Source organism: Coptis chinensis, chromosome 8 (assembly GCF_015680905.1).
Source record: "Coptis chinensis isolate HL-2020 chromosome 8, ASM1568090v1, whole genome shotgun sequence".
Classification (NCBI taxonomy): Eukaryota; Viridiplantae; Streptophyta; class Magnoliopsida; order Ranunculales; family Ranunculaceae; genus Coptis; species Coptis chinensis.
This window is the reverse complement of record NC_141463.1, coordinates 23,097,495-23,220,643: the sequence shown is the minus strand read 5'-3', so window position 1 is coordinate 23,220,643 and position 123,149 is coordinate 23,097,495. Positions and strand designations below refer to the sequence as shown.

General features: G+C 36.6%; 4 protein-coding genes and 34 pseudogenes across 6 annotated transcripts; 34 read left to right on the top strand and 4 right to left on the bottom strand.

Moving 5' to 3' along the window:
* Window positions 1–972: 972 nt before the first annotated feature.
* On the bottom strand, window positions 973–2,247 carry LOC147480623 (uncharacterized). The gene is made up of 3 exons (XM_086576164.1): window positions 2,244–2,247; window positions 1,478–1,934; window positions 973–1,380 (listed from the first exon to the last, which is right to left on the bottom strand). Exons 1-3 carry the CDS (start codon window positions 2,245–2,247, stop codon window positions 1,113–1,115), a joined length of 729 nt encoding a protein of 242 aa, XP_086432290.1. The 3' UTR covers window positions 973–1,112.
* Window positions 2,248–6,348: 4,101 nt separating this feature from the next.
* Window positions 6,349–7,705, bottom strand: LOC147480622 (putative receptor-like protein kinase At1g30570 pseudogene; annotated as a pseudogene).
* A 17,059-nt stretch (window positions 7,706–24,764) lies between these two features.
* Window positions 24,765–24,883, top strand: LOC147480621 (5S ribosomal RNA; annotated as a pseudogene).
* Window positions 24,884–25,009: 126 nt separating this feature from the next.
* Window positions 25,010–25,128, top strand: LOC147480620 (5S ribosomal RNA; annotated as a pseudogene).
* A 120-nt stretch (window positions 25,129–25,248) lies between these two features.
* Window positions 25,249–25,367, top strand: LOC147480619 (5S ribosomal RNA; annotated as a pseudogene).
* A 126-nt stretch (window positions 25,368–25,493) lies between these two features.
* LOC147480618 (5S ribosomal RNA) lies at window positions 25,494–25,612 on the top strand (annotated as a pseudogene).
* Window positions 25,613–25,732: 120 nt separating this feature from the next.
* On the top strand, window positions 25,733–25,851 carry LOC147480617 (5S ribosomal RNA; annotated as a pseudogene).
* Window positions 25,852–26,187: 336 nt separating this feature from the next.
* Window positions 26,188–26,307, top strand: LOC147480616 (5S ribosomal RNA; annotated as a pseudogene).
* Window positions 26,308–26,422: 115 nt separating this feature from the next.
* Window positions 26,423–26,541, top strand: LOC147480615 (5S ribosomal RNA; annotated as a pseudogene).
* Window positions 26,542–26,656: 115 nt separating this feature from the next.
* On the top strand, window positions 26,657–26,775 carry LOC147480614 (5S ribosomal RNA; annotated as a pseudogene).
* Window positions 26,776–26,900: 125 nt separating this feature from the next.
* LOC147480613 (5S ribosomal RNA) lies at window positions 26,901–27,019 on the top strand (annotated as a pseudogene).
* A 117-nt stretch (window positions 27,020–27,136) lies between these two features.
* On the top strand, window positions 27,137–27,255 carry LOC147480612 (5S ribosomal RNA; annotated as a pseudogene).
* A 122-nt stretch (window positions 27,256–27,377) lies between these two features.
* LOC147480611 (5S ribosomal RNA) lies at window positions 27,378–27,496 on the top strand (annotated as a pseudogene).
* Window positions 27,497–27,856: 360 nt separating this feature from the next.
* LOC147480610 (5S ribosomal RNA) lies at window positions 27,857–27,975 on the top strand (annotated as a pseudogene).
* A 122-nt stretch (window positions 27,976–28,097) lies between these two features.
* Window positions 28,098–28,216, top strand: LOC147480609 (5S ribosomal RNA; annotated as a pseudogene).
* Window positions 28,217–28,325: 109 nt separating this feature from the next.
* LOC147480608 (5S ribosomal RNA) lies at window positions 28,326–28,444 on the top strand (annotated as a pseudogene).
* Window positions 28,445–28,588: 144 nt separating this feature from the next.
* Window positions 28,589–28,708, top strand: LOC147480607 (5S ribosomal RNA; annotated as a pseudogene).
* Window positions 28,709–29,065: 357 nt separating this feature from the next.
* Window positions 29,066–29,184, top strand: LOC147480606 (5S ribosomal RNA; annotated as a pseudogene).
* A 120-nt stretch (window positions 29,185–29,304) lies between these two features.
* Window positions 29,305–29,423, top strand: LOC147480605 (5S ribosomal RNA; annotated as a pseudogene).
* Window positions 29,424–29,551: 128 nt separating this feature from the next.
* Window positions 29,552–29,670, top strand: LOC147480604 (5S ribosomal RNA; annotated as a pseudogene).
* Window positions 29,671–30,274: 604 nt separating this feature from the next.
* Window positions 30,275–30,393, top strand: LOC147480603 (5S ribosomal RNA; annotated as a pseudogene).
* Window positions 30,394–30,526: 133 nt separating this feature from the next.
* On the top strand, window positions 30,527–30,644 carry LOC147480602 (5S ribosomal RNA; annotated as a pseudogene).
* A 116-nt stretch (window positions 30,645–30,760) lies between these two features.
* LOC147480601 (5S ribosomal RNA) lies at window positions 30,761–30,879 on the top strand (annotated as a pseudogene).
* A 360-nt stretch (window positions 30,880–31,239) lies between these two features.
* On the top strand, window positions 31,240–31,358 carry LOC147480600 (5S ribosomal RNA; annotated as a pseudogene).
* Window positions 31,359–31,710: 352 nt separating this feature from the next.
* LOC147480599 (5S ribosomal RNA) lies at window positions 31,711–31,830 on the top strand (annotated as a pseudogene).
* Window positions 31,831–31,947: 117 nt separating this feature from the next.
* LOC147480598 (5S ribosomal RNA) lies at window positions 31,948–32,067 on the top strand (annotated as a pseudogene).
* A 123-nt stretch (window positions 32,068–32,190) lies between these two features.
* Window positions 32,191–32,309, top strand: LOC147480597 (5S ribosomal RNA; annotated as a pseudogene).
* A 358-nt stretch (window positions 32,310–32,667) lies between these two features.
* LOC147480596 (5S ribosomal RNA) lies at window positions 32,668–32,786 on the top strand (annotated as a pseudogene).
* Window positions 32,787–33,148: 362 nt separating this feature from the next.
* LOC147480595 (5S ribosomal RNA) lies at window positions 33,149–33,267 on the top strand (annotated as a pseudogene).
* Window positions 33,268–33,381: 114 nt separating this feature from the next.
* Window positions 33,382–33,500, top strand: LOC147480594 (5S ribosomal RNA; annotated as a pseudogene).
* A 113-nt stretch (window positions 33,501–33,613) lies between these two features.
* LOC147480593 (5S ribosomal RNA) lies at window positions 33,614–33,732 on the top strand (annotated as a pseudogene).
* Window positions 33,733–35,310: 1,578 nt separating this feature from the next.
* On the top strand, window positions 35,311–36,423 carry LOC147480592 (uncharacterized). The gene is made up of 2 exons (XM_086578703.1): window positions 35,311–36,124; window positions 36,202–36,423. The coding sequence occupies exons 1-2, from the start codon at window positions 35,663–35,665 to the stop codon at window positions 36,421–36,423; spliced, it is 684 nt and encodes a 227-aa protein (XP_086434829.1). The 5' UTR covers window positions 35,311–35,662.
* Window positions 36,424–37,167: 744 nt separating this feature from the next.
* LOC147480591 (5S ribosomal RNA) lies at window positions 37,168–37,286 on the top strand (annotated as a pseudogene).
* Window positions 37,287–37,409: 123 nt separating this feature from the next.
* LOC147480590 (5S ribosomal RNA) lies at window positions 37,410–37,528 on the top strand (annotated as a pseudogene).
* A 23,251-nt stretch (window positions 37,529–60,779) lies between these two features.
* LOC147480589 (pentatricopeptide repeat-containing protein At5g50390, chloroplastic pseudogene) lies at window positions 60,780–64,940 on the top strand (annotated as a pseudogene). Its single transcript, XR_015205442.1, has 4 exons — window positions 60,780–60,836; window positions 60,955–61,139; window positions 62,525–64,214; window positions 64,804–64,940. The product of XR_015205442.1 is annotated as a pentatricopeptide repeat-containing protein At5g50390, chloroplastic pseudogene (transcript).
* On the top strand, window positions 64,687–67,785 carry LOC147480588 (formin-like protein 5 pseudogene; annotated as a pseudogene). The gene is made up of 4 exons (XR_015205441.1): window positions 64,687–64,744; window positions 64,804–65,038; window positions 66,412–67,264; window positions 67,396–67,785. The product of XR_015205441.1 is annotated as a formin-like protein 5 pseudogene (transcript).
* Window positions 67,786–107,526: 39,741 nt separating this feature from the next.
* On the bottom strand, window positions 107,527–108,135 carry LOC147480587 (uncharacterized). The gene has a single exon (XM_086578702.1). The coding sequence runs from the start codon at window positions 108,133–108,135 to the stop codon at window positions 107,527–107,529; it is 609 nt and encodes a 202-aa protein (XP_086434828.1).
* Window positions 108,136–109,813: 1,678 nt separating this feature from the next.
* Window positions 109,814–111,396, bottom strand: LOC147480586 (uncharacterized). The gene is made up of 3 exons (XM_086578701.1): window positions 111,361–111,396; window positions 110,422–110,538; window positions 109,814–110,329 (listed from the first exon to the last, which is right to left on the bottom strand). Exons 1-3 carry the CDS (start codon window positions 111,394–111,396, stop codon window positions 109,814–109,816), a joined length of 669 nt encoding a protein of 222 aa, XP_086434827.1.
* Between the last annotated feature and the right edge of the window lie 11,753 nt (window positions 111,397–123,149).

Below are 123,149 nucleotides of genomic sequence, written 5' to 3'. Positions count from 1 at the left end.
AGGAGGGATGAATAGAAATCCCGTGGTTTTAAAAAAATGAATAGAACCAACTACTAAAGGTTTCATCACAAAAACCATTCAGAATAGACGTACACCTCGGTAGAAATGTGAGCATAATCTTGAATAACATACTAAATGGATAGAACCCTCGGAATTGTAGAAAAAATATTGAAACCATTCAATTTCCCTAATGGTCTATAAGAAATAATAGTGACAATAGTTAGGTCCATTTGCACACCTCTATAGTCTTTCAATGCAACCACCATATATAGATAGCCATATTTTATAAAAGACTCGTCACATCTAAAAAGTTTAAAATTTGTTGTAGTCCTTGAATTTCATACCGTACTTGAACTGAGCCTTGCTCAATAGAAAAACAAACAATAACTTTTATATTAAAAATGAGTATGAAACTATTAAACCCTAATCCCATAATTATCATAACCTTAATCACGGACACAATCCAGTTTCACAAATATGAAAGATCCTTCAAAAATTGTTGTCTCTAACCATTGACGTTGTAGAGAAATGGAAATGAGAGATACTTGGGGAATGTGGATGCCATGGGAATATCAGTTTTTTTTTTTTTTTTTTTTTTTTTTTCCAGGAAAGGAAAATAGACCTTTTATTGTAGGTTTGTAATCCAAGATACATCACCCCTTTCTGGGGCGTTTGGTCATAGTAAGAAAAAAAAAAGAATAAATAAACAATTTGGTATTAGTCTATTTTGCAGAGTAAACGCAAAGCACTCAATAAAATATTGAAATGAAACTAAATTTTTCCATACGCTTGCAACCAAGCCACAATTACGAATATGGCATAAATAAGAAAAAAGTACAAAAAAGCGTTCCAGCATAAAACTTGTAATATTGCATTCCACCCCTGGAATATTGCTCATCCACATTCCTAAAAGAAGTACAACATGGGAGGCGATTGCTGATTCATGAAGTAGCTGCCTTTCGTAATTGGTGGTTTTCCGTCAAAATGATTACACATTTTCTTTCTATTTATTTATTTATTTTATGATAAATGGTTCTTCACGCTATTTAAACTGTTCACTCGGAATAACTTAAATTGAAAAGAAGAATCAACATCAAACAAAACTACAACTTTTACTGTCTCTTGCTAACCATATCCAAAGCTTGTCGCGGTGAATGCACACCTAATGAAACATCAGATCCAATGCAGGTGAATCTAATATTTTCATCACCAAATGCCCATTTGTTTCTGAACTTTGGAACTATTAGAACTCTTGCCACCCTTGTCCTTATAGGTATTTCTCGAGGCAATTGGCCTCCGCCTCCCATGAGTTGCTGCAATTGCATGCCGTCTCTGCTTGTGCAAACGCTTTGCAGTGTCAGTGTCAGCGTCGTTTGGGTCCTGATTACCCTCCCAATGGAAAAGTATTAATGTCTTCACTCAAGAGCAAAAAAAGAATATTATAATAAGTAACATAAAAGGATGGCTCAAGTAATACCTCTCACTTGCTTGTAATGGCTCATGTCCAATGCTTTCAACAAATTTATCCTCGCCAGTTTCATCCTTCTCACTTGCTTGCAGTGTCTCCGGTCCATTGTTGACATTAGCATTACATAAATGCTTATCCTCGCTCCTTTCCTTGTTTTTGGTACTCACAATTAATTCTTGATCCCCCAAATTCAAGGAACCCATATTCTTGATGCCAACTTCAATGTATCTTTCATCCTCAGTGTCAACATCAGACTCGCTATCATCAGACTCATTATCAATCTCATTTGTTCCAGTCAAAACCTTCTCTATTTCTTCCTGGTTCTTTCTGGTAAATCCACTGGCCTCAAGTTCCTTGTCTAGGAAACCAAACGATTTCTCTATTGAAGAAAAAGAAGGCCTTCCACTGTTGTCTTTATCCAAATCTGGCCTATCACATTCGCCAGTTTCCTCTTTTTTCTCTGTAACTCACTCTAATGCAAACAAATGATTAAGAACCATCATTTTTCCCTGTAACTCACTCTAATGCTCAGATGTACTTTGATCATGATGTTGAATGCATTTTTAAATTCTTCAAGGAAATATTGTCTTCACTTGCAAACAAATTCATTATACTACAATGGAGATATTATGCCGCAAGGTTTTGAAGTGACAACTCTAAAAGTTTGAGCCTCTACGTTTATTCATTTTTTGATTTATTTCAGTAGCAACCCAACGTGAAGAAAAAAAAAAGGAAACATTCAAATAGTATTAATTTGCAGATAGTGTGCTCTTACCCATCAATATCTAGTTTAGGGGTTTTTGGGAAGTCTCATTATAAGGTACTCCAATAACCTGAAAAACTAACTCTATTCTTTATTGAACTCCAAGAAGTGCATGAAAATGCCATAAAGGATTAAAATAGTAATAGTAGATAACAGTCGACAATAAACCCTTGACTCCCATATACTGAGTCATAGTTTTTCTACTGTGTTGTCCCTTACTGCTTACTCCCTTGTACATACCCAATTGAGCTGTTATAGAGTAAATGAAAATTGGAAGTAAACAAAGGATATCATCTTACTTTCACACAAACCTTCGTGAGGTAGGAGGTATAATGCTTGGCCTTAGTCTTGACTGCTTATCAACACCAGCACCAGCACCAACACCATAAAGATCTAGCACTGCTCTTCTATTTATTCTACAAAAGAAATCCAGCTTATAAAGTTTATTACAACAGAGACCAAAAGTTTTGGAATTTTAATCAATCCAGTATAATGGGTCAGAAGTTTTAACAAAAACCGTGGAATTTTTATTTGAATTATATAACAAACTCATATTACATCAAAAGCTTTGAAAAAGACAAATAAGAATTGAAGAGTTCTAATGATAAACTTAACGTTAATTACCCTAATAATAAGCAGAACATGAGTATTGTGAAAAAATAATTTAAAATATCATTTTTTTGTGATTTTTTTTTCGTAAGAACATTCACCACATTATTTTGTTTCTCCACTCATCATATCATGGAGAGTGGGTTACTGACCATATTTTTCACAATCACAACACTATATGCTTAGACAAAAAAATTTTTACCTCCAAAAATTTATATATATACACCTTTGAAATCAATGTGATGAGCAACTTTCGTAAACCAATTTCATAGTTCTCACGGTTTGTATCAATGACCATCCCACTCATGGAGTATATCCTAAAAAGAAGAAAAAAAAAGGTCAATTTCTCTCATCAATTAAACTTGGTAAAACTCAGAAAAAAAAATTCAACAGTATTGAGAAAATAGACAAAAGAGGTTCAAGTGGCATGGAAATCAAAATTCATTTTAGTGCCCGAACTATGACTTATTTTTGCATACCTTGGATACCCTTCTTTGCTCATTTGTAAAGCCTCGCAAACTTTATGGCAACAAATTAATTGTGTCAATGGTCGCTGAAGTAATTGAGAACCTATAATTGAGATGCATAATTATTACCATCAGAACCTAAATGAAAAATACATGTACATATCGAAACAAAAGGTAGAAGCAATAAAATGTTTGCGAGGCTTTACAAATGACCAAAGAAGGGTATATTACTAATAAACACCATGGAACTTAATCTCATTTACCATTATCTACAACAAATCATATAAAAGCCCAATTTAAGCTTTACCATAATAACAACTTCAAAATCAAAGTAACAATATCACATGCCCAATCAACGTTACAATCTAAAAACAGTTCCAAAGCTCATAATACATCTAGATTTAATACGGGTCTCCTCATTTCTATCCAAATGCAGCTAACAACTCAAACACACAACATAAGGCAATCATTTTTATCCAAAAATAGACAAATATTCAAACACCAAGAGAAAGAAAGAGAGTTATTATACCTTGACGCATAAGCATTTGAACCTAATCCTCATACATTGATTTTAAAGGAAGCAATTCATTAAGAGCAGTTGATTTTGCAAAGAAATTGGCAGTACCTTTTACGGAAGAAAGGGGCAACATCGAATACACATCAGACAGATTCACTTGAGGAGGAGAAACCAATTTGATAACACTTACATAAAAAAAAATCATCAGCACAACATAGTTTTGTTTACATAAAAAGAATTGAAAATGATAAAAGTCAGAAAGTAAGGTTTTGATGAACTTAAAACAAATAAAAGTAACTTAGTTGGAAAATATACCTTCTTTTGATATGCAGGGCTTCAAGGAGAAATCATTTGGAATATGGGTGAGAGATAGAGGCGACCAAAAATGAGAAGCTTGTTCGGTGTTTAGACCATAATCTTTCATTAGATTAGAATGTGGGGTTTTCTTTTGTTATTTCCAAATTTTTTCAAAAACTTATAATATTTCTTCCGATATTGTTTGAAATTGGGTGAAATTTCGATGTGATGGGGAGGTGATTATAATTTAAAAATAAAAGAAGGAGAATTAAACAAATGCAGGGAGGTCTAACTAATTATTAGCACCTCCCTTTTTTTAGGAGGCACTAATATTGCTGGGTTTGGAAAATAGAGCGATATGGTGAGGAGAGAGAATGTGCGCGAGCTAAACATTCAGGTGTTTAATTTAGCGAAATATCTGCAAGACAGATACCAACATACACTTAGTAAAGAAAAAATCAAGTCAAGTTAAGTTTCAATGAGATGAGTATGGTAATGAATAGTTTGAGTGTTATATCAACTAAACCATCTTAAAACCCTGCAATAAGAAACTCCCTTTTCTCTTAGAAAGTTCTTCCAATTACAAGTTTGCGACATTCAAATCATCTTTCATTGTTTACATTCCCTGTAGGTCATCAGTAAGTTTTAGTAGTATCTTAGCATTAAAATGAATTAACAAACTGTGAAGAACTACCTCAAATTATCACAAAAAAAGTGAGAACCTTTCCAATTCTCAATGAGCGCATCACTACAAATACAAAATATAAATACCTCAGTATCAAAATATCGTTCGATCAGTGAAACTGCATAAATTCAAGAATACTACAAAGAGCAAGTTGCACTACTTTTAGTTTGAATCCCATTTCTCTGATTAGTTTAATTTCCTTGGTGGACGAGGGCAAAGTGAAGAGTTGCCCAATTATAAGAACAAAGAAAAAGGTCATCATTCTTGGTATGACTATGTCACAAAGCTATTAGTGTGTTTAACTGTTCAAGCAATAATAACAATATCGACAAAATAGTAGGTCGGCCAATAAGTAGTGCATGATAAGAAGTTTGTCAAGTCTCTATTGTATGTCATTGGATGTCCTCCCTAAATCTGACTGGTTTACAACTTAGTCTCTTAAAAAAAAAAAAATCTAAGAGAGCTATTCTTCTATATATAGGTCATCTACATAAGAATAATATGAAAAACATAGTAACAAAATTTGATCCTTTAATTTATCGACTTCATATAGCTTAACGTGAAAATGTTAAGATCATTCACATCACTTAAAGATCGACATAATGCTCTTTGAAGGGTTTCTACATCTATTTGCTATTTACAATTCACAATCTATCTATATTTTACCTTGAACATATACTTTATAAAAAAATTTACAATAAGTTCATTCACTAAGTAGTAGTACATTCTTTCACTTATTATTATTATTTTTTTCTAAAAAAACACTTATAGAAGACGAACTTGAGACCACCCAAAGGAAAAATGAGATATCCATTTGAAATCAACAAAAATTGTGGAAATTCTACTCATATTATACCACAATAAATCATATTATATCAAAAGTTATGAAAAACATAAGTTTGTAAAATATATTATACCAAAAATAAATATTCAACAATCTTAATGATAATATCTTTGATAAGGATTATGTCAAGTTGACTGAAATTGTTTCATTACTCAAAAAAATAAATAAAGAAACAACCAATATAAAATATTGAATAAGCAAGAAAATAAAAATAAACGTAATAAAAAACACGGTCATCAAAAATGATATTGAAAAGGCAGACCATGCAAAATTAAACAACAAATTTTCAGTAGAAGTTGTAAATTTTTTGGTACTTGGTGGTGCTTTCATTGGTACTTGCTCCATTGAGTTTTTGAAAGACATAACAAAGACGTTGTAATAATGACCTAATCAAGATACTACTCAAGTCACAGACATAAAATCAATATTAATTTCTAATGAAAGAAATGAGATTATACCTGCAAACAGCGAGGCCACCGAGAAGCTTATATCGAAGAGATTTGAGCAATAGCGCAAAGACCCCTATTGTTAACCTTCTCGAAGATAAAGCTCAACACTTGTTTTTAGGAAATTTGAACCTTTTTTGAACGACAGATGTTAGTTCCCTAATCCTCCCCCCCCCCCCCCTTCTCACATTTAACAAACCAAATAACCCAATGAGCAAAATATAAATATTGGAAAAAAATGAGATTTTTATTTTAATTTAATTTACCGAGAACGTTTTGGGTATGCCACAGGATTTCACCCATTGTTGGTCGATTCTTTCCCTCATCAGCAAGACATTTCTCGGCTATTTCTCCAAAAAATTTCAATGAATCAAGTGAGTACCCTTCAAGACATCGATCCACAATTGTTTCTAGTTCTCCCTGTCATTGTCATCGGAATGCCCATTCTGCAAGGTTTATCTAATCTTTCGGTAGGCTTGGATTGATAACAGGTCGAGCCCACATAACTTCAAACAGCACCACACCAAATGAATACACATCGGACTTCTCGGTCAATTGTTTCCCTCTGGAAGTATTCTCGATCAAGATATCCAAAGCTTCCCTTTACTTTACTCACATGAGTATGATCAAGTCTGCACCATGAAATCTACCATCTTTGCAACAAAACTCTCATCTAATAGAATATTTGTCGCCTTAACATTCACCGTGAATTAAACCCGCCTCTTTGCCCTCTCAGATGAAGGTAATAGAGACCCCGAGCAGCACCTATACATGCATCTAATCTTTGCCTCCACGACAAAAGAGGAAGATCACTACCAAACAGGTGAGCCCTGAGGGTTCCATTGGCCATGTACTCGTACACCAAGGTCGTCTCGTTTTGTTCCTCACATAACCTAATCATTGAGACCAAATGGCGGTGTCTAATCGAGTTTTGATAGCATCTCAATTTCAGTCTCGAATTCTCTTAGGCCTTGCTGTGATTGTGGGTGAGCCCGCTTGACAGCGACCAGGGAGCCATCGTCAATCTCTCCCTTGTAAACTTTACCAAAACCTCCAACTCCGATCACTAAAGAGTCGTCAAAGTTATTTGTAGCAAGTCGAAATTCTGCTAATGTGAAATGTTTGCCAACTCTATTATTAGTCATAGACCTAGTAAAGTTTAAAGTTCCAACAGGGAATTTGGATCCTTGAGCACTTGTAGTGCCATTTCCAATGGTGAAAAAAGGGCGCCATCCAGGTGGATTGTTTTTGGCAGGAGCTGTTTTTTCCCTTTGGCCACAGTATCACAAAAAAACATAGTACACAAAAATGCAAGAAGAGCAATGGAAGCAATCCCTGATCCAATTCCCACCCAAAGAGCCCGACCCTTCACACCTGATGCATTTCCACCCGAACCTGACGGCTTTGATGGATAAGAAAGATCCCTTCTTTGAGCGAGCTTAAATATGTCCAATCCATTCAATAATGCATCAGTTCCAGAAGTACCAGCAGATGTATCAGGCCCTAACTGAATCCAAAGAGTTTCAATCTTAGAAGACACCATATCGAGGTAATTCGATTTCAGTACGCATGGGAGTGACCATCTTCAGCAAGTTCTCTTGTCAATACTTCGTTCAGTTCGTTGACTATGCTACTATATTACTTACATAGATTTCAAGTGACTAAGCTTCCCAAGCTCAGGCGATAATGTTCCTCCCAAAGACAGCCCACTTAGATCCCTATAGAACATAAGATTGAAGCACCTAAGTGTAACATAACACTAAACACACATATCGTTCAATAGAAATCCTTATACAAACTATATTATCTAAAAAGAATAAATTTTCCCTCTTGAAAGTAGTGAACTACAATTAACTTGAAAAACACCATATGGATCACTATCCACATGTTCCTAAAAATCCAACAATGTTGATCCTGCAATTCCATTGAATTGTGAATTGTATTCATTAAAACAAAGCCATAAGGTTCTAATACTAGTAAAAGTATAAAAACATAACAAAAACTCATACCTTCAAGATTGAGGGACCAACACTCGTGGATTTTGAAGAGAAAAATCAAAACAACGAAACAAAACATCTTGTGGAGCTGGAATCCGAATGAATTCCATTGGCTCCTCATTGTTTGATATTACAAATGCCGTAGTAACAATTAGTACCAAGAATAGCAATACTCACAAAAATCGCCAGGGTTATTATTACACAAAACACTCCTTCGATCTTCTTTTACCCGTAAAAAATCAAGGACCTCGTTTGTATTACCCAAAAATAAAAAATAAAAAACTTAAATCTATAATCTCTTGGAGGATGAGATTTAGTGGTGGTGAGGTTTGTTAGCAGCCAGCTAACAGACGGAACTTTTTGGTTTCATTTTTTGGAGTTTCTAACTTTTGGGTTTGCATTTTTCTCAAGTAGTTTGGGGTTTAATGTTTTTTTTGGAAGGGAGATAAATATAATTACTTGATAGAGAAAGGAGATTTAAACAAATGAAGGGAGGTCTAACTAATTATTAGCATCTCCTTTTTTTTTTTGGGAGTCTCTAATATTACTCGGTTTGGAAAATAAAGCGATATGGTGAAGAAGAGAGATGTCAAAAAGTGCGAGATTTTATATATATAGATAGATGGCCAATTACAATATGCTAAAAAAGTTGGTGCTACCAAGTAGAAAAAATCCTATTAAAGGTCATGATTACTAGATAAACAACATAGCAGTGGGAGTGAGGGCGGTGTAATAATTCTATTCTATTATCTATAGAGAGAAAATAGTGGGAGAGAGCACGAAGAGATGGGGATATTTCATTTTTTTTTTGGGTTACCAAATTAAGTAGCGGTGGCTTTAGGGCGGTGTAATAATTATTTTCTATTATCTGTAAAGAGAATAGTGGAATAGTGCACAAGAGATTAGGAAATATAGAATATTTCATTTTTTTTTTCGGTTATACCAAATCTTTCAATTTTATTTGTTGGTCTTTTTTAGGTTTTTTTTTTCAAGAAAATAGTCAAGAGGACCAATTTTGGAAAAAAGTAATTGTGGAGGACACGGTTTTTTTTAGTAATTCACAACATTAAGTAACCAACGAATCCACAATTTCAATTTTAGTAACCCTCAAGAACAAAATAAGTTTGTTTGGTTTTTTTATTTTTTTAAAAATACTAGTTTTACCTTTCTGTGTTATTATAGATATAAAACATATAAATTTTTATTTTTTTTAAATACCAGTTTCACCCCTCTGTGTTATGTTTATAAATCTAAGAAATTTGGTAATTATTCGTACCCAAATAGGTGAACATACCTCATACACTATGTTGTTGTATGAACAATGATTATTCATACCCAAATATGTATAAACATTGATTGTTTATACTCCAATAAGTATTTTTACTAATCATACATTATGGTGAGGTATGAACAGTGATTGTGCATATATAGCTCATGTTGAAATACGAACAATGATTATTTATACGAACAGTGATTGTTCATACGAATAATGATTGTTTATAGCTCATGTTGAGGTATGAACAATGACCCCAAATAGGTATGAACTATTAATGTTCATACGAACAATGATTGTTCATACCAACATTGATTGTTCAAAGCTCATGTTTGAGGTACGAACAATGTTGATATATAAATAGTGATTGTTCATACCCCAAATAGGTATGAACAATCGAACATTGATTGTTCATAACTCAAATTTGAGGTATGAATAGTGATTATTCATACCCCAAATAGGTGTTCTTACTGATCATACATTATGTTGAGGTATGAACAATGATTGTTCATACTATATACACCGGTCGTTTCAGTTGGGCGAACTATTTTTTTTTTTTAGCGTCAAGGGTATATATGACCTTTCATCTACCCTATCATTGTGAGGGATTAAAACAAAAGTGGTGTTAAGAGTTACGTTTTTGGGCCGTTTTGTCCTTGAGAGTCACTCCCTTTTTTTTTTTTTTTCGCCCATAAGAAAATTACGAAAGAAATGGCAAATTACTTAGAAGTCTCTACATGACAAAAAAATGAACAATACACTAATATTCAAAACCAAAATGAACAATGATTTTGGGATCGGACTTATGAGACCTTGCCTATTATTATTGTTTCTAATCTAGATAGTGAATAGGAGGGTAAAGTGTTGAAGAGTTCTTAGAGAGCATAAAAAAAGTTTTAGGGGGACTACTGTTGATACTAATGGTATATACCCCATTAATTGTATACATCATATTCATCTCGGTAAAAACTAAAACAAATTGTGAGATCGCGATGACGGTTTAATCCTAACATGAGAGAGGTAGTGAGATCCGAGGTGCTCAAGTTGTTGGATGCGGGTATCATTTACCCCATCTCTGATAGTGCATGGATGAGTCTTGTTTAGGTAGTTCCCTATAAGTCAGGTATCATGATAGTTAAGAATGTTATTGGAGAGTTGGTTCCTACCTGCCGTATGATGAATACCGTGGTGGCATTTTGCATTGAATATCATAAGTTGAACTTGGCTATAAGGAAAAATTATTTTTCTAACATGCCTCTACATGAATGTAAAAATTGGCTTTCCAACATGCAGAAAATATGCAGACACATGTTCGAGTAAACTTGAAAAGTTATTACATTAGCCCAAGTATTATGGGTGACCTTGAACTTGCCTTAATGAAAGACAATTGGATTTACTTTGACGATTAGAAAACTTTGAACTATCAGCCGTTGGTGTAAACCTAGACAATTGTCTCCACACAATAATTTCTCTACACATTTGGTTTCCACATCTATGTTTGTTTTGGCCTTGAACACCTCTTGGTATCACGAGTGCTTTTGAAAATTTGTCCCTCAAATTCTCATAATAGCGGCTCCACTTCACTTTACACTCACATAGGTGATTTCTATAAAGAGTATCTTGCTATACTCCAAGATATGGAACTCTTTAAAAGCTTAACTTATCTAGATTCTCTTGGCAGATGTCCACTTCTTATCAAGTGAGTGGAGCGAACGTTCTGGGCCAGGGCGGGAGGGGTGACCCAAAATGTAGTTTGTTTGGTTTCTATCTGTCTGTCCTCAGTTTTCTCAATTCTTTCTTCTCTTTGCCAGTAACTCCTCCCTCTCCACTCTCCACGCCCTTTCAATCTCCATATCCTGAAATCCTAACTCCAACCCTTCGTCTCCAATTCTCCATCTCTTAAAAAAAAAAAAAAAAAACTTGCAAAAACAAAAGTTTGTCTCCAATTCTCCATCTCCAACCCTTCATCTCAATAACTCCTCTCTTTGTTAAAAGTAGTGGTGGGAAAAGAGATTGCACTATTTCGTCGACTTCTTGTTGATGATAGTAAAACTACTTTTCGGGTATTTTTTATTATTATTTAAGCATTTGCTTATTTTGAGTAATTAATTGTTGAATTGGTGCATTTGGGGATTTTAGAAGTTTGGAAATTTGAATGTGTTAATGTTAGATGGATTTATGGTTTTAAGTAGAAACAATTTATTTTTATTTTATTTATTTGTTTATTTATTTGTTAAAAAAAAAGAAAAAAAAACATGTAATAAAAGTGAACTTCATGAATAGAAAAGGAAACTGAGTACACCTAAAATGTCTTCCAAAGTACCACGATTAGTGAATAACCATCGGCGTTTTTTTTTTAAAGCGTTGTGATAAGCACCTAAAACTGCAATATAAAACTCCGTAGAGACATAGCATTTTGGTTAATTATGTGTTTAATAATGGGTTTTTTAGACTTTGATACCACTTTTTAGACCGATCTTAGGAAATAGTAGCAAATTTCAAAAAAATTAGGAAATAGTACCACTTTTGTCAGTTGACCGAGGTCAAACTGTTTCAATCTTTTTATATTTTTATAATGTCCACAATACCCTCAACGTGGTTTTCACGTGAGTAGGTAATAATATTGTTGGAAAACACAAAAACACGTCGAAATCAAACATTCAATCAATTGATTGCACCCCACAAAGTTTTTTCATAACCATAGAGCTCACACAGACAATACGAACAGTTGAATCATCTAGTCCTTTGGGAACTTCTGCACCGTCAAGTAGAAGTAAACATTGGATTACATTGGGCCCCTTCTATCAAGTCTTGAAACCTTGTTATTTCCCTGCTTGCATTTTCATGCCATTTTGAGTTACAACTGTCATGGGCAAATATCGTCACCCTGATATTTTCAGGCCAAAATATCGTTGTTAATAAGAAATATCGACGTAACTATCGATATTTCGCTCTATAGTTTGTATGTTGCAGGTCCAAAGCGGGAAAAGGAGGAAGGAGAAGAGAATGGACATGTGGCATTAAATGATTGGGTAAAGCTATAATCGGAGCACTATATAAAGATTGGAAGAGGGAAGAAAAGATTCATTCCAAGTTCATTAGGAAAAAAACAACAAAACCCGAAAGCAGAGAGAGAGAAAAGAGAGAAAACTTGCAACCATTGTTATCAATCAATAAACAAACATTTCAATTCAATCTTTGTTCTTAATCTTGCTTAAATTCTTGATTGCTGTTCTTAGTGAAACTTCTTTACGAATTACAACAACATTGAAAACACATAAGCAAGGAGAATAAAGGAGAAATAGTTGAAGTACCTGATAGGGGTAGTATCAACGACAAGAACAGAAGCTTGAGAGTGACGATAAGAAGAGCTTTAACGAAGTTTAACACATTGTTTAACAAATGGGTTAGATGGACTTGTGATTTTTTCTACATTTGAAGATGGTATTATTATTATTGGGTGTTCTCTTTTTGTTTGAGTTGGAAGATTTGAGAATCTTTTATGCAAGAATGATGATAGGTTTGTAGTTGAAACTGATGAGAATGTTGGCATTCTCTTTGACCCACTTCGTGTTATCTCAATGGGGACTGTGTGTGTTAATGGCATGCTTGTCGTATGCTGGGTAGTTTAAGCACCTATTAATTGCCGCTTAATCGGCGCATAAGTGCTATGCACCCCTCGACCGATCCGCTCAAGAAAAAATTTAGAGGTTTGAGCGGGTGCCATAAAGCGGGCTATTTCTTTTGCTTAATCAGCGATTAATAGGAAAATCGGTATAAAAAAAAGCGTCGATTAATAGGTTTACAGGGTTTTTTAAAAAAAATTAAGTCCACAAAAAAACCCAAAAAAGAAAAGCCCACGAATCTATATATTGAAAATGTTTCACTTCATTGAGAAAAAATAATCAAAACTGTAAAAAGTGAAAAACCACCAAAGAAAACTTTTAGGCCAACTAGCACTCCCCCACTCAGGCTTGTAGTTTTTTTACTTTATTTTGTTTTAGGTTGTTATATCACTTATATATGACATATGTATTATAGGTTAACTAAGGTAATTAATTCTGATTAATCCGATTAATCGCTATAAGCTCTTGGAGCGACTTGCTCCCGATTAGCGCTTAAACTGCACAAGTCGAATGGTGTCATGAGATTGGGTCATTGGGGTTATTACGAAATGCCTAACATTATCTCAGTTAATATCGGATATCGACGTAATTGCCAATCTGATAATTTTAGCCACTCCCCCGTCTCAACATATTCTCTTGTCCACTGTGATATCAGTGTAAAAGAAAGGAGCTAAAAAGAAAATCAGGCTAGATCCATAGTTAGAATTCACGCCAGGAATAATTGAAAAGTTGAAAGCACTCAAAAAACTTTTATCCGGAAGAGGATCTAATGGAACAAATTTTTTGGTTTAAACTTTAAACTCAATCTACCAACTCAAGAATCGTTCAAATTGCACTGCTTTAAATGTCATCACAAACATTTGCCCCTCACCTAGATAGTTATTAAGTAACTTAACTGAATCCCTTTTCTCATATACTCTATTACAAAGTTTGTTTCTTGAACGACAGAGACTAAAGAGAATATGAAAAACTGAAGCTATTGATAAAATTTCCCCCCTTAATTCATCGGGATCAACGAAAAACAAAATAACGCCAAGATTACAATACATGGCTTAGCCACTAAGATTGTAACATGTGTTGTCTAGGACAACTTAAAAAGTGGTACCAAAACCTAATTACATACACGTGAGAGGCACGGGAGGGGTGATGTCGCCATATTGAAAATACTGCTAGTTTGACCGTAGTCAACTTGGTCAACTGATGATCAAGAAAAAAAGTGGTACTATTTCCTAATATCGGTCTAAAAAGTGGTACCAAAGTCTAAAAAATCCTTTAATAATCATGAATTAATTGTATTTTCGTGACTTTTACAGGTTTGAGCAATTAACGGAAAATAAGGATAAAAGCCAATTATAGTATAGAATAGGTGTCTACATGAAGTTTTCCAATTTAGCCCACATGAAGCCCAACCAAAGCAAGCGGGAAGCAAAAGGACAATTTCAAGTCGGACCACGATGAACGCGTGCCGAAAATCATCAAACTCCAGAAGCTCATATCTTTTGAACCTGGATTCCAATGGCGGCAAGTGAACCATCAGAATGATCAGTGCGATGAGCTCTATGCATAGGCGGCCCTTTGTCAAAAGTCAAATTTTGGACCCGCCACTGGTCGAAGCATGAGAGACCCATTGTACGGACCCTCAAAATTGATAGGGTTATATACTAAAATCATTACTTTTGTAATAACTCTAATTCTTTATATTTTGAATGAGAATTATATGGGCAAATGTTATACATATTATATATGTTATTAGTTATATGCATGCGTCTAATATTTTATATTGTAGATGATATGGTGTGTGGTGACACACAGAAGATCATATCATCAGTACCTTATAAAGTATAAATAAACGTTCACAACCTAGATGGATTTGGACAAACCATTGGTATGGTTGTAGTATAATCTGGTATTAGTCTATCTTGACTACATGATTACACTAGTACACTTTGTGTGTATTGAACAGGACCAAGTGAGGTTGTTTATCTTTATACTGACTATATAAGATAACAAACACCTTTGTTATTATGGATGCTTGTCCTCTTAATCCGGATATAATAACGGGCACTTACGTGCATTGTACATTGCTTTAAATCATCAATGACTGAGATTCATTTGTGAATCAACAAACTCGATGGATTGGGTAATGACATTATATGTAAGGTGTCTTTGTTGATTATAGAAGGAACTCCGGACCCGCAAAGAAGTCGGGTTGATGATGTCCCCTTGAAGAGCTCATAAGGATTGTCATGTAAACCCTGCAGGTGGATTTATTTTCACTTGCAGGTTGTATAAGAGTTGAAAAAACAACTCCTGGAACCACTTTGAAAGGACGGAAAAAAATGCAGCCGACTACTCAAAGTTTAGAGCGCTCCCCGCACCCTTGATTGGCATGTCCAAAGCACGCCTCCCGCTCTCGATCCAGTAAATTTTCTGCCCGCATACAAATAGTACCAAGCACACCCGCGCCATTGTTTGCCTATTTCAGAGCACTCTCGCGCTCCAAGAAATACCGAACAGGTTTAGTTTTTTTGAGGACTTCACAATCGACTTCTCGAACCTGGAATAGTACTCATATCGTGTTCTAGTAGCATACAAATGTGCTTCAAGGCTGTTGAAGACGCTATTTATAAGCGTAGCAAGGACACTTCCAGGTTTCACCTCCTATCACTCCTTTCTCTGTATATTACCATGTTGTATATTACTATTACATGGTAGCGTATATATACATATCAGTGAACGTTGTTGCATGATTAGCATCTATCTACACAAGAGTGAACTATTTTGTTCAATAATTTGATTTTGTCATGAAAGAGGAGAACATTCTAACAAGGGTTAAAATCTGAGTTGGGTAAGTTGTTTCTAAGCCCTTCAGGATAAAGCTGCTCTCTATGACTCTATATGACATTCGCAATCTCACTGAGTATTGAAGAAATCAAATAATTATCCAAAACATATGTCGCTTAGAGTACTATATCATTATGTATATAATACGTTGCATATTTAGCTTTTACCGTATGTGATATGTCTTTGCCTATCAATAATATATATATATATATATATATATATATATATATATATATATATATATATATATATATATATATATATCTTTTGCTGCTAACATATATAGATACGTATGAGTGGAACACGTTGCATGTTTAGTATATATATACTATTAGTATAATACATTATTCGTATGAAATACGTCACATGTGTAGCAAGATGTTTATATCGCATGCTTATATTTTGTATGCATAATTCGTAATAAATAAATAATAATAATAATAATAATAATAATAATACTAGTAAATATTTTGTGCATTTATCTTATCCATAATTAAAAAAAAAAAAAAAAAAAAAAAAAAAACTCAACTTCCCCAACCATCAGGCCACTGCCAGATTTCGTCTCGCTTCTGCACTCTTTACCCCCCGCCACCATCACCTGCCACCACCTTCCCCAACCATCACTTCAAAACCCCGACCTCAGAACCTCCACTACAAAAACCCCGTCACCTTCCCCACAAACCACTCGACGCTTTCTCCCCCAAAAAACCACCCGACACCTTCTCCTCCAAAAAACAGACCCCAACCACCGCCTCCCACCACCACCACCACATATATATGCCTCCACCAGTGATTCGTTCTCCACCAATCCGCCATCACCATCTCCCCCCATCACCACTAACCGACATAACATACTCTCAATTTGCCCACCCCTTCCCTAATCATGTACACAACAAAGAAAAATACCCCAACCACCGAAAACAGACCCCGACACCTTCCATACTGAAACAGACCTCACAACCACAACTTCAACACCCGACACCTCCCCCCAACAAAAAAAAGTCATGATGGTTTGGTTTTTTCTTCCCGGCTGTTTTGTTTATGTTTTTGTTGACTTTGGTTTGGTTAATTGATTAGCTAGTATGGTTATTTGTTGGTTTTGATGGAGTTAGGTTTACTTCGATGCTAGGTTTGTTGTTTGGGTTTGATTTATGGTAGCGCTCTTATTTGTTGTGGTTTAGATTTAGTTTTGTCTATTTTTAGGTTTGTTAGAGGTGTCGTCATCATGCTCTCTCCGAAGAAACATGTGCATTGCCCCTTTCATGAGTTTGATAAGTGCAAAGATGAGGTGAATGGTGTTGGCGTCTTTGCGGTTTCGTATATCGAAACTCACATTAAGAAGCGGCACTTGAGTGGCGAGGGATATACAGATAGACTGCGGGATAAAATTAAGGAGGACATAAGTTTATATTTATCTCTTCTTAACTTTTTGAAAATGGTGAACAAATGGATATGTGACCATTGCCTCAAAGATGCATGCATTAACCATACCATGTCGCCATTCAGAGGCATCACAAAACCACGTGAAATGACCGATAATGGGGAGTTAGGGTGTCTTATTGTCGGTATACCAGAACCACCGCCCATCCCTATGACTATGCAACCTACACTCTCATCACAAGGAGACGCTAGTGCTATCATGAGGCCTCTGGGTGTTGTTCCCTCTCTTGATGAGACGTTACTTGATAGGGCATTCCGTATACCCTTTCGCACTTTGAAAAGTATACCACGTGCTAGTCGTTTGGCTTTTTCTGGTGCTTTGAAGTCTGCTCTCTGGGATATTACGGTTAATCCTAGTTTAGTTATGTCATGGGTTCATCTTCTCTTTCTTCCGTGTTGCACTCTACATGTTTTTCAACCACAGAATCGTCAGGAATGTCGGTCTGGTAATAGGAAAAACCTTCAGCAGAAACAGATTCTCCATGCTTTGACGATATAGAATGAGCCTAGTGGACTGTTTCGCCTCTTAGAGTCTGTAGTAGAGCCTCCTTCAATCCAGCCACCCCAGAGATTTGTTTCAACTTAGAATGTGCGTCAATGCTTACAGAAAGTTGTTGATGGGCATTTTACTGCAACGGTAAAAGTGTTATCATCATCAGGGGTTGCCCCTAACTTGGCGGAGACTATTCAAACATTAGAGGAGAAGCACCCAATGCGACAACCACCTGTGAGACCAACTGTTCCTTTTGCTGGGCCCCTTTATTGGTAGAGAGAGATACCCTATTGTCATGCATTAGGTCATTTCTGAAAGGTATTTCTTGTGGTCGTGATGGTTTTCGAGCTCAGCACTTGTTGGATGCCATGAGTGGTGCTGCAACAGCTATATCATTTGATTTACTAGACGCATTAACCCCTATGGTGAATAATTGGTTACAGGGGCGATGTCCACAATCGTTAGCAGAATTCATAGCGAATGCTGCACTTACTCCACTTCTTAAGCTGGATAATAATATTCATCCTATAGATGTGGGCATAGTTTTGGCGCCGTCTCATCTAGAAGATTGCAATGAAAGGAGTTTCCAGAGATGTGGTTGGGTACTTACAGGATTTCCAGTATGGGGTGGGTGTTTCTGGTGGAGCAGAGGTGATTTTGCACGCTGTCAACCGTATGGTGTATGCTAATAGTGACAATACCTCTCTTTCTATGTTGCTGGTAGATTTTCAAAATGCTTTTAACATGGTTAATCGGACCACCATGTTGAGAGAGGTTCGTATTCGATGCCCAGCTATTGCCCCTTGGGTCGAAGTACTTGTATTGTCAACTTGTGAGGCTATACGTGGGGGATAGCTACATATTGTCTGCTATGGGGTCCAGCAAGGCGACCCTTTGGGTCCCCTTCTATTTGCACTGGTGTTGCATCCTCTGATTCTACGGATCCAGTCCAATTGTCAGTTATTGCTACAGGCTTGGTGCTTAGATAATGGGACTCTGATCAGGGATATAAAATAGGTGGTGACAACTTTGGGTATGATTCAGGAAGAAGGACCTTCTTATGGGTTGGTTCTTAATGTGGCTAAAATTGAGATATTTTGGCCATCACTAGATACACATCGCTCTACTCCCGGTTTATTTCCTTTAGATTTGTCCCATCCTCAGCAGGGGGGTCAGGTTGTTTGGAGGTGCAGTTAGCACTGACGCATCTTTTGTCATGGGCCTTGCTCGTAGTTTATTGACAAGCCCTGTGACTTTGATGGACCGTTTAGGCGTATAAGAAGATCCACAAGTGAGTCGGTAGCTCTTACGAGCTTATGTTAGGCTCTCTAAGTTGGTCTTCGTGATTCGTGACTTGTCCACCACCCTTTTCAGATAGGCAAACTCAAACTTTTGATCATCATCTACGCATGTTCTCTGTGGGTATTGTGGTTTCTGATGGTCCTGGCTTTGGTGATTTGTAGTGGGGTTTATCGACACTCCTATTACGTCTGGGTGGTTTAGGTATTTATTGTGCCACTAATGTCTCTACATTTGCTTTTGTGGTATCCCATTTCCAGACTTCTGAGCTTCAGAACCACATTCTTAGGAGTTGTGGTCAGTGCCTTTGGATAAGATTCTTGATGTTGCTAGCAGTGCCTTGAGTCTATGCCTACTCGATTTTGACCTCAATTCCCTGGTTGTGAATGCTATCGTCCCCTAAAAACCACAAAACATTTTGGCAGAAGGGTTCTATGGTAGGATTGTTGCTGGTCTTAAGAGGGAGTTTGATTTATTTGTTCGTCAAAAGGCAGTCATGGGATGCTTGTGTGCAGTCGGAACAAGCAAAGGATTTTCTACTTGCTATTCCAATGGAGGGACTTGGACAGCGTATGTCACCGATGGAGTATCGTTCTATTCTCCGGTACCATCTTATGATTCCTTTGTACTCGGCGGGTTTATGCCCTACTTTCAAAAAGAGTAGATTTGATGCTTTTCGGGGACCATGCAACACATTGTCGATTTTTCAGGTTTCTAATACCGACATGATCATGTCGAGACATTTTTATGCGATGCATTTTGGAGGGTCAGTACAGGTGAAAAAGGGAGGCTCTGTCAATTTTCACACGATCCGAATGAGGGAAGATCGACACTTCGCCTCATGGATGTATTGATCTATAGTTGGTCTGAAGGGAAGCATGCATGTGTTGATGTAACTGGAGCCTCTCCGTTGGTAGGGATTGTGAATGGAGTCTTTGAGGTTGGAGAAGCAGCTAATAGAGTAGCGGCAGGGAAAATTGAGAGACACAATGATGTTTGTAAGGTTAACCAAAGATTGTTTTATTATGTTCGGTTTATTTCACTTTTGGTTTCTTGGCTAAATGCATTTGAGTTCCTTAAGAGATTGCAGAAAGTTATGGACAGTAACGTAATAATAACAACTAGGTGTAACTAGTATGTATTTAGGAGGATAGGATTTGCCATTCAGAAAGGACTTGCAGTGCAACTTGTTGCACGCTTGTCCTAATCATTTGTAAACCTCGTTATCATTATCAATAAAATTTTTACTTAAAAAAAAAATCATAAATAATAAACATATTCCATTGGTGTCTTGGAAACTTGGAAGATTGGGGTTCTCTAATTAAAAAACGTGCTTACACGGAAAACCTCTCTCATATCTCTCATGTGACCTGGCTATTGGTTTATGCACACATATTCCTCGCTTCACTGCTACATTAGCAGCAGCGTAGGCCTACGATGTTCACTTCTAATGCTTACGTAAATGATAAAATTCATGTAAAAATAAGTTCCTTTTGTGCCTTAAATTTCAACTTTGTGCTTACATAAGATTAAGGTCTGGTCATAGTAAGGAATTTGAACATACTTATCGTAGGAGAAAATACGATAGGCAATTGCGTAAGTTTTCACCTAAGAAAAGTTCTTCATCTGTTAATAAAAATAATCAAAATCCTTTGTCACCATTAACTCCATTAGCTATGGCCGACGATACTCCACCAGTTGAGAAGCCCCTTTTGGACTTCTATACTGCCTTATAAGAATGACCTTCTTCCTGCATCAAACTCGAGGATATTGAAGGTGATTTTCGAATCCTGCCCAACGTTTTTGGATTGTTACCTGTTTATTATGGTTTAGACCATGAGAAACCGTGCAATCACCTTCATAGGATTCAGCAAGTAGCCACCACATTCCAACATCCATCTGTCTCTAATGAACAAGTCTTGCTAAGGCTGTTTCCTTTTACCTTAGCTAATAAAGCTTCAATTTGGCTAGCAGGTCAAACGCCACAATCTCTCAACACATGGGTTAAACTTGTGCAATCATTCATGATCAAATTCTACACTCAAAAGAAAACTACTGAAATGCTTCAGAAGATCCAATTCTTTTGCTGGCATCCTCATGAATCCTTTATGGAAGCATGGAGTCGATTTACTGATCTTCTTTTAGAATGACCCCATCATCAGCTCGACACCACTGTCCTCGTTCATTCATTCTTTAACAGACTTTCCGAACACCAAAAAGAAACACTTGATATCATGAACGGCGGTTGTTTCATGGACAAAGGAGCTACTGAGGCATACAACTTTCTTGATAAGCAAGCAACGACGAGAGGTACTCATTGGGGTAACACTAATTCTTCCAGATCATTTAAGGACACTGTTCCCAAAGCTACATCTATGTTTGAGGTAAAACCCGATCCAGAATTAAAAACCCTGATCGAATCCCTGACAAAGAAGGTAGATGCTCTCGCAGCTCGAGTGAATGATCAAAAACCAAAACAAGTCATGAACATTAACACTTCCCCATGTCTTCTTTGCCTAAGTCCTGACCATCCTGATGTTTATTGTCCCCTGCTATATGATTCCATTTCACAACCCTCTGAAGAATCATGCACTTTCAACATCCCTAATGCACTTAGACCATCTACCAATTAGGCATGACAACCAAATACACAACAGATGGCTCCTCCAGGTTTCGCCAATCCGCCTATTAGACCATCTACCAATTATACTCCATACCGTCAAGGGAATAATCCACTATACCAACAAGGTCAACATTAGTTTCCAAGCAATTCAATTCCTAAATACCAAAACAACCGCAGCCTTGTTCCAGTCAATCTAAGTTATGGCTATTATCCTCAGCCAGTCAACAATAATCGTGAACTAGTTCCTGTTGCACCACCAGGCAACTATATATATATATATATATATATATATATATATATATATATATATATATATATATATATATATATATATATGTTCATCGACAATTATATTCTAACAAACACTAAACTTTAAAAGGATGATTAATTGAAAATGGTAATATTAAAGAAAATGGTAATAGATAAAGAAAATGGTAATATCGCGTACACTTTGATATCGTGTATTGATTTGTTAAAGTTGCGCTAGCTTAAGAAGCTTCAGCTAACCTCAACAGTGCTTCAGACATCCCAGATCTAGTAGTGTCCAAGCAATTCAATTCCAAAGTACCAAAACAACTACAGCCTTGTTCTAGTCAATCCAAGTTATGGCTATCATCCTCAGCCCGTCAACAATAACCGTGAACTAGTTCCTGTTGCACCACCTGTGCAACCTTCTGCTAATATATATATATATATGTTCATCGAGTGTAATATATTCTAACAAACACTAAACTTTAAAAGGATTATTAATTGAAAATGGTAATATTAAAGAAAATGGTAATAGATAAAGAAAATGGTAATATCGTGTACACTTTGATATCGTGTATTGATTTGTTAAAGCTGCTCTAGATTGAGAAGCTTCAAATCCTCAACAAGATTTCTTGGACATCCCAGATCCAGTGATGTCTCTACTTCTACTATTAATTAGACTCCTGGCGACTTGGTTTTTGGTCTTGCTCATGAACCCTTGGTGCATTATCAGTGGACATCCTTCTCATTTGTGCAGTGTGAGAAGGGCCCGATGCAATATTATTAGATGTGTCCTCCCTATCCGTAGAAGTAATATCCTCCATATCTTGGTTGCTTACACCTTGGAGATGTTCATCAACAACCACTGTTTCTCCAAATATCAAAGCAAACTTTTCGTACTTAGGACAACCTTCATTCTAAACTTCTTTGCTTTTCGGTTTTTCTCGATTCATAAATAAAAAACAGTTACATTCTAGGCTAAATGTTTATAGGGGAAGTAAGGAATGTAGTAAATGTAGTAGGGTGGAGATCTCTCTCTCGAAGCAGGCAGCTCCTCATCTCCTGAACTAATCTAAACTCTCTTCCCATCTGTTCATCTGTCTCAACTCTCAACCCAAGTGCAAGTCAGTCTCCTCTCATCTCTCTCATGCTCACAAAACTCTCCGCCAGTCTTTCATCATTAAATCCAAATCGTGTTTTAGTTTATGGTACGTAAGTGTTAAAAGTTCTTCTCTCTGTCATGAATTTATCGATGTCATATGAAAACAGGCAATTAATGTTTTGGAGTCGGATAAATTGATCATTGAATTATTGATTCGATATTTGTTTGTTGTTGTTTATGCTTTCGGGTAAAAGTCTGGATTAGGTCTTTAACTATTGGATTTTGGAATAATTAGTTTGATAGCCAATTAATTTTGGTTTTGGGTATTTTTCTAAGTTTTATTCCATTGATTTGGACTTTTTCTTATTCACAAAATTTGTTCTAAAGCATGCTTCAGGTCCTCAAATCACAATTCATGCGACAAGGAAATGTAACCACAATTCAGGTTTGTTTTGTATAGTCTCTCCTCTTCAAAGATACATCCATATTCATAATTTTTTTTTTGAATGATGGAAACATGAAAATAGTTATGGTGTTCAATATTAGCTTAATCATTTGAAGATAAAAGTTAATGAAAAAATATATACATATATTATGTTATAGTTACGAGTATGTGTTCTCTACTAAATAATGGACTTGTTATGACAGCTGATATCTTGCACTGAATAATCCATGTTGTCCTTTGTTTTATCATAAGCCTTATGTACTGCTTGCCTAGTTTGATCATGATTATGTCCGAAGTTCAGTCTTTTCTTGTTTTATCTATTTGACATTGTAGACTAATGATAGTGCATATTGGATTGATGGGTAAGGCATGATTTAATATTGGATTTATGCGTATTGCCTAGATAGATGATGACATCTGAAGGGACAAAATGATACACAAACTGTGACTAACCATTTTGAATCCATAACTTCCATCAATAAGTAGCAATGCGATATCAGCGAACTTTGCTGCAACAATCATGCCACTAATATCATTTGGACACTCCACAAACTGCAACCGCCTCTGCTTCCCTGAAATAGTAATTCCAGCAGTTGGTCAAGTTATTTAGAGTATGTGTAAGCAAAGTACAACCAAGCAAAGACCTAAAAAGAAAATACTTTGAATTCTAAATAATACAACTAAACGTCACTCAATTATGGTATTTAGAGTATGGTTAAGTATCGAACCTGACATGATTGTAATTAGACCTCAAACTTCAGGAAGGTTTTGTTTCATGTAATGCTTTACAAGAGACTTTATCAAAAGTGATTTCCCAACCTACAACCAATCATCAAAATCATAATAACTAAACCCATTTCTCAACTTCCACAAAATTTCAAATGATAGTCAAATATGTAACTCAACAAGAGCTACATTCAAAGACCCCAAACTCAAAACCTATCATCCAAACAATGAATGGCCTACACTGAAATTTCAAAATTCCAAGCTAAAAAAAACAAGTTAAAAATTACCTTAGGTGGTCCTTAAACAACAACAACATAAAGAGCAGGTTCTCCCAAATTCCTATCAATAGTAGGAACATGTAATCTCTTTTGCTCTTTCTCTATCGCTCTAGGATGGGTGACCTCCAAGGAAATCCTCGTGTTGCATCCCTCTTTTGCAACATTTTTTTTTTTATTTTTTGTAAAAAGAAAACCGAGGTTTGTTTCGATTTAAAAATGAAAGTAAATTCGAACACGAATTAGGTCAAATACAAATAAAACCTTAATACTTTTTGTAGCGATCATACCAGTACTAATGCACCAGATCCCATCAGAACTCCGCAGTTAATCGTGCTTGGGCGAGAGTAGTACTAGGATGGGTGACCTCCTGGGAAGTCATCGTGTTGCACCCCTCTTTTGCTATTTTTTTTTTTTTTTTTTTTTTTTTTAAAAAGAAAACCAAGGTTTGTTTCTATTTAAAAATGAGAGTAAGTTCGAACATGAGTTGGGTCAAATACAAATAAATCCCTAAGACTTTCGGGTGCGATCATACCAGCACTAATGCAACGGATCCCATCAGAACTCTGTAGTTAAGGGTACTTGGGCAAGAGTAGTACTAGGATGCGTGACATCTTGGGAAGTCCTCGTGTTGCACCCCACTTTTGCAATTTCATTTTTATTTTTTTCGAAAAAGAAAACAGCGGTTTGTTTCGATTTAAAAATGAGGGAAAGTTCACACACAAGTTAAGTCAATTAAAAATAACACCCCAATACTTTCGGGTGCGATCATACCAACACTAATGCACCGGATCCCATCAGAACTCCGTAGTTAAACATGCATGGGCGAGAGTAGTACTAGGATGGGTGACCTCCTGGGAAGTCCTCCTGTTACACCCCGATTTTGCAATTTTTTTTTTTTTTTATTTTTTTTGTAAAAAGAAAATCAATTTTTCTTTCGATTTAAAAATGAGAGTAAGTTCGAACACGAGTTGGATTAAATACAAATAAAACCCCAATACTTTCGGGTGTGATCATATCAGCACTAATGTACAGGATCCCATCAGAACTCCGCAATTAAGTGTGCTTGGGAGAGAGTAGTACTACGATGGGTGACCTATTGGGAAGTCCTCGTGTTGCACCCTTCTTTTGAAATTTTATTTTTATTTGTTAAAAAAATAAAAACCGAGGTTTGTTTCGATTTAAAACTGAGAGTAAGTTCAAACACGAGTTAGGTCAAATACAAATAAAACCGCAGTACTTTCGGGTGTGATCATACCACCACTAATGCACCGAATCCCATCAGAACTCCGCAGTTAATCGTGCTTGGGCGATAGTAGTACTAGAATGGTTGACCTCCTGATAAGTCCTCGTGTCGCACCCTTCTTTTGCAATATATTATTTTATTTTTTTGTAAAAAGAAAACCGAGGTTTGTTTCAATTTAAAAATGAGAGTAAGTTTGTACACGGTTTGCGTCAAATACAAATAAAACCCCAATACTTTCGGGTGCGATCATACCGTCACTAATGTAACGGACCTGCTTGGGCGAGAGTAGTACTAGGATGGGTGACCTCCTGGGAAGTCCTCGTATTACTCCCCTCTTGTGCAAATTTTTTTTTTATTTTTTGTAAAAATAAAACCAATGATTGTTTCAATTTAAAAATGAGAGTAAGTTCAAACACGAGTTAGGTCAAATACAAATAAAACCACAATACTTATGGGTGCGATCATACCAGCACTAAGGCACCGGATCCCATCAGAACTCAGAAGTGAAGCGTGCTTGGGGGGAGAGTAGTACTAGGATGGGTGACCTCCAAGGAAATCCTCGTGTTGCACCCTTCTTCCGCATTTTTTTTTTTTTGTAAATAGGTAAACTGAGGTTTGTTTCGATTTAAAAATGAAAGTAAGTTCAGACACGAGTTGAATCAAATACAAATAAAACCCTAATACTTTCTGGTGTGATCATACCAACACTAATGGAACGGATCCCAACAGAACTCCGCAGTTAAGCGAGCTTGGGGGAGAGTAGTACTAGGATGGGTGACCTGCAGTGAATTCCTCGCGTTGCAACACCTTTTGCAATTTTTATTTTTTTGTAAAAAGAAAAACTGAGGCTTGTTTCGATTTAAAATTGAAAGTATGTTCAAACACGAGTTGGGTTAAATACAAATAAAAGCGCCGTACTTTCGGGTGTGATCATACCTGCACTAATGCACCGGATCCCATCAGAACTCTATAGTTAATCATGCTTGGGCGAGAGTACTACTAGGATGGTTGACCTCCTGGGAATTGCTCGTGTTGCACCCCTCTTTTGCAATTTTTTTTTTTTTTAATATTTTTGTAAAAAGAAAACCGATGTTTGTTTCGATTTAAAAATGAGAGTAAGTTCGAATACGGTTTTGGTAAAATACAAATAAAACCTCAATACTTTCGGGTGCGATCATACCAGCACTAATACACCTGATCCCATCAGAACTCCGCAGTTAAGCGTGCTTGGGTGAGAGTAGTACTAGGTTAGGTGATCTCCTAGGAAGTCCTCGTGCTGCACCATCTTTTGCAATTTTTATTTTATTTTTTTTAAATGAAAACCGAGGTTTGTTTCGATTTAAAACTGAGAGTAAGTTTGAACATGAGTTAGGTCAAATACAAATAAAACCCCAATACTTTCGGGTGCGATCATACCATCACTAATGCACTGGATCCCATCAGAACTCCGTAGTTAAGCCTACTTGGGAGAGAGTAGTAATAGGATGGGTGACCTCCTACGAAGTCCTCGTGTTACACCCCTGTTTTGTTATTTTTTATTTTTATTATTTTTTAAAAAGAAAACCGAGGTTTGTTTCGATTTAAAAATCAGAGTAAATTCGAACACGAGTTGGGTCAAATACAAATAAAACCCAAATACTTCTGGGTGCGATCATACCAGCACTAATGCACCGGATCCCATCAGAACTCTGTAGTTAAGAGTGCTTGGGAGAGAGTAGAACTAGGATGGGTGACCACCTGGGAAGACCTCGTGGTGCACCCCTCTTTTGCAATTTTTTCTTTTATTTTTTTGAAAATAGCAAACTGAGGTTTGTTTCGATTTAAAAATGAGAGTAAGTTCAAACACGAGTTGGGTAAAATAGAAATAAAACCCCAATACTTTCGGGTGAAATCATACCATCACTTATGCACCGGATCCCATCAAAACTCCGCAGTTATGCCTGCTTGGGCTATAGTAGTACTAGGACGGGTGACCTCCTTAGAAGTCCTCGTGTTGCACCCCACTTTTGCAATTTTTTTTTTAAATTTTTTTGTAAAAAGAAAACCGAGGTTTGTTTTGATTTAAAAATAAGAGAAAGTTCGAACACGAGTAAGGTCAATACAAATAAAACCCCATACTTTCGTGTGCGATCATACCAGCACTAATGCACTAGATCCCATCAGAACTCCGCAGTTGAGCATGCTTAGGCGAGAGTAGTACTAGGATGGGTGACCTCCTGGGAAGTCCTCCTGTTGCACCCCTTTTTTGCAATTTTTTTTTAAATTTTTTTTTAAAAAGAAAACCAAGGTTTGTTTCGATTTAAAAATGAGAGTAATTTCGAACACGAGTTGGGGTCAAATACATGTAACACACCAATACTTTTGGATACGATCATACCATCACTAATGCACCGGATCCCATCAGAACTCCGCAGTTAAGCGTGCTTGGGCGAGAGTAGTACTAGGTTGTGTGACCTCCTGGGAAGTCCTCGTGTTGCACCCCTATTTTTTTTTTTTTTTGTAAAAATAAAACCAAGGATTGATTCAATTTAAAAATGAGAGTATGTTCAAAAATGAGTTGGGTCAAATACAAATGAAACCCCAATAGTTATGGGTGCGATCATTCCAGTACTTAGGCATCGAATTCCATCAGAACTCCGCAGTGAAGTGTGCTTGGGGGAGAGTTGTACTAGGATGGGTGACCTCTAAGGAAATCCTCGTGTTGCACCCTACTTTTGTAACTTTTTTATTTATTTATTTATTTATTATTTATTTATTTTTTTGTAAAAAGAAAACCGAGGTTTGTTTCGATTTAAAAATGAAAGTATATTCGAACACGGATTAGGTCAAATACAAATAAAACCCTAATACTTTCTGGTGCGATCATACCAGCACTAATGCACCGGATCCCATCAGAACTCCGCAGTTAATCGTGCTTTGGGCAAGAGTAGTACTAGGATGGGGGACCTCCTGGGAAGTCATCGTGTTGCACCCCTCTTTTGCTATTTCTTTATTTTTATTTTTTGATAAAAAAAAACCAAGGTTTGTTTCGATTTAAAAATGAGAGTAAGTTCGAACACGAGTTTGGTCAAATACAAATAAAACCTTAATACTTTCGGGTGCGATCAAACCAGCACTAATGCACCAGATCCCATCAAAACTCCGCAGTTATGTATGTTTTGGAGAGAGTAGTACTAGAATGGGTGACCTCCTGAGAAGTCCATGTAATGCACCCCTCTTTTCCAATTTTTTTTAAAAAAAAAAAAAAAAAACCGAGGTTTGTTTCTATTTAAAAATGAGAGTAAGTTCGAACATGAGTTGGGTCAAATACAAATAAAACACTAAGACTTCCGGATGCGATCATACCAACACTAATGCAACGGATCCCATTAGAACTCTGCAGTTAAGGGTACTTGGGCAAGAGTAGTACTAAGATGCGTGACCTCTTGGGAAGTCCTCGTGTTGCACCCCACTTTTGCAATTTTATTTTTATTTTTTTGTAAAAATCAAACCGAGGTTTGTTTCGATTTAAAAATTAGGGAAAGTTCGCACACGAGTTAAGTCAATTAAAAATAAAACCATAATACTTTCGGGTGCGATCATACCAGCACTAATGCACCGGATCCCATCAGAACTCCATAGTTAAACATGCTTGGGCGAGAGTAGTACTAGGATGGGTGACCTCCTTGGAAGTCCTCGTGTTACACCCTGATTTTGCAATTTTATTTATTTTTTATTTATTTTTTGTAAAAAGAAAATCAATTTTTCTTTCGATTTAAAAATGAGAGTAAGTTCGAACACGAGTTGGGTCAAATACAAATAAAACCCCAATATTTTCGGGTGTGATCATACCAGCACTAATGCACCGGATCCCATTAGAACTCTACAGTTAAGTGTGCTTGGAAGAGAGTAGTACTATGATGGGTGACCTATTGGGAAGTCCTCGTGTTGCACCTTTCTTTTGAAATTTTATTTTTATTTTTTTAAAAAATAAAAACCGAGGTTTGTTTCGATTTAAATATGAGAGTAAGTTCAAACACGAGTTGGGTCAAATACAAATAAAACCGCAGTACTTTCGGGTGTGATTATACCAGCACTAATGCACTCGAATCCCATCAGAATTCCACAGTTAATCGTGCTTGGGCGATATTAGTACTAGGATGGTTGACCTCCTGATAAGTCCTCATGTTGCACCCCTCTTTTGCAATATATTATTTTATTTTTTTGTAAAAAGAAAACCGAGGTTTGTTTCAATTTAAAAATGAGAGTAAGTTTGTACACGGTTTGGGTCAAATACAAATAAAACCCCAATACTTTCGGATGCTATCATACCGTCACTAATGCAATGGATCCCATCAGAACTCTGCTGTTAAGCCTGCTTCGGCGAGAGTAGTACTAGGATGGGTGACCTCCTGGGAAGTCCTCGTATTACTCCCCTCTTTTGCAATTTTTTTTTTTTTTTTTTTTTTGTAAAAATAAAACCAAGGATTGTTTCGATTTAAAAATGAGAGTAAGTTCAAACACTAGTTAGGTCAAATACAAATAAAACCCCAATACTTTTGGGTGTGGTCATACCAGCACTAAGGAACCGGATCCCATCAGAACTCCGAAGTGAAGCGTGCTTAGGGGAGAGTAGTACTAGGATGGGTGACCTCCAAGGAAATCCTCGTGTTAAACCCCTCTTTTGCAATTTATTATTATTTTTTTTTTTTTTTTTTTTGTAAAAAGCTAAACTGAGGTTTGTTTCGATTTAAAAATGAAAGTAAGTTCAGACATGAGTTGGATCAAATACATATAAAACCCTAACACTTTCTGGTGCGCTCATACCAACACTAATGCATCGGATCCCATCAGAACTCCGCAGTTAAGCGAGCTTGGGGAGTGTAGTACTAGGATGGGTGACCTCCAGTGAATTCCTCGCGTTGCAGCCCCTTTTTGCATTTTTTTTTTTTTTGTAAAAAGAAAAACCGAGGTTTGTTTCGATTTAGAATTGAAAGTATGTTCAAACACGAGTTTGGTCAAATACAAATAAAACCGCCGTACTTTCGGGTGTGATCATACCCGCACTAATGAACCGGATCCCATCAGAACTCTATAGTTAATCGTGCTTGGGCGAGGGTAGTACTAGGATGGTTGACCTCCTGGAAAATGCTCGTGTTGCACCCCTCTTTTGCAATTTATTTTTTTTTTTTTTTTGAAAAAAAAAAACCAAGGTTTGTTTTAATTTAAAAATGAGAGTAAGTTCGTACACGGTTTGGGTCAAATACAAATAAAACCCCAATACTTTCGGATGCAATCATAACAATACTAATGCACCTGATACCATCAGAACTCCGCTATTAAGTGTGCTTGGGCGAGAGTTGTACTAGATTGGGTGACCTCCTGGGAAGTCCTCGTGTTACACCATATATTGCAATATTTATTTTATTTTTTTTAAAAATGAAAACCGAGGTTTGTTTCAATTTAAAAACAAAAGTAAGTACGAACACGAGTCGGGTCAAATACAAATAAAACCACAATACTTTCTGGTGCGATCATACCATTAATAATGCACCGGATACCATCAAAACTCCGCAGTTAAGCCTGTTTGGGCTAGAGTAGTACTAGGAGGGGTGACCTCCTTGGAAGTCCTCGTGTTGCACCCCTCTTTTGCAATTTTTTTTTTTTTTTTTTTTTGTAAAAATAAAACAAAGGATTGTTTCGATTAAAAAATGAGAGTAAGTTCAAACACGAATTAGGTCAAATACAAATAAAACCCCAATACTTATGGGTGCGATCATTACCAGCACTAAGGCACCGGATCCCATCAGAACTCCGTAGTGTAGCGTGCTTTGGGGAGAGTAGTACTAGGATAGGTGAACTCCAAGGAAATCCTCGTGTTGAACATCTCTTTTGCAATTTTTTTTTATAAAGAAAACCGAGGTTTCTTTCGATTTAAAAATGAAAGTAAGTTTGAATAGGAGTTGAGTCAAATACAAATAAAACCTTATTACTTTCTGGTGCGTTCATACCAGCACTAATGCACCGGATCCCATCATAACTCCGCAGTTAAGCGTGCGTGGGGGGAGAGTAGTACTAGGATGGGTGACCACCAGGGAATTCCTCGCGTTGCATCCCTTTTGTGCATTTTTTTTTTTTTTTTTTAAAAAGAAAACCGAGGTTTGTTTCGATTTAAAAATGAAAGTAAGTCAGAACATGAGTTGGGTCAAATACAAATAAAACCGCCGTACTTTCGGGTGTGATCATACCAGCACTAATGCACTAGATCCCATCAGAACTCCGCAGATTAATCGTGCTTCAGCGAGAGTAGTACTAGGATGGTTGACCTCCTGGGAAGTCCTCGTGTTGCACCCCTCTTTTGCAATTTATTTTTTTTTTTTTTTTTTTAAAAAGAAAACCGAGGTTTCTTTCGATTTAAAAATGAAAGTAAGTTCGAACACACTTTTGGTCAAATACAAATAAAACCCCAATACTTTCGGGTGTGATCATACTAGCACTAATGCACCTGACACCATCAGAACTCCGCAGTTAAGCGTGCTTGGGCGAGAGTTGTACTAGGTTGGGTGACCTCCTGGGAAGTCCTCGTGTTGCACCTTCTTTTGCAATTATTATTTTATTTTTTTAAAAAATGAAAACCGAGGTTTGTTTCGATTTAAAAATGAGAGTAAGTTCGAACACGAGTTAGGTCAAATACAAATAAAACCCCAATACTTTCGGTACGATCATACCATCACTTATGCATTGGATCCCATCAGAACTCTCGCAGTTAAGCCTGCTATGGGCGAGAGTAGTACTAGGATGGGTGACCTCCTGGGAAGTCCTATTGTTGCACCCTTCTTTCACATTTTTTTTTAATTTTTTTGTAAAAATAAAACCAAGGATTGTTTCGATTTAAAAATGAGAGTAAGTTCAAACACGAGTTGGGTCAAATTTAAATAAAACCCCAATACTTATGGGTGCGATCATACCAACACTAAGGCACCGGATCCCATCAGAACTCCACAGTGAATCGTGCTTGGGGGAGGGTAGTACTAGGATGGGTGACCTCCAAGAAAATCCTCAAGTAGTACCCCTCTTTTGCAATATTTTTTTTTTATTTGTAAAAAGAAAACCGTGGTTTGTTTCGATTTAAAAATGAAAGTAAATACGAACACTAGTTAGGTCGAATACAAATAAAACCCTAATACTTTCTGGTGTGATCATACAAGCACTAATGCATTGGATCCCATCAAAACTCCGTATTTAATCAATCTTGGGGGCGAGAGTAGTACTAGGATGGGTGACCTCCTGGGAAGTCCTCGTGCTGCACCCCTCTTTTGATATTTTATTATTTTTATTTTTTTGTAAAAAGAAAACCGAGGTTTGTTTCGATTTAAAAATCAGAGTAAATTCGAACACGAGTTGGGTCAAATACAAATAAAACCATAATACTTTCGGGTACGATCATATCAGCACTAATGCATCGGATCCCATCAAAACTTTGTAGTTAAGCATGCTTGGGCGAGAGTAGTACTAGGATGGGTGACCTCCTGGGAAGTCCTTGCCTTGCACCCCTTTTTTGCAATTTTTTTTCCCTGTAAAAAGAAAACCTAGGTTTGTTTCGATTTAAAAATGAGAGTAAGTTCGAACATGAGTTGGGTCAAATACATGTAAAACACCAATACTTTCGAGTACGATTATACCAGCACTATTGCGCCGGATCCCATCAGAACTCCGCAGTTAAGCGTGCTTGGGCGAGAGTAGTACTAAGTTGGGTGACCTCCGGAAAAGTCCTCGTGTTGCACCATCTTTTGCAATTTTTTTTTTTAAAAAAATGAAAACCCAGGTTTGTTTCAATTTTAAATAGGCAGTAAGTTCGAACACGAGTTATGACAAATACAAATAAAACCCCAATATTTTCAGGTGCGATCATACCATCACAAATGCACCGGATCCCATAAGAACTCCGCAGTTAAGCCTGCTTGGGTGAGAGTAGTACTAGGATGGGTGACCTCTTGGGAAGTGCTCATGTTGCACCCCTCTTTTTCAATTTTTTTTTTATTTTTTTATAAAAATAAAACAAATGAATGTTTCAATTTAAAAATGAGAGTAAGTTCAAACATGAGTTGGGTCAAATACAAATAAATCCACAATAGTTATGGGTGCGATCATACCAGCACTAAGAGCATCTTTAGGAGATAGCAACCAAAAAAACACCAAAATTTTGAACCAAAAAAACACCTAACCAAAAAAACACCAACCAACTTTAGGAACAACATCAAAAAAACACCAAGCAACTTTAGGAACAACATCAACAAAACACCAAGCAACTACGCGGTTTTGCCAAAACCGCGCCATATTGCCCACACGGTTTTGCCAAAACCGTGCCACTAAAGCTCAAATGACAGGCCCAAGCCCACGCGGTTTTGATAAAATCGCGTGTTGTTCAGAACACCGCGTGCTACTTCTATATAAACAGCTCCAAAGCCGCGCGGTTCAGTCACTTTCACCTCTTCTCACAATTATAAAACCCTCTCCTTAGTTAAAAAAAACAAAAACCTACCTAAACTCTTAAAATTTGATATGGATCCTTTTGAACCTTTCGACGGTGATGATTGGCATTACACAGACGACATTGGCGATGAGGGAGAAGAACCTGAGGAAGTAGAATATGGTGGGGGAGAAGACAGTAGGGAAGAAGAACCCGAGGATGTCGCGCCGACTGATAGACATCCCTATGTACTGGAGTATCAGATGAACGACTTCGATTGGCAATGGGCACCTGGAGAAGCACTTGATATGGAAGTTGTGTCTTCCACATGTGATACAAAACACATGTCAAGTGCAGTGGCTAATACTCAGATAATTAATTAGTTTTTATTAAATATTTTGAATATTAATTAGTTGAGTTGGACCAATTAATTATTTATCTTATACGCATTATTTTTTTTTTATAATATCAGCATGTTGTTGACTACCGAGTTAGATCGGCTTTACTTGGTGTTAGAGAGTGGTGGAAGGTTATTAGGAGTTTGGATGAGTTTGTACATATTAGAGATAGTATTTTGTATACACCTTTGGGTATTTTGATTGATCTGGGATTATGAGAAGGCCGATTGGGCGTGGTCATAGCTTTAGTAGAAAGATGGTGGAGTAGAACTCATACATTTCATTTTCCTTGTGCGGAGTTAGGGTTCACACCACTAGACTTCACTATGATTTCTGGGTTGAGTATCGGTATAGGCCAACCGATACCTTTTCATACAAATTATGAGAATATGGATAGTATGCTTATGAGTTTTCCTCGTTTGGGTGCGAATGCTTATGATTCTTCTGGGATTAAGCTATCTCATATTAAGACTGCATATATGGAACCCCTCTTGCATCCTGATACACAAGTGGAGTTAGCTTTGACTGTTCTACCAGGTAGTGAGGGTGTTGATCAGTATGTTAGGGCTTTTTGTATGTTTTTTATTGGGCATGTTTTGTTTCCCAATGGTCATTCTATGGTATGACTGGGATATTATGCTTATGTATCTGATTTGCATACTATGAGAGATTATGACCTTGGTAGCTCAGTATATGCTACATTGATATCGGCGTTAGATAAAGCTTCATAGACATTCGGAAGTAGAAGTCCTCAGATTGCAGGATTCACGGGACTTTTAGAGATTTGGTTTTATAAGTACTTTCGATGTCTTTGTCCTAACATAGACATGATTGCTGATACTCGCCCTAGATTTGCTAGTTGGTCAGGGCCTCACTTGACTCGTAACAGAGGGCAGATTAGGAATAATATCTGTATGGCTCGTGCTCAGATTGATATTAGATCATTGTCATCTATTGAGTGGAGACCTTGACGTTTGTCTACTACCTTTGATGATCCAGTTGTACAACATGCTTGTGTGTTGTCACGTCACAGAGTTGTTTTTGCCACACGTGACTGTCAGGTTTGGTACTGTGGCGACAGATGTTGGAGGCAGATGACTGGACGTTATGGAGTTCCATGTGCTCCCATGCCAGATGTTATGATGTAAAGTTGTGGGGTAGAATTCAAGTTCATGAAGTTCATGCCAGTGGTGGTCCTTGGCCAGATGCGTCTTCTTTTGTTGTTGAGCAGACTGCTGATCAGTATTATAGATGGTGGAACCGTGTCTCCATGGGTCCGTTGTTGATACCTGTTGGTCGGGCTAGCAACTTCGAGTTTGTGGGCCTAGAAGGGATGAGACGTGAGCTATGTATTCCTCATCTGCCACAGCCTGTTTACAACCCACAACCTTTGAATGCATATCAGCCAGCTCCTGTGTCTGCCAGTAATCTTCAGATGTTTGCCGTGTGTGGACCTGATGGGGAGCCTACTTATATTTCCATTCCTAAGGTGCCTCATGCTCGTTTCTTTGAGTTAGAGCCGCATATTGATCAGTATACCATGGTGAGTTTAATTGTTTTATTTATCTTCTTCATTATATATATAATATGTACTCACACTGTATTTTCTTGGATTTTTAGGCTGAGTTTCTAGAAAGATATGAGAACCAGGTTCTTATGTTTGATGGGATGAGGACTGCCCTGTATCATTATAGCCAAGAAAGAGAGGAGGCATATTCTCGGACATATCAAAGCAATCCCAGCGTTAAATATGATGAGACTTCGGAAAGCGTGTATGAGGATATCACGAGCAAGTGTACACGCAGCAACATCAGGGATATGAGGAACTTCAGGCTGAAGTAGTTAACCTCCGTGCAAACAGAGAAGATCATAATTCTCAGATTAGGAACTTAGAGGAGCAGCTTCGGAACGCCCAAATAGAGAGAGGAGAGGGATCGAGTGGTAAGGGGCGTAAGAAGAGAGCTAAATAAATTTGATGTAATATGACAGGTTTTGGATTATTTTGGATATTATATGATTATATCATAATCATCGATTTTGGACTGCATAATCATAATCATAGGTTTTTAATTTCTTTAATTTTTTCGATTTTGAATTACAATTCTTAATTTCTTCAATTGTACAATTGTTAATTTCTTAACTTCTATGCACAACTCATAATTTTTCAAGTTCTATGCACCATAGTTCTAATTTTCAGAAAAAACGCATGCGGTTTTGGCAAAACCGCGTGAGTGATTTGATACAGCACCAAACCTGGAACCAAATATTGGTCGATTTGGTGTTTGGTTTGGTGTTTTTTTGGTGTTTTCATCAACATGTAGTTCTCCTAAAGTTGAAAAATCCCTGCTAAAGATGCTCTAAGGCACCGGATTCGATCAGAACTCCGCAGTGAAGTATATTGGAGGGAGAGTAGTACTAGGATGGGTGACCTCCAAGGAAATCCTCGTGTTGCACCCCTCTTTTGCAATTTTTTTTTTTTTTTTTATTTTTTTTTGTAAAATGAAAACCGAGGTTTGTTTCGATTTAAAAATGAAAGTAAATTCGAACACGAGTTAGGTCAAATACAAATAAAACCCTAATACTTTCTGGTGCGATCATACCAGCACTAATGCACCGGATCCCATCAAAACTCTGCAGTTAATCGTGCTTGGGAGAGAGTAGTACTAGGATGGGTGACCTCCTGGAAAGTCATCGTGTTGCACCCCTTATTTCCAATTTTTTTTTTTTTTTTTTTTTGTAAAAAGAAAATAGAGGTTTGTTTTGATTTTAAAATGAGAATAAGTTCAAACAAGAGTTGGGTCAAATACAAATAAAACCCCAATACTTTTGGGTGCGATCATACCGGCACTAATGCACCGGATCCCATCAGAACTCCATAGTTAAGTGTGCTTGGGCGAGAGTAGTTCTAGGATGGGTGACCTATTGGGAAGTCTTTGTGTTGCACCCTTCTTTTGCAATTTTTTAAAAAAAATAAAAACTAAGGTTTGTTTCGATTTAAAAATGAGAGTAAGTTCGAACACGAGTTGGGTCAAATACAAATAAAACCCCAATACTTTCGTGTGTGATTATACCAATACTAATACACCGGATCCCATCAGAAGTCAACAGTTATGCGTGCTTGGCCGAGAGTATTACTAGGATGGGTGACCTCCTGGGAAGTCCTCATGTTGCACCCTCTTCTGCAATATATATATATATATATATATTTATTTATTTATCTGTAAAAAGAAAACCGTGGTTTGTTTTGATTTAAAAATGAGAGTAAGTTTGAACATGAGTTGCATCAAATACAAATAAAACCTTAATACTTTCGGGTGCGATCATACCAGCACTAATGCACCGGATCCCATCAGAACTCCGCAGTTAAGTATGTTTGGGTTGGAGTAGTACTGTCTGACCTTCAATTATTTGCAGTCCTTAATCCGAGGAAGGAAGAAAAGCAATATGGAGAAGAAGAAGAAAGTTGATAAGTCTCCTGTGTGTAGAAGTGTGAGTAGAAAGTTATCTTTGAGATCTGACACACCAAACAAAATGTTGTGTTTGAGATCTGCATCCAAAAAAAGGAAACCGGAGTCGAGCAGCGCTGCCAGCCAATCGAAAAAACTATAGACAAAGAAAACTAGTCAAAGGGAAGGTTGTAGTCAAGAATACTAGTAGGGGGAAGGTTGTGGTTAAGAATACTAGGAAAGGGAATGTGGTGGAAGAGAAAGAAGATGAGGAAGATGAGAAAGAGAATGTTAAAGGTAGCATAGTAGCACCTGTGCAGCTGCGATGTACCTTCTCACACATGATAAGTTTGGTACAAAAACTTAAAGAAGTGGGAATTCCAAAAAAGTATGTTGATGAAATGAAGAAGACACCATTCTGGTTTATGTTTTATGAGTTATAAAACAGTGGGATTGTTGAAGGAAACAAATTCAAGCCAAACAAAGAAATATTCTATCTCTTGGACAATTTCAAATCAGTACATGATGAGGCATTTGAGATTGGTAAAAAAATGGTAAAGCTAACTGTAGAGGAGGTTAGTCTCATGTTTGGGCTGTCTATCACAGATACTTTGGTTCAGTTAAATAGGACTATTGGAGATGATGAAAAGAAAACCAGCTTCATTAAAAAGTACTTTGGTGATGGCAACACTAGGTATTCCAAGTCTCATGTTGAAGATGGCATAATGAGGACTTTGGCAACCACTGATAAGCAATCTGCAGCTGATGGTCGCTTTTCATGTTGGTTACATGTTTCTTTAGCAATGCCAATTACAGAGCATCATGGCCATTAATCAAGGCTGTTGACAGCTTAAATACACTTAGAAGTCTGTCTTGGCCAACTGCTATACACAAGGAGTTAATTGATGCTGCCATTGAATACAAAGAAGAAAAAATACAAACGATCAATGGATGCACTATAATGTTTTTGGTATATTTCTTTAACTCAATATCCTTAATTTATGGTTGTTTGTATGTTTTTATAACAATTTGTGGGTATGAACATTAACCCATTAATGTTCATACATGGATACCTATTGGTGGGTATGAACACTCAATGTTCATAGCTATTGGTGGATATGAACAAGAATGTTCATACATGGATGGCTATTGGTGGATAGCTAATAGTGGGTATGAACAATTAATGTTCATAGCTATTGGTGGGTATGAACAATGAATGTTCATACATGGATACCTATTGGTGGGTATGAACAACCAATGTTCATAGCTAATGGTGGGTATGAACACTCAATGTTCATAGCTATTGGTGGATATGAACAATGAATGTTCATACATGGATACCTATTGGCGGATAGCTAATAGTGGGTATGAACAATCAATGTTCATAGCTATTGGTGGGTATGAACAATGATTGTTCATACATAGATACCTATAGGTGGATATGAACAACCAATGTTCATAGCTATTAGTGGGTATGAACAACCAATGTTCTAGCTATTGTTGGGTATGAACAACCAATGTTCATATATATTATTAGTGTATGAACATTGATTGGTTTAATGTTTTGGTTTATTGGTGTGTAAACTAATATGGCTTTCATCACATGCGTTGCAGTTTTGGTTTTGTGAGCACTGCGTAGTCATCAAGAAGGTAGAGAACCATGAAACCAAATTCCCGAGGTGTGCAAGGTCGAATTTGAAGACCTTGCTTGATGCGTTCCGAAAGACACCAATAATAGAAATAGTTGCAAGTCAGATTATTGTTGATGCTGAAGTAGCAACGAAGGCTGAAAAGACTTTACTTCATGACATGTATAGTGATTTAGTCACAAACAATGAAGTAACAGTCCAGCCTACTATAGAAAATATTGATGCATTGAAACTAGAGAACAAAGAACTGAAGGAGAGGGTCATTGAGCTTGAAAAGCAAATTATGTCTTCCAGAGATGAAATTGAAAAGTTAAATGAGCAGCAAGAGAGGGATATGTCTGATGAGGTTGAATTGCAACCTAATGAAGTAATGGATGAAGTCCACCCACCTAAAGAAGTGCAGCAGGGGCATCCTAATGAAGTCACGGATGCAGTCAACCAGGCTGAAGTGCAGCAGGTGCATTCTGACAAAGTCACAACTAAAGTAATGGATGAAGTCCACCCACTTATTGAATTGCAGCAGGTGCATCCTGATGAAGTTACAGATGCAGTGGCTGAAGTGCAGCAGGGGCACTCTGACAAAGTCACAACTGAAGTAATTAATGAAGTCCCCCCATCTAAAGAATTACAGAAGGTGCATCCTGATGAAGTCACGGATCACAATGGCTAAAGTGCAAAGAGGGGCATTCGGCGGCAAAGTCACAATTGAAGTTGCGGATAAAGTTCAGCAGAGTAAGAATGTCGCAAAACCCTTTGATGGTCCATCATTTAATCTACGCCTAACCTTGTCACCTTCAGATAAAGATGAGGAGAAGGATGTCGAGGGAGCCAAGAAACCTTGCTCACTTGTAAAGCAAGTGAAGCAAAATAAAGAAAGGAAAAGTAAAGTGATTGGCGAGGATTTCACTGGAGATGGGCTAAAAAATAAGAAGAAAGGTGACACTGACAAGCAAACTCTTGTTGATGACAGTACCGTTCGTTCTCTGTTTAACCTGAAGATGTGTCAATACTATATGGGTTTGGAAGAAACCCATCGAGAAGTCATTGACACGTTCTTCAAAATTGCGGACAGTGGGTAAGTTTAAGATACCAAAAAATAATATTTTGAGTAAATATGTTGTTTGACTAATGGTTATTTCTTATGGTTTTTGAATAGCTATTGCTTGGTCAAATGGAACATTACAAATTCAAGGTGTTCTAGTTGAAGATATTCTCTTTGATAGAGAAATTGATCACCAGGTAAATTTTATTCATACCACAATTGGACTATGAATAATTATTGTTCATATTCTTTAGATATGAACACTCATTGTTCATACCCACAATTGGACTATGAACAATCATTGTTCATACTCCAGCAATGGGTATGAACAATGATTGTTCATACTCGAGCAACTTGCCAAGAATTTGGTAGCTATGAACACTCATTGTTCATACCACAATTGGACTATGAACATTATTTGTTCATACTCCAGCAATGGGTATGAACATTCATTGTTCATAGTCATAAGCTATTTATGTGATGTCAATTTTAAAAAAAAACTTATCCATTCAACAGGTCATTGACTGGTGGGCGATAGAACTTCAACAGAGGAAGACTGGAAAAGCAGAGACTTGTCTAGTATCTACAAACTCCAAGGTTAATTTTTTATAAAAAAAAAAATATTGTGTCATCTATTATTATTGTCACATTCTTATTATTTCACACAATTGTTGACACAGAGATTGTTGGAAGAAGTAGGATTGGAAACCATATTGAAGAGCATCGACTTCAATATGAAATTCATTGCCATTCCAATTCATTCGGACAATCATTGGACTCTTCTTGTGTTGGAGTTGGTGGAGGGACAACAAGCAAGATGGTATTACTTCTACTCCCTAAGCCAGACAAAGGAAGTTGCAAAAGAATTTGTGAGTTCGACAATAAACACTTAAATTATATAAAAAAATTTATGTTGAAATATAAAGAAATAACTTATTTTAATTTTGCAGAAGAAGGTACTAGTTGAGTCAATAAACAATCTTATCAGAAAGGGGGATTTGAAAATCCAGCTTGTCAGTAATAAAGGAATAATAGTTTCACCAAAATGTCCGTAGCAAAACAATAGGTAATTATTTATTTATGTATTACATGTGTGAACTATGATTGCTCATACCAATTGGGTATAAACAATGAGTGTTCATACCTCATATAGCTATGGACATTGGTTGTTCATGCCTCAGATAGGTATGAATACAATGATTAGTCATATTTAGAAATGATTGTGATTTGACTGTGTATTCTCTAAATTGACTGTGTACTCTCTAAATTTAGGTATACAATAGGTATGAACAATGACTTTTCATGCATTAGATAGCTATGAACAATCATAGTTCATACCCATAAGAACTATGAACAATATTTGTTTATACTCCAATACGTATGAATATAATGATTCCTTATATTTTAGCATTGATTGTGGGCTCCATGTCTGTAAAATGATGGAAATTTTGTATGAACAAGGTCATATGGATTTCTATCAATTTATAAATGAAGAGGAAATACAAAAGCTGCGCCCTCACATTGCATCACGAGAATGCTTTTCGGACTTCTTTGAGAAGTTGGAGTAAAGAAAATCATGATTTTAAGGAAAATTATAGGAAGGGAATGTTTGCTGAATGAATGTGAGATTTTAGAAAGGGAATGTTTTACTGAATTAATGTGAGGAAGGCAAAAAAACAATATATTTTATGGTGTGTTTTGTGCACAATGATATTTTGTTGTGTTTTTTGTGCACAAATATTTTTTTTTGTGCACAATGATATTTTGTTTATGAAAGTTAAATATTGGTGTTCTTAATGTGTTCTCTTATTATTATTTATACTCTGTTTATTTATAACTAATTTTCATATTATTTATATCATTTTCCTAACTAATTATTATAATTGGGGCTATGAACATTTATTGTTCATACCTGTTTAAAGGTATGAACAATGAGTGTTCATAGCTCCAATAGGTACGAACAATCAATGTTCAAGTCTGTTTTGGGTATGAACATTTATTGTTTATATATGTTTTGGGTATGAACAATCAATGTTCATATCTGTTTTGGGTTCATGTTTTTGGGTAACATTTTCATTGTTCATATCTGTTTTGGGTGCGAACATTTATTGTTCATATCTGTTCTGTTCATACATATTGTTCATAGCTAATGTTCATAATTTGGGGTATGAACAATCAATGTTCATAGCTATTGTTCATACATGGATAGGTATGAACAATCATTGTTTATAACTGATGTTCATAATTGGGCCTATGAACATTTATTGTTCATACATGTTTAAAGGTATGAACAATGAGTGTTCATAGCTCCAATAGGTATGAACAATCAATGTTCATATCTGTTTTGAGTGTGAACATTTATTGTTCATATCTGTTTTGTTCATAACTATTGTTCATAACTAATGTTCATAATTTGGGGTATGAATAATCAATGTTCATAGTTATTGTTCATACCTATTGTGGGTATGAACAATCAATGTTCATAATCGGGTTGTTTCAGTTGGGTCGGGCCGTTTATTTTTTTTCTTCAAGGGTATACTTGACCTTTCATCTACCCGAGCTGTTCTTATTTCGCGTCAAGGGTAAACTTGAACTTTCATCCACCTGGTCCTTGTGAGTGATTACAAAAATAATGTGTCCTCTAGAGTTTCTCTTTCGGCCGATTTGTCCTCTAGAGTCGCTCCCTGATAAAGAAAACTATTTTAATACAATGATATGGTGGGAACATGAACAAGGAAGGTCGGGGTGCCCTTTACCTGTTTGTCACCAGGTTCGGTCCTATTCAACCCGGTTTGGACAAGTTTGACCTGTTTGACTCAGTTTTGACAATTGACTAAGTTTGACCCAAAAATAATAATAATAAAAATAAATAAAAAAATAAAAAATAAAAAAAACTTTTCAAAAAAATAAAAATAAATGATGAATACTAATATCATGGGGTTCTTACCCTTCAATATGATAAAATATTCATCAAAGTTTTTGTTTTCTTCATCGCACTTTTGACAACCACTTGATCACTAATATCATTTCGGTAACCACATTGTGCAACATTAAAATTGTTCGCAAGAACAATGTTGATTTTACTGACAGCATCATGGATGGATCAGCTTGAACTCACAATGGCAGTCTTTTCCAATCCAAGTATACTTGAACGTAATTGATTGATTGATTGAACTTGAATATCACCATCCCCAGCATCCATCTTTCATCTCCAGCAAGTCACTTATCTTCCCCAGCAGTGTTCTTTTGTGTCTTCTTCCCTCATTATTAGAATCTCCTATCTCCAGTGGATCTTCTAGCTCTTCCCAGTGAGTACGTCTTTTGTCAGTGTTTAGTTATCACCATTATATGAGAATCTTTAATCTAAGTCAAAATCATGAATGAATTGATCTATCCATTTGATTTCACCAGTTTTTCAAAATGAATTTGAAAATATCAAATTTCAAAAAAAAATTGTCCCTTGATTTCAAAAAGTTGTTCATCCTTATCCATCACCATTTTTGGCCTAAGTGCTTGGCCTGAGCGCCATTATATATCCTGTTATACACTGATGTAACAAGACATAAAATACATGCATTAGAAGGAGTGATACCTTTGGTTGACTACTGAAAAAAGGTAAGACGTAAAACACGCATTTGTAAAGTAGGATACCATCCTCTCTTGAGTGACAACCATTTTCAACCGTGCTTTCACAAACAACTTGAAAAAAATTGAGGATTTCAAATATCCAGGGAAATGCCCTCTTTCAAAAATATTTTTCAAATGAATTTTCAAAAATTGCATGAGATCTTTTGGTTTGAGCTTGGCAAAATAGTGTGTCTCCATGGCTTTCTTTGTTCATTTTGCAAGCAACCTCCACCAAAGAGGGGCAACTGTAGACACCCCATTTTTGCACCCTAGGTATAATTCATTTACGATTTTGCCTTGAATTAAATTTGATCATATAAGGTGATTTACATTCCAGAGTCTTCATTTCTACATCAAACTTCTTTCTTTTCATCTTCTATTAGCGTCTTTAGACTCTTCTCATCATGTTCTAGCTATGGAAGAAGTTTCGTTGTTTTTTTAATTTTGAGCTGAAAATGACCAAAATGCCCCTGTAACCCTTTGGAGCCCAAATTTCGAATTTTCCACTCTTTCTTTGGATGAGATTATTTTATATGTGATTTTCCCTTGAAAAATCCTTTGGAATGAGTACAAGCTTGCCTAGGTTTCTTTTGGATCTCAGAAACCCTAATCTTGCCCTATCCCTTTTCAGCCCGTGGTGCACGCTGTTCAGTGCAATATATTTTTGAAGTGAGATTTCAACCCAAAGGTATTTTTAAGAGTTCATGGGCCTACCTAATGTATTAGTGAACAATTTTTGTGAAGAAGACTTTGCATAATTTTGACCCAGTCAAAGGAAATTTGCAGTGTTAAGAAAATGGTCAAAATGGGTGTTTTTGGTTGGATTTGGACATGTGCTCATCGGCTGTGGATCTAGATCGTCTTGGACCTTTTCATTAGGGTTTCTAGACTATTCTCAAGCCTCCAAATCCCTAGATAACTTTCCTTATTTGTTTGATTTGATTTGATCCTTAAAATCAAGCATATTCTAGAAAATATGCCATTTTGGAGCCATGTTTGGAAACTCAAGATTGTGGGAATATTGAGCACGTCTAGGGTTTGTATTTTTTCCCTAATCCATCTACAAAACCTAGAAATCATGGGCCAAGATCACACCTTTCTTTCCACCTCTTGAATCAAGGGCCAGATTTAGGAGGTGCATCCAGAAAAATATCAAGCCATTGAATTTTTTCTTAATCAACACTTAGCCTTTGGATCAAACTCATTACCATATTGGAATCCACGCCCAAACACTATAAATAGGGGTCTCATTCACTCATAAAAAAACATTTGAAGCTAGTGATTTGAAGCTAATAATCTGGAACTAGTTATTTAGAGCTAAGGATCTTCAGCTAGTTATTAAGAGCTAATAGCCTAGTTGTTTTCCTTTCTTTAGTGTTCTTCATTTTTCTTTATAGTTCTTCATTTTAGCCTTCTTTTCTTCTCTTCGATCCTGAGTTTAAGCACCTTTTCACCAAAAGTTGTTTCTTCTCCTGAATGACCTATTTCAATCCAAAAATCAAAGTCGTCATTTCAAGATCAAGTTCATCTTCATTCATCAACAATCAAGTATGAGGCAACATTCCATAGAAGGTGATATCTTTCTTTTTCTCTTTTATTTTAATTAGTATTGCATATTAGGATTATTTGTTTTTTAGTTTTACTCTAGCATATAGTTATTTGCTTTTAAATAATTTAGCGAAGATCATATATCCAATTTCAAAATAAAATTTCAAGCTTTCTTCATTCACCTATTTTAATACATTACACCTCAATAGAAGTAAGGCTGGTTTTACTAGGGGAGCGTGGGTGCCTAACACCTTCCCACATCGTACCTTGACTCCCGAACCCAATAATCATCTAGTTTCGAGGGCTAGTCCTTCACATAGGTTTTACTCAACTTTTCCTTAATAAAGTTAGTGGCGACTCTAAAATCAATTTCATAGACCTACGTACATATTTTTGTGAGTACACTTCCACAGAAAGATTTCCAAAGGAAAGAGTCATTGAGCCATCCCGGCAATTGATTTGGGTATTAGCGGTTGCCAAGAAAGGACGCCCTAAGATGGGAATAAAATCATGTGCAATTTCTGTGTCGAGAATAATGAGGTTGGCTGGGTAGTAAAAGTCTTGAACTTTGACCAGAATATTTTAAACTACACCCTTGGGATACTTAATAGAATGATCGGCTAACTGTAAAGTCATTTTAGTTGGTTGAAGTTTTGTTAGACCTAGTTGTTTATATAAATAAAAAGGGAGTAAGTTAACACTCGCCCCGAGGTCTAATAGTGCAGTTGTTATGAATATAGTACTATATATTTTATTTTAGTTTTACTCATACCAACAAATTCAATTTGCTAAACCATGTGTATCAGCTTATTTCATGACCCATGAGGGTGATGTCTGAAGACCGAAGGCAGGATAAGGGAGGAGAAACAAGATGCACGATAGCGAGTCTGCGGAACCTAAAGTGAAGTGGGCCTCAGATGGGCAAAAGAGAAACGGGTGTTGGTGACCAGGTGAGGGGCAGAGTAAGAGTGAGAAGAGGAGAAACACTGTAGAGAAAAAGGATATCCTTAAAAGGAGAGGTTAAGAGTCAGCGACCAAGTTATGAAAAAAGAGATCAATGAATGGAGAAAGAGATGGAAGAGATATAAAGAGAAAGATAGAGGGGAGAAGAGAAAAGAGTGAAAAAAGAAAGAAAGAGGTGAAAAACAAGGAGAGAAGCTGTAATTTTGGGTTAAGAGAGAGGGAGTTCTTAGTGTGTAACACATTTGGCACCGTCTATGGGGACGAGTTGGCCCGCGATCTAGTGGTAAAAAGAGAAAGTTATAGTATGGTTACAATAGCTAAAAGAGGAAGAGGGAGACCCAAAAAGGTGAGGGCTGAGGCCGTTAAGGAAGAAACCATGAGTGTTGAGATGGAAGAAATGGAAGAGGAGGTGCAAGATACAGCGGCAGAAGCAACAAGACTTCTACAAGAAGAGGTAGTGAAGTTGAGAGATGAGAATGAAGAACTGAGAAGAGAAAGAGAAACCACATAGGGGGAAGCGGAGACAGGAGAACCATAAAATAGTGAAGTAGAGGGTAAGTACGAGGAAGCTCTTCATAGACCAAGAATGAACCTAAGGGAGGAATCACGCTGGAAGTAGTCCAAGTAATGATTGGAAAGGATAGAGAAGTAAACTATCCGGCGGAAAGGGAGAACCAAGGCGTGGCGAAAAAGGTGGTGGCAAGTCTTAATCAGAACCCGTTAGCTGATTCTATCTTGAACTTAGAGGTACCTAAAAGGTTCACACAATCAAGGTTTGAGAGATACGACGGGAAGGGTGATCTTGCGGACCACTTACCCCACTTTATGAAACAGATGCCGCTGTGGCAAGAGAGCAAGTATGATGGGCTCAGCTGTATGATGTTTCCCGCCAGCCTAAAAGGGGGAGCTTCGGACTGTTATTATTGATTGGTGTCGCGAAGTATACGTAAGTTCGAGGAGTTGGAGTAGGCATTCGTGGACCACATCATTCATTAGAAAAGGAGGGTGGTCGACATTGCTGATCTTTTTAATGTCAAGCAAAGATCCAACGAGACACTTCGGGAGTTTCTGTGTAGATTCAAGGAAGAGACCCTACGAGTGGAAAATTTGGATGAGCATACTGCGGTCATTGCTTTCCAGCATGGGTTGAAGCAGGGAACTAGGGTCCATGAATCTATGACCAAAATTGAAGTTACTACATTACCCGCGTTGTATCCGAAGGTGGAAAGGTACATATGCTATGAGGACATCTTGCAGAGAAATACAAAGGAACTCAATAAGTCAGAGAAATCAGTGTAGATTGTAGGACAGGAGGATCGAGAAGGTAGAGACAAAGCTGCGGCAAGAGAAGGGGGATCATATAGGGGAGAGACACATAAAGCAGAAAGAGGCTGAGACCAAGTTAGGAGGGACATCCGAGAGAGGAAGCCATACCGCGAAATAAAGTCAACACCTTTGAACAAGCCGTTGGAGGAAATATTGCCATTAATCAAGGGGTAGTAGTACTATGAAGGGCCGCGAAGTATTCCTAGGGAATCGAAAGGGAAGCCGTTTTGCGCATACCATCATATCATGAATCACTCAACCAACGATTGTTTCACGTTGCAATGGCTGGTGGAGAGAATGATAGAAAAGAGAATGTTGAGGGAGTTTGTGAAGGAGGTACGCCCGGTCGAAAGAGAGTTGGTAGTGGCCAAGATCCTAGGTACAATCACATCATCTTTAGTGGAGAATCGTTGGGGAGGAACATCCACAGGGACAAGGTAAGGAGGACGACCAGCTTGCAATAGATAAATGAGGTTGTGAGTATTTCGCGGCCAGTTCCGGGAGCCTCCATGGGAGAGGGAATGATAGAGTTCACTTGAAAGGATATGGAATTAGTAATCTCACCTCATGAGGATGCACTGGTGATCACGATAACGATGGGTACATGGTGAAGAAGGTGTTAATAGACTGTGGAAGCTCAGTGGATTTGTTATTAAGGGACACGATGGAGGAAATGAGCATCGAAAAGAAACAGATAAAGCCCCCCAGACTAACTTGTTTGGGTTCAATGACAGTATGACAGAGCCAATAGGGGAGTTAATGCTACCTGTAACTGTGGGACCGGTGACTGTATTTACTCACTTTGTGATAGTAGACACCAACTCGCAATATAATGCCATCATGGGAAGAAAATGGATTCATGAGATGAAGGTAATCCCATCCACTTACTATCAAGTAATCTGCTTCCCCACAAACGGGGGAATGTACAAGATAAGAGGAGATCAAGTCGCGACACAAAACATTCACCAGTTGACAGTTAAAGGTTTGTTCCGCGCACTAGAGAAGGATATGTTGGGGAAGGGCGAACTCCTAGCATAGCAATTACAAGCCGTGAACGAGGTTGAGGAAATGACCGACGGTGCAAAGACGATGGATAAGATTGAGATTGAGAATATAGGCGTTGTGGAGGAAGATAAATTTGTATCTGTCGGGGCCAGTTTACCGGAGGAATGGAAAGCAAGGTTGACGACCTTCTTGATAGAAAACAACGACATGTTTGCATGGTCAATAGAGGACCTGGCGGGACTAGATCCTGAGTTCGCGTCTCACAGACTGCATATGAGAGAAGGTGCAAGACCCATTAGGCAAAAGATGAGGGGTGTTAAACCGCAGTATGTGCAAGGAATCCAAGAGGAGGTACAAAAGCTAAAGGAAGTCGGGATAATCCATGAATGCGAGTTTACAGAATGGCTCTTAAACATAGTGGCGGTTCCCAAGAAGAACGGGAAAGTACGGATGTATGTCGATTTCACAGATGTCAACAAGGAGTGCCCGAAGGATTGCTACCCCTTGTTGCGGATCTACGAACTGGTAGACTGAACCACTAAATTAAAGATCTTCTTTTTTACGGACGCGTCAATGGGGTACAAATAGGCGGTAATGTACGACCCCAATTAGGGGAAAACTGCATTTATAGTAGAAGGGGGAATTTGTTGTTATACCATAATGCCTTTTGGACTGAAGAACGCAGGGGCAACATTTCAGAGAATTGGGGAGAAGATGTTTGAGAGAAAAATCAGAAAAGGTATGGAAATCTACATAGATGACATGGTAGAAAAGAGTATGACCGAGGAGGAACATCTGGCGGAGTTAAGTGAAACATTCTCTATACTGCGGAAACACAAGATGATGTTGAACCTGAAGAAATGTACATTTGGGGTGACGTCCGGAAAGTTCTTAGGGTATATTGTTACATATCAGGGAAAAGAAGAAAACTCGAATTAGATCAGGGCTTTACTGCAAATACAGTTACCACAGACTGTGAAAGAGGTTTAGAGGTTGGTCAGAAGAATTGCAGCCCTCAATAGATTCATCAGCGAAGTGTTCGGACAAGTCTAAACTTTTATAACTCCTCTTAAGAAAGACAACCGACTTTCAGCGGACCGCGGCATGTGAAAGGGCTTTCCAAGAGTTAAAGGATTATTTAGAAAAGGCCTTGATCCTATCGCGTTCATGGCAAAGGGAGAAATTGTATCTATATTTGGGGGTGTCAGTGTTGATAAGGGTAGTAGACAAGGCAGAGAGGCCAGTTTACTTTCATAGCAAAACGATGTTAGATGCAGAAACGAGATACATCAGGATCGAGAAATTCGCCTTGGCATTGATTTCCTTAGCGTTGAAACTAAAACCTTATTTCGATGCTCACTCGGTAGTTGTGGTGACAAAGTTGTCACTTAAATAGGCCTTGAAGGTTGACAAATCAGGAAGAATGTTGAAATGGGCAGTGATACTGAGTTCTTATGACATTGAGTATCAAATCAGGACCATGGAAAAGGCACAAGTTATGGCCGAATTCCTGGCAGAGTTCCCCACCGAGGACCCTACTTAGGGGGAAGAGAATATTATGGAATAGGAAGGCGACAACATCCATGACCCTTTAGACCTTTGGGATATGCGGAACGGATAGAAGGTTTTTACAGATGGGTCAACTACCGATACAGGGAATGGAATTGGGGTGGTATTGGTCACACCAGAGAATAATTGTCTAGAGCTGTCGATGAAGCTGGGGTTCAGGACTTTGAACAATGAGTTAGAGTACGAAGCAGTGATAGCAGGGTTGGACTTGGCAGCGGATCTGGGTGTGAGCGAACTGACAATTTATTATGATTCCAACTTGGTGATATGTCAAGTGAATGGAAGGTTTACGACCCGATGCCCAAGAATGATGAGGTATTTGGAGGTATTACAGAGAAAGGCGAGCAAGTTCATTAAGATCAGGTTTGCTCATCTAGGTCGTGGAGAGAATATACATGCCGACGCATTAGCATATGTGATAAGTGCCCAAAAAGTGCATTTTAACCCTCGATTATACCTCTTGTTTATCCATTTTAGTGGACTAACAGTGCTTGTAAGTCGTGTTTTATGATTCTGCAGGTGAAAAAGAGAGTTTTGTAGAATATTAGAGAAAAATGGGTAAAACGGAGCAATTCGGAGCATTAAAGATCATATGGGAAGCCCGTGGACAATCATGGAAAAGGCCAAGGAATTGAAGCTATGAAAGATGCGACTTGGATCAGTTCTAAAGCTTATTTGGAAGCCTAAGGCAAAAGGATTCGTTGCTTGGACCAGAGCCCGCAAAAGAGGAAGAAGGATAGAGCAAAAGAGAAAAAAAAAGACTCTCACATCTGGGATGCAAGGCCCGTGCGTCCGGATGCAACTCTTGCGTCTGGGACGCAAGGATCATGCATCCAGATGCATGAACCGACATTGTAGCCCACCTCTTTTACAGTTTTGGAAACGAAGTTGGACTTTGAAGGAAGTTGATTTGTAATAGGAAACAAGCCACAGTTTGGGATGTTTCTAGAACTCATTGTAACCCCAATTAATAGAGGACTTAAGTGCCTCATGAAACTCGCCAATTCACTTACATTCTTGTCTCAAGAACTTGAGGCAGAGAGAGATTAATAATAAAAGATTTGGTTTTAACTAGTCGAGTTTTAATAAATTAGTCGTTCTAGTCTTATATTTTTCGACTCTTCTTCTTCTTGTTCTTCGTGTTCTTCCTTTTTCATGGAAGGCTAATCTGCTCCTTCAATGGAGGAGATGAAGCCAGTGTTCAGGGTTTGATGATTCTTCTGGTTCAGGTGTTCTCCAATCAGGTTAGTTCTTTATGTTTTTAGTTATTAGTTCCATTGCCAACACCAGGGGATGGAAGTATAAAAAAGGGTTTATGTTTTGCAATATTAATATCATGCTAGTGTTCTTTACTTTTCTTTTAGTAGTGTAGTTCTTTAGAGTTAGGGATGTATTCTTTGTGTATCCCTGGAAGGGGTAGCTCAGGGAGTGGCTGCCTAGGGGAAGTATTCTTTGTGTTTGCCTTAAGTGGTAATTCATTGAATGTCCACCCTATTAGGAAGTGCTCTTTAATGTTGCTCTCAGTAATACACTGAATGGCTGCCTGAGCTTTTATAAAAGAAAAGCAGATATTAATAGCATAAACATAGGAACAACCTTAAGTAGAGTTATTCGTTAACGATGTTTTGTCCAAGAGGGCATCAACACTCGCTTGATTGCCTAATTGTAGTCTACTTGTGAGAACAACCATGAAGCAGAAGGTCATAGATCAAAGGTATCAGTGGATTCTAATCTCTTGAATTCCCTATCCTATAAATTCTTAATAGTTTAGTTAGTTTAGTTTAGTTTAACATTAGAATCTATAATCTCTACAATCATAGTTTTTGATCACTCAAACCCCTTTTTCAGTCATGTCCTTCATATAACATACACTTAAAAGTGGAACGATACCCTACTTATCCTTTACTTATTGAGGGATATTTAGGTTTTGATACGCTTCTATTTTGTTTAATGACCATCATATATCTACATCATCTATATACCATCTCATACACACAAAAAGACAATGTGTCAAATGACGCCGCTGCTAGGGATATAATTAATTGTAGCCCGAGGAGCGCGTGTCAAATGGCGCCGCTACCGTTTTAAGTTGTTTATGTTTAACGTTTTATTTCAAGATTAGAAGTTTGGATATTGAGGTAATTTTAGCCACATCATCCATCCTTTTGAGAAAGAGAGAAGCTTGAAGGACATCTCGAAGACAAGATCTACCATCCAGGTTAGTCGAATCTTTATTCTTTTTATTTCATTCTCAGTTTAGTTGCATCGTAGTTTAGTTTTATTGCTTTCTAGTATAATTGCATTTAGGATCTTTTCCACAATTGAAGTTGCAAGCAAACACAATGAAATATCAAACTCTAGTGTTTCTTGTCTGAATCTTGACAAACAGACTATCGTCTGTAGGCAGTGGTACTTAAGCAATCCAAGTGATTCACCATAACCCTAGAAGAGACGACTTTTAGGCGGTAGTGAGATACTAGCGTGAAAACCCCACCCAAATTTGAAAGAAAGTAGTTTTATTTTATTTTTTAAAAATCCAAAAAAATTAGTATAATTGTATTTTAGTATAATTTAAAATAGTTGCATATTAGTTTAATTGCATTCAAGCATAGTAGGATAGTTTTTCGTCATTTTCGCATAGCATTTTCTAGTGTATGCCCCGTCGTCCATATAATCGTCCGGTAAGAACACAATAGTGGACATGGTTTAACAACCGACTCACAAGAATACTAGATGAGATTGATATAATGGTCAAACGCAATGATGGAGGTGTTATGGACCCAAATAATCTTGAAGCTATCCCACCCATGCAAGCACAACAAAAGAAGAAGCTGAGTGATTTCTATTCGCCAATCATTGGAGACCCACCCAGCAGTATTGTTTTTCCAGAGACGGAAGCTAACCAGTTTGAGCTTAGAGCATCAGTAATCTCTATGCTTCCAAAGTTCAATGGTTCAGACAATATTCAACCTTATGTTCACATGAACAAATTTCTATCAGTTATCAGAACTTTCAAGAACCAGAATATCAGGGATGAGAGTATCAAGTTAATTCTTTTTCCACTCCCACTCGAAAGTAAAACATCTGAATGGTTAACTACACAGTCAAAAAATTCAATCAACAACTGGGAGAAGTTGAGAACAAAGTTTATGAACAAGTTCTACCCACCCCAGAAGATAGATGCCATGTAGCAACCATCGACAATTTCAAAGGGAAGGTGATTGAAGAATATCATCAAAGTTAGGAGAAATTTAATAATTTGCTAGTCTCATGTCCACATCATGGTTATGGTAAGAGCACATTGGCTCATTTTTTCTTTCGAAGACTTTTTACTATGAACAAGCAGATGATACAATCAATGCGTCAATGTAAGTTTACATCATTGGATGGAGAGGAAGCCTACAACTTTCTCGAGAATTTAGCTGAAGACACTCAATAATGGAGTACCAACAACGAGGATGTAGCTAGAGTGGAGGGTGTGCCGAAGCAATTTGGTAACCAAATTCGTGAAGACCCAAATCAAGCGATGCTATCAATTATGGCAAGCCTGTCAACAGGACTTGAAACTCTGAACAAGAAGTATAAGTAAACGTTCACAACCTAGATGGATTTGGACAAACCATTGGTATGGTTGTAGTATAATTTGGTATTAGTCTATCTTGACTATAGGATTACACTTGTACACTTTGTGTGTATTGAACATGACCAAGTGAGGTTGTTTCTCTTTATATTGACTATATAAGAGAACAAACACCTCTGTTATTATGGATGTTTGTCCTCTTAATCCGGATATAATAACGGACACTTACGTGCATTGTACATTGCTTTAAATCATCAATGAGTGAGATTCATTTGTGAATCAACAAACTCAATGGATTGGGTAATAACATTGTATGTAAGGTGTGCTGTTGATTATAGAAGGAATCTGTGACCCGCAGGAAGTCGGGTTGATAATGTCCCCTTGAGGAGCTCATAAGGATTGTCATGTAAACCCTGCAGGTGGATTTAATCTGACATGACAATGAGGTTGAGTGGTACTCAAGGACATAAGAAGTTGATTAATGTAGTTGTCAGTAACTTGACTTAATCAACAAGCATTCGATATCTTAAACACGGGGAGATCAACAAGCATATAATATGGAGCCCATAAACGTAACACGTAATTTGGGATTAGGGCGGTAGTGCAATAATGGCCTTTAGTGGAATAAGCCATTTGTTGATAGACTTGGGTCGTGTGTTTTGGGCGAACATGGGAAGCCCAAGCCCGTCAGGAGGCCCAACCCTAATTTCTCATCATGGTCCCTGTTGTAGCCTATAAATAGAAACCTTTTTTCTTTGGTTTTTTTCACTCAAGGTTTTGCTCAAGGAAAGTAGATCCAAAATCGGTTCCAATTTTTTGAGTGAGAGAGGCCAAGAGAGAAAGAAGAGGGTGGTAGATCGTTGCCCACACAACATCCATTCTAAGGATAGGAATACAACAGAAGATCAAAAGGTTGATTCGGATTCGTAGAGCTTGGATTCTCAGAGATAAGAAGCCGATATAAAGGTATGATTTCTAACCAAACCGTGGACACCCCTTATTCCGCCGTGGGTGTTTCGTGGTTCGTAGATCATTCGATGAAACCATAACGGTTCCTACATGTTCAATGCCGTAAATTGCGCTTGTCTTGCTTGTAATGCAGTATCCCAACTATCTGCAATTAAGTGTCGAGCTCTATGCCATCTTCGCATCGGTTTTGGAACCGGACAATTATCAGCAAGTTCAACATGGACAAAATGACATCCATGTACGAAAGCGGTACCTAACACTTTCTTTACTCTCTCAGTATTTTCTTGGGTTCTCAGTGACAAGATAAGATAGCAAAACATATTTCCTAAATATACGTGGATGACATTAAATTTCGAAGCAAATAGATATCCAGCAAAGGGCATGCTCATCCACTTACCAAGGGGTGCCTATCCACATTCATGGGAAATTGTAGGTTTCACAAACCTAACCTCATTGTGAGTGTACAATGTACAGTATAGGGAGAGGTTGTCATTAAGTTCTTGTAACAACTCATTTCTCATCCACGACCACTCTTCCTGACTTCTTCCCAATGCAATGCACATTGCTCTATACCTGCAATTGCCATCAGCCCATCACCCACAGGGTCATCCACTTTAATAATATATTTGTGCAATTATTCTGGAATATCCAAACCATAATGTTTCGACCCCCTCAGGATGCCAATGTCTAACTTTTGAGGTGATTTTTTAGAAGAGTTATTCCGTGGTGTGATTATTTTAGGTGGTAAAGGTGATTTTTTAGAAGAGTTATTCCGTGGTGTGGTTGTTTTAGGTGGTAACAGTGATTTTTTAGAAGAGTTCTTCTGGTGTGGTTTGTTTTGGTGTCAAAGGTGGTTTCAAAGAAGACTTCTCTGCAGGTGGGTTTGGAGTAGCGTATTTCGATGGTGTTGGTGTTTTATGAGAAGGCTTGAAATTTGGTGTATATTCTGATTGTTGTGACGAGACCCACTCTTCATGCTCATGTTATAGAGACCAGGTTTCTGAGTTCACGAAATAACGAAATTTTGTGGCGGTTCTGAGTTAGAATCCGACTCCTCTCAAAAGTACCTCTAATCTCGGACATCTGAATCTCTAAAATCGGGTGAATCAAGTAATACATACACTACACCAAAACAGGAAATCAGTAACGCACACTTTTTTTGGTTACTAACGCTTTTTAGGCGTAACTAGGTTCCTAACGTTTGTTTAGCATTAAAATTGCAAATAATGTGTTACTTTAATTTTCCCAGATTTGAGAATTAATTTGTAATGTATTTATAAAGTTTTGTTTTGACAGAAACCGTTACTAAAGTTTTGTTTTGTTTTGAGAATTAAGGTTAAGGTTAAGATAATAGAAACTAAAAAAACATCAAAGCCCAAAATTCTAATTTTGGGCGAGAGGGAAAAAATAAAAAATCGCACTCTCCTCTTTTCTCTTTTTTTCTTTTCTCTTATATTTTTCATCCCCTCTTATTGTTTTTCCAACGCCTCTCTCTCGTTCAACCAAATAAACACTTCTGCCTCCCCCGACATCTAATACTTTTCTTTTCCTTTGCCTTCTTCTTATATGGTTTGTTAATTTTTATCATCTAATTTCTACTTTTATGCTTTTTTTTCACACTGCCCTAGGTATTTAATCCACAACTGCAAGTAATTTTGGTGTTAGTTGCTTCAGTTATAACCAAAGGTATGACATTTATTTCGATATACAATGGAAAATTTTGATTTTGATTTGATATCTTGTGTTCTTCTCTCACTGCTGCGTTTACTTATGGCCAATTTCGAATTATGTTGCTTCTGTTTCATGCTTTATAAGATCGTGTTGCTTCCATTTTTTTAATTCTCTTCATTCTCATCTGGTAACTGTTGGTTGAGATAAAGAGAAAATGGTACTTAGTATACTCGGATGGGCGGGATGACTTAGATTGTTACGTGTTACAACTTTTCTAAAGAAAACAAAATACAAATGTATGTGCAGAGTTGTCGTTACTAGATGTATGCGCAGAGTTGTCGTTACTAGTTAGAAATAGTAATAGAGTTCATTCATGTCGAACAATGGAAGTCACTTCAACTACCAACTTACAAGATAGAGTTTTCAGTTACTGGAAGATCTATCTTTCCTTCTCCAAAATTCAAATTTTGTTTCTTTTTATTAAGTATATGAAGTAATTAAATAGAATTTCTAATATTCAATACGAAATTTTTGGTATTTAATCTATGTACGTTTGTCGTCACACTACTACTCTTTTGAGAAAGTTTCACTAGAATTCGTGTCAATTAAATTTGAGAGGGCTGGATACTTGGCGATTTAGGTTCTCTGTGTTGTTTCTTTGTGATGATTCACTGTCATTGGTTGGTTGTTCTATAAATAGCCGCTTGTCTTGCTCTTAATGTGTTTGATAGAATGAATGTGTGGGTTAGCTGGTGTGGTCTTGAAGCAAGCAACAACGACCAAGTAGCACCCTATGGATTCAGTTTTTATCCCATGTTTAGCTACCATGTAGAGTGGATGTGCAAGGGACAAGTAAGTAGCAACCATATTTATTCATAACCATGGTGACCTGGTCTATTAGTGAGAATTTGAGAACATTGTGCTGCAGCATTCCCCGGGAAGCAGTATTGGACTTCTTTCCAGCTATCTTTTACCACATGTTGTTCCTTTTAAATTTGTACCCTATGGAGATGGTCATCAAAACCCAAACAATAATGAGCTTGTAAATTTGATTGTGAGTTTCAAGTTAGAAAATTCATTTTAGACTTGCAATGTGACTATATGTTGCTTCTAATAGTTCTCTGTTTCTTGATTATTATAGACATTTGACGTTGTATTAGGAGACATTGCTATAGTCACAAACCATACACGGATTGTGGAACTTACTCAGTCTTATAATGATTATGGACTTCTTGTAGTAGTTTTGTTTAAAAGGTTGAATTCGGATGGCTGGTCTTTTCTTTGGCCATTTACACCACAGTTGTGGTACGTCACTGGTGCATTTTTCCTTTTTATGGGAGCAGTTGCGTGGATCCTGGAATGTAGACAAAATAGTGAGTTCAAGGGGCCTCCAAGAGAATAACTTGTAATAATTTTCTAATGAATTTTTAGACTATAATCGTAACTGCTAATATTAACCTAGTTCATAATACTAGCTTGGTTTACAAGTTCTCTTGAGTTGGGCTATTTTATTCTTTATCGGTAAAAGTTAAGTTATAATAATATAATTGGTCAAAGTTTCAAAGTGTTACGAATTGTATAACAATTAGATTTCCTAATATTTGTGCTTCATTTTTGTAACAGATGAAAAAGTCTTACCATAACTAGATTGTGAACTCTGTTATTTGCTTCTTATTTACTCACTAATTAATATTTCACCTTATTACGTGTGACTTGCATACCGTGATCTTCGAAACTTAAAGATAATGTTGTCTGATGTCTTGTGCTCTTATTGCAGGTTTAGCTTCTCCACTTTAATCTTTTCGCACAATAAGTAATAGGAGAGATCTTATCAGGTTTGTATACCAAGGAGAATGGAAAGTGGTTCTTTTACAATCTTATTAAATCGGATTGCTTGTTTAACATGCAGATGAGAGCACCGCGATGACCACCCTCGGTCACTTTGTATTTCTCATATGGATTTTTGTGGTACTGATAATCAACTCAAGCTACACTGCTAGTCTGACCTCAATCCTCACAGTGCAACCATATCGGGTATACATGTATTTGTTCCAGTCTCATACAGGTGTGGCGAGTAAGAAAAAATAGCTTTCGGGAATGAAGACTAGATGTGTATGCATGTTAACTGTAGTGATTTAGCTGAAATCTTATATATTTACAGTTAATTTGTTTGATGTAAAGACCATGTACATATGTAGGTGAAAATATTTAATTGGCTTCACGCGAACTCTTTATTGGATACTAACTAAATTCCGGTAAGATGCCTAGCTTACACTTTTTTAGAATTGCTTTTGACTCCGTATTTTTATGAAGGTTTGGAAATTGGATGACAACAGACTTGGGAGTGTGTACAGGCAGGGGGTCCCCGATTTTATTCAATTTGCTAGAGACAAAGACTATCATATGATATTGACGAATCTATGCTTGTTTTCATTATTGTTTTCAGGAGAGTACAAATGGGATATCCCCATTCCTTGGAAGGTGGATGGGTCATTCCACAACCAAAAAAAGGCGGAATAACAATTTGATGGCAAGAATCGACTGATTTAGGTTTGTAAATATTCCCAAGTTTTAGTTCTTGATGACTCTGGCCATGTGTCTCTGTTGGTGTGTAAACAGGTGTGTGCTATTGATTTGGTACTATTATCAATTGAAGTGAGTTGTCACTAATTTCTGAAGTGAAGGAGAAAGGTGAATGCCGGGCTGGAATTGGTAGGCACAAATCAGTGACAAAGGGGTTCTTGAGAAGCTTGGTAAGGGAGCATTAGGAGAATTGTTATGAATAATTAATGTTTAGTACTTCGGTTCTTTTTCCATGTTATTTTATTACATGGTATGAAATGATGTTTGGTACTTCCAAGTCTCTTTACATGCCTCTGCACACTCATAATTTTCTTGCTTTTCTTTTGTATGCACCATGCTTAATTGTGAGTTCTACTAAACCCCTATCATCATGCAAGGAAGTATTCTCAAAACATGCTCTGTTACACATGGTACGTTATCACTTAGTAAGGTATTAAGATGTAATTTAGGGTGCATTGGTTCTTGTTTAAGGAAACACGGGGTGGGACACATATTTAGATATTATGCTTCCTTTGCCCAACTTTGTGTTTCTCACAACTATTTGTGGTGTTTGATAGGTGCACTACGACATTCTCTACAAGACAAGCTAACCAAGCATAGGTTGTTCTGATGAAATCTATTTAAATTTATGCACTAATAACAAGTACTCTAATTTGCTTTTTAATTTTAATTTGTAGTGTGGAAATTATATAATTTAATCATAGGAAGTGGCATAATTGAAACCCATGGCAAAGAGCCTAAATGTACCTTTTTGAGCAAGTATACACTAGCTGGCAAATTATCACACACTAGCTCGTTGTATATTTGAAGTGATATATCTCTGTTTGGTGATGTATTTGAAATAGGGTTAGTTAGACTTACCCCTCCCCCCTCCCCCCATTACTAGTTGCAATTAGTGTTACCCCCCCATTTTCAAAAATATTAGTGATACCCCCCATTTGAGTGATCTAACGGTCAGATTTTTTCATCTGAAAAAAAAAATTCATCTCGTAACCATTGGATCTTGCAATTGGGGGGGTATCACTAATATTTTTGAAAACGAGGGGGTAACACTAATTGCAACTAGTAATGGGGGGGTAAGTTTAACTAACCCTTTGAAATATGGTGCTGCAAAACAATCTACTCAAAACTAACACTGCTACTATTTTCTTTCTTATTTTTTCATGTCTTAAGGGGATTGCAAGAAGGTTATTCATTTGTGGGAGCCTGTCTAGTGGAACATGGAAAGTATAATCTACTCTTTTGTTGGGCTTGTTGGAAGTGTTGAGGATCTCCAGGTATACTCTAACTTGATTAACAAAACTTTTTCGTTTTTTTGTGTGGGTGTTTTAATGCAGTAAGCCCTCAATTTGAAGTCTATTCCATTTTAAAAGTTGTTTAAATTCTTTCATGCAGTGGAGCCCTACCGAAGGTGATGTTTTTGCGTCATGTTCTGTGGATGGTACGTTTGCCAAATGGGATACCCGTTTAGGAAAAACACCTGCAGTTTCTATTAAGGCACAAAAATCATATGTGAAACTAGCTCGGTTAAAGGTAAAAGTAAAGTTAAATGTAGCGCTATTTTGTATAATTGCGTATATGTTAGTTGTTACTTTAGTTATTTTGTTAGGGGAATAAGGAACTAAAATGTCTCCGAGTGAGGAACTAGCTTTAGCGTTCCATGTTGGAACGTAGATGGAGAGCAACAACAAGAGACCTAGCAGTTAATGAAAGCTAAGGTTTTATGTGGTTTTCTTTTGTTTCAAATGTGACAATTGTATGCAAATGTTGGAAAATTCATGAGTTTTGTTTTGGAAGATGGGTTCTTACATGTGAGTAGTGTGAAGGTATGGTGTATATATATTCGAAGTGTGGTATCTATGGTTGGAACTAATAGAGGTGTATAACACTGATATAAGTAGAAGTGATGTATATGTTGTTTTCATTTTAGTTTTGGTAAATAATTTATAGTGTCCTTTTGATTCAAGGATTAGTTATTTGACTTAACTGGCATTGGTCGAGATGGTTAAGTAGCTAGTTCTACGAATCAATATATATTTGAGTAGCTGGTTCTACGAATCAATATATTATTTGATTTTTAGGTTATGACAGGATTTATGTATATGAAATGTTGAAAATACAGATGAGACTCTATCGAAATTTTTATGTCTTTCGTCAAAGTGTTTGACAAGGTTATAGGGTTTTGAGGCGTTAGATAAACTTTCATGTCTATACTATGCTTCTATTGCTACTAGTCTGCTGCCATACTCTCTTTTCTGAATTTCGTAGTTTGAGTATAAGGAGCTACTACTTAAGAATAGGATATAAGTATATATCTATACATATTTGTTTTCTACTGCCTGACTCCTTTTTATTTATTTCTATTGGTGTACAGGATGAAAGGGACTTTTCTGATGATACCATCTCAAAGTCATCCCCTGATGTTTGTAACTACTGAAGGTGCTAGTTCTATACAAATGATGTGAGAGCTTGAGTTTAAGGACAAGTCCCATTGATTTGGAAAACAATGTGTATTTCATTCTTGGCAAGTCCTATTTATGAAAGACGTTTTGGTGATGTTATTTTAATAAAAGATTATGTGATTGGATGTGTTTGTAAGATTTCTTGTTTATGTTATGGACGATTGTAGAATACCCAATAAGTGGAGGAATCTTTATGCAGGTTCAGTAGTCTCCCAAAAAGGGTGGTTTTGGGGAAAATTATTTTTTTTACATATGAAATAGTTTTATAACGGTGGAAAACCGTAACTAAGCTTTGCAATGAGTAACACTTACGAAGCAACAAAACTGTTACCAAAAGAAAATTAACTGTTACAAATTTTATAAATCAGTAACACAAAAAAGCGTTACTAATTTTATAAAACCGTTACTAATGTCAGAAAAAGTAACACAAAAAAGCGTTACTAATTTTATAAAACCGTTACTCATGTTAGAAAAGAGTAACACAAAAAAAACGTTACTATTAGAGTTACTATTAGAGTATCAGTAACAATACTTAATGCTTGTATTGAGTTGAAATCTATTAGAGGTGTTAAAAGATTGTATAGTTATATGATTAAAACTGGGTTTGAACCAGATCAGTATATGCATAATAGAGTTTTGTTAATGCATGTGAAATGTGGTATGATGATGGATGGGAAAAGGTTGTTTGATGAAATGCCTGTTAGGAATGTTGTTTCTTGGAATATTATTACTGGTGGGTTAGTTGATTGTGGTGATTACGAGGTTCCTTTTGATTTGTTTTTTATTTTGTGGAGAGAGTGTGGTGATGCGGGTACTCGTATGTTTAATACGATGATTAAGGCTTGTGCGGGTTTGGGGCGTGGTAATGTAGGGAGGCAATTGCATTCTAATGCATTGAAGATGGGTATAAATGAAGATGTGTTTGTGTCGTGTGGGCTGATTAATATGTATGGTAAGTGTGGTGCTCAATTAGCTTTTGATGAGATGCCGGAAAAGGCTTTAGTTGGATGGAATACACTTATATCAGGATATTTGCATAATGGATATATTGAGAAAGCACTAAATTTGCATTGTGAGATGCAGGATTTGGGTGTAAAGATGGATCCCGTTACTTATTCGACAATTTTTAGCCTATGTACGAGGTTGGCTTCAGTCGAGCGTGTTAAGCAAGCTCATGCAGGTCTAGTACGTAATGGATTTGGGTCTGATTTGGAATCTAATACAGCTCTTGTGGATTTCTATGGAAAATGGGGTAAGATAAAAGATGCTCGTCATGTTTTTGATAGGATGCCGTGTAAGAATTTGGCATCTTGGAATGCTATGATTGCGGGTTATAGTCACCACAGTAGAGGGATTGAGGCTGTTTTGGTGTTTGAGCAAATGGTTTGCGAAGGAATGGCTCCCAACCATGTCACTTTTCTTACTGTTTTATCTGCTTGCGCTCATTCAGGCTTATCTGATAGAGGGTGGGAGATTTTTGAGTCTATGAGTAGGGAATACAAAGTGAAGCCTCGAGCAATGCATTATGCCTGTATGTTTGAGTTATTGAGCAGAGAAGGGCTCTTAGATGAAGCTGTGGCATTGATAAGAGAAGCTCCATTTAGACCTACGAAAAACATGTGGGCTGCTTTGCTGAATGCTTGTAGAGTGCACAAGAATTTAGAGCTGGGGAAATTCGCAGCTGAGAGGCTCTATGGCATGGAACCTGAGAAGCTTAGCAACTATGTTGTGCTTATGAATATATATAACAGCTCCGGAAGATTGGAGGAAGCTGCTGTAGTTGTACAGACCTTGTAGTTGGATTGATGTTAAGAAACAGGCTCATTGTTTTCATTCTGGAGATAAATCCCATGCTCAAACAGATGAGATTTACCAAAAATTAGACAAAATGATGCTGGAGATTGCAAAACACGGTTATCTTCCCACCAATAAGTCCTTGCTTCCTGACGTGGAAAAACAGGAAGAATGGATTGGCCATTGCTTTTGGGCTCATTAGTACATCAGCTTCGACGTCATTGCAAATAGTGCAGAGCCATCGAATCTGCAGCGATTGTCACAATGTGATTAAGTTCATAGCGATGATTAGCAGACGGGAAATTGTTGTTAGGGATGCTAGTCGTTTTCATCATTTCAAAGACGGGAATTGCTCGTGTGGGGGTTACTGGTGACTGCACACATATTTGATTGAGATAGGTAACACTTTTGTCATTCAATGAACACTGTGTATCCTCTCTAACCTTTCCAATAAGGGTTTTAAACTTAAATTGTAGCTCTACGAAATTATAGAATAAACCATTTTTTTAAATTTATAGTCTCTTTTGAGTTTGTGATCGGTTTCTCCTCAATCTGCTTTTCAATCTTCATATATTCTGATTATACATACCTTTTTGAGTTTGCATTTCTGTTAGGTTGTGTATAATTCATATCATGTTAATTGATACTGTAACAGTGTATTTGCTCCACGACTCATCTCAGTGCACTTTTTAGTTAATCCACCTACAAATTCCCAATTCAAACTATTTGCACTTTCTTGAGTGATGGATGCCAAAATGATACAAAATATTCAGCGGTAGAACTTAAATAAGGAAATCTATTATTATTTAGATACTCTGAAAACCAAAGTGTAATGATTCTAATTGCGTGTGATTACATGATCCAAATAACTATGTTACGAACTTATGTATCTGATTACTTCTTTCTAGTGTTTGCTCATTTTTGGTATAGTTGTATTTTGTTTTACTGCGGTAGATCCTCATTTAACATGTTGCGTTCACCTAAGCAGGAAATGAGCTTCCCGTGGAGCTTTGCCAAACATTGTTGAAGATGGCACCAACAGCAGAAGAAGAATTGAAGCTTAGATTGTATAGTGGCGAGCTTTCCCAATTAGGGCCGGCAGAGAGATTCTTAAAAATTCTAGTTGATATTCCTTTTGCTTTTAGACACTGGATTCATTGTGCTTCATGAGTTCTTACCAGGAGGAGGTCTCGAGTGTGAAGGAATCCTTAGCAACTTTAGAGGTGAGGACTAGGTTCTCTAAATTAATTCACTTACCAAGTGTTGCAATATTTACCATTGGTACTTCATCAAACTTCTGTTGATCTAAAAGATTAGAACAAAAAGGGGATGCCAATGATTTTTTTTTTTAACATTGTCAGCACCCTTTTTAATTATGAACTTTTGAACTTCCTACTGATAGAATGGTTCCATCTATGAAAATAATTGGGCAATGCGTAGCTAACTAGACATACTATGAGAGCCTATCAGGTGGTTTGTCCGAGTCCTTCCCATTCTTTGAATCCTCATTGTGTTGACGTTTAGACCTTTGTAGAGTGTGTCTCTAAAGGTGTATAAAATACGCTATATACTTCCAGAGTAGCGAGTAGTGGCTGATGATAGTTGTAAAGTGAGGAGTATGTTATTGGTCAAGCAGCTGTCACCCTTTCACCCTACAAGGAAAGATTGTTCCTTGTGAATTAGCTTATCTATTCTGTCTTGTTCCTTATTTCGAATATTCGTTCCACACTTATCCCTCTCATAAAACTCCTCTCCTTGATATATAGTCTCTAAATGCAATTTACCTTAAATAGTCGAACAGTAAGATTGGTTGTATTTACATGTTTTGGTGGTCCCTAGCATGGAGAGATGTCGTACTTGTGAACCTTTTAGCGGGAGTGCATCTCATACTTTCTGACGGTCTGGAACAATGCTAAATTGAATAGATCTTTCAGACTTGCCTGGTGGACTGAAGTTGTAAGTTATCTCTGGTATAGTCATATAGAGTATAGACCAATGATGAAGCTAACCTCTTGGCAAAATACCTAGGGAGTGCACATGTCCGACTGTTTATAAAGTAAATTCTTTGTACTTCTACTAAAAAACTTTGCTGTCCTTGTTAAGTGTTTAGTTTTTGATGAATCTTTGCTCCAAGTTGCACAAATGATAAAACATAAGATCTGCATGCACTAATGATGAAAAGCAGCAGATGTTCCCCTATTAGGGGGATCCATCTTTGAGCTTTGTGCCACATTGCAACCATAAAATCAGTCGGTTCTTTCTTCTGAAGTGGATGCCCTCTTTTCTGTTTCCCAGGAAGAATTCGATCAACAGTTTTAGTCCAAAAGTGATTCCCTATAACTTAAAATATTTGAAGCAGCAGCTCTTAATGATCAAATGGTAAAGGAAAAGGGATGTTATGGCATTTTTAGAAATATATCTTCGATAAATTTAAGATTTACTGAAATTGCTAAAATTTGGTTTACTGCATTTTATTGCTCAGACAGTGCAGATATATATTTCTACTGATAATGGGAAAAGCAACCTCTAATCGCAGTTATCTTATTTCAGATCCTAATTAATGTATTTACTGTATCCTACTTTGTTTGCATTGCAGGTAGCTTGCAAGGAACTCAGAAACAGTCGGCTGTTCCTAAAACTATTGGAAGCTGTTCTCAAAATTGGCAACCGCATGAATGATGATACATTCCGCGGTGGCGCTCAGGCTTTCAAGCTTGACACACTCCTGAAACTGGCAGATGTGAAAGGAATAGATGGAAAGACCACTCTTTTGAATTTGGTTGTCTTAGAGATTATCCGTTCTGAAGGGATACGAGCAGCCCGGGCAGCTAGAGAAAGCCAGAGCCTCTCAAGTGTTAAATCAGATGATCTTTTTGAGGATTATCTTCATGAAACAGAAAAACATTATAGCAGCCTTGGTCTTCAGGTGGTTTCAAGTTTGGGTGGTGAGCTTGAGAACGTGAAGAAGGCATCAATGCAGGACGCAGATGGCTTGTCAGGCATGGTGGCCAAACTTGGAAATGCACTAGGTAAGAGCAGGGAATTCTTGAACTCAGAAATGAAAAGTTTAGAGGAAGATAGTGGGTTCCATCGAATCCTACAAAGTTTTGTACAGAATGCTGAGGTCGACGTCAAATGGCTACTGGAGGAAGAGAAAAGAATAATGTCCCTGGTAAGAAGCACAGCTGATTACTTCCATGGGAATGCAAAGAAGGATGAGGGCTTGCGCTTGTTTGTGATTGTCAGAATTTTTTTGATAATGTTAGACAAGACATGCAAAGAAGTGAAAGAATCGACAGTGAAGGCAACAAGAATACCAAGAAATAAGGAGAGTCCATCGGTGCCACCTTCTCCAGATCTGCATCAGCGTCTCTTCCCAGCAATCGTGGACCGTCGAATGGATCATTCCAGTTCTGATGATGAGGACTCTTAGCTTTTATTGTTCAGAGGTATGTCTTTGGCTTTGAAACAACATAGTGAATCTCAAACGAGAAAAACGATTATTATCTCAAATGCCGTTAAGCCCGTTATTGCCTGTCTCGAACTTACTAGTTCTTCGTATTTCTGCCATTTTATTCAGGTGTCCACAAAGACTGTCATGAGGGATCTGCTGAGTACTGTAAATTTATGCAGAGAATGGTGGTTTCCAGAAAGTTACGAAGTTTTTAGCTCGATCCTTGATCAATTTGCCCATTTTCCATGTACATTAATTTGTTAATATGATTGGTCTTTAACAGGATAGATTCATTGCCTCTTAACTTCTTCATGGGCACCATATTCAGGGAAGCAGTCTGCAACTATTGTGTTATGTAACAGAATTCGATTGTTTTCAGTATTCCTCGTTTTAATTCTTCATTTTTCATTTTGATGACAGTCTCACTCTCACAGTCAGTATATATTATATCAAACATTCACTTCAACCCGTGGTAACTCGGAACACTCTTTCAAATGAATATAATCTTGCAAAGACTTGTATTCCGATTCAGAATCGTTCAAGTTCTGTTACTGTGTCTACACAAAATTTTAACTGTAGAATAAAAAAAACTAACGAAAAAGATTTCCACTGGTAGAAATGGAATTGTTAATGAACTGATATGTATATGCTTAAAAAGGACTAGAAATAACACAAGGGAGGGAGAGAAAAAGATATCGTTATTTCTGTTTACAACTATTAACAATATATAATAATGTAAAGTAGAGTTAAACGCATACCACAACACAAAAATATGCCGTGGTTCGGCCAATGATGCTTACTTTCACAAGAGCTAGTCCTTTTATAAAGTGGAAAGGAAGATTACAATCTCTTCTTTCAGTTTCTCACTTTACTAAATCACTCATATCTTTTTATAGGGTTGTCTCTCTGTAAAGGTTATCTTTCAATCTTGATAGCTTTCAATATTGGGTTTTCTCTGACTTTTGTGCTGTCTCTCGTATGTTTGGTTTTGCAAAAACCCAAACTTATGATGCAAAACTCGCGGTTCCGCAAAAATAGAATCCTGCCAAAGTAGGCATGGGCACATGGCGCGCTCAGAATTGTACTACAACGGCGCAGGGTCCGCTCTTGCCTTGGACGATGTCCAGGCGCTTGAGCGCTGGGTGTGCTCCAGATTTGCCTATGGAGGGCGCGGGGTGCGCTCATGCCTTGGACGATGTCCAGGCTCTTGAGCGCAGGGTGCGCTTCAGAATGGCTTGTGGAGGGTGCGGGGCGCGCTCTGTCTTCTCCACACAAGCTGAAAATGAATTTCTCTCATCTCCTCATGTGAGGGATAACTCCAACATGAAGTATTGTGTTGACTATTGTAGAGAGTCCATGCTTGTTGTCCTTCTATAACTCGTTGTCCTTCCTCTATAGAAGCAAAACTTTCGTGCAAAGTATTAGAAAACCCCATTACTTGCTTGTGGCACTCAAACCATGTCCTATATAAACCCAGGATTAGGTACTTCAGTAATATGATACTCTTACTCACATAGTCAATAATATGGTATTCAAAGTTACATATACTTCAATAGTATGATACTATAAATCACATATTCTATAATATGATACTTTTCATTACATATATTGCAGGAATATGATACTATAAAGCCCATAATACTTCAATAATATGATACTCTTAGTCACAAATTCAATAATATGATACTCTAAGTTACATATACTTCAATAGTATGATACTATTAATCCCATATTCAATAATATGATACTAGTAGTTTCATATATTTTAGGAATATGATACTATCAATCACATAATACTTCAATAATATGCTACACTTAGTCACATTTTCCATAGTATGATACTCGAAGTTACATATAATTCAATAGTATGATACTCTGAGTTTCATATACATTTAAGTGCTACAAAACTGGTGTTGAGATTGTGTTTAATCATATGATAAAAGTTTGTGTTTAATCATATGATAAAATTATTGTATCTCAAACTATTTTTCCTAAAAAGTCGACATACTACTTGAGATTGTGTCTAGTTAGTGCAACTTTGTTTTGTATGTCACTACATTATGGATTCCAAATAGTAAAGAAGATTTATGTTAAAAAGAGAGTTATGGAGTTCTGACAGGTTATTTTCATACTTGTCATGTGTTCACAGTGCAAACGTGTTACATCAAATTGTATCTTAACTTCTAGCATGGCTGAACAGACATAACAAAATGAGCTATTACCAAAAAAGTTAAAGCAAAATGAGTAAAAAGACACAGATAAATGCTTCAGTTTAAAAAAGTTATCAAGCGCTTGTCGAGTGCTTCAGATACATACATCGTGAGTATTATAGAGTTGCAATCATAAAAATGTCAGGTTACATCTTACCAAGTTAAAACTTGCAATCAGAAAAAGAGAGAAAAATGTTAGAATACATCTTACAAGGAGCCATCTTACAAAGCTATAACTGTGTAGAAGTTCAAAGTTGAACTTTGCATTACACATTACATTTTTAAATTTATTTTTAGGTTTGAGAATTCAGATAGAGTCATTTTCAGTGTAATAATGGGTTTCGCAGTCAAAGTGGTTGTTTTCTTTCTTGATGCCATCTTCACTACATCACGAAGCCATTGAAATCCCTGGCAGCTCTTGCATTTCAAATACCTTTCTCCAACATTTAATCCATACTTGGTAGTCTTAACAGTCCTCCTCCCCTTACAGTCTTTTGTATTGCATTCACACTTTACCCAAGGGCACTCGTTCATCCAATGGCCTGACTGACCACACTTAAAGCATTCGTTTGTTGATGAGCTTGATCCAGAAAGTTGATCAGAAACAACTTCATCTAACCATTGCAAATAACTTCAACATGAATCATGCTGGCACTTCAAGTACTTCCTTCTGGATTGCTTGTTATTTGCGATTTGCCCAACAATCGGATCCTATCACATGTAGCTTCTTTACAGCGAGAGTACATAAATTGGCACTCAATAGCAGAGTGTCCAAGTTGATCACATACCTGACATTCAACCTGTGGTGAACAAAACATGTACTTTTCAATTTGAAACTCATGAAGATAGCGACAATGAACAAATGTCTCGATCAGCAACTAATGCATAAATTAAACTTCTTAATAGGCTACTTCAGACCAATAGCTCAACCAAGTTCAATTATTCAAGAATTAGTAATCCATGAAGGAAGGAAAACCTTCACACAACCAACAAAATTTTTCATGCTCTTTATACTTAATAAATTAAAATTTATCTCTCTTAACATTTCAAAGATCAAATTCTTCGTGCTCTTTATACTTGATAAAATTCTAAGTGAAGAATGATACTTAATAACTCAAAATTTTTTCTTATTTACCCCTAAAACTTAAACTTAATCAAACTCATGAATTTAAAGGGAAATTACCTTCATTTTTGCAAAATTAACGTGCTTTTATGCTTGCTTCGTGCTTCTCATGCTTGATTGGATTTTATGCAGTAGCAATAACTGAGATTTTTTTTTAAAAAAAAAAGGTAAAAACCCTAAACCCTAACCCTAGATGTTTATATAAGAGAGAGGTTAAAGGAGGGACGGGTTATACTGTTGGAGCATACGGAGAGAACAAATGCATTGACTAACTTATATTAAAACAGTAGATGTAGCATACTCCAATTAAGCCACTAGACGTAGCATATTACTATTAAATTACTATCTGTAGCATACTCCTATTAAACTACTATCTGTAGCATACTCCCATTAAATCACTATATTGGATTTAATAAGTATTGCGAGCGATGATAAAGTGGTAGAGCTATATTGGAATAAGAGTCTTTTCCAATGCGTACATCATAATGAAATATGCATGTCGACGATAATTTGAACATAAAAAACGTAGCCGTAATTTGAATGTGAACACTCAAGTACCACACATACACTGTAAATTTGAATGTGAACACTTAAGTACCAAATATATTCGTAATTTCATTTAAAAACATAGCCGTGATTCGAAAACCAAACCACAATGTTTAGGCATTGAAACACAAACTTAAACACTTAAGTGCAACCCAAGAGTGAAACACCAAACTACGTTACAACCAGTCAACCACAATTCTCATATGCTATTTATTGTATCATAGACACATACTATAATGATTGAAAGAAGATGAGGGCTTCTCACATTGTATTTTTTTGCATTTTGGTTTACATTTCTTTTCATACTTACTTGTCCTACTTTCAACTATATGAGGCCCTAGTATATATGCTATTATTTGATACTAGGACTACCAAATGGCATTGCATGTAGTAGCCTAATTACAATTTAGTAGAAAGTCCATTCTCTTTTTATCTTATTTTATGGCTGTCTCCATCAAATGAAGTCCAAATGTATGTTAATTACCAATAAGAAAAAAAAACAATACAAGTTTACAATTTGATATTATGAAGGTCAGCTATACAATACATAATATTTATGTTCTACCTAATCTAACATGAGCAGAATACTTATGTTGTCATTTTCTTTTCATGTGCAGAGTACTTATGTTGTATCTAATCTAACTTGAGCAACCATCTAACTTCTTTAAAAAAATAAGGGTTAGTTAGACTTACCCCATTTTCAAAAATATTAGTGATACCCCCATTTGAGTGATCCAACGGGTCGATTTCATCATCTGAAAAAAAATTCATCTCAGAACCGTTGGATCTTGCAATTGGGAAGTCTAACTAACCCAAAAAATAAAGTAAATCAAAATAAAAAACAAAGGCTCCATCAATAAACACGCCCCAAATTTGAAACAATTATATACCTAAGATACGTGACTTTTCTAGAAAATTTTCGGTAGAGTCTTCTCTGTATTTTCAACATTTCATAAATATAAAAGACTTGTCATAACCTGAAAATTAAAACAATGTACTTCTCAATCATTAACCCAGCTACTTAACCGCCTCGACGAATGCCAGAGCAGTTAAATAACCGGTTGACAAAAATGAGATCACTGCAATAGAAGAACTTAGTACGCCAAAAAACTTAAATGTCTCGACTAATTATAGATCATCCAAGCACCTCGTACAAAGCCATTACCGAAAACACAAATTAAATATATACTTCTGTGTCTGATAGCTATCAAAAGGTTTACATCATTAACAAATGGTACTTACTATACAACTTTCTAAAAGAGAAACAAAAGAGGTCCAAAGATAATACCTAGGGACCTTCTGAGTTCTGATGGTACTTACATCAGAACCCTCCAATTGGTTTGTATAACACACATGTTCTGGATACTAAAAAGCATACTCCATCCAAGAACTAATACACAATATCCAACCTGCGACATTACAATTGATATGTCGAAAGTAACCTCTAACAAAAAGAAAAAGATTCATGTTTTTACCTAGAACTCTACCCCACATTACCTACAATGGTACCACATCAACTATCCAACATTGCACCTCCATTACACAACTTACACAGATATGGACATAAGTTATAAAGTTGTATCACCCAAAAACAAGTTTTATTCCCAAGCTTAGCAACCTAGCTCTCATTCCTGTAACAATTGCTTATTTGACCTAGTTACTTTGACAGGTGCTTGTTCTTTTACATCCTGCTGCACTGTGGTACTGCTTCCTCCTGCTGTACTGGTACCGGTTCATGGGATCCCAGCACTGCTACTGTGTCAGAGACTAATGGAAGCGTAGCACCTAAGGAAACAAGACATGGAGGCATAGTCAGAGACCTAATGGGAACTAGTATAATGTGCTATAATGTGCTATACAAGAACAATCTTACATAAGGAATTACAAGCTATTCTTAATGGCTTGAAATTGTGTATACTACCAGGTAGGTTATAAGAAGATAGAGATTACAACTGACTCGAGATTCTTAACAAGAAAGAAACCATACCATGGTCTGTTAAAAATGAGGCGATAGAGATTTAGGAGTTAATGCAATAGCTTAGCCAAGTGAAGGTTGTTCATTTCTTTTAAAAAAAGTCTAATAGAGCAGCTGACTTTTCAGCCTCCCTAAGGGGTCCAGAAGGGAAAGATAAATCTTACATTTAGTAATACTGTTTATGTAGGAAATAGAAATAGGTTGTTATTAGCACAAAAACATAAAATATTTATTAAGTGTTAGTAGAGTTTCACCAAGTTGTGTCGGCAATGCATTTGTCTCTTTCGAAGTCTTCTTTTTCTGCGGGTATTTTCTCTGATACTTTCGGTATTCCACGGTGATGTTGTAATCAGGTTGGAGGAGCTCTGAAAATATTTTGAATTCATGTCATTACCACTTGCAATAATAAGATGTTTCAGAGTAGTGTGGCTTATAAAAGCCCCACGCCGTGATGATAAAAATCTCATTAGAAAATTTAAAATTAATAGGGGGTTAGTTAGACTTATCCCCATTACTAGTTGCAATTACTAGTTTTCAAAAATTTAGTGATACCCCCCATTGCAAGATCCAACGCCGTTTCTGAGATGAAATTTTTTTTCGGATGAAGAAATCAATCCGTTGGATCACTCAAATGGGGGTATCTAACTTTTTGAAAAATGAAAACTTAAATATTGGTTAGACAAACTACCTGGAGTGACATCAAGTGAAGAATGTCCGTTAGGTAGGGTGAGCAAGTTTTATTTGGGAGGCCAGCTTTAATTGCTTGGATTTCTCTCTGTTTGTCCATATCTGGCTTCTTCTTCACTGGAGCAACTAGATAGGGAAATAATAAACATTTTAGATGATAAGTCCTCAAGTCCTTATACCTTATAAAAATTTCTGGAAAAATTTAACTTTCATGATACACAAATAGATAAGGATGATAAGACACTATCGACTTACCATCTATTCCACAATCCCCGATGCTTTCCATAGTAGTCACAACAGGAGGTGAACTTTGTGGATGACAACCTGTTGAACTTGCTGCCTCATCGACGGAGATTGGAGCTGCTTGCTCAATCGTCTCGGACCTCTTTTTCACCAGAACATCTATATACTCCACAAAATGATATATATTAAAAAGGCAGATGAAATGGCCTTCTATTTAAAGAAATTCACACTCTATAAAGCAACAACCTCTATTTTAACATTCTCTACACAATCTTAGACCATCACTTAATTAACTCCCCATAATTGGTCCATGTAAAGACAAGAGCAGGAGTACTTTTATTTTTTAATTTATCAAGGCAAATTCAAACTTTGAAGATGGCAATAAAAACACATTAAAGTTGCTACGATGAACATACTTCCTTCTCCTCTCTCCAGTGCGCCTTCCGTGTCCACAGAAGTAGGGAGTGCCTCTGTGCTACAAAAGGCAAACACGGCCAGGGCCCAGGAGTGAAGAGTGGCGACACCCTACTTCATTGGAAAACCCTATTTGTCACACCCTCCCATTATTTTGAACACATAACCCCTGAACTCCTCGCCAAGAGCACCAAGAGCATCTCCATTAACCTCTAGTGAAATTGTCTTTTTATAATTATAATTGTAATTGTTTATTGATTTTAATTATTATACACATACATTACTTTATAATATGGTTGGTTAAACATGTAAAAGCCTCAAAGGTGTTCCTATGTCACGAGAAACCGCATCCAACATGCCCTATGCTATTTTTCCAAACTCAATTTCAATGGAGTTATTATGCACACAACCAAGTTTCGAATTTTTAATAGAGCCCAGATTAGGTGATCATGAGACTGTAGAAACTACATAATCCTCTTCAAAACATGCACATCACATGAAATGAAAATGAAAATATCGAAGACCTGTTTGGTGAAGAAACTACGTATACATTTCAGTCCAAACATTCCCAAAATTTTACCACTATAACCCAAGTGCATGAGCATGGATCATAATCTAAAGCATGGTTTAATCCTAGGTACAAAAGCAGTTTCCAATTTGCCACCACAGAATAAGCATGGTTTAATCCTAGAAACATAAAAACGTAGGGCATACAAATTGTTTTGCACTATAAGATGTGGGACCCCATCAGTGCACTGGCCACAAATCCACCCCTGCAGATCTCTGGCTATAATATTAAGGCTACTATGTTGTCCCTTGTAAGACCAACCACATTCTTCTATATATCCGAGTGCTAGATAAGTCTTCAGCCTTATTATTTTCTTATGGCTATCAGCTCCATTTTCAACTGTTAGGACCATGATCGAGCTGTCAAGCAACACCCTGCCTGTCCATCATGATCCCAAAGTAATCAACTTAGGCCCTGACACTCGTCCTCGTAAGACTGCCCATGAGTTTTGAGTTTTATAGTTGACCTCTCCGGAGGTGTCAACAAGAGACGCTTTGGCATCCAAAGAAGCAAGGGTGAGCTAAAACCCCGCATTCCATAATGGCATAAAAATAAGACTCTAAAGGCTTTCAGGCTTAGCATCTGAACAAAGACACGACCCATATTCTTTTCTTTTTCCGGTTAGTATTTTGTTTTTTCGGAATCAGAGGAGCAGCCAAAGGGGCACCTATTTGCATCTGAAAAGCGGTAGAGTCCTCCCCTTGCTTTCGGGTTAGGAAAAGACTCTAACCTCACCATCTACAAATTTGAAGAAAAGTATACCATATCGAACAAAGACCGATAGATTCCAGATACAGGATTGAGCACTGATTTCGACAGCTACAAGAAAGCTAGAGTCATGGACAATACGAGACACTTTCCTGATTACCTTTTTCCACCAATTGATACAGGACCTTTGGCTTAACACCAGAAATGCTTTACCAAAGGGAAGTAGGTTCGAAAAGGCTTGTCCCGGTCTCGGCCCAAACCAAATTTCATCACTAGTTGCAATAATGAATGCTAATGGCCTTTTCCCCGTAAAATTGAATGTAGTAAATATTTTCTTACATAAAGAAATATATCGTCCGGATGTGGATGACATATAGATATTCTATGGGTCTATTTTCTTTTTCTTTCTTATTCAATTGATAGTTTGTGATCGAGGGGTACCTTTGAACACCAATATGAGATAGGTTGCGGTTATAGTCGAACTCTAACTAGGCCAATATATAATAAAACATGGCCATAACTCATTTTCTCTTTATATCGTTCTATTATATATAAATAAAATATAGAGTATGGCTTTTCGCCCTCCACTAATACATCTGAAACCCTAATTTGGGGAGGTTTCTTTTCTTCCTCTCTTATTAGTATTAATGCCTTTGCCAGGAGGCCTTCTTACACCAGCTCTTATAGATAAAAGACTGTCTTAGTGTATGTCCCACGACAAAAGGGACCGACAGTAGTTGGAATCATCAACTTTATTGATCGTGGCCCTTTATGGGTGATAACCCGTAAAAACTCAATTAGATTACTCTAACCTTATTCTTACGGTATCAATAATTTATTTCCTACTCTAACATGTATATTCATGCAATATATAGAGTACGGAATCGTTCCACTCTTAACTCTCAAGACTTAAACAAATTCAATTGAACAAACACAAAGAACAATGGTAAGAGTAATGTGTTATGTGAAATTTCTATTCTATGATTATACTACGGATTCAATATATACTAACAAGACGCGATAATTCAAATAACAAGGTATGAACTAAAATGATTCAATGATAAGGAATTAGGGGGGATTTGAATCTACCTTAACTCGACTTAATTTACTAACGACCAATTGTAATTGTCGTAATCCGAATGAATGCTCACAGAACAATTGGTTCTTCCTAATCCCTAGTGTTCATGGTAATCTTTACCAACTAACATCTAGCATGTGAAGTATTCAACCCCATTCTCATGGTGGACTAATTACTTCTAGAGTTGAATGGGAAATTACTTACTATTCTAATCTAATCAAAATCAAAGCTTCATCAAGGTTTTTCAACCCCCTAATGGAGGTTTAGCCGAGAATCATAAGACTATCATTTCTTATGGAATCTAAACAAGACATAATATAAAGATTTGAACTTTACTTGTTTAAACTCAATTCGAAACTACTCATGCAATAATTGAATTAAACTAATAATGACAAATAAGTAAATCTAAGGATTTAAGATAATAAATAAATGAAAATGAAACTAGATTATGGAGAACTAATTAACTTTATTTATCTAATGAATAGTAATAACAATAATTTAATACTGAATTTAGGGCAAAAATAAAAACTAATTAATTAATCTAAAACTAGATCTAGAACTAAGGTTTAATGGCTACTTTTCTTATCCTATCCTAATTTATTTTCTAACCTAACTATTTACCATTAACAAAGAGTCAAGCTTTTGTTTTTATACTTTTAGATCCAAAAATCGTGCATGGGCTTGGAGCCATGTTTTGGGCTGGAAAATCGGGCCCAAAACCCAATTTCTTTAGTCTAAAATGGGCTCTTCAGCTGCAATTGGTTTCGACAAACGTTTCATCCACTTTTGCTCCTTTGATTGGGTCAAGGCTTGGACGATTAAAAATCTCTTTCCGAGCCGGTCGTTTTGACGTAAGGTAGGCCCAATTCCGAGGTCTGAGTCCAAAGATATGGTCTTCGGAAGTTCTACTGACTTTATGCACTATTTCTGCCCGCGTGGACTTTGACTTTTCATCTTTTGACCGGGCTTTATAGAGGCTTTGTCTTCTTGAAAATTGTCCTTTAATCACAGAACTCCTTAGCAACCGACCTTTGCTCCTTTATCTCGCTAAAGTGGCACATTTCTGCACATAATGGACTTTGAAGCACGAAATGCATAAAAACACGTGTCGGTATTAACTCTTACTTATTATTCACATAATTAGTCTAAAAGTACGATTGTTAAGGGGTTAAAACTACAGTTTTGGGCTCTTATCAAACTACCCCCAAACAGCATTTTGCTTGTCCTCAAGCAAATATGAGAAATTAGAATAAGTGACCAAAAATGGAGTTATAACTACTCTCGTTTCGCTGAGTGCGATTGCATTTACCATATGCAATAAGGCCTTAAACCACTAGGAATTCCCTAGTGGACGAGTTATAGCCTCATGAAAGTTTTCCAGTGAAGGTACTCACAAACTTCATCTATATTACAACGACTAAGAAATAAAACTATTGTTTCCTCATTCATGTCTCAACTATCTATACATCTCACTAGCAAATGAATAAAAATAACCAAGTCAAAAACCTAAGCTAATATATGCATAATAATCAATCATCTATGATACAAATATATATACTATGAGTAATACTATGAAATGCCTAGCAGGTTCGTTTCTAAAAACTTGGAATAGCGTCCTTAAATAGGTCCTCACATAAATGTCAAGACAAAAACCATTCTGATTTTTCCTCTCGAGTTTATTTACTCCGGTTAATGTCGCGGGGGCACACTTTTTACCTTACAATCTCAATGACAAACAAACAAGGCTGAGTCGATCAAACACATCTGCCACTTACTATCACACTAACATATTCCTAATTGAGCTAGAGGTATTTATTAGGTGTTGCGGGGGATTAGGAGATGGTTTAAGAAGGAAGGAAATGGATATTCAAAGGACAAGTCCGAGATAATAGAGTCTTCATATTATGTAACTTAGAAAACCTTGTTATTTTCTTTTTGCTTCTATACTTTGTTTCCATCCTTAGCCATATTTTTTCTTTTTCTTTTCTTTGACTTTTGACTCCTTTTATTCTTTTTTGGAGTTTTTATTTATTTCTATTTTTTTTTTTTTCTTGGATGGAAACTTCTTTTCTTTTCTGGAAAGCAACTAACTAATTTTTTGTTTACACGGTTTTCTCTTCTTCTTTTTCTTCACTCATTCTATTCTCAGACTTATTCTAGATTGGGTAAGTTGAATTTTTTATTTTGTTTTGTTTTGTTTTTGTAACAGGGTAAAGGAATTGTGGTTTATGGAAGGCTAAAGAAAGGCTCAGAGGGGCGACTAGCGGAAAATAATTCATAGGTTTGAATTTCTAGCTATATCGATCCAAAGAGGGCCTAAATTCTCGCTTAGGATATGGCATAGTGATCAAGCAAGTGGACGTGTGATTTCTCTATCCGGATTTTACTTCTCCCTTGTGTCATTTCTCAAATGTTTTGCTTTCATATATAAGGTTTTAGGCTATATTCTCCACGGTTTGTAGAATAAGTACTCTAGCCTAGATTTCAGAAACTTACTGCTAACAATCATAGATACTCATGTAATATATTTATAGATAGATGCAAAGATTATTACCTACATATTAACCTAAGTTTCTAACAATTATTCTGATGCAAAAGCTACGTGAGACTTCTAGATTGTTAAGAGCATAGAGAAAGAAAACAATACCAATATTTCTAACTGTATAGCATAAACTTATTTATTTATATTTTTGAAATTTCTAACTTGAAAACAAATGCATATTATATATATCTATATCCTAACAGATGCCTTAATTACACGTGTTTCTATGCCCTTCCCAAACAAGAAGCATGCTTTGTCCTCAAAGCATTTAAATAAAGAGGGTAGAAAAATACCATGGAAACGCGTGAAATTCTGGAAAATCTGCAAAACAAGGTTAGAACATATTAATATAGGAAATAAAAAAACTGACGTAACTCTATAAGAGTTCCACCCATTATGGGGCTAACAGAATTAAATTGCTTGGGACATAAGCGGACACTAACTGAAACTAAAACTTACCTCCACTCCAAATTTTTACTTTCGTCATCCTCCTCTTATAAAAGAAGTGAGGTTCCTTAGCATCTGCCATGCCATTATAATTTGCCAAGCTTGCCGCCATTTATCATCTACGGATGCTAACACATTAAAGCGCCTTGGGTTGGATGGGGTGTAAGGTGCAACCTGATGAGGTTGTATCCTCCACCCTTGCCAAGTCATTGTACAGAAAGATTGAATAATAGAATTGGTGGGTCTCACAATGTCGACCCCAACCCAGTTTGTGAAATGGGCACAAAAAACAGGGAAGAAATATAGCATAATACGTCAAACTAATATAGGCATAAGAAGATACTTATGCCTCATGCTATGGGCTCGTGCTAAACTAGACATTAAGGTCTTAGGAAGGTCATATAGCGTTCCTCGGCTAAAGCAAAGAAAAACATCGCAAGTGGCATCATTAGCGGAAGAAAAATGCCACTCCCCTAATATGTTTAGCATGATAAAGAACATTACCGTATCACATTAAGGGACAAGCTACCAAGGGCTATGTTATATGTCCCTTGGTCCTCTACATGGAAAATGTCGGACCCATAATTCTCATGTAAAAGCTCATAGTTGTAGGCAGAGAAATTATCAACTATGTAGCCCCATGGGTCTTGAATCTTAGTAGGCATAGGAATCTCAATAACAAAAGCCAACAGGGACTTAGTTATCTCTATTGTTTTGTCATCAATATTGATGGAGAACACTTACCATCCATCCATCTCCATCCATCCATCCGATAAAAAGAATGTATAATGGTTATAAAAATACGAGGCAAGTGTAGGGAGTAAAGTTCATCGAACTTTACCATTAAAGATTGCCATCCCGCTTATATGATTACTTACTAAACTAAGCACCATAGGTGTCACTTTGGAACAAGTCTTGAAAGACTGTTCGGTATGATCTGTGAGGGATGTCATCACAAAACTACTCTGGAACAGTGCAACTATCCTGGAACAACCCACGCAAAAAATTGGAAATTTCGCGTCTACTGAGTTCTGGGCGCAGGTGCGCTCGGGTGTTTTTGGATTTACAGTGTTTTGGGCGTGAGTCGCGCTCAACTTGGGCGAAGGTCGCCTTCGGGGTAGGAATTCGGCGATTGATTAGGGCGCAGGTGCTTCGAGTCTTTAGTTCAGTCTTGAAGGAAAATTAAGCAAAAATTGGGAGTGAAAAATGAGGGATGGATGTGAGAGATGTGTGTGTGTGGAGAATGAATGAAGTTTATATAGGGTTAGGTTTCCAAAAACGAATCGGAAAATTTCCAAAACGTTTTAAGGCAATTTGCGGGAAACAGAAATTTCCAAAACCGGAAACGGAAACAACCCATATTCTTGATTCTATAACAACCCTAATATCTTTTATACTGGATTTAGACTAGTAACTTCTAAACTCTCTTAGATTTCATCCTACCACCACATCTAATCATAGGTATGCCAATTCGACAATATTCTCAACCTTCACTCTAAAACAAACTCTAAAATGGAGGATCTTCTACAAATCATGATAGAATAAATAATACCACCCCCAAACAATTCGGGAAGGTGGGATTAACAATAAAATCCATGCACAATTTGAAAAGAACCACATTATATTAAAATTGAAATTCAAACAACATTTAACTACCAAATTCAAAGTTAACTACTGAATTTAACAACGTAACATCCTATCTACTAAAAATAATAAAAAACAACATCAAAACAACAAACAAGAAGAAATCTAGCTATTCTTCAAGGGAGCAAGGTGGGGGTAAGAATAGGAATTTGAGTGATCAAGAATGGAAAAACCAAACACCCCACCCTAAACAAATTTTTGAAAACAGGTTTGTAAAATTTGTTTTAAAACGTCGTCTTTTAAAGTCGATCCCCGACTTAATGTGGGGTCATTTTACTTGATTCCCTAGGATCATGTAACACCCCCAAACAAGCATGAAACTGGGGTGGCACAAAGTGGATGATGCGTGGTCAACTATAAACAAATAGTCGAAAGAGTTGGGGGTCTAACCATAAAAACATGATACTAAATGCACCCCCAAACAAAATAATGTTGTATAATTGGAAGCAAACATGTAAGCGAAGGAATGAAAACTTATGCATCCTATCAAAGAACATATGCAAACCATCATGTTGTAATTGTTTTAAATAGTTGGAATGACCAAAAAGATGAATTAGCGATACTTTAGGTGAGAAGGGAATGAAGTGTGGATCTTGATGTCTTTTATGAAGCTCAAATAAGGAAAAATAAGACAAACTAGGTTTCTCACTACACTTGGTTAAAGCTTGTCTCTCAATTACCGGAATGGTGTACTCATGGGATTGTGTGCTAGGAAAACACTCTTCACTGTGAGGGTTGAAAAAATTATAGATGGTCTCTGAAGCAATTGGTTCAAGGGCAAAATCGAGGTTCCTTTTAAATGGTGGGTGAATGGATGGCTTAGTTGTGGTAGATGGTTAAATTATAGGAGGTGGTAACTTAGGTGGATGGTGGTTGGTTGGTGGTTCATCGAGTGGTGGATCCTCACATGCTCTTAAGAACTCTACATCTGGCTTAGCTGAATCCACAAGGTTGTGGTTCGTGGCTTTATCTTTAAGATTTTCCTCTATTTCTTTCCTTGTTATTTCCTTAGCTGCCAAACTGAATTGAGATTCACATTGCTCTAAAGATGTAACTTCCTCGTTTTCTTGCACATTAACTTGTTCTTGCCTTAGATTTGAATTGGCTCCATGTCCTCACCCTCTTCCTCTAAAACACTACAAGTATCCTCAATGGCCTCATTCGAATGTGTCGAGACATCATCCAGCCGAGTGCGGTTAGCAAACTCAAAGGCCTGGACATGCTCAACAGGAGGGTCCATATTACGAGAATGCCAATAGTTATCAAATTCTTCCTTTGTCACACCTTTACAAATATCTTCTAAAGTGTCATCATTATATTCATTGTCAGGTGGATCAGTGGGAAGTTCATCGGAGACATCGCTCAAGTTTGAGTGGTCATCCAAAACTAGTCCTAAAGAGTCGTCTACAAGAATTTCCTCATCCAGGTGGGGTGTGGAGTTAATATCATGGTTAATGGGAGGGTCTTCGGAAGGTAATGGTTCATGAAATGTAGGGTAGGTGTGAACTAGGTTGGTTTGGGTTAGTTATGGGAATAGTGTCGATCTCTAGCATGGTAGAAATGTAAAGTAGGTGAACCTAGTATCTTTAGGTTCCGTTTATTTCTGAAGTATTATTTTGTTTTGGGCCATTATTTCATCGAATGTTGTTAGCTGAGGGGAAGCTTGGTGGTGTGGGTCTGGTTGGTATGGTGTTTGATAGTCATAGTTATTGGCGTTTGAGTGATTCTGGTTGATGTCGTACTGTGATGGGTTATGTTGAGGCTGAATGGATGGTTGATTGTTATTGGTGGAATTACATGAATAGTTTGGATGACTAGAAAACTCTTGATTGTATGAGTCACTATAAAAATTTGAAAATTGAGGCTCATAATTATTATTATATCCTATAGTAGGCTCAGACTCTTGATATGATGGGCATTGAGAAGCCCAATGGTCGGACTACCTACCTGACATGAACATGGTGAAGGGTTCTCATAATAATTACAAGATTGCTCTTGATATGATGGGCATTGAGAAGCCCAATGATCAGGACTACCACAATATGAACATGGTGAAGGGTTTTCATAATAATTACATGATTGCTCTTGATATGATGGGCATTGAGAAGCCCAATGGTCGGACTACCACAATGAACATGGTGAAGGGTTTGCATAATTATCATATGATTGTTGGTCTACATATTGATATGCCATATTGGTTTTCAAATATATTATAGGGCCATTAATATGCAACCACAACTTTAAGCATACATTTCTAGATAGGCGTGTGGTATTTCATTTTAAGAAAACAAGGCTGATTATACTAGAATTAAAACTCCTCCGGACAAAAGAAACAAGGAGTGAAAGAAGGAGAGCACTGAATGCCTCCTTGCTTAAACTACGAATAAGCGTCTTGTATCTGCGATCTCGGTGTTTGTATGATGTTAGAAACACTGAATGACTTGAAGAAATGAAAATTTGGAACAAACCTGAGGAAATCGGGCAAATTCAACAGTTTAGGGCGCAGTCGCGCTCTGTTTGGGCGCAGGTGCGCTCAAGACACTCGAAGTTCCAGGCGTTTGGGCGCAGGTGCGCTCAGGTCAATTTTTGAGTTTTAGGCATTTTAACGTACTCCAAAAAATTTGAAATTTTTACAGTAATTTTCTAAGATGTCTAACAAGTAGCCTGTAAAATTTCAGATCAATCGGAGCTATGAAAGTCCCTCTACTGCCCTGCAAAGTTTGCAAAACAGTTTTCAGACACAATACAAACAACCGAATGGTTAACCCATCAAAACAAAGCCAAAACTTGCCAAAGTTTTACTGGACACTCCTGACAGATCCTACTTATTGCTGTAAAAATTTAAGAGCAATTGGAGTTCTATAAAGTGTCCTTATGAGCTGGTGTTCCAGAAGTTAAGTGTTTGCAAAACTGCAGAAACACACTGGAAACACTCCACTATTTAGGAGGTCAAAACAATTTAAAAACTCGTCAAATTTTTACTGCAGGCTCCTGACATAGGATAGATACTCCTGTAAAAATTATAGAATTTTTAGAACTGCCTAAGTAATCTTACTCGACAGTTTTTCCAAGAACACACGGTTTGAAAACTGAAATGCGGCACTGTAAAGATCGTATTTGTTCACAAGGTAAAACAATTAGGAAATTTCTGAAAAATTACAGTAAATCAATAACACATTAAGGATTACACCTGTAATTGTTTAGAATTTTTAAAAATTTACAAATACCTTTACTGCAGTGTTTTCCTCCGTGAATCCAAGCCCCTATGCCTAAACAGTGAACAGTTCCAAAAATTCAAGAAATAAGAATGAAAAATTAAAAGGGTGGGTGGGTAGAGAATGAGGGATTGCCCCTTGGATTCAATCAATTAAATTTTTGTCTTGAACGAGATTAAGATGGCAGCGGCGCCATTTGATAACCCGTAAAAACTCAATTAGATTACTCTAACCTTATTCTTACGGTATCAATAATTTATTTCCTACTCTAACATGTATATTCATGCAATATATAGAGTACAGAATCGTTCCACTCTTAACTCTCAAGACATACACAAATTCAATTGAACAAACATAAAAACAATGGTGAGAGTAATGTGTTATGTGAAATTTCTATTCTATGATTATACTACGGATTCAATTTATACTAGCAAGACGCGATAATTCAAATAACAAGGTATGAACTAAAATGATTAAATGATAAGGAATTAGGGGAGATTTGAATCCACCTTAACTCGACTTAATTTACTAACGACGAATCGTCGTAATCCGAATTGAACTGCTACGCAGAACAATTGGTTCTTCCCAATCCCTAGTGTTCATGGTAATCTCTACCAACTAACATTTAGCATGTGAAGTATTCAACCCCATTCTCATGGTGGACTAATTACTTCTAGAGTTGAATGGGAAATTACGACTATTCTACGCTAATAGAAATCAAGCTTTATCAAGGTTTTTCAACCCCCTCTAATGGAGGTTTAGCCGAGAATCATAAGACTATCATTTCTCATGGAATCTAAACAAGACATAATATAAAGATTTGAATTTTACTTGTTTAAACTAAATTCGAAACTACTCATGAAATAATTGAATTAAACTAATAATGACAAATAAGTAAATCTAAAGATTTAAGCTAATAAATAAATGAAAATGAAACTAGATTATGGAGAACTAATTAACATTATTTATCTAATGAATAGCAATAACAATAATTTAATAATTGAATTTAAGGAAAGAATAAAACTAATTAATTAATCTAAAACTAGATCTAGAACTAAGGGTTTAATGGCTACTTTTCTTATCCTAACCTAATTTATTTTCTAACCTAACTATCTACCATTAACAAAGAGTCAAGATTTTTGTTTTATACTTTTCAGATAAAAAAATCGTGCATGGGCTTGGAGCCATGTTTTGGGCGAAAATCGGACCCAAACCCATTTCTTTAATCTAAAATGGGCTCTTCAAATGCAATTGGCTTCGACAAAATGTTTCATCCACTTCTGCTCCTCTGATTAGGTCAAGGCTTAAACCATTGAAAAGCTCTTTCCGAGTCGGTCATTTTTGACGTAAGGTAGGCCCAATTCGAGTCCGAGTCCAAAGATATGGTCTTCGAAGTTTTCTTCGACTTTGTGCCTTTCAAGCTTACGCCCGCGTGGACTTTGACTTTTCATCTTTTGACCGGACTTTACAGAGGCTTTGTCTTCTTGAAAATTGGCATTTAATCACAGAACTCCTTAGCAATCGACCTTTTCTCCTTTATCTCGCTAAAGTGGCACATTTACGCATAAATGGACTTTAAAGCCCTGAAATGCATAAAAACACGTAATCAGTATTAACTCTTACTTATTATTCACATAATTGGTCTAAAAGTACGATTGTTAAGGGGTTAAAACTACAGTTTTGGGCTCTTATCAATGGGCACCACTCTATATCCAATTTTTACGAATCTAATAGCCAATGTTGAGGGAAACCCTGAGTGGGCTCATTGCAGATGAACAAGGAACCTTCATAAAAGGTAGGCTGATTTATTACAATTCACCGTTTGGAGTCTTTTCACTCTGTGGGGACAACCAACCATGTTAATCAAACGTCGACATGGCCGCGGCATACGAGTCGACCTTTTTAAAAATGAAGTGAGAAAAGAAATAGCCTTTGCTGAACCTCTAAGAAATTGGATCAGAGCATGCATAGCTAATCAATCTATTGAACCCTTTTTTTCAGGGAGTAGGATTCATCCATGCGACCAAGAGCCTGAGGCAGGGATGCCCATTATCCCCGTAAGGAGTTAGTGGCCAAAATGTTGACCAGAGCCCTCAAGAAAGAATAACAATAGGGGAAACTTATGGGACTAAAAACTAGGGGATTCCTCCTACTCTAATTTACCAATTTGTCGATGACATTTGTCCATCATAACGCATTAATGGGGGAATTTATTATTATTATGGTAAATAAGATTCTATTTTTGAATGTTCTAGTACTGGATATGGCATTTGATTAAGGATACTAAACCCTTGAGAGTCAGGATAAAAAAGCTCTATTTCCTATGACTCGTCGATAAAGCAGCTATAGAGTATAGTTAAATGCGAGTAAGCGTAAAGGTGCATCGAGTGCTACTTCAGTCTAAAGAGAAAGAGCTAATCCGAGTTTGTTAGGAGGTTGTAATTTCCTTCTGGCTTCCACCATCGGATGAAAGAAGTGCATGATAGGGTTATATACTAAAAGCATTACTTTTGTATTAACTCTAATTCTTTATATTTTGAATGAGAATCATATGGGCAAATGTTATGCATATTATATATGTTATTAGTTATATGCATGTGTCTAATACTTTATGTTGTAGATGATATGGTGTGGACACACAGAAGTTCATATCATCAGTATCTTATAAAGTATAAGTAATCGTTCACAACCTAGATAGATTTGGACAAACCATTGGTACGGTTGTAATATAATTTGGTATTAGTCTATCTTGACTATAGGATTACACTAGTACACTTTGTGTGTATTGAACAGGACCAAGTGAGGTTGTTTCCCCTTATACTAACTATATAAGAGAACAAACGCCTTTGTTATTATGGATACTTGTCCTCCTAATCCGGATATAATAGCGGGCACTTACGTGCATTGTACATTACTTTAAATCATCAATGAGTGAGATTCATTGGTGAATCAACAAACTCGATGGATTGGGTAATGACATTGTATGTAAGGTGTGCTGTTGATTATAGAAGGAATCCGTCTCCCGCAAGAAGTCGGGTTGATGATGTCCCCTTGAGGAGCTCAAAAAGATTGTCATGTAAACCCTGCAGATGGATTTATTCCGACATGACAATGAGGTTAAGTGGTACTACTCAAAGACATAAGAAGTTGATTAATGTAGTTGTCAGTAACTTGACTTAATCAATGGACATTCGATATCTTAAACACGGGGAGATCAATGAGCATATAATATGGAGCCTATAAACGCTGACACGTAATTTGGGATTAGGGCGGTAGTGCAACAATGACCTTTAGTGGAATAAGCCATTTGTTGATGAACTTGGGCCGTGTGTTCGGGGTGAACATGGGAAGCCCAAGCCCGTCAGGAGGCCCAACCCTAATTTCTCCTCATGGTCCCTGTTGTAGCCTATAAATAGAATACTCTTTCTCTCTGGCCAAAATTCACTATTCACTAGGATTAGAAAAAGAGGCAAGGAAAGATAGATCCAAAATTGGATCTAGTTTTGTGAGAAAGAAGGGGATTGGTAGATCGTTGCCCACACAATGTCCAATATATTCTAAAGGAATACAACAGAAGATCAAGGGGTTGATTTCAGATTTGATAAAGCTTGGATTATCAGAGTTATCTAAATCAGATTCAAAGGTATGTTTTCTATTCAAAATTGTGAGAACCCATTGATTCCGCTATGCGTGGGTTCTCGCGGTTTGTAGAAATATTCTATCTGAAATAACGGTTCCTACAGTGCACGGGTAGAGCAAGAACTATGAGCGGGTAGACCGGGGATGGGAGTTGGCTATGAGCTAGACTAGAGGGAAAGCTTGGAATCTAAGAGCAATGCGCTAATCAACCTAGTAGGATCGGGTAGGTAAATTAATTAATAAGTGGGTCTCAGGGCCTGGCGATGAAAGCTTTTCAAATAAACCTAATAGTGTTAAGAGGGGGTTTCCGATTCCTTATGTGATTCCTTTATTTGATCCCCGTCCCCGTTCCTTTGGCATGATCGTTTGAAGTTCTTTCTTTCATAAGATAGTATTTTGATTTTCGGAAATCAGAATAGCTGTTGAGCGGAAGGGTTTTGTATTACTTGGTTGGGATAAGGGTGCAGCAGCAGTAGTAAAAGCAGTAGAACCGATCGCAATGGAAACATCTTGAGCAAATCCCTTTCTCATTATGAACCTACTTTCTTCCATCATGGTAAGAAGCCCAAGCAAAGGAACTAAATCGAAAGACAAAGCATTTCCCTTCCTCACTACCATCTCGAGAGTAGCACGAAGAAGAAAAAGAGAGACGAAAAAAGAAAAGCAGCTTAGCTTTCTTTGGTTTTGCTTCCAACTAAGGCTAAGGGACTTGGATAGTAAACCTGATAAAAAAAAAAAAAACCACCCTAGTGAGGTGCAATGCTGAAACTGTTACCAGATAAACCCTACTACTAAGTCGGAAATGGGATCGGGTAGAGAACTAGTCCCTTGCCCGGCCGGGATTGGAGGGATTAGCACAGGGACAGACCTGTTAGAAAGATCCCTACGACATCCTTAAGAGGCTCAAAGATCTTGAAAAAAGAACGAGTGAGGACGTGTCCAATCTCTCTTGCAAGGAACCAAGCGAAAAAAGAATAAGGCAGCACACTCTTTGTCTAACGTGGCTTAACCGCCTTGATGACAAGATGCTTCTGAATAGTCCTACAAGGTTGATAAACAGCAAGACTAAAGAAAAGAGGGGATATGTAAGAACATATTACATAGATAGTAAACCTTTTTTGGGTGCCCATAAAACTTAGTGATGAACCCTTTAAATTTTGATCTTTTGGAAGTCTAGTCTACCTACTAATGCAAACTTGCAAAAGTCAGGACCTTTATCCACTTCTTTAATTAAGTTAAGTTAATACAAGTTGGGGTGTACTAAACCTTATAAAAAATTTTAAAAAAAACTGCATCATTAATAAATTTGAAAACATGTTTACTTTCACGCATGTCTTGCATATCACATTCTGCATGCACTGAGGTGATAATGTTGTCAACCGGACTCGAAGAATTACCTGCATAACCAATTGTCGCAAATTCCAGCCCGTAAGCATCAATGATAATTATTACTTTGGGAATTCAATTCTTTGATGCTTATATGTATTTAAACAATTCCAGGTTACCATTACGTATTTCCGGCTCGACTTGGGGACGACCACTAGCAATGCCTCCTTCAACATTCTCTACGCATCAGTTCAAATATGTGTTTATTCATTTACACTAAAGAGTACATCATTAATTCGATAACTGTACATCACAACCTAAACTTACCACCACGAGAAGCAGGCAATGTTGTAGTCAACGACATATTTTCATCTAACAACCGCACATTGACTGGAGATGGGACATTGACTGGTTCGATTACTACATTGATCCACTCACCTTGTTCATTGACTTCTATGTCATCAATGCTGTCTTCACTTTCATAAGTTGGTGCCAAAAAAGGATCAGACTCACTACTCATGTCATTGGAGCCTTCCTGAACACCACTCGCACTCTCATCACAATGCATATCTTCACTTACATCAGCATCACTCCCGGCTTCACCAGCTCTTACTATTTTTGAATGCACGGCGAAGCAAATCTTCTGAGATTACTTGCTCAGTGATACTCTCGAAGAAAGGCACAAACAATTGAGCAAGGCGGAAAGAGCGCTTCCTCTGCACCAAAACACAAAAAGAAATGCAGTTTTACCTTCACAAGATATACATGGATAACTATCCACATAACAAAGGTTGAAGTTACTAGCAAGAATAAATTTTTAGGGAAATCTCATCATATCATAATCAAGCTACTTTCTAAAATCATGCATTCTAAACAAATGTCGTTAAGAACATGCATTCTAAGCAAACATCATTCTAAACAAAAACACAGTAAACACACGGAATGAATTCATAACATATTAACCTCTTTAGTCAACTTATCCCTCAGCAATGCCTCGTGATGAGGGGGTGCAAGGGTCGAATCTGCGTGACACTGTGGCTCCTATACTACTCCAAGTAAGCTGCATGACTTGCCTCGGTGAACTCTACTTGTTCCTCCCCAATATAGTCAGACATACACCAGATTTCCCAGTCTGCGCATATTTCTTTGGACGACTACCGGGATTTAGGATTATCTCTCCACCTAGGAGGTGGATTCAGTATGTGTTGCTTCCGCCCAAACTGCCTCATGCATCTTTCTTGCATATACCTCCCTACAATGTCGAAGTGTATAAGCCATGTCGATATGGGCTTCGTATATGAAGCGTTCAAAGCAAACTGGGGAGCATTCACCCAGGCGTCCCATGGCTGCCATATTATCTAAAATAGCAAACATCATATCAAGATTAGCATACACACTTCTTTGGCATTCACATTCACATATAAATAAGTAGTGGTCAGCTCCAAACAACCTAATTGCACTGGTTTTTTACGACGTGGCTAATTTGTTTATGCATGACAGATATCAAGTATAAATGCATATCGCTAATACCTAAATATCTACTTAAGACAACCATTGCACGACTAACCTTATCTGCATGTAGCGTGTCCATCTTTGCACTTAGATGCTCATACGTGAGCTTTGAAGGTCTATATTTGACGTGTTTCCATCGGGTAAGCAAAAGAATTTAACAAAAGCGGACACCTTGGGCGACACATACGAATCCTTTAAAAAACTATGCCTAGAAGCAAACATCCACAATTACAATCCAATACATAGTTAATTAATAAAGAACAACCCATAAAAGAATTTGAAGCTACAGTGTTACAACACTTACCAACAATAGAGTTGAAGAGCCACAAACGTTCAAAACAAAATTACAGTCACTTTTGCGGCCTTTGTTATTTTCTTTACGACAAAGTGATGCTCGCATGAGTGACCTGAATAGGAACGCAATCACAGCAGTACCCCAAGCATACGAGGCACAATTCTTCGTATCGGCCAGGAATAGTAGATACTTCGTATGCACATGATAGCCTCCTGGCTCTGAAAAAATTATGCTTCCAATGAGGGATAACACAAACGCAATCACGCGTTGTGCTTCGCTCTCACCTGCTCGTCGGCATAGGAAGGTAGTTTGCAGCCAGCATAATTTCACTGATTTCCCTCTTACCTCTGACTCTGGAGGACTTAGGGCCAAATTTTTCATACATGCTTCATGAGCGTCCAATTTTGAGTTGCCCACAATTAGTTTCTGATAAATGATAAAATAATAGTTTTACCTACGAATAAGCGATTAAACTCAATGTAAGTAAAACTAAACTTAAACTTTACGTGTGATGATTATCAAAGTTTTCTACTCTCGATTCTATAGTAATATAGTGGGAATAGAAGATTCGTTCCACTCCTAGTTCTTTAGGATTGGCGTTTTCTAAGGTTATCGATCTATCCAAAGTTAATTAGAGTAATGATGGGAATTATACTACGGTGGAAATTATACTAACAAGATATGATAATTTGACTACGGAATACTAAACTTGACTATATGATAAGGAATTAGGGGGGATTGATTCCACCTTAACTCGACTTAATTAACTAGCGAAGATTTATCGTAATCCGAATTGCAATGCTTTCGCATAGCAATTGGGTGTTCCTAATCCCTAATTGTTTATGGTAATCTCTACCAACTAACAACTAGCATGTGAAACAATCAAACCCATTCTCATGGTGAACTAATTAATTTCTAGATCGGAATGGAAAATTACGACTATTCTACGCTAACAATAATCAAGCTTTCATCAAGGCTTCCTCAAACCCCTCTAATGGAGGTTTAGCTTAGAGTCATTAAACTATCATTTGCAATTGAATTTAAACAAGACATGATATAAAGATTTTAAATTTGCTTATTTGAATTAAATGGAAATCTACTTATGCAAGATTTAATTGAAACTAACAATGATAAATAACTAAGTTTATGAATTGAAACTACAATGATTTAATGAAATGAAACTAGATTATGAAGAAACAACTAATTTTATTAATCTAATGAAATTATCAATAACAATAATTCAATAACTGAATTTAAAACAAGACAAAAAACTAATTAATTAAATGGAGTCTAAATCTAGATCTAAAACTCTATCTAATGGCTACCTAAAAAACTACTTGCTTCTGAGTTAAATCTTCTATGTTGAAATGGAGGAGACAAGATCCACATTTTCGTGCATGGGCTGAGGAGCCATGTTTTGGGCCGAAAAATCGAGCCCAAAACCCAATTTCTTTAGTCTATAGAGGCCTTTTCAGCTGCGATTTTGCTTCAACAGATTTTTCGTCCACTTTTGCTCCTCTGATTGGGTAAGGTATGGACCATTGGAAATCTCTTTCTGAGCCAGTCATTTTGACATAAGATAAGCCCAATTCCGAGGTTTGAGTCCAAAGATACGGTGTTCGGAAGTTCTGCTAACTTTGTGCGTTGTTTCTGCCCGCGTTGACTTTGACTTTTCAGCTTTGATCGGGCTTTAAAAAGGCTTTTTCTCCTTGAATCTTGGTCTTTAATCACAGAACTTCTTAGCAACCAACCCTTGCTCCTTTATCTCGCAAAAGTGGCACATTTCTACACATAATCGACTCTAATGCCTGACATACATAAAAACACGTAATCAGCATTAACTCTTATTTATTACTCGCATAATTGGTCTAAAAGTATTATTGTTAGGGGGTTAAAACTACAATTTTGGGCTCTTATCAGTTTCCCAATTACATTTAAGCCTAGAATATAGGCAACATCCTCTAGTGTAATTGTTGCTTCAAAAGTTGGAAAGTGGAATGAATTTGTCTCTAATCAGCAACGGTTAACCAAAGCAGATATCAAGTCCCGGTCCCTATAGAATTGGTCTATTTTTCTAAGGTGCTTGAAGCCCAAACCCGCGACCATTTTCTTTTGGGCTTTAGATAATATCTAGTCATTTACCTTTTGATTATGCTCATGTGTACGGACCACTAGTCGAACCTGTTACTCATTTAGATAAGTTATTGAATGTTAATTAATAGAAGCAAACTGAAAACTTATAATTAGTAAATAGTTGAAGATAGCTAGTTGCCTCTCCGTCCATGAGCAAAGATGATATATGATCATCTTGTAAGTATAAATGCTGCATAATTTGTAGTCTGTTGTCCATGCTGCGGGTGTAGTAGGAAGTACATTAGTAGAAAAAAGTTAGAGCCAAAATAATTAAACTAGAACAATTCATATAAGAGATAAGATATTAAACAAATTGCACGTTACATGGATTGAATATCTTATGGTAAGGTAGTTAAAATTAATGAAGGGAAAGTAATGGCCAAATCACATATCGAAAACAATCTTAGGAAAAGGAGTTGAATGTTCTTATTAATTGAACATTTAATAGTTGCAACATAATTTAACGAGTTTCTTGAGATGACTTCAATCGTAAAAACACACCCCCAATTTGAAAATGAATAAAGACATCACAGAACACAAGCAACGAGAGCATGGCAGCTTCTCAAATACTTCTTAGTAAGTTTCACATTAAATTGAATAGAATATAGGTAGTAGTCGATGCATTTTGCATCTTGTATAGGGAGAAAGTAAAAGTAATCTACACAGTTAAAAGGTTACACAGCTCACAGTTTAGGAGAGTTCTTCTTGTACTCCAAATACTCAGAATATACCCACGCTACAAATATTGGGATAATCCCAATGAAGAATGATACCTGCAATAAATACATATTTCCAAAACCATATCAGTTACAGACTAACATATAATAAGAAAAAATGTGACAATTGACAAAGAAAGGTATTGATAGAGGACTAGACGCATACACACACCCACAAAGATAAAGCATTAAAAATAATTATCATACTTATTATGTGAGAAAAGATATGTTGCAAGATCAAAATGTACATGATCTGAGAGTTATTAATGGTCTCATAATTCTTCTGTTAAGTAAATTGCCGACAGAGAAGGCAAATAGTCATCTTCTGACTATTCTTTTATTATTTACCGCGATCAAGACAGTCATGACTTCATGGGAGTTGGGGCTACTTTGGATGTGTTTTAGGTCCATAATATGGATTTCTTACTTCCCTCAATATAGAGTACTCTCCTCATCTCTAGTCTGAAAAATGATGCAAAAGTAGACCAATGGGAAGAAAACATTACTGTAAGTCCTTTTTACTCTATTTTTCTATTTTTCAGTTTGATTAAAGGAGTAGTAGCTACTTTATATATCAATGAGGATGAGATATCGTACAGTACAAAACAAACACACGAAACACAAAAGTAAAACATCAACAAGACAGACCACACAAACAACAAAATACGCCCAAAAGGTACAATACTTCAAGCTATATATCAAAGATATCCAACTGGGAAAAAAATAGTAAAAATGGATATCTCTCTCAACCTGTGTTGCATAAGTACGGCGTGGACACAACATATCTACCCTCAAAATGCATTGACAGCTCTCTAATCATCTTCACATATGACTTAGCCGTTCTCTCAAAATGCAATGACAGAGCTCTAATCGTCTTCTCATATGACTTAGCCGTTCCCTCAAAATGCAATGACAGAGCTCTAATCGTTTTCTCATATGACATTGCCCTTCCTTCAAAATGACTTGACAGAGCTCTAATAGTCTTCTCATATGACATTGCCCTTCCCTCAAAATGCAATGAGAGCTCTAATTGTCTTCTCGACACAACATGGCCAAAAATGGCAATGCTTCATAAACCAGTGCCCCTCTAAGGAAAGTATTCGTTGGAACCAAGCAAGAAACTATAACTCCTTCACCAATCCAGGGACTTCCAAATAAACCTCAAACAGAGAGCAAAATGACACCAAATATGCCAAGAAAATGGAGATTGAATGAGAGTGATTGGCACACTCCCCATTCGACATACACAAAGGCCTAAAGCTTGCAATCAGTTTTCTCCTCCCAAAAAGGATATCTCTAGTACGGATATTATTCTTGGTGGTACAACCAAGTAAGAAACGAGAATCAGGAAAGGACTTACCATGCACAAATTTGTGCTTCTTAGTTCTTATGGACAGAGAAGGTTGTATAACCTTCTCAAATGACGGAAAACTCTCCTCTGAAAATCTAGCCCTCGCCCATTCTTAAACCTATACGTGAACTCCCGCGAAAAGATCTTAAGACCTTGGCGAATATCGCATCCATAAGGATCAGGTGATGACCCATTAATATCTCGTTTCTATCTCTCTCCAATTCATCATTAACCAAAGCAGATATCAAGTCCCGGTTCCCATGGAACTGGTATATTTGGGTACTGATCATCCAAACAAACATTAAATAGATTGTCCAGGACTAAGGCAACTGTTAAATATATTGCCCCGACTAAATCATCAACTAATTGGCCAAGTCAAAATCGACTTGACAAGTAAGGAAAATAATTTGTTTTAGAAATTGAAACAATGAAATAATGAAACAATGAAACAAAACAAGCTTATAATGAGAATATAATTTTTTTATAACAAGCTTATTTGTGATACGTACAATTTAATAATATCTTTCACTCCACACTTCTTTGTACATTGAGGACACTATAAATTACCCACACGAGTTAGTAGTACAAGTACAAAATAAGATATTCAATCCACATCCCGCTTCTACACAAGAAACAACAGTACAAACCCGTCAACCACAAAGCTTTGATGCATTTTTCAAAAGATTGTTAACCAAGACAATACGAGTTTCTCAAAACAGATATATATATATCAGCCCTACTCTTAGACGGATGTCCATTTACGGACTTTACTTAAAAACTGAAATTTCAAAATACTAAATATACTCTCACGAAGGGTTTTCTCATGACTCGCTCATTTTCTCTCAGAAGTCCAAACTTACGTTACAATTTCCCTCCCTCCTGGTACTCTCTTTCTCTCTCTCATGGGGTTCCTCTTCTCTCAAATTCAAGGCCTTGACCCCTGACCGCTTTGTTTGTACTTGAGTGTTTGGCTTCTTGGAAATAACCGACTTATCCATGTCTAGTAAGCTCTCTAGGCTCCTGTTGGTATCCGTCCGAACAAACTGTGCCAATTCTTTAACTGTGTAAATTTTTATGTGCAAATCTTGGCAAGCTTGTTGTTTCGGTGGGAGTTGATCTATTTATGTAAATTTGATACTAGAAAAAATAATCTTGGCATGTTGTCGGGGTTGACGACAATTGGAATAAGGGAATTAGAGAGAGGAGGACAATCAGAATGAGAGACTTTTCTTTGTGTTTGACGTTGGTTTGCTTTAGTTTTGCAGGAACCAAGTCTGACATTTTTGTATCTGTCTGCACAAGAGACAACACACAACACTACAGCAGTGACCTTTTCATTTTTTTTTCCACAATCCACCTGGTGCTCTTTCAGGGCACTGCTTAGAACAACATGTATATTTCAAATTGTTCCACAACAAATCTATAAGTACATTAAAACACTTTAATAACTGTCTCACATTTAACAATATAAATTCATCATTAGTAAATCCACAAATGCTGCTCCAACATTTTATTTGGGTTGGTAACTTGATCTAAATCAGAACTAAAGTGAAGTACCAATCTGTGAACTAGTATGAATTACAAAATAGATTGGGTAGATTGGAATGAAGTAGCAAGTTAAAAATGCATTTTGTTTGTTCTTGGGCGGAGTTTTGTTCTCATCTACGATCTAATTTCCATGTTACGCAGAGGGAACCATTTAGCTACTAGAACTTAGATCCTTTAAATCGCAATACAGACAGGTGGAATCAAGAACCCAAGTTAAACTAATTACCCATGCTTCCAAGAGACATTCTCTGAGGTTTAAGTAGTTGAGGATGAAGTCCACTCCTCCACTAGCAACGAGTTAATTCTGTCTAAAAACCTATGAGCTCTGAACTACCTTCGAAAAAGCACATTGTTGTCACAATCACCAAAAATAAGAGGAAATAAAGAAGGTTGAAGGAACTCAAAAACCAGGGAATTGCCAACTCAGTTGAAATGATGTTAATACATCATGTTCATTGAGACTAATATTTGCTAATTTTTCTTGGATGAGAAGTGAAGAGGATTGGTCAGATCTCGCTATTACATTCCACATGAGAGATATTTTAGCTGGTCCAGCAGAAACATGAAACCTTGGGCCTTGCATGAAGAGCAGAAGTGAGCTAGATAGCATATTTTTGGAATCTACTGCTACACGAGGCACTATATTAGGATTCACAAAGTTGAGGAATGACGAGGAGATATTACTAGCTTCTTCCATTAAGAACAAGAATAGACATACTGTCCTCGTATAATTGCTTTGGATTCCCCCTAGCAATCATTAGTTCCTTAACAGAGTAATGCTCAAACAAGAACATGAGATTGAATCAAAAACACTATTCCTGATGTGAAGAACCAACACTATTCCCCATGAGAGAGAGAAATAGAGTACGAGTCATGAGGAAAAGTCCGTAAGTTTGGACATCGGAGAGAGAAGGAGCGATATTTAGTATTTTAGTATTTTGAAATTTCGGTTTTTAAGTAAAGTCCGTAAACGGACGTCCGTCTAAGAGCGGGGCTGATATATATATATACACAAAGCTAAAAACACAAAAATCAAAACAAACTAAACAAATGGTACACCAATACCAAACTAAGTACAATCTCTAATTGTTTCCATAGCTAATTCAAAGCTAAAAACACAAAAATCAAAACAAACTAAACTTAAACCAATAAAACTCAAATCTCTGACCTGAAAACCGAAACGTTCAGTGGAACTCCCTATACCAAACTCATCCAAATTAGTGTTCCCAAAAACAATCCCACCACATTCCCTCACTTTCTTAACTACCGTGGCATCAAAAGCCGTGACTCCCCATCCTCAAAACACTGTTTTTTGGTGGAATGGAAATAGAGGTTGGATGCACCATTGGACTCAGCCTAAGAGAATTTTTTATCCTCTTTTTTTATAATACACATATTTTAAAATATTCCTAATGAGAGACCGTATCCAAATCCTTTAAGGTTTGGAATCAAGCCTTACGTATCTCTTAATTCATTTCTAGAATTATTCCTTTTTCTAGGTTTTCTAGGCAACTTGTCAAGGCAATAACTTTCCCTTCATTCATCCAAATGGTACACCAATTGTTAGCATGCAAGTTTTAACAGGTATTGGAAATTCATAATAAATTATTAGAAGATACTAGTAATTACAGGTAACTTCTTAAGAATATAGTCATCCTGAGTAATATATCCTTTACCAGAAATACCTGTAACTAGTATCTTCTTATAATTTAACAAGAAGTTAGACGTTCTTAGAAGATCCCAGTAACAGGTATTTCTAGTAAAGTATATTAGATTCAGGATGGCTATATTCTTCCGAAGTTACCTGTTACAGGTAACTTCTGAGAATATAGCCACCCTAAGTCAAATATAATTTACTAAAAATACCTGTTACTGGTTTCTTCTTAAGAATATAGCCATCCTGAGTTTTCTATTATCCTTTATGAGAAATAATCAGAACATGCATATCACATTATCTTGAGGGAATAGCCTGAACCCATACCTGATAAAAAACATCAGCATCTTCTCAAACCAAGCTCTTGTAACGTAATCACCGACGAGTTTTGTCTTCAAACAATCCAAACTACGATAACTCGTTGGTGATTATGCTACAAAAGCTTGGCTTGAAAAGATGAAGAGGTTTTTTAATAGCAAGGGTTCAGGCTACTCCTCTCACAATGTGATCATTGGTGAAGCCTACAAAAGGGTAAATGAAAGTAGATCTCCACTCCAAATTGCCCAAAGGATTACCTTAGCATGCCAATTTTAACAAGTATTGGAAATTCCGATTAAATTATTAGAAGATACCAGTAATTATAGGTAACTTCTTAAGAATATAGTCAGGAGATCCTGAGTAATATATCCTTTACTAGAAGGGAAGGACTATATACAGATCCCAGATCTCTCAAGGCAGACCTCATTTTTTCTCAAAGCAGACCCCAAACTTAAAATTGTCATTGGGCACACCCCTCTTGGCCTCAACCTAAAAACAAAAAACATTGTTTTCTTTTTTCTCTTCTCACTTTTCACTTTCTTCGGTTGTTCTCTTTCTTCCTCCTCCTCTAAAATAAAATAAAATAAAAACAAAGTGTTTAAGCTAACATCGTTTCGACGTGTTTAAGGTGACTTGTTTATCCTTTAACTCTTCTTCTCTGGTTAATATCATTGTTTTGACGCTCACTTTGTTGGTAAAAAAATTGACTTTTTTATGAACTATTTTTTTCCCATTATTATTTTCATGTGTTTTATTATGTTTTATGTCGTTTCTATCAAATTTGAGTTTACATTCAGTGATTTGAAGTAAGTTTAGTGTTTCATGTTTGCATTTTTATGGACTTCTTTTTTGATGATTGATGGTATAGTTATTATGACATGGTGCTGCATTTCTTTTATTTAAGTCATTGAATGTAAATCTATTTGATATTTTGTGTTTGATGCAATTTTGTTAGTTTGAGAAGTGCTTTTAATTTTTCCTTAGTTATGGCATTTACTTCTTATTGGTCAGCTGTATTTGTGCAGAATAGTTTGCTGCATTAGGAATTTAGGATCTTGAATTGCAGTAAAATGCTGCTGGCCTTGTTATTTGTCTCTTGACTGCTATGAGTGTTTTTTACTTTTTGCTACGTTACCTTCTAAGGTTTAGAAGGTCTCAAATGTGCAAAATCAACGTATCCCCTCAAAAGCTTCTCCGACTCTTTTTCTTTGAGTAAGGTTTTGTACTCAACAAAATACTTCATTCTTGTTTTTCTTTTTCTTTTTTAATACTTTTATAATAGTGGCAACAAACCATGAATCTTCAAATGCTTTCTCATGACTTGATACTTCAACTTCTTGTCCTTTGATAAACTCATACTTCTTCTTCATTCTTGCTTTTTAATGTTTTACTAATTACCATTTTCTGTGAAAACCATCAAAGGAGAGAGAGTTGGGGAATGGGAAGAGAGAGAGTTGGGGAATGGGAAGAGACAGAGTGTGGAGGGGTGTTTTGGAAAAATAAATTGCAGCGTGTGAACGTGCGTTGGTGGAGTGAACGGTCAATTCATTGAAACTAATGTTTGTGCATGCATTAATACTGTGGTTTCATTCGATCTGTTGTGTTATTCTGCTTAGTGATAATACCTTATTTGTTTTAAGATGTTTATGTTTGGTTGCCAAAAGCACACCAAGCAGAAAGATCAAATTCTCTTAATTAGTGAAGTATGTGAGTCATCTCTCCTATCAATTAGGGTATTCAAGTATGGCATTAAATAGGGATTAAATAGAGATGTCATACTTGAAATTAAATAGAAAGTATATGTATTTTAGCTTTGCTGATATTATATATAGTTGCTTTCATTTTATCATAAGTCTATTGTTAACTTGTTGCTTTCTTAGAAACATTTACTTTGAAGTTTTGGATAAGATTATGAGGATGTTGGGATTGTTGTATCATTTGTCATTTAATAACAGTCTTTGATTGAGAGACTCCGAGTGCTTATAGTTAATATATAGTTTACAAAAAAATCATCGGTTTTTCATGGCACAGTCAAAAGCTTGCATTTTTTGTCTTGCATCATAAAGTTTGGGTTGTAATTGAAATTTGACTATTGTTAGCTATTGACGTATTACAGGGATAGTCATGCCGCCCCGAAAAAAGAAAGGTAAAGTTGTCTCTAGTCGCCAGCCTTCAGTTAGGGTGCCCCAAACGGCATCCCATCGAATACGAAAAACCAAAAAAATAATAGTTGTAGAAGACCATATTGAAGAAGACGAGAATGTTGAGTTGGAATAAGAACATGATGAGGAGATAGAGGTTTCTAATGGGCAAGAAGAAAATTTGCAGCAAGTAGATAATGTTGAGTTGGAAGAAGAACATGATAAGGAGATAGAGGTTTCTAATGGGCTAGAAGAAAATTTGCATCAAGTTGATGAGAACGAGAGCGATGGAGTCTAAATTGGGAATATATTCCGGAGGTCCTATAGATAGCAAAGTTTTGGTGGATTATAAGGACCATATTGCTCGCAAGATTTGGGATGGAAAGGTATTTTTTTTTACATCTATGCTTAATTCATTTTATAGTCGTGTTTTTTATTTATTTATTTATTAAATTAAAATCTTGTTTAATTTTGTAGGAAAGGGGTATTCTAAAACTGCACCACCATACTGTCAAACTAAAGCAATGGGACATAAGTGAAGAACCACCTCTTTTCCAAAAAAATCTAGAAGCTACTGGGTTGTTAAAATTAGACTTGTATTCGTGGAAGAACTTCAATGCAGTAGTGATTTCAGCATTTTGTGAGAGATGACATCAAGAAACAACTACTTTCCATCTCCTATTTGGTGAGATGACCATTACTCTCGATGATGTCAGCCAAATTTTGGGGATTCCAATCAAAGGTCTTCCAGTGGAGGGAATCTATTTGTTAGATAAAGGAAAAGCAGAAGAATTGCTTATACAAGGGCTTGGTTTGACGGCCGAAAATGTACCCAAAGTAAAAAAGGGGCATGTGACTCTAGAGTGGTTAAGGAAGACATTCTCTAACATGCCCAAAGATGCTACGATTGAAATTGTTGACTATCCTGTTCGAGCTTAATTGTTGTTTCTTTTGGGGTGTACAATCTTCAATGACAAGTCGGGAGTTGGTGTACACGTTGCCTACTTGCAAGTGTTGCTGGAACTTGACAATGTTTCAAAGTATGCTTGGGGTGCTGCTGCGTTGACTTATTTATATAGGGAGTTGGCAAAAGCATCTCAACGAAATGGGAGACAAGTTACTGGGTGTATGACATTGTTGGAAGTAAGTAGTATTTTATTATTCTAGGGAGTTATCTCATTTTTAAAATTTGATTTGTTCACAAAATACTTTTGTAGGCTTGGGTGTATGAACACTTTCGTCTTCAGAATTCTCTCATGATCAATATGGACTTTAAAAGGGATATGCCTCATATGAGACGGTGGATGGTATATCCCTCACTTTCAATGGCCACAATGTCTTCTTTGATCTACCTTCGGGAGGAGATAGACTTATTATCAACTAGAGAAGTAAGGATATAAGTTTAATACTTTCTTATTATAATTTGTTAGTTTGTAAAATGATGGAAGAGAATAACAATTATGAATTTTTGTGTGTTAGGTTTATTGGGACCCTTACAAAGATGTTCGTGACATCCGACCATTAGACGGCGTTACTTTTTTTAATGGCGTATTGTGTGTGCTTGATATAGCTGAAGGCTACAATATTGACCGAGTTCTACATCAGGTTGGATATGTTCAAAGGATTCCTGGTAGGCCGATTCAACCTAAATATGGTAGTAAAAAAACAAATGTGCGATACAATGTGAATCATTACACTTTTTCCCGATTGTGGACATCAGGGGATAATCATGTTTTGTCTAAGTTTGAACATGGTGAACGTGTTGTGGCTTCCTCGGATTGCGTTAATAGATACATAGATTGGTTCAACAATATTAGCCATCCTCCTATGCGGAATCCGAAGCACTTTTCACAAGTTCATAGACTTCCACCTGTAAATTGGGTAAGATGTATATATTTTTTTTATTCCTACTCGTATTCGATTTCATTATGTTCAAAAAATATAATATATCTAATGTTAGTCATATTTGTGGTATGCATTTAACTGTCAAATTATTTTATATATAGGAACATATTGTAACAGAAGCGACAAGGTTGCTTAAAGAATCGTTGGACATAGGAGGAACCCAAGATGTTCATGGGATGTTAGCACGTGAGAAGATGATATACAACATTCTCCAATTCAACCAAATCATTCAAGAAAGTTCACAAAGTGGAGGTGGGGGTGAAAATAGTGGAGATGTTGGTGAAAATAGTGGGGGTGGTCAAGATAATGGTGGAGATGGTGGTGAAAATAGTGGAGATAACATGGACATTGACACAACAAAGTTGACAAAACGACAACTTGCAATGAGGCAGAAGAGAAAGAAATGATGGTGTTAATCTGCTCAGGGGGTTCTTGTTGGTCCGGCTGGTGTGGACGAATGAGTGATCACTTCTATGGGGGTTCTTTTTCATCTATTACATCTTTTAATCTTAGTTGTAGACTTCACTTTTTAATAAAAATTCTGATGGTGGCCTATCTATTTTGTTAGTGTGGCATATGCTGTAATCTTGTTCAGTTATTTTTAGTTATGACTTTCACCTATGTTATGTTTTTCTTGTTAAACCATATTACTTTTAGTAAGGATCTGGTGGCCTTCATTGCCAAACAATTTTGATGTGGTCTCTGCTGCGAGTCTTGTTTAGTGATTTTCTTTCTTTCTTTTGATGTGGTATCTGCTGTATACCTTGTTTATTGATTTCTTCATTACTTCCAGGGCGAACTCTTTTGTGATGCTTCTAATGTTTTCATTTTCTTATTATTGATTGAGATATGTCTGGCATATGACTTTAAAGTTAACCATCTGTAGCTACAAAATTCAAGAGTATCAGTTTTAAGTCATCCTTTTCGGTGTTTCTGATGATACAAAGTTTTCAATATATGGCCAGCTGAACATCCCAAACCGGACAGCGATAGAGGAATTGAATGCTGTCGAAACCAGTCATTCTGTATTAGGAGGCATTATGGGAATCTACTCTGCAGAAGTGGGCTTGTCATTTATACACTCATGTAGTTTCTATGATTGGACAAAGCATAGTTTTTGGTGTTTCTACCCTATAATAACATTTTATTATGGGGTTGTGCAAGGATGTAAGACTTAAATATTAGTTAAAAACAGATCTTTTGTAGCATGTATAAGTGTCATTGTTCCAATGTGAAACTAGAGATCTAAGCAGAGAACCTGTTCTATTCAGCAACATTACAACATTGCATGGCAATGTTGAAGATGTTAAAGCAGTTTAGTACTTTAGTTATGTGCCAGTGGCGTTTGTTAGCTTCAGCTTTCTGTTCATACTATTTAATTTCTTGCACTTGAGTTCTATAGAATTTATCAGTATGACACAAGGAAGATAAAGAGAAAAATCAACAAAAGTATTTCATCGCCAGTCAGTAGTGCAAGTGGAATTTGAGAAGAGCGGTTTACTTGATTATCTATTCTAGTGGTTATTTTAGAAATGCAACTTAAATTGTTCTTTTCTTTTCAGTGATAACATCTTGGAAAGATTTGGCAAACATAATATATTTATCCACACAAGTTGAAGCTGAAAAATGTATCACTCAGCTACAAGGTGATAGTAGACCACTTCTCAAATTCATTCAGAATATAGTTTGAAAATGAAGTCCAAGCAATTTTGGTAAGTAAATTGTCACTCAGCCTATGAGGTTGGTTGATAAACTGAAAAGATAAGGATTTTTGACAGTCCAGTCCAACCAACTAAAACAGAAAAGGCTAGCCTGGTTAGAACGTCTTTTCTCTTTAAGTTAGTTAAGCTAAACCGATCTTAATACATGACTAGCAAAATCTAATCTAAGTGTAAAACAGTCCAGTCCAACCAACTAAAGCAGAAAAGCTAGCCTGGTGCGAAAGCCTTTTCGCTTTAAGTTAGTTTATTTAAACCGATCTTAATGTAGGACTAGCAAAATCTAATCTAAGTATAAGACAGTCCGGTCCAACCAACTAAATCAAACAAAGCTAGCCAGCAAAATCTAATCTAAGTGTAAGACAGTCCAATCCAACCAACAAAGGCATAAAGGGATAGTCTAACTGGAACATCTTTGTTTATATAAGTTAGTTTAATTAAACCATTCGTAATGCAGAACCTACACATTTCGTCTATGTATAAGACGGTCCATTCCAACTAACAAAAGGGGGCATAGAGTAGCCCAATGTGAACATCTAATCTTTTTAAGTTAGTTAAATTGAACCATTTTGACCAACACATCTCTCTTCATTTGAAATTTGAAATTTTGACAAAATATTTCAGTATAACTTACTGAAGGTCGGATTTCAAAATTCAAATTCAAATTTTGAGCGGGATTCGAGATTTCACCAAAATTTAAAATCTAATTTGAAATTTGAAATTTTGGGCAAAAAATTTCAAGTTGGTTTTGTGTTATCACTAACTCCAATTTCAATTCAATTCATGTTTTCATATTGTATTGAACATGAAATGAAGAATACAAACCAAATTACCAAAATATTGTGTTCGAAATTTTACTAAATTTTAAAATTCAAATTCAAATTTTTTAAAATTTGGGCGGGAAATTTCAATTTAAATTTCATATTCAAGACTTTAAGACTTCATATGAAAAAAAAAAAAAAAAAAAAAAAAAAAAAAAAAAAAAACAAAACAAAACAAAACAAAACTACAAATCAATTGACCAAAAATTTTGAATCAAAGTTTTCCTTCACTATATATATACTCTGAACCCAAAACCCTAAATCCTAAATTGATCGTCGTGTATTAAAATTCCAAAAAAAAAATTGTGAGCCAAAATTCAATGATAAATTTTGAATTAAAGATTAAAAAATATTGTTCAAATTTAATTTCATTCACATCTCTGTAAAGTACAAAACCTTACCCATAAACCTTAAACCCTAAACTCATATAGTGTAGTGGGGAAGACCATAAAATGAATATGTAATATTTAGGTGTATAAACAATGGTTAGTAATGTTTTTTTAATTATTGTCTTAAAATAAAGATTTTGTCAGCCACTGGGAACCAAATTGGAGTGAATTACTAAAAATTGACCAATTTTGACCAACTAAACGGTTTATAAACCCAAAACCCTCAACTGAGTCGTGTATTTAAATTCCAAAAATAATTTTGTGAGCCAAAATTCAATAATAAATTTTGAATTAAAGAAAAAAAATAATTGTTCAAATTTAATTTCATTCACATCTCTGTAATGTACAAAAACCTTACCCATAAACCTTAAACCCTGAACTCGATCATACAGTGTAGTGGGGAAGACCATAAAATGAATATGTAATATTTAGGTGTATAAACAATGGTTAGTAATGTTTTTTTAATTATTGTCTTAAAATAAAGATTTTGTCAGCCACTGGGAACCAAATTTGAGTGAATTACTAAAAATTGACCAATTTTGACCAATTAAACAGTTTAGATCAGCTATCCAAAACGAGATAGGTTAGTCCAGTCCAACCATCCAATGCAGATGGAGTTAGCCTAATCTGAACGTTTTTTATTTTAAAGTTGGTTTCAATGAACTGTTCTTAAGATAGGTCCAACACAATCTCCTATCTTTCTAAGACGGTCCAGGCCAACCATCCAATGCAAACTGAGTTAACCTAATCTGAACGTCTTTTATTTTAAAGTTGGTTCCAATGAACCGTTCTTAAGACAGGTCCAACACAATCTCCTATCTTTCTAAGATGTTCCAGTCCAACCATCCAATGCAAACGGAGTTAGCCTAATCTGAACGTCTTTTATTTTAAAGTTGGTTCTAATGAATCGTTATTAAGACAGGTTCAACACAATCTCCTATCTTTCTAAGACGTTCCAATCCAACCATCCAATGCAAACGGAATTAGCCTAATCTGAACGTCTTTTATTTTAAAGTTGGTTCCATTGAACCGTTCTTAATACAGGTCCAACACAATCTCCTATCTTTATAAGACGTACGGTCCAGTCCAACCATCCAATGCACACAGAGTTAGCCTAATTTGAACATCTTTTATTTTTAGGTTAGTTTTGATCAAAATTAAAACTCTAACTAATTTGAAATTTTGGCAAAATGTTTCAGACCAATACATGTAAACAATGAAAATCGAAACATCAAAATTAAAATATGTAAAATGTTTGGTTCCAAAATATATAAGAAACTCAATTCCATTCTATCAAAGTCTTTACATAAACTTTTCATCGCAAAAAATGTTTCTTCATGTATCCTCTGTAAAAGTATAAAATATTTCAAACATCTATTTTCCCAACTACACTAATCGACAAAAATTTGATCTCCTTCAAAAGCCTCCGCTTGAGCAATCCCTTGAACATTCAACCCTTGGAATGCCTCCACATGGGTTTTCACTAGAATTTCCCAGCCTTTTGCTATTTCTAGACTATTCCTGCTCCAAAACAACACTATTTTTGGAATTGAGCAACCATCTTCCAAATCTAGTTTAATGTAATGATTACTATTAACATAACCGATCCCAAGCACATTAACATTATTTAGATCCACTGGGGATCTCATAGGGAGAAAGGTATAACAATATGATGTAGAGAACTGTACAAGCACAACGTCAAATCTCGACGCAAACAAATACCCAGTAATAGGCATATCCATCCATTTGTTCCTCTTGGCACGAGTTCTCTTCTTTTTCCTTATCCTTTTATTTAATCCATCAACATCTTCCTGGGAAAATATCCTCACATAATATTCTTCATTTGACATTAACTCACTTAATAACTCTTGTCTCATCCAAAACCAATCAATTTCTTTTCTTCCCAAAGCCAAGCAGAGAGCCTTGAAACCACAATTTCCATCGCCGACGGGGTCTTCAAAACCAACAATAAACTGTAGCAATTCATGCGGAAAACACATTTTATATCCAGATTGAGCAATGGAGCAACTGACATCAAAACTCAATTTCTTCTTCCCCTTTGAAACATATGGTTTGGCCTTGGGCTTCGTTATAGATTGTGGAGTCACAGGTGGAGCATATGGAGGATGCTCAATTTCATTAATAAAGCAACCAACATCAACATTTTGTTTCTTCCTCTTTGAAACATATGGTTTGGCCTTGGGCTTCGTTATAGATTGTGGAGTCACGGGTGGAGCATTTGGAGGATGTTCAATTTCATTAATGGAGCAACCAACCTCAAAATTTTGTTTCTTCCTCTTTGGAACAAATGGTTTGGCCTTGGGCTTTGTTATGGATTGTGGAGTCATGGGTGGAGCATCCGGAGGGTACTCAAACCATGACAGATCTCGGGTAGTTGACCACTCTTCTTTTGCTGGCCTCTTCTTAGTACTGCCCTTAGGACGGCCTTTTGGTGTAGCATCCTCCTTTGGTGGCTCCAATGATGAACTTTCAGGCGTTGCAAGTTCCATGAGCATCTTTATCATAGATCTCTAATGGTCTTCAGAAGTCGATCCTAGTTGATGAATAAATAAATTCATAGCTGGTTTGTAATCAACACCAATGGGATCACTGGCTCTCTGTTCAATAGACAACTTTTTCCAAAATTCATCAATTTTAGAAAGAGGTATTCTGCACCCTTTTTGTTTGAGTATCACTAGCTCATGCGAACACGGCAAACCGTGTGAAGTACGCAAAGTGTGGTCGCAAACACTATCATCTACCCCAATGACATCTATACATCTCATCTCTTCCAAAATCAAATCTAAAGCTCTCTTTGAAATAAATCCTCTGAGCTCACTAAAAATTTCATCATTATGCTCGTGCTGAAATCTAGTTAAACTCCTCTCAAAAGAGGCTCTAATTTCGCTCATCTCAATATTGATAATTGGATGGATCAATTTCCACATTCCAAGAAAATCATGTTTGCATGTCCCCTTCAAGCTCGACTTCAGTCGAGCATGCAATCCTTCCACCCTATTCGTCGTAGTGTTTCCATAGTGCTTTTGTTGGTCTATCCAATAAGCAACAAATGCTTCTTTGTAAGGCAACCATGTTTTACGCAAATATTGGATGAGCACAGGATAATCTTTAAAAGCTAATTCTATAAAAGCAAACTTTCTCAAAAAACCCTCCTGTGTCTTTGACTTTACCACATTAGTCCACATGGCACAAAGTTTATTTATGTTTTGCTCGTCACTGAGAATATTTTTTCCCATTTTCAAGACACATTAGAAAATGTGCCATCGACATAAGTGCTTCTTTGCATTTGGAAAGACTACATCGACTGCATTCTTCAAAGCTAGCTCCCTATCATCCCTGATCAACACCGAACTTCGGCATGAGTATCTCTCGAAACCTTTCCAATACCCAAGTGTAGTCATACTCTTTTTCCTTTTCCATCAACACATGACATGCAAAGAAAGTCATATTGGTCGATGTCACTCCTGCAATCTCTAAGAACTTGAAATGATACTTGTTTGTCCTATACGTACAATCCATGAGAAAATTTTGGTTAAAAGTCTTAGCCATTTGGATCGAACCCGGATGGGCCTAAAACAATTCGCAAACCTCATTGCTACTTTCTCGACGTTTACTGTACTCCACATATCTATTTTCCCTTAACAATCTACCCAACTCTTACAACTGTGTTCTATTTTCCATTTCATCAAGTCTAATTCTGTGTCTTGCATTATACATTTGTCTCATGGAGGATGAGTTTAATATATCTCTTGCTTTGACAGCATTCATGACCTCTTTCGGTTTGACTCCAACTTTACTCATCTCAGATACAAGAATCATTTCCATCTTATTAAACCTTCCCATATAAGAGTGACCTTCCATAGTTTTTGCCATCCCATGATTATGACGACCACAATCAACTCTTAGTGTCCATCTATCTAAACTACCACGTTCAAAACATGCTTTTAATTTAAAAGGATAATTCATCTTTTTTGTTCCAGTCTTTCTCATTGCCTTCTCGTTTGCTTCTACCTTTTTATGAGATCGAAATTTACCACCACGCTCACATATCAAAATAAGTCTAGGAGCCTTCCCACCAATTGCATTTTGAGATTTCCCAGTAACGATAATAGCTCCCACTTCACTTCCTTTATGTTGTGTCCAATCAATCAAATCTTGACGACTATCAAATACCTATAAATCAATTTAAGTATTCATTAATCCATGGGTAAGAAGGTATTAAATCAAAGAAGTAAGTTTCAAAACGTATATTCATCCATGCATACCATGTTGGTGTTAAACTGTTCGGTTTGATCTATGTAGTGCTCCTCCGAAGATGCATTTGAATTTTGTGAAGTCCGAAGTGCATCAATTGGTACCTCATTGTGATTGTATAGAGGATCCTATAACATTTACAGTGAATTATAATGTTAGCTACAAATTTGTCACAAGAAAAATATCTATCAAAGTAACTAAGAGATGGCCAAATTAGACTGTCACTACACCATAATAGGATATTTGCAACACAGACTTTTTTTGCTTTGCAACGGTTATTTACCGTTGGCAAGTTGCCAACGCTATATAAGCGTTGGTAATGTTGTTAAGTGTTGCTTTAATTCGGATGCATTTCAGGAATTATTTTCTAACGCTTAAAAATCGTTTGAAAAGTGTTACAAATCAAAAATTCAAAAATTTCGCCAAAGAGGGAAACCAAAAAAAATCGCCCTCTATTATTTCGGTCGAAATATAAAAGATAACCTTAACTTTAGTCTCTCTCCTCTCTCTCACCCGCTACACTCTTAGGTCTCCTCCTCTCTCTCATTGCGGTACCCTTCTCTCTCTCTCCTCACTTGGGTTAATGCTACTTCAATTTTGCTTGGCTTGATATCTTGCTCCAAATTTTCTTGCTTCAAAGGTACGATTTTTATTTTTGCCGATGCTCTTGAGCTGGAAGCTTTTGCAAACAAAGATCGAAGGCTACGATGCTTCCGAAATGCTTGTCGAGGTATGTATTAGTGCAAAATATTTGCATTTTTTACCTTTATTAAAGATATAAAGGGAATAAAATTTAAGATACGAAAAAGTAAGATATGGTGTGCATCACAAGTTCTTACAAATGCACTTGTAATTCATGTATTATTGTTTCAAAGATGTGGGTTGGTGGTCACCCACTATAATAACAGTGAAGATCGTGTATCACTTCACATTCCAAACCACAAGTTTACTGTGAATGTCGGAGGAATCTTAGTCCAAAGACCCATTGGTGTATCAAGACACACCTTGCCATAAGTCACTTGGATATCAAGACCGGTCCAGATCTTGCATTCGTTAGGGACAGAATTGCCTTGTAGAGATAAATCTACACATCAACTTAATTTAGGTGTTCTACTCCCTCTATTTGTCATGCAGAGTATTGTAGCAGATAATTGTGATTTTCCTGTCTAAATTTGCATATCTAAATCGAAATAGATTCACGAACTGATTTATATTCGCTATTTGTTTGTTTGTTTGTTTCGAGAAATCTATTTTTTTTTTCTTTTCAGATTTTGTTGATGGATGTGTTCGAATCTATTTCAGTTGTAATCGAGCTTAGAAAAGGTACTAGAATTTGACTTTATATATTCAGATATGTTAGTTTTGTATTCAAAGATTGTTTTTGATTAATTATGTGTTTAGATCTTTGAATCATAATAAATCCTTATTGTTGTTTGATTGTGATTATTGGTTTGAAATTTGGTTATGTGTTCTTGTGTTCATTGGAGTTACTTTTTTTTTATGTTATATCAAAAAGTATGAGTTTGCAAGATTTAGATTTATGGAGAAGGATATCGTTTTGTTTGTTATTGACTATTTATTATTATTTTTATAAAATTTTCATTGTGATTGATGTATGTTACATAATTTTTGTTATTTCTAGGTTTTTGATTTCGATTTTGTTTCTATCACATTGGTAATTGTTCTAAAACTACTTGAGCTCAATAGACCAGCTTGCTACTTATTTAGTTAACAAATGTGTGGTTGGTTGAGATTTTGTCCATGATAACCACATGATAAATTAGTTGGAAAACATACTAAAAACAATTAATTTGCTAGTGTTGGTGGTGATGATAACAATCTGATTATGTAGCTAGCCTGCTTTGGTCTTGTATCAGTAATTTCTTGTGAATAAATCTGAACTGTCCTACTTGTTTTAACTAGAACAGGTGGTAGTTCAAGGACTTGTGTTAGGTTGGTTTTTACCTTCAAAGTTCTTTAGAAGAAAATGCAAATCATGTAAAAACTTTGCTTCCATATCAAAAGCGCTAGGTTTTATCAAAATTTGCATTTTCTTTGTATTTTTGGTGTTGAACTACCTTTTAAGTTCTTGATCGGCATCCTGTAAGTTCAAGTCCTACCTAGTTTCCAAATAACGTAAAATGTACTTTTTTTTTGTTGTTGCTCTTAAAATGTGGATGTTTCGAGTTGTTATTGTGCAACCAAAACAATGTCTTGAGGGATAGGGTTTGATTCTTCGTTGTAGGAAAGTCTTTTTTTTTATGTTTTTAATTTGTTTCACTCATGAAACAACTTCTTTGTTTTGTTTATAAAACAAGGCGTATCAAAGTTTTTTGTTTCATATCCGCTGCTCTGTTAAGGTGGTAACAACTTAGTTAAATTGAGGGGGTTTTGATATCCGCTTTCGCTTATAATTTTTTTTTTTTTTTTTTTTCTCTTGTTTTCATTTATCTTGTAGGCTTGGGATAATATTGCTAGAACCTCTTTTTCCTCTTTTCGGAAGCCTTTGTATGTGGCATCATTTTTTAGAGTCCATATAATGATGAATTTGTCAAGAAAGGGTTTCCCCAAACAACGTGACATTGAACACGAGGGATCAAGGAAACCGCCTTGAATTCAAATGCTTTGCAGAGTTTGTTCCATTTTCTCTCGATCTACACCGGAAGCACTAGCCCCGTGAAGCATCAAAGATGGGACACTTCGGAACATCCGAAAAGCGATGTTAGATCGAATCGCCCTCTCGTTTCAAATAACTTTCGGATAATGACGGTTTACATCGATCGGGCGCAGCCATCTTCCCCGATGATATAACACCGACTTTAAGTTCATAAAAGAAAATGAAACCGAAAGACACGCTAGTCTCCCATTTGCAAGGTTGTCCATAAGTGATGTAGGGCAAAACTTCGAGCTTCTTTGCTAGCGTCGCATTGAACAAGCAACAAGAATTGTCTCCCCTGTGCATCCAACACAACAATGTGATTGAGAAGTCGAGATACTCAGCCACACCATATGTGTCGAGCGGTCATTAGTCTGGCTTTGTGACTTTACCATCTAATCCCCAGGAAAAGCATTTCCCAAACGGTGATCGATTCTCGGCAATGGAAGGGAGGGTCTTCCATATAATGGAAATTCGCACTAAATTTATGAAGGATGTGTTAAGTGAGCATGCCATTTCGGATGATTCCGAGATAAGTCGCGGTCGAAGTTTTGGCTTCTTAGTTCCCTCGGTTTTGTCTTTGAAAGCCTAGCGAGGTATATTATGCAAATGGATGTGACTTGAACTTGACAATAGAGATGCTCACTCAACTTCGAGGTATGCTAAAGTTTCAACCGTGATTGTAGTGTGTCTTTTATGTATATTATGTACTACAATTTACTAGAGTACTCAAAATCTTTTATGTTCGCCTTGGATCAGCGTAATCATTGTCTTTGGGAGTGTAACAAAATCAAGCTTCCCTACGGTAAGTACCAAGAAAACTTTTCGGTGGTAATCCATTAATCCTTGCTATATCCTCGTATCGTACATAAATCGATAAGGATGATGGTAAGGGGTAAGAATTTTGAAGTTTCCAGGTTATCGCATTTGAACCTCTTTGTCATCATTCCTTAACACATCCGCTTTACTCGCGGCTTCAAGTTGATGGTGGTTTCAATCGAACCTGAATTCAAAGACCTTGTCACCCGAAGTCCGAAAATTTGACTTTCCTCGCCCTTTTGAATCGATGGTTTCTTTGGAGATAATCTCCAACAAAGTACCGATCCTTACCGACCGGTTAACAAGGATAATATTTTCTTTAAGACCGGATCTTAACATGTGGTTATTTAATTTTTCATTTTTATGGGGGTATTCAGTGACACAAAATTGTGGATTCCATTCATTTTTTGTAGGTTTATTTATGAGAAATTATTATTTTTTTTATCGAAACCCATCAGAATGAGTTTATAACCGTTACAAAAACTACTTTTAAATTATTTTTTTTAAATTAATTAACAATTTTGCAACGGTTAAGAATCGTTGGAAATTTTGCAACGGTTAATAAGCGTGGGAAATTTATGTTTGCAACGGTTAATAACCGTTGGAAATTTCTGTTTGCAACGCTTATTTACCGTTGCAAAAATTTCCAACACTTTACAAACGCCATATTTGCAACGCTTAAAAAGCGTTGCGAAAATTATTAGCAACGGTTTTTTGCCGTTGCAAATAGCCTGTTATGGTGTAGTGTGTCTAATGCTTCATAGGTCGCTCCAGTTGGGGCACCAGAGTCTTAGAAAGTTAGTTGGCCTGGGACGTCTCGAACGTAAAACTATTCCCATTTCCTAACACTCACTATTAAAATCAACCATAAACGGAAGAGATCGTCCTCATAGATTAAATTTGCATAAATACTTTGTAATCACATTTTGTACAAGTCGTCCTCATAATGATCTCATAATAAATTGATATTGGAATCATTATGAACAATAGTTGTGTATGGAGTTACCTCGTCTTGGTCACTTGATTGAAATTTCTCTTCATTAAATAGTTCATTTTCTACATTAAAAACATCATATGCCCATTCCATTTCACTCAATGTCATAAAAAAAAAATGAAAAACAAAAATATGGGTTGTAAATAAAAATAGAACAAAAGAATTTGAAAAAGAAGATGAATATGTGTAGAGAAAGAAGAGATGTGTGGGTTAAGTTTTTTTGGATTGGAAAATGAGAGGAGTAGAAAAAAAAAAGTGTGGGTTTAAGGAAGGTTTCTTGAGATAGAGTAAAAAGACAAAACTTGAGTAAAAAGGCAAAAGTTGAAATTTATGTGTTTTCACTTTTTAAGTGGAGTCTGCCCTTTGAGATTATTTGGGGACATATCCGGTATTAAAATTTTCTAAAATGGGGTCTACCTTGAGATATATGGGGTTTGTATATAACAATTCCCTTACCATAAATACCACTAACTAGTATCTTCTTATAATTTAACAAGAAGTTAGCCGTTCTTAGAAGATACCAGTAACAGGTATTTATGGTAAAGTATATAAGACTCAAGATGACTATATCATTCAGAAGTTACCTTTTACAGGTAACTTCTGAAAATATAACCACCCTGAGTCAAATATAATTTACTAGAAATACATGTTATTGTTTCTTCTTAAGAATATAGCCATCCTGAGTTTTCTATTATCCTTTACCAGAAATACCTGTAACATGCATATCACTTATTCTGAGAGAATAGCTTTGACCCATACCGATAAAAACATCAGCATCTTCTCAAACCAAGCTTTCGTAATGTAATCACCAACGAGTTTTGTCTTCAAACAATCCAAACTACGATAACTCGTTGGTGATTATGCTACAAAAGCTTGGTTTGAAAAAATGAAGAGGTTTTTTAACAACAAGGGTTCAGCTACTCCTCAAGAATGTGATCATCATGAAGCCTACAAAAAGGGTAAATGAAAGTAGATCTCCACTCGAAATTGCCCAAAGGATTAAATTAACATGCCAATTTTAACAGGTATTGGAAATTCAGAATAAATTATTATAAGATACTAGTAATTACATGTAACTTCTTAAGAATATAGTCAAGAGATCCTGAGTAATATATCCTTTACCAGAAATACCACTAACTAGTATCTTTTTATAATTTAACAAGAAGTTAGCCGTTCTTAGAAGATACCAGTAACAGGTATTTATGGTAAAGTATATAACACTCAGGATGACTATATCATTCAGAAGTTACCTGTTATAGGTAACTTCTGAAAATATAGCCACCATGAGTCAAATATAATTTACCAGAAATACCTGTTACTGTTTCTTCTTAAGAATATAGCCCTCCTGAGTTTTCTATTATCATTTACCAAAAATACCTGTAACATGCATATATCATTAATCGCGAGGAATAGCCCTGAACCCATACTTGATAAAAACATCAGCATCTTCAAACTAAGCTCTTGTAACGTAATCACCAACGAGTTCTGTCTTCGAACAATCCAAACTACGGTAACTCGTTGGTGATTATGCTACAAAAGCTTGGTTTGAAATGATGAAGAGGTTTTTTAACAGCAAGGGTTCAGGCTACTCCTCTCGCAATGTGATCATTGGTGAAGCCTACAAAAGGGTAAATGAAAGTTGTCTGCCACTCCAAATTGCCCAAAGGAGTACCTTAGCATGCCAATTTAAACAAGTATTGGAAATTCAGAATAAATTATTGGAAGATACCAGTAATTACAGGTAACTTCTTAAGAATATAGTCAGGAGATCCTAAGTAATATATCCTTTACCAAAAATATCTGTAACTAGTATCTTCTTATAATTTAGAAAAAAGTTTTGTATCATGAACTTTGTTGGTTTTATCAATTTGGGCTAATAACTTTTTTTTTTAGCAAATTAGGCCATGAACTTTCTTTTTTGTATCAGTTTGGAACATCGTTACCATTCCGTTACTTCACATGCTTATGTGGCGTGCTGGATGTATATGTGTCCGGCCAAATGCTCATGTGGCACTGTTGAAGTGCACACCTAATAAGCCAACTATTTTTACTATTTTTTTTTTTGTTACTAGAAGAAAGTGACGAAAAAGCCCATGCCTTTTTATTTCTAAAATGCCACCAACTAATGTGGCCCATCAATTTAATCTGACGGTTCATCTTCTTTATCTAATCACCCAACTCCATCAAACAAGCTTTATTCAAACAGGTAACTCCCTCCGCTCATTAGTCACCGGAGAAACAACAAATGGTTAGGGTGATTCACTCATTGGAAACCCTGACCCACCTAGTTCGATCACGTGGGAATCCGATCACCAAGTCCAGTTTTGACAAAGCCTCTAGCAAAGAAAAACGAGATGACAATCAACCAGATCACTTCACTGGTAAAGGCGGAAAACGCGACAGAGAAAGTCAGTGTTTTGGTGATAACGAAGCCCGCTGCCGCGGCGTGACCGGTTACGGCTGTGATTGTTGGAAGTGGGAGTGAAATTAGATCAGCGAGAAGTGATCTGAATTCAAATACCATTTCATTGAGGCGATCGCCATTGGATTGGACCCAAGCGAGATCGAGACCGTTGGAGTTATAATGGTTTGAGACTTTCAGGTGCTTCCATGAAATCCAATTGAGAAGACTTTATGCTGGCAGACAAGGCAGTGCTAACCCCATAGGTACGTATGATTGAAGAAGAAAGAAAGACTCAATTCCGATTTTATAATCTTTTTCGGAATTCGACCGATGCTTCAAATGCTAAATCAGAATGTCTCGGAATTTCAAACTTTCGAGAAACATAATGTGGACCAACTCGTATTTGGGAAGAGATAACATCACGTGCAACAAGCATGATGTTGCTTGTCATATAAACGCCACATCAGATTTTGTTAGATGTCCATTTGAATACCGACACGTCATCTTCCGTTAGCGCACATAGGCAGCCGTTTGTACACATAGGCAAATTTTCTAACGGAAATACACCGGTGGCCCAAACTGATACAAAAAAGAAAGGTCATGGTCGAATTTGCTAAAAAAAAAAATTTTGGCCCAAATTGATAAAACCGGTAAAGTTCATGGTACAAAACGGCCATTTTTTCTATAATTTAACAATAAGTTAGCCGTTCTTAGAAGATCCCAGTAACAGGTATTTCTGGTAAAGTATATTAGACTCGAGATGGCTATATTCTCCAGAAGTTACCTGTTAACTTTTGAAGAATATAGCCACCCTGAGTCAAATATAATTTACCAAAAATACCTGTTACTGGTTTCTTCTTAAGAATATAGCCATCCTGAGTTTTCTATTATCTTTTACCAGAAAAAAAAACATCATCATCTTCTCAAACTTGTTTCTCTTGTAACGTAATCACCAACGAGTTTTGGCTTCGAACAATCCAAAATACGATAAGTCGTTGGTGATTACGCTACAAAAACTTGGTTTGAAAAGATGAAAAGGTTTTTTAACAGCAAGGGTTCAAGCTACTCCTCTGGCTATGTTTGAGATATTACTAGTCTTGGTAAGATTGAGATTTTAGCTTTACTTAAGGGCTTCTGAATATACCCATTATTCCCAGTTTTGCCTATAGAGTTAAAGGCTCTAGTTTTTGGTAAAGATGAGAACTGATATGGGTCTAAAAGTAATTTGGTGTTATTTGACTTAGGCATTTCCAACATGGATCCACTTCAACTGATAAGAAAGATAATTTCTCATCTACTGTTGCAGCTACTAGCCTTGTAGGAAAGCTATCCGATTCTCCATAAGTTTAGCCTAAGAAAGAACTAAATAAGATGCTTAAGAGAAAATAATGTAGCCAAAATCCCTTTTCCTTCATTAGACTAGTTATGCTTCCTTCTTTTCAACCAAAAACCCCAAAAAATTAACGCACTAAAGCTTGTCATACTATATGCTTGGATGCTTCGTTAACCATTATGAACATTTGGGTTTTGACACCCAACAAATAACCTTTTATCATCATAAAAATATAATATAGACAATTAGAAACCTTATCTATAAAAATTAACTAATCTATCTAATAAAATAGAATGGTGTGGGGCTTGAAGGGCCCGATCCAATGGCTACAATCCTTTTTCAGCAAAATATGACCTGGCAGAAAGGGCGGCTCCCAGCTGGTATGTTGCTTCTATCCACAACATCTGGATCCATGGAATCAGATCTTATTTTCTATCTGCCCTAACCGCCGCCATCACTCCCACCCCTTTTCTCATCTTGTCAAGAACCCGCGACTGAAGAGAGTATTTGCCTCAGTGTCGAGAACCCGGGACTAAAGAGAGTCATCCGCGATTTAGTTGCTATTGTCTGATTTTTATTTCCCATTTGTTTTTCTAACTTCAGCGTGGTTTACTACCATCTTTTACCATCTAATTTTTTTAATCCCCTTTGTTTTATTTACTTCCACCTAATTTTCATCTGTGTTTACGCCTAATTACTACTACTTTTACATGCGAAATTATCACTGCTACTTTGTCTTTTTTTAGGTGCCCTTTTTCGTTGCAGATTCGACTTTGACTTTCAATGGTACATGCAAGAAAGCAACGTTTCGTTATCCCCACCTATCTTTTATGTTTGTTTCTACAGAATTTATTGAGTACCTATTTCTATTTGTTTCTGCAGGAGACCATAGATAAGGGTAAACGTCCAATGGACTCTTATAAGGATCTTTCGAACAACGAAAATAGTATTTATGTTCCAGTCCAAGATGGACTCTACGTTCAACCACCTACTCCTCAACGACTTGTTCGCTCCCAGATATTACTATCACCAATATACGTTACTAATAACTTCTATTAACATACTTAGAGTTACCCAAATTGTCCTAGCACTTTTATTGGGTTCACATCACGTTTTTTAACTCTCTTTCAAATATTTATAGCTTCCTACGCAACCAATTTAGTTTCAAAGGAAAACTCCCTATGGACTCCTATAAGGAACCTTCAAACCATAACAAACATGTCTTTGTTTCCCCTTAAGATAGGCTCAATTTTCAATTGCCTCTTGGCTTCCAGGTATTTCTTGCTTGCATTGTCTTATGCTAAGTTGTATTGCCTTATTTATTTTTTTTCTTTATAAATGTGCATAGCCCATCGGGTAGGGTTCCTCTATCTAATCTCCCGCCATCCGGTTCCCATGTTAGATGAGTTTTAATTAAAAAAAATATATAATGGCCTGATGTATCGTGTCCATAAGGTGTTTCACTGCCATTTAATATACTGACTTTATGAATCTCATTTCTTTGTTGCGAATTATTTTTCTACACTGTTGCTTATTATGTATATTGCATTGTCTTATTTCTTCTTTTGCTTTATAAATGTGCAGCACCCATCGGATAGTGTTCCTCTATCTCAACTCCCGCCATCCGGTTCTCATGTAAGATGAGCTTTAATTAGTGCCATACTACTATAATTGCTCATGCATTGTCCAAAAGTTTCAGTTTGGCTATATATTGTGTCGCTTAGTACTTCTCCATGTAGCAAAACAAAGTTTTAGTTTCCCTGCGTATCTTTTTACGTTCGTTATTTCTATTGGATAAGAGTAAACATCGCCTAATGAACCCTTCTAGGAATCCTTAGGACAAGAAAACAAATATTTTTGTTCCAGTCTAAGATAGACTCTACCTTCAACCACCTACTCCTCAACAACCCAGGTATGCCTAACCAATGTCGTGCACGCAACTCTATAAGCTCTACCCAGCTTCCATTATTGAGGTTTGCTACATTAATTTAGAATTTACGTGTAGGTCTAAATACCATGTGACCCCTTCCTTCGTACATTCTATCTTTTTACATGCCTCAATAATAGTCTTAGGGACGTCACTTTAAATGCCCTATTTGACAACTCAAGATAGGAAATACGTGTTGGTCTAACTGCCATGTGAAGCATTCCTCTGTATTATCTAATATTTGTGAACACCTCTTAATCGTCTCGGGAATTTGACGTTAAAAGACCCACCTTGGATATCCATACTCGCTACGTCTTGCCACATAAATGTGATGCGCAAGAGCACCTGTTCTATATGTGTTTTTTTCCCACATATTAATTCCGGATCTAACTGCACTTGTCATCCTGATCCGTAAATGTTCATATATTGGCTACAAATCTCTTTCTTTCAGCCATCTTCATTTCACTCATTATACACTATTCTTCCCTCATTTATAATTTCAAATGGCTCAACAAAAACAAATAGTGCCCGAGAAAAAATTTATGAATTTTTTTCATGAAGGCCTATTTTATCTATATTTAGACACTAAAATTGTACGTCGAGGATGGATGCCTCTTCTATATCATTCGGAAGCTACTTATTCCAAAGAATTGGTTATGCTGTTCTACCAATTTAGCGAACTTGACCATGGTAAATTTTATTTCCATGCCCATGGACAACATTTTGAATTGACTTCGGAAATTATCTCCAAAATCATTCAAATTCCAATGACGAACCCTGAGGTGCATATTCAGGAGTCACAATTTGATACCATCAAGAAACTAATGCAGGCCATTATATCTCGTGGTGAACTCGGAAATAGAAACCACGTTGTTCTTCAGCGCTCTTTTCAACAGAATCAACAAATTGTTCTTTACTGGTTAGGACACAATGTGGCTGGTACATCAAAAACATCTAAAATGACCAAACCTCTTCTCCACCTACTCTGGGTGATGCAGACTCAAAGGGATGACTTTTGCATAATCTAATATCTCTAGAACTCGATCACCAGGACCAGTCACTCAAATTATGTTGAATTTGGGTTATCAAGTTGTTTATCCATAAATGCCTCTTAAAATAGTTAGCCTTATTGCAATTAACGCGGAGTGCGTCCCTGGTTTTTGGACTCCATATGCTCACATGAACCTGATAGAGGAACAAGAAGACCATAACCCATCCTCTGAACATTTCTTTGATGAAAATGCAATACAGAACATTTTTAATCCTATGGAAGTCATTTAATTTCTTCACCAAGGCCAGCGAGTACTACACGCATGTCAGGAGGTCATCTTTAGATGTCTGCTGGAATTACAGGAAGGTCAGGCAATGTACGAAGTGGCACAGGAAGAAATCTTGCAAAACCACTCACAATTTTTGGAAAATCACGCTATTATAATGAAGAACCAAAATGATTTTTCCACACACCAGGGTGAACTTCAACAACAGCTCATCCAGCAGATTGATCAACTTAACAGTCTTGTAAATTATCTTCTTCCACTTAGCCATCCTCGTCGTCAACAAAGCCCTGGATTTTGTTCCACCTTTAAAAATTAGGTTTTTAGTTATATTTATCTCTTAGTCAACCTCTTTTGCCTTTTTGTGTTTTCTCTTGTTAAGCAGTGGTTAAGGATAGTGTGCCCATTTGGTTGTAACAATTCTTGTTGTTATCAATAAACCATCATTTTAGGACAAATTTTAAACTATTGTTTGTCAGAGACCACCATTCCCTTAGCAAGCATGACCATGAACATAGGGAATGCGATGTTGTTTGTACTTCTAAACATCATGGGAGATTAGCATTTTTCTACTACCAATGACACTACATGTGTAATCTTCAATGCTCTTGCTCAAGTTCATACACTATTTGATATCACACACTGTGTTATCTCACATTTGAAAAGAGCTCGCAATTTTTGGCATAATTATTTACTTTTACTTGTAACCGCATGCCGAATTATAAGGACACATTTCCCACAGTTTTCACCCACTTTTAACGACTGGGTTAAGGTCGATTCTATGTGCCTTGCAAACAAAAGCATCCATTCATTGAGGTTTAGGGCTTGGCGTGGACGGTCTTCACGATACCTGCAGAACATCTGCTATTTCCCTGACGACAATGATATGTTGGCACATTTGAACGAATCAGGAGCACCACAATGGAGCACCATTTGGCAAACCATTATCTATTGGCGCGATGCTAAGGAAATGCATTTCACTCGAGATGACGAGAGAATGCCAATTTCTAGTGGTTGGTAAACTTGAGTAGGTCGCTGTTTATATATATCTAACTGTATATAGTTGTGTTTATTGTGCTATCGTTTTTTTTGTATAATATATTATGTTATTATAATAACTTTTTGTTGCAGAGGTCCAGCCCTAATTTTGCTCACGATTCTCAGGTTCTTAGGTAATTTCTTTCTTTATCTCTTGATACTTCGAGGACTAAGCATCATTCTGTTTGGGGGTGCTTTAAACCTGTAGCAAAAATTAGGCAACAGTAGGTTGTATATAATTTTTATTTTCTTTCTATAGTTACTTTGTGACAAAGTCTTATTTCCTTTTCTATG

Coding starts and splice junctions, on each gene's coding strand:
- LOC147480586 (XM_086578701.1), bottom strand. CDS start 111,396: ATGGGTCTTTGGACTAAGATTCCTCCGACATTCACA. Junction 110,539..111,360: donor AGATTCCTCCGACATTCACA/GTAAACTTGTGG, acceptor TAAATGTTATAG/GATCCTCTATACAATCACAA. Junction 110,330..110,421: donor AACAGTTTAACACCAACATG/GTATGCATGGAT, acceptor ATTGATTTATAG/GTATTTGATAGTCGTCAAGA.
- LOC147480587 (XM_086578702.1), bottom strand. CDS start 108,135: ATGTGTTTTCCGCATGAATTGCTACAGTTTATTGTTGGTTTTGAAGAC.
- LOC147480592 (XM_086578703.1), top strand. CDS start 35,663: ATGTTGGAGGCAGATGACTGGACGTTATGGAGTTCCATGTGCTCCCAT. Junction 36,125..36,201: donor ATATTGATCAGTATACCATG/GTGAGTTTAATT, acceptor TTGGATTTTTAG/GCTGAGTTTCTAGAAAGATA.
- LOC147480623 (XM_086576164.1), bottom strand. Junction 1,381..1,477: donor CCATTACAAGCAAGTGAGAG/GTATTACTTGAG, acceptor GAGGGTAATCAG/GACCCAAACGACGCTGACAC.